At 31.7% G+C, this 129,063-nt stretch overlaps 16 protein-coding genes and 2 pseudogenes across 28 annotated transcripts; 10 read left to right on the top strand and 8 right to left on the bottom strand.

Annotated features, from left to right (window-relative positions):
- The first annotated feature begins 7,735 nt into the window (after window positions 1-7,735).
- Window positions 7,736-11,673, top strand: LOC105792937 (phospholipid:diacylglycerol acyltransferase 1). Its single transcript, XM_012621802.2, has 6 exons — window positions 7,736-8,519; window positions 9,285-9,507; window positions 9,599-9,882; window positions 9,969-10,290; window positions 10,364-10,623; window positions 10,696-11,673. The coding sequence occupies exons 1-6, from the start codon at window positions 8,020-8,022 to the stop codon at window positions 11,177-11,179; spliced, it is 2,073 nt and encodes a 690-aa protein (XP_012477256.1). The 5' UTR covers window positions 7,736-8,019; the 3' UTR covers window positions 11,180-11,673.
- Window positions 11,674-12,003: 330 nt separating this feature from the next.
- On the bottom strand, window positions 12,004-14,104 carry LOC105792939 (extensin-2). The gene has a single exon (XM_012621803.2). The coding sequence runs from the start codon at window positions 14,007-14,009 to the stop codon at window positions 12,285-12,287; it is 1,725 nt and encodes a 574-aa protein (XP_012477257.2). The 5' UTR covers window positions 14,010-14,104; the 3' UTR covers window positions 12,004-12,284.
- Window positions 14,105-16,943: 2,839 nt separating this feature from the next.
- Window positions 16,944-19,961, bottom strand: LOC105792940 (protein phosphatase 2C 77). Its single transcript, XM_012621805.2, has 5 exons — window positions 19,724-19,961; window positions 18,291-19,011; window positions 17,904-18,215; window positions 17,721-17,826; window positions 16,944-17,641 (listed from the first exon to the last, which is right to left on the bottom strand). Exons 2-5 carry the CDS (start codon window positions 18,936-18,938, stop codon window positions 17,316-17,318), a joined length of 1,392 nt encoding a protein of 463 aa, XP_012477259.1. The 5' UTR covers window positions 18,939-19,011; window positions 19,724-19,961; the 3' UTR covers window positions 16,944-17,315.
- A 2,036-nt stretch (window positions 19,962-21,997) lies between these two features.
- On the bottom strand, window positions 21,998-23,664 carry LOC105792936 (protein ALP1-like). Its single transcript, XM_012621801.2, has one exon. It carries the CDS (start codon window positions 23,615-23,617, stop codon window positions 22,139-22,141), a length of 1,479 nt encoding a protein of 492 aa, XP_012477255.1. The 5' UTR covers window positions 23,618-23,664; the 3' UTR covers window positions 21,998-22,138.
- Window positions 23,665-32,055: 8,391 nt separating this feature from the next.
- LOC105792935 (BTB/POZ domain and ankyrin repeat-containing protein NPR1) lies at window positions 32,056-35,483 on the top strand. The gene is made up of 4 exons (XM_012621800.2): window positions 32,056-32,785; window positions 33,316-34,063; window positions 34,225-34,425; window positions 34,879-35,483. Exons 1-4 carry the CDS (start codon window positions 32,231-32,233, stop codon window positions 35,142-35,144), a joined length of 1,770 nt encoding a protein of 589 aa, XP_012477254.1. The 5' UTR covers window positions 32,056-32,230; the 3' UTR covers window positions 35,145-35,483.
- A 407-nt stretch (window positions 35,484-35,890) lies between these two features.
- On the bottom strand, window positions 35,891-38,290 carry LOC105792934 (heat stress transcription factor A-2b). Its single transcript, XM_012621797.2, has 2 exons — window positions 37,787-38,290; window positions 35,891-37,697 (listed from the first exon to the last, which is right to left on the bottom strand). The coding sequence occupies exons 1-2, from the start codon at window positions 38,162-38,164 to the stop codon at window positions 36,489-36,491; spliced, it is 1,587 nt and encodes a 528-aa protein (XP_012477251.1). The 5' UTR covers window positions 38,165-38,290; the 3' UTR covers window positions 35,891-36,488.
- An 8,258-nt stretch (window positions 38,291-46,548) lies between these two features.
- LOC105793754 (PRA1 family protein F2) lies at window positions 46,549-47,229 on the top strand. The gene has a single exon (XM_012622597.2). The coding sequence runs from the start codon at window positions 46,580-46,582 to the stop codon at window positions 47,117-47,119; it is 540 nt and encodes a 179-aa protein (XP_012478051.1). The 5' UTR covers window positions 46,549-46,579; the 3' UTR covers window positions 47,120-47,229.
- A 4,850-nt stretch (window positions 47,230-52,079) lies between these two features.
- On the bottom strand, window positions 52,080-53,294 carry LOC105792933 (cytidine deaminase 1). Its single transcript, XM_012621796.2, has one exon. The coding sequence runs from the start codon at window positions 53,155-53,157 to the stop codon at window positions 52,270-52,272; it is 888 nt and encodes a 295-aa protein (XP_012477250.1). The 5' UTR covers window positions 53,158-53,294; the 3' UTR covers window positions 52,080-52,269.
- Window positions 53,295-58,699: 5,405 nt separating this feature from the next.
- LOC105792929 (K(+) efflux antiporter 4) lies at window positions 58,700-79,122 on the top strand. Of its 9 annotated transcripts, none has more exons than XR_001133375.2 (20): window positions 58,701-59,286; window positions 59,685-59,728; window positions 60,103-60,161; window positions 60,256-60,334; window positions 60,493-60,554; window positions 60,652-60,727; window positions 60,905-60,979; window positions 61,646-61,717; window positions 61,797-61,880; window positions 62,265-62,333; window positions 62,487-62,564; window positions 62,643-62,731; window positions 62,835-62,931; window positions 63,317-63,370; window positions 63,598-63,693; window positions 64,120-64,308; window positions 64,387-64,464; window positions 64,562-64,606; window positions 65,130-65,357; window positions 65,690-65,752. XR_001133375.2 is itself a non-coding variant. In XM_012621785.2 (20 exons), the coding sequence occupies exons 1-20, from the start codon at window positions 59,079-59,081 to the stop codon at window positions 65,796-65,798; spliced, it is 1,755 nt and encodes a 584-aa protein (XP_012477239.1). In that variant the 5' UTR covers window positions 58,701-59,078; the 3' UTR covers window positions 65,799-66,073. The 9 variants fall into 9 exon arrangements, 4 of the variants coding, with proteins under 4 accessions (XP_052490168.1, XP_012477239.1, XP_012477241.1 ...); XR_008198403.1 differs by having other exon boundaries at window positions 65,685-65,730; XR_008198402.1 differs by lacking the exon at window positions 65,690-65,752 and adding an exon at window positions 65,523-65,584.
- LOC105793489 (protein EFFECTOR OF TRANSCRIPTION 2-like) lies at window positions 69,801-85,175 on the top strand. Of its 4 annotated transcripts, XM_052634211.1 has the most exons (4): window positions 75,097-75,254; window positions 75,463-75,795; window positions 77,241-78,277; window positions 84,776-85,175. In XM_052634211.1, the coding sequence occupies exons 1-4, from the start codon at window positions 75,162-75,164 to the stop codon at window positions 84,945-84,947; spliced, it is 1,635 nt and encodes a 544-aa protein (XP_052490171.1). In that variant the 5' UTR covers window positions 75,097-75,161; the 3' UTR covers window positions 84,948-85,175. The 4 variants fall into 4 exon arrangements, with proteins under 4 accessions (XP_052490170.1, XP_052490171.1, XP_052490169.1 ...); XM_052634210.1 differs by lacking the exons at window positions 75,097-75,254; window positions 77,241-78,277 and adding an exon at window positions 69,801-69,917 and having other exon boundaries at window positions 83,739-85,175; XM_052634209.1 differs by lacking the exon at window positions 77,241-78,277 and having other exon boundaries at window positions 83,739-85,175.
- On the top strand, window positions 71,315-73,791 carry LOC105785040 (protein EFFECTOR OF TRANSCRIPTION 2). The gene is made up of 3 exons (XM_052634212.1): window positions 71,315-71,454; window positions 71,591-71,911; window positions 72,695-73,791. Exons 1-3 carry the CDS (start codon window positions 71,350-71,352, stop codon window positions 73,460-73,462), a joined length of 1,194 nt encoding a protein of 397 aa, XP_052490172.1. The 5' UTR covers window positions 71,315-71,349; the 3' UTR covers window positions 73,463-73,791.
- Window positions 85,176-85,890: 715 nt separating the features above from the next.
- Window positions 85,891-88,696, top strand: LOC105792927 (probable caffeoyl-CoA O-methyltransferase At4g26220). Its single transcript, XM_012621782.2, has 5 exons — window positions 85,891-85,994; window positions 86,850-86,929; window positions 87,048-87,192; window positions 87,985-88,120; window positions 88,230-88,696. The coding sequence occupies exons 1-5, from the start codon at window positions 85,896-85,898 to the stop codon at window positions 88,514-88,516; spliced, it is 747 nt and encodes a 248-aa protein (XP_012477236.1). The 5' UTR covers window positions 85,891-85,895; the 3' UTR covers window positions 88,517-88,696.
- Window positions 88,594-90,202, bottom strand: LOC105792928 (40S ribosomal protein S15a-5-like; annotated as a pseudogene).
- Window positions 90,203-91,317: 1,115 nt separating this feature from the next.
- Window positions 91,318-98,100, bottom strand: LOC105792926 (uncharacterized). Its single transcript, XM_012621780.2, has 8 exons — window positions 97,963-98,100; window positions 94,299-94,887; window positions 94,075-94,160; window positions 93,023-93,101; window positions 92,885-92,944; window positions 92,609-92,730; window positions 92,393-92,464; window positions 91,318-91,736 (listed from the first exon to the last, which is right to left on the bottom strand). The coding sequence occupies exons 2-8, from the start codon at window positions 94,653-94,655 to the stop codon at window positions 91,634-91,636; spliced, it is 879 nt and encodes a 292-aa protein (XP_012477234.1). The 5' UTR covers window positions 94,656-94,887; window positions 97,963-98,100; the 3' UTR covers window positions 91,318-91,633.
- A 5,105-nt stretch (window positions 98,101-103,205) lies between these two features.
- LOC105792920 (zinc protease PQQL-like) lies at window positions 103,206-113,342 on the top strand. The gene is made up of 21 exons (XM_012621772.2): window positions 103,206-103,517; window positions 104,720-104,966; window positions 105,092-105,217; window positions 105,816-105,953; window positions 106,036-106,170; window positions 106,281-106,538; window positions 106,629-106,766; window positions 106,890-106,959; window positions 107,075-107,288; window positions 107,874-107,979; window positions 108,584-108,817; window positions 109,220-109,384; window positions 109,621-109,770; window positions 109,863-109,954; window positions 110,344-110,425; window positions 110,532-110,615; window positions 110,866-110,982; window positions 111,219-111,329; window positions 111,652-111,732; window positions 111,832-112,014; window positions 112,905-113,342. The coding sequence occupies exons 1-21, from the start codon at window positions 103,300-103,302 to the stop codon at window positions 112,971-112,973; spliced, it is 3,018 nt and encodes a 1,005-aa protein (XP_012477226.1). The 5' UTR covers window positions 103,206-103,299; the 3' UTR covers window positions 112,974-113,342.
- A 3,176-nt stretch (window positions 113,343-116,518) lies between these two features.
- LOC105792925 (60S ribosomal protein L31) lies at window positions 116,519-118,497 on the top strand. Of its 2 annotated transcripts, XM_012621778.2 has the most exons (4): window positions 116,519-116,623; window positions 116,766-116,877; window positions 117,859-117,963; window positions 118,076-118,497. In XM_012621778.2, exons 2-4 carry the CDS (start codon window positions 116,795-116,797, stop codon window positions 118,356-118,358), a joined length of 471 nt encoding a protein of 156 aa, XP_012477232.1. In that variant the 5' UTR covers window positions 116,519-116,623; window positions 116,766-116,794; the 3' UTR covers window positions 118,359-118,497. The 2 variants fall into 2 exon arrangements, with proteins under 2 accessions (XP_012477232.1, XP_012477233.1); XM_012621779.2 differs by lacking the exon at window positions 117,859-117,963.
- Window positions 118,498-118,991: 494 nt separating this feature from the next.
- LOC105792922 (asparagine--tRNA ligase, cytoplasmic 1-like) lies at window positions 118,992-121,782 on the bottom strand (annotated as a pseudogene).
- A 1,431-nt stretch (window positions 121,783-123,213) lies between these two features.
- On the top strand, window positions 123,214-126,963 carry LOC105792924 (vacuolar protein sorting-associated protein 32 homolog 2). Its single transcript, XM_012621776.2, has 7 exons — window positions 123,214-123,349; window positions 123,484-123,589; window positions 124,573-124,672; window positions 125,801-125,886; window positions 125,990-126,081; window positions 126,272-126,386; window positions 126,506-126,963. The coding sequence occupies exons 2-7, from the start codon at window positions 123,518-123,520 to the stop codon at window positions 126,695-126,697; spliced, it is 657 nt and encodes a 218-aa protein (XP_012477230.1). The 5' UTR covers window positions 123,214-123,349; window positions 123,484-123,517; the 3' UTR covers window positions 126,698-126,963.
- The last annotated feature ends 2,100 nt before the right edge of the window (window positions 126,964-129,063 follow it).

Genomic DNA, 129,063 nt, shown 5'->3' with positions numbered 1-129,063 from the left:
TACAAAGTAACCAAAAATAGGGGAAATTGATATTTGGGTAATTTACCAATAAAAGCCGTTTTTTTTCAAAATTTATCGAAATGGGCTGATTTTTTGATTATTTACCAGAATGGGCCATTTTCCGCGAAATCGAGTCCACGTTAGCGCGATGTCCTGGTACGTGTCGGGACATCGCGTCCACGTCAGCGCGATTTGCTTACGTGGACACAAATCGCGCCTACAAGGACGCGATTTGCTGACGTGGATGAACAGTTTATGTTTTTAAGCTTGGAAAACTTTGAAAGGCCATAATTTTTCGCTCAGTTGTCCGATTGAGACGGTTTTTTTATTTCTAATAAATTTTCGAGATCTACGCACTGACAAACAGCCGAAGGCGGTTTGCCGCAGTTTTCGTCGAAAAAGATCATTTTTTGCCCCTAAATTTTGATTTTTTCGGTTTAAAATTGAATTTTGAAACATTCAAATCATTATTTTCCTTATTTATTTGAAGTAAACACCGAATATTTTTTTACAGAATTGTCTTATATCATCCTGTTATAGGTATAAGTCAGCTCATTCCATTTTTGAGAAGTTCCCTAAAATTTTCCATTTTATTCAATTTAGTCCCTAAAACCTAAATAGTCATATTTTCAAATCTAAGCTTCGTTTTTCAATTCAAATTCAATTTCATCCTTCCATAACATTCAAATATTCTTAAATACAAAAATTTCATGCTAATTTTGAAATAATTACACTTTAGTCCCTATACTCGTAACTAACAAATTATACTTTACAAATTAGTCTCTATTCATCTCTAAGCAGCTTTTCAGCACGTAGATCTCGAAAAGTTATTCGAAATCAAAAAAAAAATTGTCTCAATCGGACAACCGAGCCAAAAGTTATGGCCTTTCAAAGTTTTTCAAGCTAAAAAACATAAACTGTTCATGCCACGTCAGCAAATCGCGTCCTCTAGGGCGCGATTTCCGTCCACGTCAGCAAGTCGCGCTGATGTGGATGCGATTTCCTGGCGCGTACCCTAACATCGCGCTGACGTGGACGCGATTTCGCGGAAAATGGACCATTCCGGTAAATAATTAAATAGTTGGCCCATTTCGGTAAATTTTGAAAAAAGAGAGGCTTTTATTGGTAAATTACCCATTGATATTTTAAGTACAAAAAAATACAAATGTGAGAAAATAGATATAATTCAGGACTAAATAGTAAATTAAGCCTATTTGTATGTTATTGATACTTCCAAGATGGAGTTATATTTTGTCATATGCAAATAAATCAAATAACACTATGCCACGTGCATTTATTAATCGTGATTTTAGAATGTTGTTCAAGGGGAATGAAAATTAAAATTTCGGGGGGCGGGCCAGAGTAGAAGATTATAATTATATAATTACGATAAATTTAAAGGAGTTAAAGGATAATTTTACCACGCTGGGGCCATTTACGTTTTTATATTTAATTGATTCTTATTTTAATTTTAATTGATCGAATATGTATTTGCAAATTCTTCTGAAATAAAAAGGGTTAAATTATGTCATAAGTTTATTTATTTTTAAAAATGTGAAATTGGGTACTTATATTTTTATTTCGGGAATTTAGTCATTCTATTTTTAAATTTCAAAATTCAGATCCAACTATTAACATTGTTAAAATCATTTTGTTAAGTTCAAGTTAATTACAATGTTATTTTTAGTTATATTGCTACCAATTTAGTTTTTATTATTTCAAAATGTTGCACCAACAAAATTAATAAAAAAGTTTATAATTTGACTTAAATTTAAAAATTGAAAAATAGAGGAACTAAATTTCAAGAAATAAAAGTATAAAGACCAAATTTCAAATTTTCAAGAGTACATGAACCTATGGCATCTTTTAACCAAATAAAAATATATATACTTCATTGATTCTAGGTTTAATTTTGCCACCAATCCTTGCACTCTTTGGATTATAAAAACAGTCCTGTGCTTTTAATTCTACGAATTGTGTCTCTCTACTTGTTTGATATAAAAATTAAAATACAACTCATAACACTGATAACACAATTTAGGAACATTCGTTAAATTTAAATATGTGACATTTTAATATTTAAAGTTTTAATTTAAAATTAAAATTTATTTGATAGTATATATTCATATTAAACATAAGTTAATTAACAAGGTTATCAGTTAAACTTTAATTTTAAATCATACAAATAGAGGGACAACATTCTTGAATTTTAAAAGCAAATGGATTAAATTTTGAAAATAGGAAGAATACAAGGACATGGGGCAAAATTTGACCTTAATTCTATTAGTGTATTATTATTGATTTAAAAATTAAATTATTTTAAATATGAAAATTGTGCGTATTTTATAATATATTAAAAAATGGGCAGTCAACTTCTTGTGAAGTTCAGAACTTTTATCATCAATATAAAAAATATCAAATAAGTCAACTCAAGTCGATTATTTTCGATTCAATTGGTTGAATTTATTTATTTTTAATTTATGTATTTTATTTAAGAAATAGGGTAAGTTAGATTCAAAATTAAATTAATCTTTCTGTTAAAAAATTATCAAAACTGATCTTTGTACGTTGGCATAAGGTGCACGTAACGTGTCACGTGTCATTCTAGTTATCTCACCTGACATGTCAGTTTTTAAAAATTTTAGCAGAAAATACTATTTTGCTCGTTGATCTATCATACATAGACTAATTTATCTATATTTTGAGTAAATGGGACAAAATGTAATTTAACTCTTAGTACAGGAGGCTCTCATAATACTTTTATAGAGTAGTTGTTTATTTAGAAACCCGGGCATATCAAAGTACTAAGCAGGAGCCTTAAGCTCTTTAGTTAAATGGATAAATTACTCTTTTTAACTCTTCCCAAAATTAAAAGATTTAATTTAAGTTTTTTAATCTTTAAATAAATAAAATATTTCCAAAAATAATAATTTAAATCAAGCAAATTTTAATTCCCCAATTTAGAAAATAAATTTCGTTCAGACAACTTAATTGAATAATTCTTTTTGGTACATAATTAAACAAAATGAATATTATGAATAAAGGCAGCAATATTTGTTGTTGTCTTATGAACATTTACGTGTATGTTTGGTATTTCTTAGCTAAGGTATTAAATTACGTGCCGGTATGGTATGCAAGTTCAATTATTGGGCCAAAAATAAATTATATTTATATTTATAGAAAAAATAAACAACTATAATAAATGAGTAATCAATATTGCTCAAACCTTCTTATCTACATATTGAATATGATTATGAGTCGAGTCGGACTATAATTTCATACATTTATAAAATATTATTGAAATATTTATAATAAGTTTTGTAATAAAATAAATAAATTTAACCAATTAAATCGAGAAAAAATTACTTTTATTTATTTAAATTTCAAAATTCACTAATTTCTATAATAATTTATTAATTGCGAATCTATAAAATGAAATCATCATCATAAAAGAGCAGAAGAAAATAAATGTCATCCAGATAAGCCTTTTTCTTTGACATATATTATATTATTTTATTTTATGTTATTTTCATTTAATAAATGGACTTTGGTAGGTCATAAATTGAGAGGGTTTTGGCCCCATTGATTAAGTGAAATAATATGTATTTTAATCTTTACTAATTATGAATTATTTAATATAATTTTTATAATTTTATTTCGACCCGATACTAAAATATATATTTTTAAAATCATCCTTGCACTTTTGAATTGGTTAAAGGAACTCGAAAGTCTTTGTATTAGAGGAATCCAATTAAATTAATCTCTCTATTTTTAAATAATTTAATTTAATTTGTATACTACTAAAAAGAACTGAATAGGTCTAAATTGTAACATTTACTGTATAAAAATATTTTTTGAATTTCAAGCAAAAGATTTTAGGGTAAACTACAAAAATAGTCACTTTTATTTGCCTCAGATTACATTTTAGTCACTTATGTTTGAATTGTTACGTTTTAGCCACTTATGTTATTATTTTGTTACAAAGTGATCACTATTTCGTTAAGTTATGTTATCTCCCTAACGGTAATCCTACGTGGCAGTCTAACTAGATTTCTAGTGCCAACTTAGATTTCCTAATGGGATGAGAATAGATTTTTATTTAAATAAATTTAATTAATTACAATTTTAAACCCTAAATCTTAGTTAAAAACGGTTCATCTCCCCCGTTTTTTTAGTTTTCTTTTTTTAGTTTTCAACACTAATTTAATCCCAGTAGATGGCTCAGGAATTCCTAGCTTCTCAAGGGAAACCGCTTCCCATATGTCATCCAAGATCACCACAAATCTACTCTTCCAAGACAATGTTTCAAACAGCATCCGTGCCCTTCTTGTTTCACATTCGTCACCCAAAAAGTTACTTTAATTTGACTTGCAATGGCCTTCTGTAGCTTAGCAATACTCATCTCCTTGGATGCAGTGATCCAAATCACAATATCGAACTTCTCCCTCTCTTGTAAGAGTTGATTGTTTATAAGTTTCATGATGCTTGTTTTCCCCACACCACCCATCCCCCAAACTCCAATCTTTCCAACCTCATCATCCATCAAGCACTTCCAAATCTCTTCCATACAGACCTTTGTACCTTCACCTGATAATCTTGTTGTCGACAAAACCTATCCAATCCATTGAGGATTGTCAACCACCAAATCTTCCTAAAATTTGCCTTGCTGAATAAGTTCCTCAACTTCTCTTGTCCTCTTTAACACATTGTCTGCATGAAATCCACGTGTAAGAGTACTGCTTTCACCGATTCGTTCATTAAGGTTTTGAACTTCGCCATTGATTCTTTCAACGTTTTCTAACCATATCTGGACCTCCCTCTTCAGTTTCTTTCTTGGCTGCAGCTCTGCTTTCATTCTAGAATCTATATCTTCCTTCACACCATTCAATTCCATTACTTTCCTTTTCAGGTCATTCATATGCTGATTAAGGCTTCTGTTATTTTCCCAGTGTTTATCAATCTTATTCAGAGCAAATTCCATGGCTGTAAGTTAAGAGTACTGCATAACATGTAATATGTTAGAAACTAAATAATAATGCATGGTCAGCTGTGTGTATCTAACCATGGCTAAAAAATAACTTTCTTAGTCAACTGAAAAAGAAAACTAAAAAAAAAGGAGATGAACGGTTTTTTAATTAAGATTTAGGGTTTAGAATTTTTAATTAATTAAATTTATTTAATTAAAAATCTATTCTCATCCCATTAGGAAATCAAATTTGGCACTTAAAATCTAGTTAGACTGCCACGTAGGATTACTGTCGGGGGATAACGGAACTTAACGGAAGAGTGATCACTTCGTAACAAAATAATAACATAAGTGACTAAGACGTAACATTTTAAACACAAGTGACTAAAATGTAACCTGAGGCAAACAAAAGTGACTATTTTTGTAGTTTACCCAAGATTTTATTTACAGAACCATAAAGATTTAAAAATATTAACTCTATTAAACAATAAATAATATTTTTAAAACAATAAATATTAAATTTATTTGAATTTTGCTTCATTTAATTCAATTAATTTAAGTAGGTACTTTTGAATTGGTGTTGGCAGAAACTTAAACAACCTACGAAGTTGGCCATAATTTTCATTAATAGTTCATTTACACTAACATTCGTAATATATTTATTTGAAGTACAATTAAAAAAAATGTCAAGCTTTTTATGAGCTAAGATGTTTAAAACTTATTATTAAAAAAAAACAAATAATAAAATTTACAAATTTATAAACCATATAAAAATTTGGTATCACATGATTTAATATTTCATTATATGAATGAAAACCTTATTAAAAATAATTATATTTGATTTAAAAAAATAAAAATAGTTTTATAATTTATTAAAATTATTTATATGTTTTATAATTAAATTAAATTTTAAATTGTTAATAATATTTAAAATGGGAAAAATTGACTAAAATTCCATAATGGTCGGGCCTACCTCCACTTTGAATTATTGAAGATTAAGAAGAAAAACATGGAAACGATAATGGGAGGAATTTTGTTTTACAATTAAAAAAAATAGAAATTATTATTTGATATGGTATTTTTTTAATTTTATTATCAAGGTTAAAATTTTTAAAATGATATTTTCCTTACCAAAGGGACGATTCCTAATATTTTGGATAAATTAATCTCGTGGTTACTCAATTACTAATAAGTTTATATTTTGGTCACTTAATTGTGAAAAATTAGAATCCAATCGTTTAACTATTCAAAATTGACCATTTAAGCCACTCCTCCATAACTTGCTTATGAACATTAAGGTGGGTTGTTAAGTCACTTTTTCTCAAAACCGTTGATCAACCAATTATTAGTAAGTTTTTATTTTGGTCACCCATTCAAAAATAAAAACAAAAACCGATGAACTAGATCAATATAAACCCGTAGAATTTAGTTTCATTAAGTTTCAGTTGTCAATTGTTTTGCACTAAAATATTTTTACTTTCTATCAAGATTTATTTAGAATAATGATTAAAATTTCGATTTAATACCTAGATACAAACTCAAAATTTATCGAACACAATGTAGTGTTGTGGATTTATATATGGACTCAAATAGAAGAATAGAAATTCCTCTGTTCTATCTTTGACAAAGAGATAAAATAAAGACAACAACGATAAATTCAAAGCATGGATTGGAAAAAGAAAGGAATAATAACAAAGTATGCAAATTTAGTCCTTATACTTTAAATTGGTCAATTTTAATTTTTATATTTTTTATAATTTGAAATTTAATTACTGATCCAAATAGTAGCACTTAAATATGTTCAGTTAAATTCTACTATCAACCTTACACTATGCATAAAATTATAAATTCAGGTTTACTTGGATTATTCATAGTCTCTATACTTAAAACTTTAAACTTTATTTTAATGCAAAAAACTACGCTAAATTCATTAATTTATTTTTTATAAGTAATATAAATGCCAAAATAACAAGCTAATATAGCATTACCCAAATGAAAATATGTTTTTCGCATAATATTTAAGAAGCAGAAAAACATAATTTAGTGAATTTAACAACTACGTCCAATTAGTATTGAAATTTCAAAATCCAAAAAGCAAAAAACAACCAAATTAAAATATAATAATTAAATCCACAACATAGACTAATAGCATAATTCAACCTAAGAAAGAACACATGTTCTTACTGGGAAGGATACTCACAAACCTCAAAAATTAACCGTAAAACAGACAGAGAAGATAAATAAATAAATAAATAAACATAAAGGGTCAACTACAGTATTAGTCACTCAACTATTAGTATTTTTTTTGTCACCAAACTATTTAATCGTCTTAATGGTGACAGCTTTTAAAATTGACATAATAGAAACGCTAATCCTCAACATTTATACATGGTGTGATTTTAGTCTTGATTCTAAACATTGTGTAAATTGGTCTTATGTCAATTTTAAAAGCTACCATAGTTTGTTAGTTAGTGACCGAAAAGATAAAATTGAATAATAGGACGACTATTTTATAACTTTTCAAAGTTGAATGACTAAAAAAGAAGTTTATTAATAGTAGAGTGACTACTAGTATATTTTCCCTAAAACTATTTATTATATTTTAAGTAATTATATTGGACCACACCAAATTGTAAAGTACAAATACAATATAACAATAAATTGACCCAAAAAAAAAAATGATGAAGGTAGAAAAAAAGATCCTTGTCACGTTGACCAGTACTATTTTCATTACAACGCCTAATTTAGACTGTCATTACCCTCGGGGTCTTTAAAACTGCAACAATGAAAAAACCCGGAAGAAAGGGAAGCCAGCCTTTTCTAAGCTTAGAAAAAGCTAAAAACGTAGAGTTTACAATAAAGTGTGGGACTTTACAATAAAAAAACTCAACTCACCGTTGAAATCATCCATCTCCGCCGTTGATCGTTGCTTCGTTTAGTTTCGCCGCCGGATTGACGGCGGCCTCATAACGAAAAGGTGTGGTCAATAGAGAGTAAAAATACAGGTTTCATTCATGTTCGTTCTATAACTCCGCCGTCAATCGCCGTGAACGATGAGCAAACCACTGAGTTTTTATAGGTCTTATTTCCTTTCCAAAACGATGTCGTTTTTGCGGCGGAGGAACGGTACGGATTCTTCAAAGACTCGAGTCGCCGATCCCAACATCAAAAAAGACGGCGCCGCCGACGACGACAAGAAGAAGGACGAATACAAGATCCCACAAAGACGAAATTATGGTTCGAAAAAATGGTCGTGTTGGGACAATTGTTGTTGGTTCATCGGTCTTATATGTTCGATATGGTGGTTTTGTTTGTTCTTATACAACACAATGCCCGATTCAATCCCTCAATTCGTAACGATGGCGATAACCGGTCCATTACCGGACCCTCCCGGTGTTAAGTTAAGAAAAGAAGGTTTGATGGCGAACCACCCGGTGGTGCTCGTTCCCGGCGTCGTCACCGGTGGTCTTGAACTTTGGGAAGGTCGTCACTGTGCTGAAGGATTGCTTGGTAAACGCCTTTGGGGTGGTTCCTTTGGTGAATTTTACAAAAGGTATCATCTTTACTCTGTTTAAAATAATTCTGGGTTTTGTCTTAAAGTTTGTTCTTTTGAATACTATGAATGTTTCAAAGTTATTAAAGCAGCTTCCTTTAAGCTTACTCTGTTGCAAAAATGGTTCTAGAAAGGTAACTTTGATATTTGTCTTTTCAATGGTAGTTTGGATTTTAAACATTGAAGTAATGTTCTGTTGGCTCATATGTTTCTCTCTCTCTATATAGATATACTCTGTAAACATGGCTATAACATTGCAGATCTCTGTTGTTCTTGAACTGTAAAAAAGCTTGGGATTGGTCGATTTGTCGAGTTCCCTGTTTTCTTTCGAGTTAAATCAAAATATTGATATGATTCTTTGCTTTTGATGTTAGTGTTTTCGTGCTAGAGTACTTCATTGTATCGAACCATCGAATCGAGATATAGAATATTTGGTCTATCCTTCTAATAGGTGCATTTTTAGATCGGCATGCTATATGCTGAAAAGCCCCCATTGTGTTACAGGATTAGAATCTCGAAATCTTCTTTTGTGATCCAAATAACCAACGGCTTAAGGTGTTGGCTTCTCTATGCACGTAAACCCGAGGGAATCATTGCTAATTTGCCACCATGCACAAGTTCCGTTACTCGAGTCTCAACCTGCTAATCTTTTGCATATGGTTGCTAACTTGCTATCGAGCTTTACCTTTTAGTTTGTTTTGGTTATGAAATGAAAATGTCATTAATAGTGTTTATACCCCCATTGTTCTTTCAATTTCATTGCAGACCATTATGCTGGCTTGAGCACATATCGCTTGATAATGATACTGGATTCGACCCTCCTGGTATAAGAGTCAGACCTGTAACTGGACTTGTGGCAGCTGATTATTTTGCAACGGGTTATTTTGTTTGGGCTGTCGTAATAGCTAATTTGGCTCATATCGGGTACGAGGAAAAATCGTTGTATATGGCTGCTTATGATTGGAGGTTATCATTTCAGAACACCGAGGTATGCACTTAATCTTTCAGACATACATATATACTTTAAATGTTTACAACTCTCCGGGATTATTTTATTACGGTCTATTTGAATAAATCAGATCCGGGACCAATCTTTGACCCGAATAAAAAGTAATATCGAGCTCTTGGTCGCTACACACGGTGGGAAAAAAGTAGTAGTCCTTCCACATTCAATGGGAGTTCAGTACTTTCTGCATTTCATGAAATGGGTCGAAACACCGGCTCCGAGGGGTGGTGGAGGTGGTCCAGATTGGTGTGCGAAGCACATTAAGGCCATAATGAATATTGGTGCACCCTTTTTAGGTAGTCCGAAATCTATTGCACTGCACTTTTCTATCGAAGTCCGGGATATAGCAGCTCTCAGGTACTTCGTTTTATAAATCATGCAAATATATCTTTGTGAATCGTGTTTTGGTTTTGGAGCTTGATGAAATGTTAATTGTTAAACAGGGCTCAAGCACCGGGTTTGTTGGACAAAGACGTACTCGGTCTTCAAACTTTTAAGCATTTAATGCGGATGTTCCGAACATGGGATGCTACTTTTTCGATGATACCCAAGGGTGGAGAAACTATCTGGGGCGGTCTAGATTGGTCGCCTGAAACAGAAACCGTTAACAATAGTGCAAAAAAGGGGACGGACAATAGCACTCGTAATACAGGTGGAAACGGCAATATCTGTAATACGAAAGGTGTGAATTACGGGAGACTTATTTCATTTAGTAAAGATTGGGCCGAAACACATTCCTCCAAAATCGAGAGGGTTGATTTCAAGGTAATATCCACTTATTGCGCTATTTCGTTTTTGATTGCTTCATGTTTATATCTGATTAATTATTGATTAACAGCATGTTGCAAAGGGCGATAAGCTTACGAATTCGAGTAACTGCGATATATGGTTAGAATATCATGAAATGGGAAATCGAGCTATCAAAGCGGTTGCTGATCACAAAGTTTACACTGCTGGATCGATTTTGGACCTGCTTCATTATGTTGCCCCGAAGTTGATGGCACGGGGAGCTTCTCATTTTTCGTATGGGATAGCCGATGATTTGGATGACCCGAAGTATGACGAGTACAAATATTGGTCAAACCCCTTAGAAACAAAGTGAGTGTTTTCACCTTCTCGGTTTTTTCTAGTACTAGCTGTTTCCCTGACAAATCCTGGATGAATTTGCAGGCTACCGAATGCTCCGGACATGGAAATATACTCGTTATATGGAGTCGGACTCCCCACCGAAAGAGGTTATATCTACAAAGTAGCTCCTCCAAGTGATTGCTCAATTCCATTTCAAATAGACACCTCTGTAGACGGTGATAGTGAAGATTCATGCCTAAAAGGTGGTGTTTTCTCTGGTGACGGAGATGAAACCGTTCCTATCATAAGCGCGGGTTTCATGTGTGCAAAAGGTTGGCGTGGTAAAACCAGGTTCAACCCTTCGGGAATACGTACTTACAATCGAGAGTACAAACATGCACCCCCGGCTAATCTTTTAGAAGGTCGAGGCACCCAAAGTGGTTCTCACGTTGATTTATTGGGAAATTTTGCTTTGATCGAGGATGTTCTACGAGTTGCTGCTGGGGCTACCGGGGAGGACATTGGTGGAGATCGTGTTTATTCCGATATATTTAAATGGTCTGAAAGGATCAACATAAAGCTCTAGGACAATGATCTTCCTTTCACTTCTCCTTCGGGTTTTTTACTCGATGAAACGACCTGTTGTTGACAGTAGCAGCGGTCATTTTTGTCGGCATTTTGGAATGTCGGTTAAGTTCGAGAAAACAGGATTTGAGGTCCTGGAAAATGTTTTGGTATCAATCCTTTGCGTTGTACTAAAAAAAAAGCACAAAGAAATGACATCCCACGGTAAGATATATATGCCATGCTCTTTCAATGGTAGGGGTGGTTGCTAATTTTTTCTCAAATTTTTTCAAATTTCGGATGGATGTTCGGGTTATCCTTACTTATCTAGGGTGATTGAAATTCTGTCAAATTCAAAATATCAATCATGATATGGTCCATGCCCCATGTCTTGAAGTAAAGAAATTAGTTTAAAGTTAAGTGTGCACTTTTTTTCAGGCTGGTCACATAGTGTTTTATTTGAACATTGAAGCAATGAATATATGAAATGGGACCAAGACAGACATTTTTCTCTGAGTTGTTTGCTTTTGATCCCCTATTTATTGTATTTAATTTAATTGAATCCACTACTTTACCAGCTATTGTTGCTGCTAGTTTTCCCAAATTTCAAAACAAGTATCTATTATATCCATGAGTATACTAAAAGATTATAAAAGAAAATCTTGTATGTATATATTTATATTATGCATGTTTCTTTTATGTTTTATATTCGGGATTCGTGATAGGCCTTACCTACATTCTTCTCTTAAAAATGTACCTAGCATCTTTTATACAACAAATAATATTCATAACATCAAAGGATCAAATTGCAAAATCACACCATTTTTAATTGCTACAAAGAAAAAAAAAAACAAACCACAAAGGCTCCAATTGATGAACAAAAAAACCCACAATAAGAGCCCTCATTGTCAATACACAGACACCAAATTAAAACATGGTTTAGTGTTACAAATATAAACAAACACACACACACATTCAAACTTACAATGATCTTCATGAAAGTGTTCATTAAGAAAAAAACATTGAACTCTCATGAAGCTTTTTCCTCAGTTCCCATCATAATAATATTCAATTGATTAGGGAAAATCAAATTCAGAAAAAAAGATGGGAAATCTCTGAATTTTGTTTTATAATTTTTTATCCTTTTGCTTCTCTTTCATGGAATTTATTTTCTCTAATTTCCACCCATCTCTGAGTCTGGCAATAAAGGTTTCAGCTTTTGCGTTAACATCTGGACTGGGACAAAACACTGGGGCCCTTCCAACAATAGCCCCATCATCACCGTCCATCATGCTGACTTTTTCATCATCATTGAATTCTGGCGGTGGAGGTGGTGGTTTGGGGATTAACGGTGACTGTTCTCCGCTGTTTACATTCTCGTCGACATGGTAAAAGCTGGTGTTTGGTTTTGTTGTCGGTAATGGTGGCTTATAGTTGTTGGCATTGGTTGTGGTTCGTCTTCTTGACGGCCTGGGCGGTGGTGTTGGCGGTGCAGGTGGTGGTGGGGATTGAGTGTTTTGCTTTGGTTTTGAAACTGACGACGGTGGCGGCGGCGGCGGCGGTGGAGGTGGAACTGAATGGATTCTTTTGCTTTTGCTGCCTTTTGATTTAAAGAGATTGTATTTTTTAAAGACGGAAGGTGGTGGTGGAGGCATTGGCGGTGGAGGTGGTGGTGGTGACGGTGGGGGAATGGTGGTGGAATAATTAGCCGGCGGTTCATATCGATAATCGTCTTTAGCCTTCTTCTTCTTTCTCTTCCTTAAAGAAGCAAAAACCATCTTTATTTCTTTCGTTGCATTACTTTTTCTACGTTCCAATTTCGCGTACCTTTGTTCTGAACTATTTCCCAATTGAGAAACCGGCGACGGTGGTCGTCGAGGCGGAGGAGGAGGCGGCGGAGGTGGCGTTACTGGCTGAGGAGCCGGAGACTCACTTCCATCGTACTCAACATGAAACTTTTGAGCATTATTCACATTCTCTTTCCGGCCAACAGCTTGATAACTTCGCCTTGGTTTACGATATCCAGCTGCAGGAGGCGGCGGTGGCGTTACTGGCTGCGGAGCCGGAGACTCACTTCCATCGTACTCAACATGAAACTTTTGAGTATTATTCACATTCTCTTTCAGGCCAACAGCTTGATAACTTCGCCTTGGTTTACGATATGCAGCTGCAAGAGGCGGAGGTGGCGGCGGAGGTGGCGGTGTTGAAGGAGCTAGTGACTTCGCCGGAGAAATAATAACCTTGGGTTGACATTCTTCGAACCGACGATCACTTCTCCAGCTCCGGCGAAGCTCATGAACTTCATCATTATAATAATTTATTCCATAATCATCGTAAAAACGAGACTGATCTTCGCTATTTTCCCACAAAGATTCCTGTCTTAAATCTGGGTATGAGCTACTGTTTCTCTTCAACCTCCTTACGACGGTCGTTTCCTCCACCGCGTTTATTGGTGGAGGATGGTCGTCGTAGATTTTCCTTACCGGGTACTGATCAAACCATTGTTGCTTGTTAATGTGAGTATCACCATCATTCCTACTGTTCTCATTGTCGCCGTCCCCGCTGCCGTCGTTTCGCCTGGCGAAAACGCCGCAAAAGATGGTGAAGAAGACCAGGAAAAGGTTGAGGGAATCGGAGTTTTTTTTAACGCCGGTGGGTTGGGAAATCTGAGCGGCGATGGTAGAGAGAAAAGGAGGGACGGCGAAGAACAGGAGAAGCAATGCGATGGTGGGTAAGAGAATTATGAGAATCGGTGGGGAGAAAAGAGGAGACGGCGGCTGACGACGACGGCGATGAATGGTGACGGTGGCCAGTTGTGGCCATAACGGCGGGGGTTCTCCGGTGATTTCCATGAAGGGAAAGGCCAAGTTTTGGAGTTTTCTTCGAGGCTTAAAAGACTTTATAAACAAAAATACAAAGGAGAAGCTTGACTTTCGAGACAGAGATATCATCGGTATCGGTTGCTGTAAGAAATGAAAAAAATGGATATTTAAAAATTCCGCAAGTATAATACATAAAATAATCTAACTATTTTTATTAAAAAGTTACTGTTAAATACATAATAATGTGTAATATATACTTCATGCTTGAGGTTTAAAAATCATTTTTATTATTAAAAATATTGATATTTTAACTTTTATTATACCACCATACTTCAAAATATTTTATAATTTTTAAAAGATTAAATCAAATTTTTTTATTTTTGAAAGGACTAAAATGTAATCTTATCATTATTAATTTAAATTTTTATAAATTATAAAAAATCTAAATAAACAATTTTTATTTTAAGGAATCAAGACCCTGCTACTGTGTAGAATTTTTACTATAAATTTATTTACCATACTCTAAAATCAGCGGATGACAAAAATAAAACCTAACCAAAAATAAATAAAAACATGTTATTGCTTGAAATATGAATTCATGACGCTTATTTTGTTCGTCCTACTTAAACTATATATTTTTCTACGTTGGTATATTCGTTAGTTAAATTGTTAGGTATAATTTAAAAAGGATTAACTAACAAATTGGTACTTAAACTATGCGGGTTTTTTTTCTATTTTAGTACCTAAACCTTTTTTAGTCACAAGTGATATCTAAATTTTTTTCCCAAGTTGGTACTTTTGTTAGTTCAATCCTTAGTTGAATCATTAAGCCTGTTTTAAAAACAATTAAAATTGACATGTGGAAAAAGAAAGACAAAAAAATATTGTTTTCTCTTATATATTTTATTTTTCTATTTTTCGTTCTTCATAACTAGACTAGTGGTTGAACAATTCAAGCTACCAGATCTTGTTTTGATTAGTTCGTCCAATTCAATTAAGCAATTTATTAAAAAAAATAAAAAATAAAAATAGAGAAAAATCAATTCAATTAGTATTTTTTAGCTCTGTTCAATCGGTTTGTATAGGTTTGCGGGTTAATCGATTCAACCCCTATCTTCGGACTAGTACCTCGACCAAATTCAGGTCTAGTTTTGAAAACATTGATTTTGATCGATGAAATAACTTTTTCAATCCTGTTGGGTAGATCAAGCAAGCGATGATGTTCATCACCAGGCTCTCGATCTCTGAAGGACAAATTTCGAGCATTGCTAGTATTGCCAATTTGACTATTAGTTCAATTCCAAAACATTGATCTCAATGTAAATTATTAGTTTATTGTATATTAAATAAAAGTTTATTGTAATGAAATATTTTAATTATATTTTCATTAAAACAATACTTGTTAGTTTAAAAATTATTAAAAATAATTGAGAGAAAAAAAAAAAGGATAAATGATTGGATAATTTAGGTCATTGACTTGGTTTAGGTTTGTATCATTGTTGCACTTAATTATATATTCACTCTTTAATGTAAAATGATTGAGTAAGTAGTATATATTGAGTTGATACATTGAACGGTTTAGATTTAATTTTATCAATTCAATGGGTGAGATCATTTTGAATCGCATTGAGATCGCACTACTACAATTTACAATATAATTATTCCGAAAGGATATTTTTGAAAAATTAAAAAAAAATCAAAAAGTCTGTAGAGTAAATTACTACATGTTGGCCTTAACTTTTGGACATTAATGGAGCGTGGTTGCAATCATTCAAATCATACCCTTTTACTCCAAAACTTGAAAACCGTGTCTTTACCAAACAGACTTCAAACATTATTTGTAAGACTTCGAGTTTCATTGTTAGAGTTTTTAATTTCATCATATGTAATTATAATGCATAAATTTTGCTTAAAATTTTTGTTTTGTTTTTATTTTATCTTATAATTACTTAAATATATTAATATTTACGTTAAGAAAATTATATATTTATTTGTTGGGATCTGTCTGTATAAATACAGATTTTACGTGGAAAATTTTTTCGAAGAGAATAAAAACCACGAGCAGAAGAGGTTTTGGTTTTTCACTAAATGAGTAAACAAACAAGAGCATAATATGGAGAACATAAAATTAAATGTACTAAACATATAATAAACCCGAACCCCAAAATAAAATTCTATTTCTCATACAGTTTTTTCAAAAGTGGTGCAAATTTCTTTCCATAATTACCATCAAAACTCATCTGCCACTACATTTTGTCGCCCTAAAAAAAAGAGCGATGTAGTACTATATCTTTACCTCTCAAAATAGGGATACAAGACCCCTTTAAATAGACTAAAATTAAAGGTCTAATAATACTAAAACATCCCTAGAGTAATCAGAGTTTAACTGAGAAAAAAAATTCAATTTATGTAGGGAACACGTCACCACATCGCGATATCTCCATTTACGTTGTCACGATGTCATCCGTCGTCATAACATCGGGACGTTCCTCGTCGTGACATCACCGCCTGTTTGGTCGAAAATACGAGACACACCCCATGTTATAATGTAATGTAATTAAAAGGGAAAAAAAAAACCTTTCGGCGTTATGTCAAAAGGGGAAAGGAAAGATTAAAACAGGGGGTTTTATTTTTACTTTTCTCTTTTATTACCTTTACCCTTTCTTGTTGTTTGTATAAATCTGATCTTTTTAATCATCAATCATTGTTAGAGCTGACAAAAATAAAAATAAACTTTGATTATATGGTATGAAATATAAATCCTTCAAAAAATATATATGAAAATTTTCCAACTATATTTGGCCGACAACTATGTAGCAAGGGTTTGGGTAGGCAGCCCGTTGTTGTCTCCGCTCGTGTCATTCTTTCGCTCTTTGTCCAATTATTACAAGTTTTATTTATCAAACACTTAGTAGCTGCTCAATATAAATTATAATGTTAAATGATGAATTTCTAGTACTAATATTATTGATTAATTTGGAATTTATAATTTTTAAAACATTTAACATTTTACAACAACCTTCGAATCATTTATATTAAGCTCTAAATGAATCAGTTCAACTCAACCCTCAATTGGCAAAATCGTGTATGCAAAAAATAGCTTGCATCTAATCCAATTTAACTATAAAAAATAAAAATAAAAATAAAACAAATCAGACTCCATCTACCTCAATCCCAAAACTAATCCGAACCCAAATGATCAAAATCTAAAATGATTTAAACCGATAATTATCTAACTTAAAAAACAGGAGCTTTAAATTCAAATAACCCCAACCCAAACCCAAAACAGTATAGAGCCGATCCGTGTGAAATATTCACCAGCAAGAGATCCCAGTGTCAGGTTTTGTTCTTAAATTTTGTATGGGCTTTCAGGTCCACCACAATGACACTAATATTATCTTTGCTTCCTTTACTAAGAGCAAGCCTTGATAGGTACTCTGCTGCAGATTGAGCTGCACCATCAATCCCTTCACCATTAGATTTATCTCTGTACTTTTTACGCCACAAACCGATCCGCTTCCGCGCAACTTCACAGGCTTCGTCATTGCTAAGCACGTCCCACAATCCATCACTTGCTAAAACAAGACATTCGTCGTCGTTTGCTCGACTAACGAATGTCACTTCCGGGTCTGGAATAATCCATGGTTTCAAGTACTTGTCACCTGAGACGATAAACCAAATTCGATACCTTGATTAATCGATTCGGAGCTCATATTACAAGTTGAAACTTGAAAGACTTACCGATTGACCTTGACATTGCGAGAACACCCGAAACTCGAGGGCCATTCCATTGTATGATTTTGCCACCTGCGGCTTCAATTCTTGCTTGTTCATCTTCTCTATCAGGCTATAAAAAATGGGTCATCTGTTATTTCAATGTCTTTGAAATTAGTAAAAACCGGAACATGAAAAAGCATTTCGTACTTTGTGGTCTATGGACAATGGGATCGGAAATTTTCCACGGGAGAGAACTGCCCTTGAATCACCACAATTGGCAACGATTATATGTGTCGGACTAACAACTGCAATTACAGCGGTAGAACCAGCGGTTTCCGAGACGTGGCCTCTATGAACTCCTCCGATCTCGGTATCAACTTTGACGAAACAATTTAAGAACGCTTTCTGCCATTGTTCCCGCCAGTCGTATCCGATGTTTCCGTCAAGAATACATGCTTTTGTCATTTCTATCTCCTCGGCCAAAGCCGTATGCATACGTTCACGGCAATAATTCGCAACCTATGCAAATGAAATGTTCAATATCAAACTAACTTGACATATCAATTACGTGTAAAATAGAATGATGGAAGCTACCTGACAGCCTCCATGTCCGTCGTACACGGCATAGAAATCAGCAGTTAAGTTGCTTATATTGCTCGTTTGATTCGATACGCTCTCGACATTCAGTATTCGAGGAGGAACTTGCAAGAATCGAGGTATAGCCACAACAGCATCTTCCATCTGTATTCTCCTACCGCAAATGGATGTAAATCCCCAAAGAGGTATGTTATTTGATTCAAACAGACAATGGCTTTCGGTTTTTCTCATCTTTTTTCGTTGCGGCACCTCAAGAAATGACTCAGGTGATCTTGGATTATACTCATTGAGCCGATTGTTGTCGTCCCCTGCAAGATCCATGGCAACCCTCTTGACATCTTGAACATCACTTATATTCCTTTCCCCTAACAGAGTAGCTGATACCTCAAGAAACGATTCTGATGATTTTGGATTAGATCTATGAGCTATAGATTGAGGACATGAATTTTCATGATCCACACCAAAGGATACGGGCACATCGCCCTCACCTCCTTGATGATTTGACAAACCAGCACCATGGAAACCTTGGATTCTGCCACAGGTGAACTCACAAGGTTGATTTGGCAACAAACTCGTCTTCTCGGCAGTAAGATTATACGGAGCACGGTCTATGCGCGTTGACATCGTTCTCAAATCTTTAGACATCAAGTCACCTAGACTAATGGCACAAGGACTGCAATATCTTTAGATATACCCTCCATTGACTCTATCTTTTTACCTGCAGTAGTTAGAAACAAATGCAAACTATTAATCTTCTAAATCAAACCCCCTTTTTCTTTCTTCCAGTTCAGTGTCATACAAAGGGATCGTTGAAAGGAGAACGACTCCATTCAGAAAAGTCCATCCAGAACCGACAGACCTCCCTATGAGTCAGTTGTATCCCCGCTCGGAGTTTTGTCTCCCGGCTTTTCGGAAAGCCCAGATGTCTGAAGCGGCGGGTTTAACAGAACCAGAGCACCTTGTTGAATCAGGTCATGCATGGTGCATGACCACCTACTAAGAGCACGTGAGCATCATCGCTTGATAGGGTTTGATTCAACAAAACCCCGAGCAAAAACAATACCGACTCATCGAGGGATCTAACGACTCTAGACTGTCGACACTTGGAAAATTTCTTCTCTCAACAGGTAAGAAATAACAGAACCTACAGAAACTAAGAAATTAACAGTCGGGGCAAATGAAAGTTAAGCTTATGGAAATTGAAGAAAAACACCCATTGTGGAATTATAACATTCACTTGGATGACATTAGAGCCTAAGTAAAGCCATTTCCATATCTAAACATTTCTTTGCATAAAATGACCAAACAGAGCTTGAACACACACACACACACATGTAAGAGAAACATCAAGGAAATCCTACAAAAAGTTAAAATGCTTCAACAAATTCAATCAAGTAAATGTGATCATAATAAAGTAACTCAAACCATACCAGAAATGGAGAAACAATGATGCAGCAACCAAGGAATTAAAATGAACCCAAAGAAGCAGCTGCAGGTAAGCTTATATATCTTTATAAAGTAAAACACAAAGCGAAGAACAAGTTGAAGGAAGGATTTCGGGGGGAGGGGTAAAAAGGTGATGGAAATCAAGATGGTGACCAAAGGGAGTGGATGGGATGGTGAAGCTCATGAATGCAAAGGGAAGTTAGGTTCGTTGAGGTGGGAAAGGTCTGACTAGGTTCATGAACTTGCACTAAATAGATTTGTTTGCCACCCAAACCCCTCTTATTTTGCACCACCTGTATTTCCTTTTTATTTCTTTTTTTAGTTTCAATTTTTATATTTTTTTATTAGTTTGGGAAAATTGACCTATTAGAATGAGGGATGTTTAGGATATTTCTAGATAGATCTATTGGATATTATGAATTATTAAATCATTCTTATAAGAAAAATATAATACAATTTAAATAAGAGATAAATGTATTATTTTAATCCTTGATTTTTTTGGTCTATGATAGTTTTGTAAGTTGATATTTTTCTCAATCGATCACTAAATTTAAATTATGTTAAGATAAGATGGCTTGTCACTCGATATTTTTTTCAAGTGATGATGTGACGTAATCTTAATATGTCACATCATTCATACTTTAACGTAATTCAAAATTACAGACTAATGTGGTTAAAAAATAGTTGAAGGAATCTTGAGATTAAACATTAGTTTATCCCTTTAAATAAATAAATAGGATAAATCTCAAAATTATACATGAATTTTGATTTAATGTGCAATTGTATACATTAACTTTAATTTGGTGCAATTATACACGTTGAACTCTAATTATGGTTCAAATGTATATTTAAAACTTTAATTTTGATTTAATCATACACATTTAAAAAATAAATACATCAATTTATTTTATATTGAATCAATATAATTTTTATGTATGTAATATATAAATATAAAATGATATTATATCAATAATTGTGTTAATAATTTACAAGAATCGATCAAATTAAATTTTCATGTATAAAATTACACAATATCTAAGTTCATGTATACAATTGCACATTAAACCATAGTTCATATATAGTTTTGAGATTTTCCCTAAATAAATAACAAAGTATGTAAATGGCCGAAACATGTGAATCTTTTATCTACAAAAAAGAAAGGTAAAAAACAAGCCTTCTAATCTTTTTCAATTTTAATATTGAGTAAATTGGTCCCTCTCAGAAGAAAAAAAAGTGCAATTTAATCTCTATCAATATTAAAAGTGAGCAACTAAGGACAATTAATCACATAAGTACAATGAAGGCCTTGTACTAGGAATCAAATTACATTTTGCCCTCTCTACTAAAAAATAGACAAATTAGTCCCTATGTTAGATTAAAGAGAAGATTGCTCATTTTTGTTGAAATTTCATCCATTTGTACTGTTAAAAAATGTGTGGCTGATGGAATGACCAGACAATGACATGTGGTGTGCCAATGTGTACATCATGCTAATATACAATGATTAATTTTTAACGGTAGAAATTGATGGAACTTTTAACAAAAGGATCAGTTTGCTCTTTAATATAACGTATAGGGACTAATTTGCTCATTTTTTTAGTAAAAAGGGTAAAATGCAATTTAATACTTGGTAGAAATGCCTCCATGGCACTTTTATCGGCACATGCCCGTGTCAAGGACAATAAGAAGCCCTAGCTCCCCTTAAAATGCAAAAACTCCTCTTTAGACCCTCTAAAGTCTATAAAATTATAAGTTAATACATGTTAAAATTGCAGTTTGACCCTTCCATAATGATAAAATTTTGATTTGGTGTTTCTAAATATTATAAAGATGTAAGTTAATTTAACTCTTACAAAAGTATATAAATTAATTTCAGCCCGACAAAAAATATAATTTTATCTTTGATTACTTGAATGTTTATGATTTATGTTACTCAAATTTAAGGGTGAGTGTCGAATGCTAATACATATCAAACATGATATGGTTAAATAACTTTGATTTTTCTATATATTTGAAGGATTCTGGAAAATTATATGTAGATTGATAATCATCATAACAAGTCAAATGAAGAAGAGAATATCTTGTTTGATGATTTTTTATGATAAAGAAAATATCAATACAATCAACAAAACATAAACTATTAAATTGAAAGTGGTCAATTGGTTCGTTTTATGTAACATAATTTGAAAATAAATTAGTTCTTCCAATATTTTTTAATCCACAAAATTTAAATTTATTTATTAAAAAAGTCAAAAAAATTAACTAAAAAGTCGAATAAAAATTTTTATTCCATACCCCCCAAAAAATACAATCAAAATCTACCTATCTACCTATTATTATTGGGCTATACACTAAAAACAATACAAAATTTTTTAACCAAGGATAATATAATGAAATCACTATAGAAAACCGGTACCGGCAAGGCCATGGTGAAGCAAATTATGAGCAATATAATCCCTAGCTTGAACGGCAACCATGGATCTCAAATTATTCTCCGGCACGACTTCATCGTCGGAAATTTCAATTTTAAGCTCGGGTTCCATTTCTTCATTTCGAAGCTCACAAATATTATGCAAAACACAGCAAGCGCCGAGCACAGCCGGCAATTCTTGAAGCTTAACTTCAGCCCTTTTCTGCAAACACGACCATCTTCCTTTCAGTCTCGCAAATGCTTCTTTACCCATTTTTCCAATCTCTTCGATCTTCTCATTGAATGCGTGTTGAGTCCAAGTTAGATTTTGATGAGCGTAAGGGACTAAAACCCAATCCATTAATGGATACCCTTTACTTCCGACTACCCAAACACCTTTTACTTGGCCTTTAACGGCGCTTTGATGAAACGCCGATTTCTCGAAGATTTGTTCGTTGGACATTGAACCAGGCCAACCAATTGAAACGTCAGTGAAAACGCCGGTTGGGTCTACGACACCTTGGAGTGTGATGGAATACGATTGTTTTTGGGTTTTCTCCGATTGTTTCTTATTTAAATACGCGGCGGCGTTGGATTTTGGAGCGATGATCGGGACGTGAGTGGTGTAGATCGCGCCGGCGACGTTTGGGATTCCGGTGACGGATTCGAACTCCGATTTGGTTTTGGTTAATTTGTTTTCATCGGGCCATTGGACATATTTAGGCATTAAAACAGTTTTAATGGCGGCACAAACCTCTAAAACTAGCTTATGGCAAGTTGAAATTCCTAAACCGAACCGTTTTGATACCATTCGGAGCGGTTCACCGGTGGCTAAACGCCAAATGCAGACCGCAACGCGTTGACGAACCGGGATCGCATCGCGGAGCGTCGTGTTCTTTTTCATCACCGTTGATTCAAGCTCTTTACAAATCATATCGAACGTCGATTTGCTCATTCGAAACGCGCGTTTGAATTCCTCGTCGGGAAAATCCGGGTGGTTGCACTTCTCCCACCAGTCTTTTGATCTGTCTTTCACCCATAACCGCCGTCCTGTTCCGCCTGATTGCGATGGACCTGAATCCTCCGTCGCCGGAACAGATACCGGTGAACTTGATTTTCGCGCTCGTTTCTTCCGTGAATCATCAAATTCATCGATTTCAGTGTAATGACTTTGAATTTGATCGAAATAATCATTCGTTTCACTGTAATTCGATTCAAAAACAGCTCCTCTTCCTTGATCAGAATCATTAAACCATTGAAGTTGCTCGTGCTTCATTTCATCATCGAATAACGAAATCGAAGAATGTAAATCCATAAACTCGTTGTTTCTACTCCTTTCCTTGCCATCTTCCATATCCTGAAACCAATAAAACTTGTCGCCGTCTCCTCCGCCGGCGCCGGTGATGATGCCGGTGTTGGTATAAGCAAGAACTTCAGCTGAAAAGAGTGGGGAAGACCCAATTTCCATGAAATAATTTATGGGGTTTGGTTTTTGGTTTGACGAAATATGAACGCAAAAATGAATTGAAATTGAAGATGGGAACACAGGGATTTATATATATACGTATGGTAGCCAACGCGGTTGGAGATGCGTCTAAGGAAGCGCGTGTTGTAGCGACGGTGTGAACGCGGTACAATAAGCGATTAGATTTGACATTGACTTGACTTTTCTGTTTTCGCATGATTTTTAAAATAATTTGTTATTAAAAAGAAATTACACCACTCGGTTTGGAATACAAATGGTGGATCCAAAATTAAATCAATTTAAATATAATTTCGATATTAAATAAATATTAAATATGATTTTCAATGTTAATTTTGATTCAATATCAACCCATAGATAATGGGAAGAAATGGTAATAGATTTTATGAATTAAAATTTTAAAGTCATTATTGTTAAGTGTATTTTATTTAGATATTATCTTGGTCCCAATATAATTAAATTTTAATTGTTAGAAGAGTTTTTCTCTTAAATTTTATACGTATTAATAATCAATTAAAATAAATTTAAAAAATTAACCCTTTAGTTTAGAGTAAAATTTAATTTAAATTATTAGAGTGGATGAATTTTATTTTATTATTTTAGTTTGATTTAAAAAAAAATTAAAATTGATTCTGAGTACATATGTAAATTGTTTTAGATGGAGAGTGGTCGTTGGTTGCCAAAGAAATCTGTGGGAGGGACATGTCGGCAAAAGGAAAAGTTGGTAAGAAGGTTCGTTAAAATGGGAAAGAAGGCAATGCAAAATTACCGAAAAGGGCAACTGCAAACAAACTATGTATGAGTCTGAATCTGGTCTTACATCATATGTTGCATAATTTAAATTGATTTATAGTTCGGATTATTATTTAACAATTTAAATAATATATGTTTAAAAATAAATTATGTAGATATAATAATAATTCGGACCATAAAACCAATCTAAATATCAATAATAATTTAGGTTTGAATTTCATCTGTGTATAATAAAATTATTATGGAAGTTATTGTATTAAGATTGATTGTATTTGATCTTTTTTAATTAAAATAGACAAATTAATCAATACACATTTGATCAAAGAATAATCTGATCGTTCTACTAAAAATTCATCTATTTTGTACAGAGATTAATTTAATTATTTTTAAATAAATGAGACAAAATACAAATTGACTCTTAATACAATGACTTCCATTATATTTTATTTTTATAATTATTTTGGTTTAAATTACAATTTAATTATGATTATACTATAATTATAACAAAAGCTATAATTCTAAAACTTCTCTTTTTTTTTAACAGAAAAAGGGTCGGTGACAAATATAATTGACTTTAATTACAAGTCCAAGAAAATACGGACAATATATTTTTCAACCTGATATTCAATGTCATATAGTTTTTTTAAATAAATGATATCCGAAAAATTATATAGATTAATTAGTATAATTAAAATTTAAAACCATTTTAATAGAATATAAAAATACACATGCAAAACTTAATGATTATTAGTAATTTATTATTATTTTAAAATAAATTGTTGACTTGATTGACCAGTATCTTGAGTTCGCACTAGTTTAATTAATTCATGTTAATTTTGTAATAAAGAGTTGCAAATTGAAACACGTCACATACATTTTTGAAAAAGAAACTATAAAATAAATTGGAAGTCGTTATCTAAATTGTAATTAATAGAACTAATTAATTAAATATTTTCTATTCTGTTTAAAAATTTTGCGTACTTAAATTATTATTATTAGGGTAAACTACACCCATGGTCACTTTTGTTTACCGTAGGTTACATTTCAGTTACTTATGTTTGAAATGTTACATTTTAGTCACTTACGTTATCGTGTTGTAACATTTTAGTCACTGAGCCGTTAATTGTCGTTAATGGTGTAATGGTAAGCTGGCGTGGCACGTTAAATCATCATTTCAAACAAAAACTTTAAGTTAAATTATACAATTGCTCCCCATAATTTTTCGTTTTGAGCAATTTAATTCTTTTATGTTCTTTTAACTTTCTTTCTTTCTTTTTTCATTCTCTTCTACTTATCCCTCTATTTTTCTACCTTCTTTATTTCTTTTAATATACCAGGAAGTCGAATTGGTAGTGAAAAAAGAAGCATGGTATGGGTTTATGGGTTTTGGTTATAGGCAAATGATGACAGTCAACTTCCTACTTTTTTGTTCATTGCCAATTCGACTTCCTAATATGTTAAAAGAAATGGGAAAGGTATGAAAACAGAGGGAGAAACAAAAGAGAATGGAAAAAAAGAGGAAAGTTTGAAGAACATAAAAGAAAAAAATTAAATTACTTAAAACGAAAAAAATATGGGGATCAATTGTATAATTTAACCTAAAATTTTGTTTGAAATGATGATTTAACGTGCCATGTCAGCTTACCGTTACACCATTAACGACGATTAATGGCTCAGTGACTAAAATGTTACAACATGATAACGTAAATGACTAAAAAGTAACCTAAGGTAAACAAAAGTGACAATGGGTGTAGTTTACCCTTATTATTATTATTGTTTTTTAAATGAGAGCTGACTTAGTTGACCAGTGTTTTGGGTTCCCACTTGCCGCTCATTTTTCAACGAACATGGCAAGTTGACTTTTTGTAGTCCACCAATTATTATTATTCACTCAATTAAACTTTTTTTTAAATGAACTTGTTTGACGAAAATAAAATTCAAATGTTTGTGAGTTTTTGCAACGCGACTTAGTTTGGTCAAGAAAAACAAACTCATAACATAGATATATTTGAAAAAAAAAAATGCGATTAAGGTAAGGTTGTAATCAAGTCGAGATGAGAAGTTCATTTTTGAAATGTTTTATTCGAAGCTTAGTTCAAATTCGATTAATATCAACATATTAAAAATACATTTATAAATTAAAAAAACTTGATTAGAGTTGTGAGTTGCTCAGATTAAGTAGTGATATACCGAGCTTAGTTCACTCAATAATTTGAGTTATTTATATTTTTTTAGTCAAATATATATGCTTCGTCAGCAAAGCGCGCTGACGTGGCCGCGATTTCCTGACACGTCTCCTGACATCACGCTGACGTGGTCGCGATTTGCCGGAAAATGGCACATTCCGGTAAATAATAAAATACAGGGCCTATTTCGGTAAATTTATAAAAAAATTAAGCTTTTATTGGTAAATTGGCCAGTGCAAATAACAAAAACAGTAGCAAAAATAACAACAAAAACAACAGAAAAATAACAGCACCAAAACACTAGGAACAACAAGATAATTTTTATTAAGAAATAATTAATTTATTTGGATCGGGCCCTAGCCAAAAACTTTTACCCGAGGCTCGATCCGTTTAGAAAACGAGCCTCATTTTTTATTCAAACACATTTTTCGAATTTATATTTTTATTCAAATCCTACTATTTTCGGGCGGATCTTCGACCCAAGCTAGACAACCCGAGCCATGATCAGGTCAATAATCGGAAGTTCGTTCAATTTGTACATTCTTGTTGATCTTTTTACCTATTGTTTGAATGCTTTTCTTTTTCTTTTTTCTTTTCCTTAAAAAGAATTCCTTTTTGCTATTAACCATCACTAATAGAAAATTTTTATCGTCCGTTTTTAATCATTAATGTCATTATAATTAAAATTTATTTCATTATTTTTATTAATTACTAATTTTGTAATTCTTATTTTTAAATCACTATGAATAATTTTGAAAGAACTTTTCACCTTTTAAAATTTTGACTCTAATTTTTTAAATTTCTCTCAATTTTTTTAACTTTATGGTTAATATGCTTTAGTCTTCCTTTCCACATTCTTTGAAATATCTTATTTAATTATTTGCAATGCTTCCTCTCAACACCAAAATTGAGAGAAAATTTGATAGAGGATTAGTTTGTAAAAAAAAAAGGGTGGGGGGTATTTATATTTTTTTGGACCGTTGGGAGGGGGGAAATCGCGTTCACGTTAGCGCGCTTTGTTGATGTGGCAACAAATCGCCCCCTCGTGGACGCGATTTGTTGCCACGTCAACAAAGCACGCTGACGTGGACGCGATTTCCTGACACGTCCCCTGACATCGCGCTGACATGGACGCGATTTGGCGAAAAATGCCCATTTCGGTAAATAATAAAATACTGAGTCTATTTCGGTAATTTAAAAAAAAAGTTTTTTTTAGTAAATTGCCCGTATTTAAAGAGATATATCTTTATATTATTACCTAAAAAGATGTTTGATAAAAATTATTAATTAGTTGGGTTGGTTTTCTTCATAAATAAGCAAACAACATGTGTAAATGTTGGATGATTAAATCATACCAACGGGGCCATATTAAGAATGTTCCACTGTCTTCGATATCGCCTTTTAATATAAGTGCTAGATAGAGTTTTTCATAGCTGATGTCACAGCGGAAGATTTTTTTTTTGCGTGACTTTATTTTTTATATTCGATTTATCAGATTTAAAGGTTTATTTAAAATTTAAAAGGATTAGAAAAAAAATATTAGATATTAAAAATGAGTTTAAACAAAAAAATAAACCCATTTAAAATATGAGTCGGACTCATTCAAAGCCCGAATCTAATTTGGTTCGGTCATTTTTAAAATTTATAATATTTTATATTATGTTATTTTTATATATTATGTAATTTTTAACATTTAAAAATTACATCTATAGTAATATTATATATTACTATAATGTAAATATAAAAAAATTAAGATAATTATATATAAATTTTAATAAATAAGTTGATTGAGTCTTAGTTTGATTAGTATGTGCATTGTTGCCAATGCAGGAGAACGTGAGTTTAAATGCGCTGAAGCATATTATCTTCTTATTTATGAATTGGGGAGGGGTTATGCTTAGTTTTAGGCTTTGTGTCAAAAGGAGTAGATATAATTAGAACTTGTAATGAGACTATTCAAAAATAAAAATATATAAGAGTTAGTATGAACAAATTTGAGCAAAAATTTAAAAATGTATTTTGGGTCGGACCAAATAAGGCTTGAACAAATATAAAATTTACTAATATTATACTTAAACTCGACCCATAAATACCTCTACCCATATCTTAATTTTAATTTGATTTAAAATTTTAACACCCATCCTTAAATTTTTTGTTTTCGTTATCCAACCTTGGTCTAGCTTTGCCATGTGGGCTTCTTTTTGTGCACAAAGAGCCCCAATGACCCTCCATACGTATTTGTTTATCAATATAAAACTACGAAACGAAATGGGTTAATTTCATCAGAGTCTTTAAATGATGTCATATGTTTTAAACTGATCTCAAAATTTTAAACATTCTAATTGAATCCTCAAAATATCAGTATCGTCTCAACTAGATCCTTCCATCATTCTACCTGTCATCTTAGGTGTGAAATGCTAGCTTGATATTGACATAAAACATATTTAGAACATGTAATTGAAATTTAAACATGTGTTTGTATTAATGATATGATTAAATAAATGATAAAGTATATCAAGTTAAAATGGGATAATATAACTATTGTCCCTGAACTTGGCAACTAGGTTTACTTTGGTATTTGTAATTTTTTTGGTTTATTTGGGTCCTTGAACTTGGCAACCAGATCTATTTTAGTCTTTAAACGTGGATTATGTCAAGATTTGATATTGTGACCAATGTTACTGAAACAAGACTGGATCGAACAAATCAAGAACATATCAATATAATAGTTCAAGCAAAAGGCTTGAACCAATTGAATAAAAAATTACTTAAAATTGGTAAAGATTGAAAACCTAGACGATGGTTTGAACCGGCTGAACCAGTTTAATTTTTTTTTTTATAAATTTAGCTTTCTAGCTTTTTATGATTTTTTTTATCATTTGTTGGTCTAATGGTCGAATAAAGTGAATTGGTTGAATTGAAAATTGATGGTCGGATCTATTCAACCATTGGATCAATTATTAAATTTATAAATTTTCAGGTAACGATATGGTGCAATATCAGGGTACCACATCATCAAACTTTTATATTTTTCAAGTTCAGAGACCAAAATGGACCTAGTTGTCAAGTTCATGTGCCAAAAGTGGATAAAAAAAAGTACAAGTACCAAAGTAAGACTAGTTGCCAAATTCAAGAACTGAAAAGTATATTGTCCCAATTAAAATACAAGGGCTAGATTTCAAATTTGAGCATAATAGAGCCACCAAAAAAGAATTTGACCAAATAAATTGAACGATAATGATTGGAAACAAACAAAGTTTTGATGACTTTAGATTGGAAGCAAATCCATGTTGGAGTGGATAAGAACTTTAAAAAATTAAAGCACAACTAATAGATAGTAATAAAAAAATCCATCTATATAAATATCTCAAAGAAAACATATTACAAATTAAAAGTCTAATTCTAAATTTCATCCCTTTACTTTATAAAAATTAAGGAATTAGTCCTTTTACTTTAATTCCATCAAAATTTGTTCTTCTTACTTTATGAAATTTGAGAAATTAGTCCAATTAAGTAAAAATTATTAAACATTGTTGGTAAATTTATATGTAACGAATTAAAAAAAGTGGTTGAGCCATTTATATGCTTCAACAAGTTAACAGATATAAGCAGGTAAAATTTACGTGTTTACCTATAATTAGACTAATTTATTAGCTTTTTGTGATGTACGAGGATTAAATTATTACAAATTAAAACAAATGGATTAATTTTTATAAAATAGTGTTGAAATCCAGAATTAAAAAGAAAACAGTGACGGAACTTTGATAACTGCCGTTACTGACGTTAAGCTTTCAGCCTTGCACTTTTGCCGCATTTTAGCCGCCCTATCTTGAAAATGATTTTAGTGGTAAAAGTATTATAGAAGTCATTGTATTAGGTGTTAGATTGTATTTTGCTCCCTTTACTAAAAAATAAGTAAATTAGTCTCTATATATTAGATCAAAAAGCATACTGATTATTCTGTTAAATGTCCTATCTATTTATACTGTTAAAAATTAGTCCATGTACATCAAAATGAGGTACACATGGCACGCCACTCGTAACTGCCAGTTTTTAACAATTGATGAAAGTTTTAACAAAAAGACCAGTTTACTTTTTTATCTAAAGTATAATGACTAATTTACCCATGTTTTGAGTAGATGGGGCAAAATACAATTTGACTCTTAATACAAGGGTAAAATGATCTATATTGGTAAGTGAATATTTGAACAATTGTACACGTAATTTGTAATTTCTTTTAAAAAGTTTAAACTCGACTCAATCATTATTAAACTGAGCTTGAGCTATAAAGTAAGTTGAATTTGAATAATATAATACTTGATTGAGTAAATTTTGAACCTAATGCATATTATTTCAAAATGTCACACCTGTAATTTTAATATAAAGATTTTAACGGTACTAACACTTGGACTTATATTTTGAAATTTGAAAAGTTAAAGGACTAAATTCCGAATTCAGAAAAAGTACAGGGACTTGGTACATATTTGAACATTTAATTTTCTTTCTGGTCTTGATTGATTATCCCACTTTGAGTCTAAAACTAAATCAGGGCCGTCAAATCCCAGATTCATAAAGGCAACCTGGGAAAAAAGGCAAAACAGGTGGTCCTAATGTACGGACGAAAAGCCGGGGAAAAACACATGAATCTATATTAAAATAAAGAGCAATCTTAAAACATGTAAAAAATGGAAAATATTATAATACATCTAAGGTTAAATTCTTCTATTAGTCACTATACTTTTTGAAAGTAGTCTATTTAGTCTTTATACTTCAATTTGATCGCAATTAGCCTCCATACGTTCAAAATTTGTCAATTTTAGTCCATATAATTTTTTTAAAAATTTCAATTTAATCCTGACCCAATCAATAGCAATTAGATCCATTTTAAACGCAATTACTAGTTGATATGTCATTACTAGAGGTGATCATGGGCCGGGCGACCCGGCCTGGCCCGACGGCCCTCCCGAAATATGGGAGGGTTCGGATAAAAATATAGGCCTGAAATATGGGTTTGGGCAAAAAAATGAGGCCCGTTTAGAAAACAGGCCGGCCCTCGAGCACCACTTTTTTGGCCCAGCCCGTCCCAGTCCGAATATAATAAATATATTTTTTATTTTTTTAATTTTAAAATATTTTTAAAATAAATTTTTTATTTTTAAAATAAATTTTTGATGTTTATTAAAAAAATGGGCCGGGCTGGGTTCATGATTACCTCTAGTCATTACATATATAATAATGTGGTTGACGCATTAGATTTTGAAAATAATAGAACTTAACTTAATCAGTTTAACAATGATGATGATTGAATTTTTGAAATTTGAAAAGTAAAGGGACCAAAATGTTCAAATTAAAGTGCAGTGATTAAATCAATAACTTTTGAGAAGTACAGGGACTAATAGAAGAATTTAACCTAGATTCAATAAAAGAGTATCTAACAATTTTTATTTTTATTAATTTTTAATTTTTAAGTTCTTCGTCACGCCATGTTCTTCTTCTCCTAGCTGATGCTAGCTCATCAATGGCTAAACTCTTCTTCTTTAATCTCTCTCCTTTGACTTTTTATTTCCTCTCAGAATTTCCATGGCGAATCGTTGCTTTCTTCTTCAGGTACCTAAACAAGTAGCTTTGAGTTTCAAATAGTTTCTTTTTTTGTTTTTCTATGGATCATAGAAATGGATTTTCGGATTCGAACGAAATCAGTAACAACAACAGCACCACGTGCTGTATCGTCCCCGCCGCTGCGACAACCACCTCCGAAACACTTGTTTCGTCGGAACCGTTGAACACTCCGGACGTCGCCGCTCTTCAACTCCTCTCCAAGAACCTCGAGTCCCTTTACGAATCGACGGATTCCGATTACTTTTACTCCGACGCAAAAATCGCGCTATCTTCCGGTCGGGAGGTGGCCGTTCACCGGTGCATTTTGTCAGCGAGGAGTTCGGTGTTTAAGACCGTGTTCTCCGGGCTGAAAGATAGTGGAGCTAAGTTTGAGCTCAAAGAGTTGGCTAGAGACTATGAGATCGGCTATGATTCGCTTGTTGCCGTTCTGGCTTACTTGTATACCGGAAAAGTTAAATCGTTGCCTAAAGGCGTTTGCCTTTGCGTAGACGATGGTTGTTCGCACGTTGGATGTAGACCGGCCCTTGATTTCATTGCTGAAGTTTTATATGCAGCGTTCGTTTTTCAGGTCCCTGAATTAATTGCTCTTTATCAGGTCAGTAAATTGCAACAAATTTTAGCTTATTTTTTCCCCCTTGAATCTTAATCATGTTTAAATTGATTATTTATTGTATGAATTTCCAATTTCGGAGAAATTAGATAATCGTTCTAATAACTAATCACTGTTAAACATTAGCAAGTTTTGTTGATTTTCAGATATAAAAATTATTTGTAAATTGAGCATTCATAGGCATTTCTGTGAATAGAAAAAAATTGAATATACTCCAACACATATTCATATTTAATATTTACTATTGAGTTTTAGTAACATATTTGAATAACTAAAAATCAGAGTCTCTTAATAACAAAATTGTATGATTTAAGCTACGTTACTTGGATTATGATTGCTAAATATGAGTACTAAAAAAATATGGGAATTCAGAGATAAATGTGTGAACTAATGGTAGTATAATTTAGTCCTTTCTTCCTTTTTTGTGATTTGACGAGGAATCAAAAAAGCAATTAGAAAAACAGAACAGAGTATTTTAAGTTTTCAGAATTTATGTTCTGTTTTTTAATTTACAGAGACATCTACTGGACATCATCGACTGGGTCGCCGTAGATGATATCTTGGTGGTTCTTTACATTGCAAATATGTGCGGCAATGTTTGTGAAAAATTGGTGTCAAAGTGTGTAGAAATCGTTGTGAAATCCGATGTTGATATTGTAACACTCGACAAAGCCTTGCCTCAACCCATTGTGAAACAAATCATTGATTCCCGTCTGGAACTCAGTTTAGACAAGCCCGAGAACGTAGGTTTTCCCGATAAACATGTGCGGCGGATTCATCGGGCGCTGGAATCGGATGACGTCGAGTTAGTTCGAATGCTACTGAAAGAGGGTCATACGAATTTAGACGAAGCATATGCGCTTCACTACGCTGTGGCATACTGTGACGCAAAGACCACGACTGAGTTGCTCGACCTTGGACTCGCTGATGTTAACCATAGGAACTCGAGAGGGTACACAGTGTTGCATGTTGCCGCGATGAGGAAAGAGCCTAAGATTATAGTTTCTCTTTTAACGAAAGGTGCACGACCATCCGATCTCACTATCGATGGTAGAAAAGCTCTTCAAATATCGAAGCGGCTCACCCGGGCTGCCGATTACTATAAATCGACCGAGGAAGGTAAGGCTTCGCCGAAGGACAGGTTGTGTATAGAGATACTAGAGCAAGCTGAAAGAAGAGATCCATTGCATGGTGAAGCTTCTTTGTCTCTTGCCATCGCTGGTGATGATCTTCGGATGAAGTTGTTGTATCTCGAAAATAGAGGTAAATTTTTTGCTCCAACTCTTCATTTCCATGTAGTCTGATATATACCCATGTCTTGCATATGTTAAACACGGATGTCGGACACGAATGTTCTTGAAAAAATGAAGAATCCAAAGAACATAGCTTACTAGGTTGTGTTATTATTTGTGTAACTTTTGCAGTTGGGCTAGCGAAACTTTTATTCCCAATGGAAGCTAAAGTTGTGATGGATATAGCTCAAGTGGATGGAACATCGGAGTTCACATTTGCTACCATCAATTCCAATAAATTAAATGGTGCTCAAACAACAGTGGACTTGAATGAGGCACCTTTCAGGATTCAAGAGGAGCATTTAAATAGACTCAAAGCACTTTCCAGAACAGGTACTGCTTTTTCACTAACATTTCATGCTGCCCTCTTAAATGTCACTAGGATCATAATGATGGTTGGGATCGTGAAATTTGAATTTGGATACCATCGATACTATTTAGATTTAAATATTTTAATTATTATTTATAATAGATTTGGAGTGGACACAAATATTAATATTTAAATATCTATTTTAATTTATTTATTTTCTAAGTAAAAGAGATAAAATACAATCCAATTCTTAATACAAGAGGCTTCCATCTAGATGATATAAGCGGATGTATAAATAGCTGAGTATTGCTGCTCTACTTTTTATATGTTTTATCATGGAAGATTATATTTTTATATTTATGTCTGAATATTTGCCGCACGTTAATATCATTTGTATTAATATGATTTAGAAAAAATCAATCTTTTCAATAAGCAAAATTGAAGCTAACCCTCTTTTTCTGTGTTATCTCCGGCAGTGGAACTCGGGAAGCGATTTTTTCCTCGTTGCTCCGAAGTGTTGAACAAGATCATGGACGCGGACGACCTATCGCAGCTAGCTTGCGGAGGGAATGATACCGCGGAGGAACGAGTGGTTAAAAGGCAGAGATACATGGAACTCCAAGACGTACTAAGCAAGGCATTCCATGAAGATAAAGAGGAGTTTGACAGGTCAGCCATCTCCTCTTCATCTTCATCAAAATCCATAGTTGTGACCAGGCCTAAAGGTACAGCTCACTGCTAGAACTAATAGTAGTAGTGGCAAAACGCTTAAAAACCAGAAAAGCCTAATACAATCCTTTTATAGTTTGTAGCACTAGTAATTTTCTTCCCTAAGGTATAATACTAGTAATTTATAAAAATCAAATCTTGAATTGTGTATTTTGGTTTTGGTAATAGTTTTATTTATCAACTTAGGCTTTATTAGCAGAAGAAAATAAGTTAAAAGTGAAAATTTGTAGAATTTAGTTATGATAATTCCTAGCGGTTCGATCTAGTTTATATCGTTATGGGCCGAGCAGCCCGCCCATCTTGGTAGGTCTTGGACAGAAAATAAAGAAAAATATCTTTGTTGTGCTTAAAATGTTGTCCGTGGTATTTGTTCTCCAACAGTATTTTTGTTCTCTTTTTCTATATTTTCTATTTTCTTATCTCAGGTAGGAATTAAAAAAATTATTTAGATTTACAAAATTTTTTTTAATATTTTATAATTTACAGTGAAAATGGCTTTTCAGGTTGGGTTAAGTTCAAGTCTGGACATGTATAATTTAAATTTGCTTATGAATCAAGCCATAGTTTGGATAGGACAAAGGTTGGACAATTTTAAAGAGAATATTATTGTTCACAATAATATTTAAATATTAATTTTATAATTGATTCTAGATAAAAATATTTTTATTAATAAACGATGAGTTTTAATTTTGGATAATTGCATAAACAAAAATGACTTGTTTTTCCTGAAAAATATACAAATTTCTTGAAACAGAAAATTCTTGACTTCTTTTATGTTAGTAGAAAGAAGAAAGAAACAAATATTTTCATTTTTTTAAAAGGAAATGGTTGGATAACAAAAATAAAACAAGAGAAAGCCCCTAACTATCGAATTAATCATAAGAATAAAAGTGAAGTACAAAGAACACATAAACAAGTAAGAGGGAGGTACAAAATCCATAAGTTCCTTGAATTGCAAGTAAGCCAAGCATCAAAATATGTAACACCGTTGATTTCAATTTTTAACCTTTTAAGTGAAGTAGCAGAATTTGATAAATAAAGGGTAAAGGGTATATAACTATATATATGTATATATATGTTAAAAAGGACTAGACATTGTTGTATATATATACTGTTATATATGATTTAAAGTTTTCACAATCTTAAGGAAAGCAGTAATATAGAGAGCTATATAAACCTTTGTTGCTATCAGCTTCAAGCCTCGATACACTTGCAGTCACCTTCCTGCAACCAATGGCATCTACATTAAGAAAGCATGTACGATATCCTTGTTTACTTCAGATACAGATATAGATATGAGATATGATGGTACATAGAGGATGAAATAGAACAAACCTGTGTCGGATATATAGTTGTATCAGCCAGTTTGTTCCACTAGCAGATCATTGACCAATCCAGTCAAGTTAGAGGGTTTCCAATTGATCAAATCCTCCAATTCAAGATAAACCTTGGAATCCTTCACTGATAACTCTTCATTTGTTGCATTTTCAACACATGAGCTTTCGCCTAATAGGTTTTCGGCCATAACATGATAAACAGATGACATTTCTTGTGCATCGATGTTCTCTTGATCTTCCATGGAAACCCAATAGTCTTTCTCCATACAATCAAGCAAAAACTTTGAGAAGTGATCAGATTGCATTGGTTCCAGCACTTGATCAACTTGGTTTTTAGAGTTGCTGACACTTTCGCCAATCTCCATAGGCTCAGGCAAGGTCTTTGTGATACATTGGTTGGTCTCCATTGGCTTAGGCAAGGTCTTTGTGATACGTTGGTCGGTCTCCATTGGCTTAGGCAAGGTCTTTGTGATACGTTGGTCGGTCTCAATTGGCTTAGGCAAGGTCTTTGGGACACTTTGGTCAGTCCCCGTAGGCTCAGGCAAGTCTTTGGTGACCCTCTGGTCAGTCTCCATAGGCTCAGGCAAGTTCTTGGTGACCCTCTGGTCAGTCCCTATAGGCTCAGGCAAGCTCTTTGTGACACTTTGGCCATTCCCCATAGGCTCATTCAAGCTCTTTGTCACCGTTTGATCAGTTCCCATAAGCTCAAGCAAACTCTTAGTGACTTGTGTCTCAAGCAATCTCCTTTTCTTCCTACTAAATTTCCCTTCACCAAGCTCTTTCTTTTCCACCTGTTTCTTCTTCATCAATTGCTGAAACAAAATGGGGAATTTCACTAATTTAACTAAGAAATTCAACATTTGTTGTTGCCTACGCTCAACAAATCGAATCCTATCTTCGAAAACACTCAGTTTATCATTAGATTCATCATTTTTTTGCTTCAATTTCACAATTTCCATCTTCAGTTCACTCTGATTTTTCTTCAAAATCCCAATCTCAGCTTCCTGTTTATCATTAGATTCATCATTTTTTTGCTTCAATTTCACAATTTCCATCTTCAATTCACTCTGATTTTTCTTCAAAATCCCAATCTCAGCTTCCAATTCAGTATTAATATTACTTGAATTATATCTATTTTTCCTCTTAATATTCTTCAACAAATGCTTCTTTCCTCCTTGAAACCCTTCATTTGCAAATTCCCATCTATCAGAATCAATCTTCTTAAACCCCTGAAGAAAACCCGGAAATTTGTATTATTTTTTAAAAAAAATCACTGCAAAATTTAGAGAAATATTGGGGTTAAATTAAAATGACTTGCATAAGTGTTGAGTTGGCGAATAAAGCTTGAAAAATTCTTGTGCTTAAAATATTTGGGAAGGAGATTTTCAGAGAACTTATGAGAATCCCAAACAATGAAGCTATTGCGATGGATACTCCACGAAACAATCGGGTCGGTTTCCGGATCTTCAACCATCTCAAACGTTTTCGTCAAAAATGGCGGTGGACCCGACCCGTTTATCCCTTCCATTGGCTTCACCAAATTATCCGTTGAAGACGACGATAAATCTCCACCATTGATCATATCATCGACGACACTCATTTCCTTTGCTTCTAACGAAGCTTTCTGATCATCGTCTCCGTAGCGAATGGCGGCTCCGGTGCTCTCTTTCTCCGCCGCCGACTCTTCCATTTTCATTGATTCTTTCTTTTGAACAATCTGAGTGGTTTTCAGAGATTTTCAAAGGAATTAATGGAGGAGAAATTCAGTGCTCTAAGCTGTATATATGTATATATAGAGAGAGATTCCCACGTTTATTTTGTTTTTCCACTTCTTTTACTTGTCTGCATTCTCCTATATTTTCTGTTTAGGGAAATGGCTAATCATTGTTTAACATTATTTAAAATCATATTTAAAAAGTAGGTCATATTAGGCTGAAATTTAAATTTTAATCCCTGTTTTTTTTTTTAATTTTACACAATTTTGTCCTTTTATTTTTATAATATTTTAACACTGATAACCAAATTTTTATTTTTATAATGTTGCTAGAGATAAAATTTGAAAAAAAACATAATATTTTGGGGTAAAATATTTTAAAAATACTTTAATTTTTTTATTAATTAGATTATTTAAAATAATAACCGTCTTCAAAAATCAATTACCATAACTAGTCTTATTTATTGAATGAGATGTCACCATGTGGGTAAGTGCAAGAGCAGACCTGTTCAAGGGTCAAGTTATCCGTTTAATTTCAAAATTTTATTTGAAATTCGAATGGGTTTAGACAAAAATATTAGATTCGAAAAATGGATTTAAACAAAAAAAAAATCCATTTAAAATATGAATTTAGTTTGGATTCCAACATTTAAGACCTAACCTTGAGCCGTCTCGTTTTCTAATAATGTATTATATATTATTTAATTTTACATATTAAATAATTTATATCACATAAAAATTAAGTTTATAATAATATATGACACTATAATATAAATATTAGACTTTTGCATAATTTCCCATATTTAAAATTTTAATACAAAATATTAGAATATTAAATTAAATAAAAATAATATGAGCAAACCAAAATAAACTTGAGTTAATCATTTACAAATATAAATAAATTCAAGTAAAATTTGATACTTATATTTCAAGTTGAACCGAGCTTAAACAAATATTAAGTATACTATAATATTATAATAAAATTGACTCTTTTAAGTATAAAAGGAAAAGCCATTTTTGGGTAAACAACACACAATATTACTAAACTATTAATAAGTTCACGTTTTGGTCACTCAGCTTTAAAAAGTTACAAACTGGTCTTTGAATTATTCGTAAGTTTTTATTTAAGATATTGAGTTTTTTCTTCTTTTTTAAAGTTTGGCTAGCGAGCTCCAAACGACAATTCAATGAATGGTACAGTGGATCAGTACCTATCGACAAGTAGAAGAACGTGCCTTAAATTCAAGGCGATTTGATAGTTAGTTTTGGAGATTGAAGAAGAAAGTTGTTAGGATTTTGGTTCACAAATTCACAACTTCAAAACTATTTCATGAGAAAAACATTGAACTGTAGAAGAGAATGTGAATGAGAGCTTTCATTGGCTTGGGTAGTATGAATGGAGAAGGCCATATGACAACGATTTTAATAGCCCAATGACTTAAATGAAAATTTTTAAATAATTTAATAGCAACTTTGTAACTTTTTAAAATTAAGTGACCACAATATAAATTTACTAATAGTTTAGTGGTCTTGGGCGTCGTTTTCCCTTTTATTTTTTTGGTATCCACGTGTCTTATTCTTTTCTATCAAAATGTCCTTTCTCGTACCTTGCTCGTTTTCAGTGTTTTTAAAATATTAAATTGTCAAACTATTATTAAAAAAAAGAAAATTTAACAAAATGGAGTACAAATTGAGCCAATCAGTTCGTGCCACCTCGCCAAATTGTACTCTGAAAAGGAGGCCAAAAGACATCCACCACAGTAGGAGATTCGCACACCATTTTTGTTGTGTAGGTAGGACCCATTAACTATTTTAACATTAATTATTGATGTGGATTAATTGCACTAGAAATCCTTAAATTATGAATGTTAATTTAAATTGATCTACTTCTAATGATTATTAGAATTTAAAGTAGATTAAAACTTATCTTGATCTTGATGGACATCGATATTCATAACACAATTGAATTTTTTTAATTTTAATTTTAACGATGCATCAAATTTTACTATTACATTTTAAACTTAAATTAAATTAATTTAATAAATTTAATCAAATTTCAAAAATTATTTTCCTATTTTTAAGCACAAAATTTAAGCATCCTCAAAATAAATGAAAATTATGAAAAAAAGACCTTACCTAAACTCAAATACAACAGTTTTGGATTTAATTCGATTTGATCACCATTAAAATTTGAAATAAATTTATTAATTTTGATATAAATTCAAAAAAATCAATTCAAAATTAAATTTGACCATAAAAAGTAAACAAATTAAAGTTAAAAATCAAAGAGAAACATGCACCAATTGTTATGATTGATTATGGGTGAGTTTGGATGAGCAGTGCGTTTACCTGCGGTTAGTGTAAAAATAGCGGTGGCGGTGAGATTAGATACTGTAGCGATACTGTAGCGTGAGACAAAAAGTAAACTAAACGCACCGCACCGCACCCAATCGCGCATCCAAACCCACCCTATATATCATAACCTTCTTCAAAAATAATACATTCGTATAATAAAAGTCGAACCTATTATTCTTATCAATGTTTATATTGTAACCTAAACCTATAACTAGCTCCTTCGAGATCAACATTTTCTCTAAAAAGTGGAACACAATAAGCATTTCAGTCATATCAATGGTATGATCATAACCTATACTCAACTTCTTCAAAATTCATGCTTTCTCCAAATAATTCAAAGCAATCAATGAATATAACTGTCTCAAGTTTGCTGTATGAAACGTTGCTTGGCAATACAATTGTTGCAAATTCATCCTCTCAACCATTAATTCAACCCTTCAATTTTATTTTATTTTATTTTTTTGAAATTTTTTCTCCAAGTACATACTATTAAAAGATTTTTTTAAGATATAAAATTAAAAAAGTTTAATTTCATATCATATAAATTAGATAATAAATAAAACAGGGTGAAAACATATTGAGATGTGATGTACATACCCAATTTAGGGTGGGTTTGGATGCGCGACTGGGTGCGGTGCGGTGCGTTTAGTTTACTTTTTGTCTCACGCTACAGTATCGCTACAGTATCTAATCTCACCGCCACCGCTATTTTTACACTAACCACAGGTAAACGCACTGCTCATCCAAACTCACCCTTAGAAGGAAAGAAACCAAATTCGATGAATGTTCCCAATAAGGAAGATAAATCTTAAAACAAATCCTCTTTGACTTCAATCACAAAATGCGTTAAATTTTCGAATGTACCATTCTATAATAATTTGTGCCACAATTTTATTTTATTTATTTATCAACATAGAATAATAAATTTTAATTTTTTAATGATATTAATTGTTTTCTAGATGTAATCATATTAGAAATATTATATTGGTAATTATTATGGGGTAGAGGATTAACTTCAACCCTATTAGACCCGAACAATTGAAGAATTGAAGCTCCCTCAAACTTTTTTAAAAATTAACCTTAGGTCTATTCGAAATTCATCATATTTCTTTTTGGGTTAAATCAAAATCAATATTCACTATCACATTAAAATAAATAATGTTTGAATCGAATTGGTTGAATCAACAATATTTTTTTTAATAAAATTTTAATAATTTACTAGAGTTTATACCAAATTCGAGGTATACGCCAAGACCTCATTGCTTCTAAAAATTTTAAGAGTTCTTTATTAAATTCACATATCTTTAAGTTGTGACATACCATACCCGGATCCATTGATCGAGTCAGGTTTGGGTGTTACAAAACCTTTGGATTGGAAGATTCTAGATGGATGTACATAGGCTTGTCCACACTTGATCACACTTCTTGTATAACATTTATTATGAGTGGCTGGGAGTTAGTTGAGATTAGATCTCCACCATCCTTAGTGGACCATGTAACTTAATCTTAACCGTTGATGTTTTAAGGCTTTGTCTATAAATAGAGGACTCTCTTCCCTTATGTGGCATGATTTAAAATGAAAATTTTGAAAAAAAAATAAAAATAAAATGTTGTTGCATAACTTTTAAGTAAAATTTAAAGTTTGAGTATCGTTCCCTGCACTCACTAATACTAAACAAATTCAGCTCTCTTCTCGCATCATTTAGCAGCATGTGTGATATTTTCGAAGAAGTTCAGCCTTCAAATTCAGATCTGCATATAGAAAAATAAATTAATCTTAACCGTTGATGTTTTAAGGCTTTGTCTATAAATAGAGGACTCTCTTCCCTTATGTGGCATGATTTAAAATGAAAATTTTGAAAAAAAATAAAAATAAAATGTTGTTGCATAACTTTTAAGTAAAATTTAAAGTTTGAGTATCGTTCCCTGCACTCACTAATACTAAACAAATTCAGCTCTCTTCTCGCATCATTTAGCAGCATGTGTGATATTTTCGAAGAAGTTCAGCCTTCAAATTCAGATCTGCATATAGAAAAATAAATTAATCAGGCTGACAAGACAATATTCCAAAAACTGACACCAAAACAAAGCCAACAAAAAACCTCCATAAAGTCGATCTTTAAAATATCATCAAAACTACCGTGTTAGATTTCAATGTTAATTTGCCAATCATAAAAACATATTATTTTAAATAGTTTAAAAAAAAACACAGAACTAGTTTGAAGAAAGAACAAACCATATTATTTTTGGACACCATATATGTTCCTTTATAAATATCTAGGGCAGGGCCCATTCCACCAATTATTGATTTTAGTGTGATAATAACGAAAAAAAAGAAGATAACAGTAACGTATATCATCAACAACAAAAAATCTATTCTGTAAGAGAGAACCTACCTTATAAAATACTCTGCCAAAGGGAGAAAGTCATAGGATGAGAAAAGATTTCACTGCCTATAAAATATTGATAAAAATAAAAAAACAAGTACAAAATATTTTTGATTATTTATATTTGAAGATAGCTTACCTGATCATACGGGTTAGCACTTACCTTCTTGCACATGTAAACACCTGTCAAAACAAATCAAATGTAAATAAGAGACTAAATATTTTACGACTAAACCTTTTAAAAAAAGGGAGAATAGTTTACCATCTACTCGAAACGTCGAGTGTGCAAGAGGGCTTCTTAATAGATCTCTCCAATGACGACATACTGAAGGTAAGACATCCAGCGGGTATGGACTGATTTTTTCAAAAACTTGTAAATTGAGGAAAAATAAGGGCAATTGTGTAAAAACCAAATCATTTTTTAAGGAGGTGGAAACTTGGTAGAGGTGATCATGGGTCAGGCTGGATCATAACAAAATTTCAGGCCCATTTGATAAAAATACTAAAATTCGAGCCCAACCCATCCATATTAAATTTATTTATATATAAGTTTTTCATATTAAAACAAGTTTTAAAATATAATACATCAAATACACTAAAAATATTAAGATAAATGTTTCTCAACAAATTGAAAATAAATTTAAAAATTATACTTAAATAACACTAAAATAGGTATAACTTTAACAAATGCCTCTAAAATAATAGTAAAATTAACAATAAAACAGAATTATACAATATCTAAACAACAATAACAACAACAAAATAGTAACAATACAACAATGAAATGACAAAACAACAACAAAACACAACAAAAAACAATAGTAAAACAATGGAAACACAACTCTTTTATGGGTGATTTTATTTTGTATAAAATTAACTTAAATCAAGCTTAATACTATTATATTAATAATAAATTTTATTTTTAAAATATTAATATAAAATATTATAACTTTTATTAGTAAACATACATATTTAATTATCTATATCTAATCATATGATGTTTTATTATTTTAATAAATTATTAAATATTTCAATAATAAATTTTAAATTATATTCTTCATATATTACTGAAAAATATTCAATATTAATATTTTAATAATAAATATTTATTACAATTATAAATATATTAATAATAAATATTTTGTAGTATAAAGGTTAAATGTCATAAGTCTATGTACTTTTCATAAATTTAGAATTTAGTATCTATATTTTTTTCAAAGAATTTAGCTCATTTACTTTGTCTAATATACCTACTAATACCCTTGTGTTCAAGGTTAAAATATACTTACAGCTTGTTGCTACCATTCATAGAAATCCATTGTATTTATTTATTTTGTTGGCATTTGAATCGAGTTTAAACACCAATGAATCGATTCAAAAAGTAAAAAGAATCGGTTCAATCAACAAAAAAAAAATCAATTTAAAGAAACAAAAAATCGATTTAAATGATATACAATCGATTCAAAAGAAATAGCAATACTTTTGGTGCTCAAGCAAAGAAAATAGAGCAAAAGACAACAAACCAAAAAATTTAAGTTGAAGAAATATATAAATTGACCCTCTATTTACACTAGTAACGGAGGGGCAAAACGGTAAATAGATAGGAGCAAAAAAGTAAAAAAAATGCAAGAACTATTTGAAACAACTCCACTATTTTCGTGCCCAATAGTAAAAAAATACCAATTTTTTGGAACAATAAACTGGAAAAATAAAACTGTTAAATTTTTTTTGAAAATAATAAAAAATTTTATCCAAAAAGATATACATGCAGTGTTAACTAGAGGTGTACATGGGTCGGGTTAGACCCAACCAAAATTTTAGGCCCGGCCCGAAAACAAGTTCAATAACCACCAAGTTGATTCATATATATAAACATATTCCACACTTGATATCTAACTAATGTGAGACTATGCTGTCCATTTTCCTCAACATAAAAGGTCTCATGGGATAGAATATAAAGCTATAATTTTATTATTCAAATATCCACTTTTACTAATTGAGAATATGCCTCAAAGCTTCCAAAAACTCTATTTTTTTTTCAACAGGCTTCTCTATGCACGTCAACCCGAGGGAGTCATTGCTAATTTGACACCACGCACAAGTTCCGTTACGCGAGTCTTGACCTACTAATCTTTTGCATATGGTTGCTAACTTGCCATATCGAGCTTTGCCTTTTAGTTTGTTTTGGTTACAAAGCAAAAATCGTTAAAATCATCAAATAATATCTAAAATAAAATTTAATAAATCAAGATATGCCAGACTATTAAGAATAAATCAAACACAAAAACAAAATTATACGCAGCTGCTTCAGTGAGTATTCTATTCAGAATATAAGCTCACATCAATATTTATAAGTAAACAATAAATTTAAAAGGCTTAAAGATAAATTTGGCCACTAACGTTTGTTTGTTTTGTCAAAATGGTTTTAATTGTATTTTGAGCCTTTTTTATCATCAACCTTTGATTTTTTTTTTCAAACTGTTTTTTTCTAATGATTTAATAAACAAATTCAAGGTTTTAACCTTTCTTTTCTTTCAAAAGGTTTCAATCTTTCATACCTTTGTTTATGAGAAATTTTTTACGGAGTTAAATTTTTAGATAATTACATTTATTTTTTAAATTTAATGTATTATTTATTTTATTATTTTCCAAAGTACTTATTTTAGTTTTAGTTTTTGTCATTTAGCAACATATACCAATTCACTTAATCTAACTAAAACTTTTCAAAATCAACAATCAAAGTACCATTTCATATTCATTAACCATTAACCAAACATCTAATAACCAAATATACCTTTAACACTCAACCATTCTATCTACTATACTTATATCTTCCCAATACAAGTCCAAACCATTATATCATCATATACTAATCCATGATGAATCACATTATCAACCACAAACATACACTTATATACAAGCTAAAACATGTCACTTATAATAAATATTTATATATAATTACAAGATAGTCCTATTATACGCCATAAAACTAAAATATATTAATTTTAATATATATCAAAAGATAGTCGAATAGTGTGATCTTCAAGTTGATCCAATCGCCCGATTTCACAAAAAGAAATCCAAAAGTAATCAGGAAACGCAACACGGGTAAACTTTATAAAAAATAAAGAAAAAATCAGTTCAACTGATTTAATCGTCAGTTTGATTGGTTCAATCGGTTCATAGATCAACCAATCTAACCTCTTATTCTGAACTAGTATCGATTCTCGATTTAACCAACTGATCTTATCCGATTTTGAAAATAATGGGTTTCATTATAAATTTCTTTTAAAGTCAAATTGAATTGGATTCAATTCTAATAAGAACATGTTATAAATATCGAAATTCAAACTTTAAATTTATTTGATCTCATCATTTAAAAATAATTACACGAATAAGATAAGATCTTGAACTAATTTATGTAACGAATTCACCTAAACACTTAACCAACGTGGGTTAACTTTAAACCACAAAATTAAACAACAAAATTTTGTTTATTTCTTCCATCAAAACTTGACCTCAAAGTTAGCAATTAACAACAAACCAATTTGTTCCCTTTATTTTTGTTTATTTTCTTCCATCTTTCTTCCTTCTTTGACATTTAGCCCTCAAGGCCAAAAACTCTTTGCATATCAAAAATTAAAATTAAAAAGAAATGACAACATATGGAACCATTCCGACCGAGTTACCACAACAGTCATTGAGCTTAATTGTTCAAGCACGAGAATTTCTCGGATCAAGCCTCGGCTCACGAAGAAAATGGGAAGACATGATCAATATTCGAGCATTAAACTTACCCCCGAATGTAAACGAAGCGGTCGGGAGAATTAGAACAAATATCGTGTTTTTCAAGACGAATTATGTGATTGTCGTGCTTTTTCTCCTCCTCCTCACTTTGTTTTTCCACCCAACCTCATTGGTCATCATTGTCGTTATAATGATCGCGTGGTTTTTACAATACTTTTTACGCGACAACCCTTTATCGATTTACGGCTTTGTCGTCGACCGTAACATGATCATAACGGTCTTGACATTGTTTACCATCGCCGTGTTTTTCTTGACTGATGTGATGAGTAATATCATGAGCGGCATTACATTCGGATTGACGGTCGTTTTGGCACACGGATTCTTTAGAACTACCGATGATTTGTTCGTCGGAGATGAAAAGGACATCAATAATGCATCGCAATGTTAATGGACTGACCATTCACCGTGGCCGCCGCTGCTTACGGCATTGAAGAATGTTGTTTCCTCTTGAATGCCTCCATTGTTGTTGTTTCAATTTTATAATCATATACTATGAATGGAAAGAATTAAGTCATTTCTTTGTTGATTAAGTTTAATATGTATCATCATATACCATCTTCCTCTCTATTAAAATTTTGTTTTTAAAATATTGAATGGATACCCATCAATTGGGTAGTTAGAGTAAATTTTAAGTTATTTCGAGTTTGGATTTTTAGACTATTTTATATCATTTTAAGTTTGGGTCATTCGATTTAAGAATTGGTTTTCAAATTAAGTCATTACTGATTCATATTAATTTGGGTTTTGATCGATTCGAGTTTAAGTTAATTTATATTTGATTGGATTAAATCGATTAAATTATATTTAAATTTAAATTAATCTGATTGTAACTAATTAAAATGATTGAATGATTGTTAACAATAAAAATCAATCACTTCCTGTTGGATAACTCCTTATGAGACCAATCATTCATGTTTATAACTTTATATTAAAGGCAAAAATAAAGATAATTTTGCTTTCAAGTTTTCAACTTCATCACTTCTTTACTTTCTTATTTAAAAGTGGTATTTCTTAAATTATATAGACATTGTTATACCACATTCGCACATCATTCTTAAATACCGCTTAATTAAGTGTAATTTTAGCATCAATTATTTTCGCCAAAAATGAAATCAATTGGCATACAACATTTTGAGCCCTTCAATCACGAAGAGATAATCTTTACTTTTTAAATCATCCTACATTATCACATTACCGATTTATAGTGTCACATTGCCACCTCTTTAAAGAGACAAGGACGTGACGCGTTTGTCAATAAGATGCTTACACATGGCATCACATACCTTTCATATAACAACTTTCTCCCCTTAGTAAAAAGTAAAGACAAAATAAACAATTCCCACTCTCTTGACTCCTCTCTTTCATTTTCCCCTCTTCCTCCTCCTTCGTTACTTCTCCATCTACGATGACTCTCTGCCCTCCCAAGATGAATAGTGAACTACCTTGTACCTTTGTCAACCTCTTCTCTTGTTGATTTTTAGTATCGACAAACACACACATGTTTGAGTAATTATACTCAAAATAAATCTGAAAAGAGAATTTATACACATTATAAGACTTAACCTGAGCACTTATGTTACTTGAATTTTAAATTAAATATCAAATATAAATATTTATTTAAAATGAAAATAATAATTTACACACACATATATATTATATTTATATTCAACTACAAATACTTTTAAGAAATATAAAGAAATGAAGATATACATCATGAGTTGTAGATTGAAATCATAACGACAAGCATATTTAACTCTTTTTGACCATCTTTTTACATTCATTGCACTTAGACTAAGCCTTTGATTCTAAAATACAGAAGGAAACTACAAGCTGCAATGTCAATTTAGGATTAATACCTAACATATTTTATAGTAATAATGATATAAGACATAGTCAATTTATAGATATTTAAGCAATTTTAAATTTGACTAACTATTCTCCATAGCATTATCAAATAAAAAATAAAAAAATAAGATTATGGTCGGAAAAATTTTTATTTAGGTCTTTTAAAATTTTTAAAATTTTAAATTAGTAAAGGAAAATACTTTGGTCCAAAATAAGGAAATTTTGATTTAATCCTTTAAAAATTATAAAAATATAAACTATTAAACTGGTGAAATAGCATTTTACAATTTAATTTCAGCCCTAAATTTTTTTTTTTGGCTCTGTTCGTTGATTGTGCAATAAACATATTTATAGAAATTGATGTGAAAAATAAATGAGGTTTTAGTTGAAATGATAAAATTAAGATAACATTTAAACTCGACTAGAAAGATGACAAGATGCAAAGCACTATACCTATTTCAAAACTACTCAGAACGAGCATATATGCGTGCAACTTTATGAAATTCAAAGGTTAAAGCACATTAAACAAGATATCGGTTAATTAAAGGATGTTACAAGTGTTAATCGAACTCAAATGGGCCAAATTGTGACGTTTCGAGTTATAGATAATCAAAGACATAAACAGTTTATGATTTATGGGTCAAAATATTAAAATACATGATTATATCTCTAGTCATATCTCCCTATTTTAAGCCTTTAACTTCGAACATTTATGTCTCGATATATTAGTAGGTTTAAATCTCATTAATTATATATCTTTTATAATAATGATTGTTGTTTTATAAAAGAAATGAATTTCAATAATTTCTAAACTGAATCCAGACGACAGTAATTCACTTTAACCCTTTGAATAATTATATAAGGGTCTTTTACCAAAATATTACAAAAAAATAAAAAAAATACTAAAATAATATACAAAAAAATTTATTTACTAAAATAATAATAATAATAATAAACAAAACAGCTGAATGGAGGGCCTGCCACAGGCGGCACCAATGGTGCCTGTGGCAGAGGCAGCACCAATGGTGCCTGTGACAGATGAGGCACCAACATGTTCGTATTTCAGCCCTTTGTTTGTATTTTTTTCCCGAATTTTATTACTTTTAAAAAATATACTATTTTTTAATTTATTATTTTACATTATTTTAGTACATTATGCTTGAAATGTATTCATTTAGTGTGAGTTTTATTGAAAGTAATAAAATCCGGAAAAAAAATACGAACAAAGGGACGAAATAAGGTTTTTCTTAAATTTATTTAAAAACACACTAAATGAATACATTTCAAACATAATGTACTAAAATAATGTAAAATAATAAAATTAGAAAATAGTATATATTTTTAAAGTAATAAAATCCAGGAAAAAATACGAACAAATGGTCGAAATAAGGGTTTTTTAAATTTATTTAAAAACACAGTAAATTAATACATTTCAAACATAATGTACTAAAATAATGTAAAATAATAAAATACGAAAATAGTATATTTTATTGAAAGTAATAAAATCCGAAAAAATACGAACAAAAGGCGAAATAAGGGTTTTTTAATTTATTTAAAACACACACTAAATGAATACATTTCAAACATAATGTACTAAAATAATGTAAAAAATAAAATTATAAAATAGTATATTTTTATTGAAAGTAATAAAATCGAGAAAAAAGGGTGAAATAAGGGTTTTTTAAATTTATTTAAAAACACAAGAATTAATACATTTCAAACATAATGTATTAAAATAATGTAAAATAATAAAATACGAAAATAACATATTTTTATTGAAAGTAATAAAATTTGGAAAAAATACGAACAAACAGTAGAAATAAGGATTTTTAAATTTATTTAAAAACACACTAAATGAATACATTTAAAAAATATAATATTTTATTATTTTATTATTTTACATTATTTTAGTACATTATGTTTGAAATGTATTCATTTAGTGCGTTTTTAAATAAATTAAAAACTCTTATTTCAAATTTCTTTGTTCGTATTTTTCTAATTTTATTATTTTCAATAAAATATATTATTTTCATATTTTATTATTTTACATTCTTTTAGTATATTATGTTTGAAATATATTGATTTATGTTTTTAAATAAATTAAAAAACCCTTATTTCGCTTTTTTTATTTTTCCTTGATTTTATTATTTTAAAAAATATACTATTTTATAATTTTATTATTTTACATTATTTTAGTACATTATGTTTGAAATGTATTCATTTAGTGTGTTTTTAAATAAATTAAAAAACATTTATTTCAACCCTTTGTTCGTATTTTTTACGAGATTTTATCACTTTCAATAAAAACACACTAAATGAATACATTTCAAGCATAATGTACTAAAATAATGTAAAATAATAAATTAAAAAAAGTATATTTTTTTAAAGTAATAAAATTCGAAAAAAACACGAACAAATGGCTGAAATACGAACATGTTGGTGCCGCCTCTGCCACAGGCACCATTCGTGTCGTCTATGGCAGGCCCTCCATTCAGCTGTTTTGTTTTTTTTTTTGTATTATTTTGATAAATAAACTTTTTTGTATATTATTTTGGTATTTTTTTATTTTTTATTTTGTAATATTTTGGTAAAAGACTCATTATATAAATTTAAAAAAACTAAAAATAATTGGGCATACATTTTGTACTTTTTTCCTTTTTTTTTCCTTTTAAGTAAAAGCCACAATATTTTGATAAAGCCAAATAATGGAGTCGACACTTTTGGTGGATAAGATCGATCAATTTCCATCCTTTTTTCAGCCTTAAAATGATTACAAATTATTTGAGTTCATTTTTTTAAAAGAAAAAAAATATTAAATTCACTTATTTATTACTGTATTGAATTTTACTAGTTGAACCATTCGATTAAAATTTCATTTTAAAAAACTGGTTCAAACATCATTGCTCTTCCTTCTTCGTTTTCCGCTTCCTCTTTCTTTCATCTTTTCCCTCATCTCCGCCATCACCACCACTTCCTTCTCCTCCATCAGCCTCCTTTTTCTTTTTTCGGACATAGGAGGGCCATGATTTCTCGGAATAATAAATTTAACTGGAGGTTTTGTCCCTCAGCTCCTCTCTTGATGGAGGTTTTCTCAAGTCTATAAGGACTCATGTTTCTCATACCATTGATGACTCGAGTTTTTCGAGACCATGGTGACTCAGTCAGTCGACTCGTTTTGTTTATGTCTAATCTAAAAGATTTAACAATTTACGAAGAGAGGGATAAGATTACCAGAGTCAAATCTATAGTACCAATTCATATGGTCTGTTGTAATGAGAGAGCGCTTAATGGCTTTTGATGGCAGCAATTCAATAACAACAGGGATCCACCATCCACCAACTCAAAGCAAAAGCTAAAAAAATGGACCAAGTTCAAAAGTGGAACTGGGAATCTCATGTCTGCCTCTTTTTTGGTATACCTTTTTTCATCAATCAATCAATCCAACAGTTTCTCAGCATCACATCTAAAAGGAGTCCATTCATCCATTAAAGAACAGAGACAAAGAACAAAAACACAGGACAAAATATATTTCAAGCTGCAAAAGATAACAAATCATCACAATTATTCACCTGGTGATTTACATGTTCATTCTGGGTTTTCATCATTTAATCCATAGATACCATTTTTCACCATGATTTCATCATTTTAAATTCATAAATAAGCAAGAAATTGAAGCTAAATACTCACAGTTTTTTACACTGAAAACACCTTGACTTCACATTTTGGTGAAATGCACTGTAAAAGTAGCCTTGCAGTGTGTTCCTGTTTGATAACGGCGTCGGATTTTTCCACCAAAACTGCTCTGACGATCCTCTCGTACCCTCCTCCGCCGCCGCTGGCTACATAAGCGACTATTGCCGCCTGAACCGGCGGTAGACTCGGGTTGTAAGCGGCGGATTCCATGTAAGACCCTTTGTATATCTTCCCTTCAACGTCTATCAACGCCACTCCGGATGGACACCCGCTGTAAGGTGCGTACGACATGTTCGCGGCATCGAGAGCCGCGTGTTTTAACTCGTCGTTCTCGCAGCCGTCGGAGGTAAACGACAAGCCGTTCCGGCGAGGCTCGAGGAGGAGAGGAGCATCTTTTCCTAGCAAATCATCGGGGCCGAACCTGTGAGGTAAAAAATGAGACAAAGGGGTAAATTCTTGGTCTTTATCATTACAAGTGTTGCTTATTTTGTTTTCCTTTTCATCATCGGAGGAAGTTATGAGCATCTTGACATCGGGAGCACCGCGGAGCTCTTGGAAAAACTGGCGGCAATGGCCGCAAGGAGCGGCGGAGACGGCGATGTATTTAAGACGCAGCTCTGCATTGAGGGAAAGGTTGGTGATAAGGAACTGCTCAGCGTGGACGGAATGGTTGAGGGGCAAGCCCGGGAATTCTAAATTGGCTCCGAAAAAGATCCGACCGGATGACCCGATCCCGACTGCCCCGACGTGGTACTTCGAGATCGGCGGGCGGGCTACGGACTGGGCTGATTTGACCAAAGAAGGAAGGAGTTGGAGCACCGTCTTGCCTGATTGTTTGGCCATTTGCTCGGCTTCGACGGCGTCGATTACGAATCTGGGTCGATCCATATTTGAGAGATTGGGTTACGGGTTGACACTGTCGGAGACGGTGGGCTGAGTTTTGGATCACGGCGACGATATTTTCCTGAAAATTAGGAGGGAAGTAGCGAGGGGAGGCTCGAAGAGGAGCGAAGCGAGTGGCTATTATTTATAACGGCATTTGGATATTAGAGCAGTGAGTTTGGATGAACGGTGTAAAAATAATGTAGCGATACTGTAGCGTAACATAAAAAGTAAATTAAACGTATTACACCGCACCTAATCATCCATCCAAACTCAGCCTAAATACTTTTATTTTATTAAATATCTAATTATATTATTATTTTGTTTTCTATAGAGGAAGTCCTAGAATCCGATACAAAAAAATTTGATCTCGAATCTATTTAAATTTAATTTAATTAAAGAGTTAAAAGTTTAAATTTTAAAAATAAAATTGAATTTAAAAGTACTCAACTCAAAAAGCTCTAACTTGAAAAACATCATATTATTATTCAATACATAGTTGATAAGGTTTTAATTGCACAAACCACTAAATAATGCCACATGTTTATTTGACATTTAAATAAAAATAAACAATAGATGATTTGTTTTTGAATCATTTGATATATTTTTTTATTTTTATTTACACTTTATTATGTTTTTAGATTTTTAAATCATTTTTATAATTTTTATCCAAAATTTTAAATAACAATTTTATTTTTAAAACTTTTAGAATTAGAACTAAAATAACAATTTTTATAAACATTGAGAGTTAAATTTGTTGAATTTTAAATTTAAGATCAAATTAATAGAATGTATAAACATTGGAGAGCTTTATTAATATGTCAATAAAAAAGCTCATTTTAACTTTCTATCACTCGTAACGAGAGAATGACTAAAATTTTTATTTCAAAAGTTTAATAACTAAATAAAATATTAATAATTGAATGATCAAAATAAACCTGAAGACATAGTTAGGTAACTATTATAGTTACCCATCTAAAACATTAGAAAATAAATCAATATTCACGATTAAAGGTGTTCGGAAATTTGAAAATATCTAAATTTTCTACTTTAAATTCAAATTGAATAAATTCATAAAATTAAATAAAATAAAATGTTTTTATTAAATAAGAAAGTTTTAATCAAATCAATCATTTGAATTATAAATTCAAAATATATTGAAAGTTTGGTTCATATAAAACCAGCCTATTAGAACAAAGCAAGTAGCTCAGTCCTTGAGTAAGCATGTAACTTTCTCTCTTTTTGGCTTTTTACATCCAAATTATTGAGGTGAAGTCAATTTCAAACATTTTTAAGATGCAAACAAACAAAAGAATCATAATGCATGAATAATCAAAATTAATCTAATCATAATGTTGGATAGCAGACAAGATTAGTAGAAATTGCATGATTTTTCTTCCCTCTTCAGGAATCATGGGGGGCAGCTATGGTTTTTTTTGGTAATTTACTTTTGTGTGTAAATGAGATACAAGGACTTGTATTTTATTTTTTTTATTTTTTTTTATAAAATTGGCTCAATTATTACTGATCTAAAATCGAGTGTTTTATTATTATTTTGAGGATTTCTTGATCATAATTATTTTTTATTCTTAATTTAAACTCAAATTCAATAAGTAAATTATTGATACAATCATATTACATATCTGAACAATTATAACTAGAATAAAATTAATATAAAATGCAATTAATCTTAATTTAGATAAAACTTATCTGTAATTAACTTAAATTTAAAATAATTATGTATGATGAGACTCGAACTTAAATTATCGAGCATAGACAAATTTTTAAAAAGTTTATTAATACACAAATTTTATTAGGAACTAGTGGATCTTTTATGTGGGGCATGTTTGCACTTAGTTTGCTTGATTAATAACGGAAATGAGATGATCTCTTGAAAGTTAAGGGATTCATTTGAATTTGATAAAAAGATTAATATATCACTACATGTATTTAAATCGGGTTAAAACATCATTTAGTCTTTAAAATTGGTCGATTTTTTTTGTCCATATTAGTTTCAGAACTTGACTATTTTTTTTTTCAATTTGGTTACTGAACTTGGATCCCATTAAGGTAAGGTGACGTGAAACTATGAATTGTGTCACATCATCACTTAAAATTTAAAATAAATATAATCTAAAAAATTTTAAAATATTTAAATTTCTCAAACTGCCTCACTACCATACCTTAACGAAATCCAAGTCAAAAAATAAATTGGAAAAAGTTGCAAATTTTTAAAACGGACAAAAAAAATCTAGGGCCAATATACAAAAAATTCCAAATATAATGATTAAATGTTATTTTATTCTATTTGAATTTTAATATTAATAAAATAAAGTATATTTAAACCTTTTAAATATCTAACAGACGTATTAAATCTTGACTAAATTTAGAACCAAATAAAATTAGATCCTCAAATAAGAGTTTTTTTTCTCAATAAATTTTCTCCTAAAATCATTACTTAAATGTCGTCAAACGTCTTACATATTGATTGAATAAAATAAATAATTTCATGTTAATGTTATGGATTTCATTATATTATTTACATAATTAAATATATTATTTAATATTTAACACATTTTACTATATTCTTTGACTTCTTTTCTATTTGATTCACACTTTCTTGTGAATGTATTGTGAAGGTGAAAATTTTTTAGAGAGATCGAAATTAAATTATAATTTTACAACAGTAAAAATGTAATTTTAACATTTTAAGGATTAAACTAAATTTTTATTATTTTTTAGAGAGTCAAAATGTAATTTTATTTTTTATTAATTTAAAATTAAAAAAATAAAAAACTTAAATAGAAATTTTTTTATTTTAAGTAGCCCGAACCTTGTCAGCACCCGTAGCTACTAGCTACGTAACAGTTCCTAGAAAATTCTTTAATCGTATACATAGTTGATGCAAGCTTGCAAACTTTTGTTTATTATACATTGAACACATTTTTTTCGTTTTGACACAAAAAATTGAATCTTTGGCGAAGTTACCATACAGTTTCGTGGTGGCCCCACCATCTTCACCTAACAATTTAAGACCTTAGTTTAGTTGCTTGTGTAGTTGTGTCCTTTGAATTTAATTACCAATCAATCTTCATTGTATAAACATCACAACTATATATAAATGTTGCGTAATTTGTATAATAATTTATTTCACCTTTCAATTTTATAAAAAAAGTTATTTTTGTTTTTATTTTAAATTCTCGTCTTTTTTAACCTTTAAACCTATACTATTCATCAAATCACTCTCAAAATTAATGAAAAATTACACTAGTATTTGAAAAAAAATTTGGATTGAGAGTACTAGATGGTCACTTTTTTAAATCTTGTAAAATATACCAATATGATACGGTTGAAAAAAAATAAAAGGGTGTCAACCATTAAAGCCTTTCAGCCTTAAAAAGTATTTTTTTAACACTTGAAAAAATTATCAGATGATAATTGGCACAAAAATCTAGGTGATGTCGGCTATTTAAGTCTCCTACCTTAATTTACTGTTCATTTAAGGTTATTTATATAAGTATTTTTAAATTTGAGTCATTTATATAATATTTTTTTGGTATTTTTGTCAAATAGCCACAATTTTGATAAAAGTGTGACATTTCTTTATGTCACGGGTATGTGGTCAAGGTTACAAGCGAAGATCTCTATTAGCCCCCATGATAAAAAACTGGACATGGTTAATTGCGTTGGATGCTTATCGAATCTTTGTCATCGGATTTTGATGTTTAAATCATTGGCCTCTGAATATTTGTATGGTATATGTCACTGGCTTTTATTTTAGGTACATGTCTTGTATGGAGTTTAAACCTGATCTACATTTTCTTTTCGATAATGAAATAATATGCATGTTTAAGAAAAAACTACAAGCCCAAAAATTCAAGTTGGACTCAATTAGATTTGTTCGTAAAAGAAGTTGGTAATTTAAATTCTTGAAATTGAACTTAAAATAAAAATAAACTTAAACTTGAACAAGTAATAAAAAATGAGCTCGAACCAAAATCGACCTGATTCATGGACATATTTAGGAGTAATGTACAACATGGAGGTGTTTAAGAGCTGGATTAGGTTGAGACCTAATTCCAAAAAAAAACAATCTAAGCTTGAGATAGAGCTTAGCCCATTATGTCCAAATGATTCGATTTTCCATTTTAAAAATTATAAAAATATACAAATATTAATACAAAATTATTTAAATTATCTTTAAACAGTTAATGCTACCAGCTCAAATAGGGATGGCAACGAAATAGGATAAGTCGATTTTTTACTTATCTCAGAGTAAATTACCAAAAAAAGCCCTTTTTTTTCAAAATTTACCGAAATGGGCCCTTTATGTAATTATTTACCGAAATGGTCCGTTTTCGAAATCGCGTCCATGTCGTGCGATGTCGAGAGTGCAGCGCAAATCGCGTCACGTAAGCGCGATTCTTGGCGTGGACACAATCGCGCCCCTAGACGCAATTCTTGACATGGCATGAACAGTTTATGTTTTTAGCTTGAAAGCTTTGAAAGGCCATAACTTTTGCTCGGTTGTCCGATTGAGACGAATTTTTTTTGATCTACGAAAAGTTATTCGAAATCAAAAAAAAAAATCGTCTCAATCGGACAACCGAGCGAAAAGTTATGGCCTTTCAAAGTTTTCCAAGCTAAAAAACATAACTGTTCATGCCATGTCAGCAAATCGCGTCCTAGGGGGCGCGATTTGTGTCCACGTCAGCAAATCGCGCTTACGTGGTCGCGATTTCCTGGCGCGTACCCTGACATCGCGCTGACGTGGACGCGATTTCGCGGAAAACGGACCATTCCGGTAAATAATTACATAAAGGGCCCATTTCAGTAAATTTTGAAAAAAAAGGGCTTTTTTTGGTAATTTGCCCCTTATCTCAACCCTGACTTAAAAAAGTGTAACCCCTATAAACCTGCCTAGAAAAATAAATAATGTACCTCACCCATCTTGGTACACAACATTTTCACATTTTGAATACAAAATTTTTGACAATTAATTTTGTCTTTCTATTTCATTTATGCATCACTTTTAAACAGTAGGTTAATTAAGAAAGATGAGAAATTATGGAGAAGAATACAAAGGTGAGTGACACAAATAATGGAACTGAGGATCTAATATTAATATATATTATATATAAGGGAAATTTTATAATTATCTCGAGGTAAGGTAAGTTCTTTTCATGGACGAAGCTAAAAATTCTTTTAGGAGTCAAAACTAAATTATAAAATTTTGATAGATTAAAATATAATTTTATTATATATTAATTTATAATCTCATTATTTTTAAAGAGATTAAATAGATTTTTTCATATTTAAAGGTTAAAATATATTTTTACCATTCAATTAATTTATAATTTTATTATTCCTAAAAGAGATAAAATAAAACATTTTATTTTTAGGGGGCAGGCCTTTTGCCTGCTAGCTCCCCGGTATCGCCTTTGCTTTTTTCGACCCTAACCCAAAAAAATTTACTTTGATCTGCCTCAAATCTAATTTCAAAAATAAAAACTCCGACACTATTAATTCGGGTCGAAACCTATTGAATACGGATTTTTTTGCCATCCCAAGCTCAAATCTGATCCAGAGCGAGTGGGCGGGGTTGAGCGGGGTACACAACTAATGAACTCCTGCAAGGCTACAACACAAGGCATTCGTTGCACGAGGTACCGTTGAGCGCGTACGAGTAGGATTAACACCTGATTTGAGTGGTAGAGTTTATCCTTTTCATCAACCTCCATTTTTTTTTAAGCTAACTTTAAACAAATATTATTTTTTCCAACAAACAAGCGGGAGAGTGGAGAAGGAAACGAAAAAAGGAGAAAGGCGCGATTCCAATACGCTTCACTCTCTGTTTCGTTAACTTACGCTTCTGCTAATTTCTCCATTTTCTTTCACTTTTTTTTTCATTCACTAAAACATCGGAAATGAGAGGAATCTGTGCTCTCTTCTTCATTTGTGATCTCATTGTATTCATCACTTCCGTCGCCGTCATTGACGCCCGGTCAGCGGTGGAGATCAATGTCACCGCCGTTCTGGCCAATATCTCGGACCCGAGATCCAGAGAGGATAGTTTTGTCGGCATGATCGATCGTGCTCTTGAGAAGGAATTCAATGACACCGACCAAAATGAAGGTCCGTACTACCAGATCTGAATTCTCGTTATTCTCTCTCTCTCTCTCTCTCTTTTCATCTGCATTCGGCATTTATTTCTGTATCAATGGTGGTTAGTTGAGTTAGGCTTTTGAAGCATGTGGATCAGCTGTTATTTCACTCAGTTTTTTTCTTAATTTTGTATTTTTCATTAAAATGTTTAACGTTTGATGTTTGATTATGAACATTTCTGTTTATTTCGCTGTATTTTATTTAGAAAATTTACCACATTTGCGTAAAGAGCTTTAAAAATTGCAGTGACAAGTGAACACGAGAAGTAGAAAACGAAATTCATTCCTCTGTTCTAAGTTATAAAATAGAAATCTTAATTTGGCTCTTTTAGTTTCAATTATTGAATTCTTACCTCTCTCTTTTTGCAGCTACTGATCCTGATAGTTTCAACAATAGTGTCGCGGGGAAGCAGGTTGGTGGTAGGCTAGTTATTTTTTTTAATAATGTTATTCATTTTCTATGACCTTTAGTTTTGAAATTGATCATTGATTAAGCACTCAAAAGTGGAGCTTCTTTTATTGTGTAGAGGCCGGCTGTCGGCTACCTTTAAATTTCAATATTGACTTTAGTGGTTAAAGAATCTAAAGCTGTAAACAATTTATTGGATCAGATGGGTTTAGTTATGATTTCCTTTCTAGTTTTCAAGTGAGAAAAACTTTTGAGATCAGAATGCTGAACCATGCTACTCTTGCAATAAAGATGAGAATTTACCTGTCTGTTTATAAATTTTCTATCAATTATTAAAGAAGCTGGGTGGTGATAACATAATTGGTTTATTTTTCTTAGGCTGTCTTGGAAACTGTTGCTAGAGTCAAGACCAAGAAAAATGAGACCAAGGAAGAGAAGTAAGAGTTGAACCATTCTTCTGCTATTGTGGGCATTTTGCTTCGCCTAACCCACATTACTTGACAGCTTACATTTTTTTGAGCCTTGTGCCAGGTCATTTCAGCTCCATGACGTTTTCCATTTGGATGATGAAAATCGAGCTGATGATGCACCAACGTTGATAGATCGAAATGTATGTCTTGTAAAAGTCTTCTAAAATTTCTATTCAGTTGATAATTTTCCTTGCTGTTGACATTGAATCATGATAATGCTGCCTCAGGCAATTGTATTTTTAGTGTAGTTATATTTAAGTAAATTACATGCTGATCATGTTGGCATACTTCTCGTCAGGACAATGTCTTTATAATATCCAACCCAAAGTCGAAGTATCCTGTTCTACAACTAGACTTAAGGTTAAACTTTTATTGTATATTTTATGTATTTAGTTTAGTTTGATGCCATCACAGTTGTATTGGGACCAACTTTGATTTTCCCAAAATTCTTGTGCAGATTAATATTGGATCTGATAATTGTCATCGTCTCTGCTACATGCGGTGGCATTGCTTTTGCTTGTGCTGGACAACCGGTATTGCTGTTGTGCCTTTTACTTTCTTTATTCCATTAGTTTTCACCCTCTACCACAGTGTTCTGGTTATAGATTTATTTTCAGTCTCTTCTTAAATGATTTGCAGAACTTGTTCTTGATTCAGAATTACAGATTTTCTCTAAAGTAGAGTCTTACCTTTGCATTTTTAAATTTCAGGTTATTACTGGATATCTACTTGCAGGATCTATTATTGGACCCGGTGGATTTAGCTTTGTTGGTGAAATGGTGCAAGTATGTTGCTTCCACTTTGATACTAGCTGGCAATTACTTGTCTTTGGCTTGGGTTTTGTTTTGTTTGGATGAGACTTCTAGACATATAAAGTGGGGTGTTGGTTTGCAGAATTGGCGATTAAGTTAGATAAAGTTCCAACTCATTTTAGATGTTTAAAGATCATGATGCTCAACAAGGCTGTTGTTTATAATAAACAGAAATTCCTGTTTTAAATGCATAACTACAGCAACATAAGTAATCTTTCTAAGCTTATAAGCATGATGTGGTATAGTTTATAGCTACTGTATTTACTTGATACTGCAAGAGCTGAAAACCTACTGTCTCATTGTAAGTTGCTTGTAACAGATGTATGCAAATTTTCAAAATTGGTTAAAATATAGTTATCGGTCTTCCTACTTATTTCATATTTGCTTGCATGCATGGGCTCCTAGAAAAAGAAGCAGACTAAGAAATGCATTTATATGCATAAACTGGTAATAATACACATGCTAATACTTGCGCAATTATGTTGGATTAGCAAACAAAACAATCTTTATTAATTCTTAAAGAATTCTGTTCAAGGAACCTGTGGTAGAAGCTTACACATCTGTGTACTATTTTTCTCATTTCATTTTTTAAATAATTTCACTTACCGTGTCCATATCTTTATTGGCTCATGAATTCAGGTGGAAACAGTGGCTCAATTTGGTGTAATCTTTCTTCTTTTTGCTTTAGGCTTGGAGTTTTCAGCAACAAAGGTTTGCTTGTTGCCTTGTACTGGCCCTATTAGATTCATTCCTATGACTCATGGTACTCACCTTGTTGCAATTTATGCAGCTTCGTGTTGTTCGAGCAGTTGCTGTCCTTGGGGGTCTTCTTCAAATTTTTCTATTCATGTGCTTGTGTGGTATAACAGTCTCGGTATGTGTGCTATTGTTAGAAATATTTTTCTGTAAATGTTTGATAATTAAATCTTACCACATAAAATAAGCTTTGCAGTTATTGGTACTAAGTTTTAGCATATATGGTTTGTATTTTATACTGTACTTATATAACATCTGGTGTAACCACATAAGTGAGCACCATGTTATCATTATCTGGTGCTTGGGCAAGATGTTATCCACTCTTTTTTTATCAGTTGGGTGAGGACCTTTTTTTTTGTTTTGTTTAATTAGGCATGTCGAAATTGTTTTTCACTTTTTCTATTGAGAAGATATGATGGTTTCTATTTTTTCATATCTTATAGTATTTTCATTCCAAATTAGTAATGAGTTTTTGATGAATGCAGCTACATGCTTTTTGCAGTTATGTGGGGGTAAAGCTTCAGAGGGGGTTTTTGTTGGTGCATTCCTATCTATGTCTTCTACAGCTGTGGTAAACCTCTATGAACTGCATGTTCTTGGATTGGTGAAAAATTTTAGAGAAAATTGCTTATTCGAGGAAACACTTTCACAAATATTTTGCTTTGCAGATGCATGTAGTCTCCTTTTATTCTTATGATGACTGCTTTGTCTTTAATGGTTTCAGGTTTTGAAATTTTTGATGGAAAGGAATAGTATAAGTGCCCTTCATGGTCAAGTTACAATTGGAACTCTTATCCTGCAGGTATTTATTTTCTTTGTCACCACATCAGTTAAAAGAACTTCACTTGTGCTTAGACAGTATGAAGTTTTGTCATGGCAGGACTGTGCTGTGGGTTTGCTGTTTGCTTTACTTCCAGTTCTAGGTGGCAATTCTGGAGTCCTTCAAGGAGTATTATCCATGACTAAATCGTAAATGAAAAATCTCTAAGATCTACTCTTTTTGATTCAGTTGAGGGAAATATCATTACAGTTTTTAGGTTTCTAATAATACATTTTCTCCTTTGATTTTCAGGTTGGTGGTTTTAATCACATTTCTGACCATTTTGACAATAGTATCTTGGACTTGTGTGCCATGGTTTCTTAAGCTCATGATAAGCCTATCATCACAGGTAACCTCGTTAGTAGTTTGCAATGTTAGTAATCCCACATTGCTACAAATATCAAGTATAAAGAATTTGAATATACAATTCTTTAGAACTTAAATATTTGAGTTGGGTGCCTAGCCCATTGGATAAGTGGGCTTCCTACATTTTTAAAGGTAAAAAAAAAAAGGGGCACTTCTTCTGCCATAAGTCATGTACTATGCCTATATTTAAAACTCAATAATGCTTAATTGAGTTGTGAATCACACTTCAAGTCTATTTTTTTCTTCCCTTAATTTTTCTTTCTTGCATCACAAGTTTCTTTCTCGTAACACCTTTATATAATAAATCTGTCTTATTTTTTCAGTTCTTTAATCTATGTACATTTATTAACCTAGATATTTATTTGCAGACTAATGAACTCTATCAATTGGCATCCGTGGCATTTTGCTTGCTTGTTGCTTGGGTTTGCTCATTTCCTTCTTACTTCTTGCATTGTAATTAAGCTTTGCATCTAATTGCAACATAACATCGGAAAAGATTTATCATTTTGTTGCATGGATTGCTGCAAGTTTTTTCACTTGCAACTTTTTTTTTCTTTACTCTACCAATAAAACCCATGTGCCTTTCGTTCAGTTAGCAGCCTACATTCATTTGTATATGCATATAACAGAGGTTGTTGTGATACTCCAGTGTAGTGATAAGCTGGGTCTAAGCCTTGAGCTGGGCTCCTTTGCTGCGGGAGTGATGATATCAACCACTGATCTCGGTCAACATACACTTGAACAAGTAAGATATCTAGATTTTTTTAGCCTTTCTGAAAGAACTTTCAATAGTTTAACTTCCTACTCAAAAGTCAACTGTATGTGAACTCATTAACCATCTCTACACAGTAAATATTGTAATATTTTTCCAGACTGAGTTAGTCTTAATGTTATCGAACCAGTTTAAGGCAATTATTGATGGTGTAAGATGAGTGTTTCCGTTAGGAAGGCAATTAAAAGTCCTGCCTGTGCTAGTTTTGCGGTTAGCCAAGTCTTGTGTCCGTCAGGCACTATTTTAAGCATTTGTTTTCCTTGAGTTTAAATTGGTTTATGATGCATGTTTGAGAGCATTATTGTCAATATTAGTTTGGTTAGTACAATGGTGTTCTTGCCATGTTCTTGCCTTGTTAACCAATGAAATTCTCCTCGGTTTTCTCCCTCTTACACACAGGTTGAGCCCATTCGCAATTTCTTCGCTGCTCTTTTCCTTGCCAGTATTGGGATGTTGATTAATGTGCATTTCCTTTGGAATCACGTTGATATATTGCTAGCAGCTGTTATATTGGTGATTATTATTAAAACGATGGTAGTTGCTGCAGTTGTCAAGGGGTTCAGATACAGCAACAAAACCTCAATTCTTGTATGAGTTGAGTATAACATTTTTTTTCCTTACATTATTCAGTAAAGGGGCCTTAGTTCCTTTAAACTTAATGTGTAGGTTGGGATGTCATTGGCCCAAATTGGGGAATTTGCTTTCGTACTTCTAAGTCGTGCGTCTAATCTTCATCTCGTAGAGGTTTGTCCTCCATTGTTGGAATCTTCATATAATTGAAGTTACTCCATTGCTCTTTATTCATATAATCACCATTTCTAAATTTTTGTCATTGCGGCAGGGTAAACTTTACCTGCTACTTCTGGGCACAACAGCTCTTAGTTTGGTATGTAAGCCGTTAAACGTGGTGTCATTAGCATTTGGCATTTATTAAAAAACTGACATTTGAGAATCTCATTTGGCATTTATTAAAAACTGACAGTTGAGAATCTCTTGTAGTTTTAGTTTACCATAGTTTACCATTCTAATCGCGAGTACCAAACATGCAACGGGAGGGTAGTTTGAAAATGGACGACTGCAATAAAAGTCTTGCTGCAGTTGCATTTTCTCTTATTGGTTCACGAACAGTATCCCATAGAAAAATGATACAATTGGTTTAAGCATTTTCCGATCAGAATGGAAACTTTTACTATTAATTCCTTATGTACATGTAATTAGCCAAAATCAGGTAAAAGTACCATGGAGGTCCCTGTACTATGAGTCAAATTGTATTTTGCCTCTTTTACTCAAAAAAGGGGGCAAATTAATCCCTATATGTTAGATCAAAGAGCAAATTGGTCATTTTTGTTAATAATAGAAATGGATGGAATTTTAATAGGACTAATTTACTCTTTGTTCTAATGTGTAAGGATGCTCATTTTCCGGGTGGAGGAGAAAAAATGCAACCCGACTCCCACTACAAGGGCCTTCTACTTTTACTGCCAATTTCTTAAAGTTCTTTCATAGTTAGCTCTCAAGGTTCAGATTTTACTCATAAAATTACCATGCAGGTGACTACTCCATTGCTTTTCAAACTGATTCCAGCTGTTGTTCGTCTTGGTGTACTATTACGGTGGTTCCCAGCTGATAGTCCTGAGGTAATCAATCTGCCTTTGAATACAAACTTTGTAGAATAGTCATATAACTCTTCTGATAGCAAATCACCGAACAGAGGGTTGCATCATCTGTTTTTAAATTGTTGTTTCGAAATTTTTGTCGGAACAAGTCTTTTGAGGTTATGTTGAATATGATTCTCCTCCCAGATTGGTTTGAAAGGAGATAGTCTTCGGGCGGACAGCGCGAAGCGTATTACTTTGATGGTCCAAGGCTCTCATGATTCATGATATTAAAAAAATAAATACATGAACCCCAATTTTTTTTGCCAATTTCAGCCTTTTAGCTGATGAGGTTCTTATACTCTGGAGGACAGGTGCATAAACGTGCAAAAAAGCAAGTCGATTGAGCGAACAGATTCTTTTCGAGTTGCTAAGCTGTTCATACAATATGCGAATCTATACAAATTTCTGACTAATTTCTGACTAAGCAAAGACCGACCGGGGAACAGCTGGCAACGACGTATGAACAGCGATATAAAATACGATTCTCCCTGTCCTCCGATGCCGCATTGCCATTCTGATATTTGGTTAGATGAGCTTTGTGTAATAACCTCCATTTATAAGGTAATTCATTTCAATCTTTTTCCCACTTTAATTGATTGGTTTATTTGTTGCTTTTTTTCCCCCACAAATTGCATGTGAAAGTAAAATAAAATTTTGTTTCACATAGTGAAAATATTGAGAAAGGTATTTTGTAATATAGTGTTAATTTTCATGGTATTTAATATTTAAAGAGGCCAAGAATATAGGGAAAAAGTTAATAAAATTTTACATGGAAAAATGTTTCTGTATTAATTTGTAACATTTTATTTTTAAACATTATACAGATACTGTTTTTTAAGAATATTTTATATATTTTACTTATCTTTTAGGTATGATTGCTTACGTTAATTATATAAAATTAAAAATTATTAATAAATAATAAATAAAAAAATGAGATAAAATATTTGGAATAATAGAGTTTTAAAATTTTATAGACAGAGTTAAGGGTACATTTGGTTCACTTTAATAGAATAGAGTGTAATTGGATAGAGTTGTAATCAAGAATTCAATTGTTTGGTTAAATGAAATTGAATAGAACTGTAATAGTATTCTTCTATTTAGTTGAATGGAATGATCTTGTAATAGCATAAGGAAAAAAACTAAAATGATTAGAATACCCTTAGTAGAATTTTTTTAGGTAGATGATTATTGTTATTGTTATTAAAATTTAATAAGATTATTATTAAAATAATTTAATAAAATAAATAAATAATTTAACCATATTTTAACATAATTATTATTAAATATAATTTAATAAAATTCTTAATATAATTATTATTATATGAATTAAAAAATTTTATGACATATAAACTAATGAAATCGTGTAACTTTTTGTTAATATATGAATATTATGTTTGGATGTGAAATATAATTCTCAAGTTATTTATTACTTCTAATATTTTGTTTTTAATTGTAGAATAATTAAATTATTTATTTCACTAATGATATTTTAACACATTAAATATGTATTGCGTTTAAAAATAATAAAATATATTATATATTATTTTTATAGTATTAGATATTATGATTTTTTAATTCATATAATAATTATATTAAGAATTTTATTAAATTATATTTAATAATAATTATGTTAAAATATGGTTAAAATATTTATTTTATTAAATTATTTTTAATAATAATCTTATTAAATTTTAATAACAACAATAATCATCTACCTAAAAAATTCTGTAAGGGTATTATAGTTATTTTAGTTTTTTTCCTTATGCTATTATAACATCATTCTATTCAACTAAACACAAGAATATTATTACAGTTCTATTCAATTACAACTCTATTTCATTATAATGAACCAAACGTACCCTAAAAGTTCTAATGGTGCATGTCGCCACAATGATATCCTTCGGAAACTAGATAAACATGTATCCAACAAAAAACATTTGCCCATCAAAATCAAATCAAACAAGCAAGTAAATGGAAGATGCCGGAGGCACTTAAATTATGGCGGGGACGACGGTAGCAGTTTTACTCCACGATGGTTGGACCACGGTGGTGGTGATATTACATCCATTTGTGGTGCACCCACTTGCGATGCTGCTCCTTGTGAGAGACCAGTTAGTGGAAATGGAAGATGTTGGCAACATTCGAATTATGGTCGCAGTAGTAGTTATTTTACTTCACGGAACTTAAATTATGGCGGCTATGACAGTAGTTTTACTCCGCGGTGGTTGGACCATGGTGGTGATGATATTATATTAATTTGTGGAGCAACCACCTACAATAGTGCTCCTTGCGAGGGACCGGTTTGAGGAAATGGAAGGTGTTGGCAACACTTGGATTATGGTTGCAGCAGCAGTAGTAGTGGTTATTTTACTTTGCTGTACTTTCAACCATGACTCGCAATGGTTCTTTTTACCGAATGGCTGTTAGGGGAAATGGAAGATATTGGTAGCATTGATCGATCAAGGTTGGTCGGTCGGAGCATTTGTGGATCGAAAGCTACCCTCTCGTCTGCTCCGGTGATAGTCCGAACGAAAGGATTAAATTAACAATGGCATAATTGTCTATTAGCTTAGGCTAGAGGTGGATTTACATTGTAGCTGTTGTGTTTGGATGGGTGATTGTTGTGAATATTATGTGCGAATTATAAAAATAAAGTTATTGTATTTATAGTAAGTGAAGCTTGGTATCGGGGACTTGCTTAAGAATAAGAAAGAGGAATCTCATGTAAATACCATGGAATAAGGTTTGATCCTATTCATGGGGATTCCGTAAATATTCCCATTCCAAAACTAGAAAGTTCGAAACAATTAAAATTTTTTTTTGAGAGTGGATGTAGATACTAATTCATGATTTGTGGCAAATTTTAGCGGACGGTGCAGTTACGGTTGGTGGCAAACTCGCATTGGGCAAAAACGTACTAATAGCTTATATGCCATGACAATGTTACAATTTTGAGGATGCGGTACTCGTTAGCGAGTGTCTTGTATATAAAGATATTTTTGTAATGGAATATTGAGGAAGGTATTTTTGTAATAAAGAGTTAATTAATTAATTTTGATGATATATATTGATTATTTTAATCGAAATTTATCCATACAAGCATTAAAATTAAATAATTAATTCAACTCAATTTAATGAATTAGAATAAATTTGGAGGAAAATTCAAATATATTTATATATGGTGAAACTTGAATTTAAGTATCAAAGTTTCTTGATTGATTTTGTTATGCTCAACAATCATTCTATAAAAAATGATAATTTTAAATACGATACAATTATGTCACAAGTTATAATATAATATAATATAATATAATATATATAATAGGTTTGTATGTCAAAAACTCTTAAGAAAATACAAAAGAGATTAATTAAGTCCATGTATTAAATTCGCACCTAATTAAGCCCTTGATGTTAACTAAAACAATTAATCAATCCCCCATTAACGAGTTTCATTATTGATCATGTTGATCGTTAAAATAAATTGATAAATCAATTAAATGGTGGCACGTGACATTTTTGGCTTAATCTAATATTCTCATAAAAATATTAAAAATAAAATAATTATAAATAAAATAAAATAATTCAAAATAAATTATAAAAATATTAAATATTAAAATTGATGTAAAGTTATTAAAATTATAATTTTTATAAAAGCATACAAATATTATAAAATATAATAAATTATAAAAAATTATAAAATTAATAAAAGGTATTTACAATATTTAAATTAAAAAACATAATACTTTAAAAATAATAAAAAATTGTAAAAATTATGAAAAAATATTAAAATTGATATAAACTTATAAAAATTATAAAAAAAATCATAAAAACTTGAATTAGACCAGTTAGCTCGAAATTGGTAAGGGTACTGATTCGGAGAAATCCATTAGACAAGTTGACTTAGGAATCAAACGATTGAACCATTTTTAAAAAAAAAACCATTCTTAAAAAAACAATAAAAGAATTTTTTTTTTGAGAATATAAAATATAGTATCTTAAGTCTTAAGAATTAGTATTGTTTGAATCGGACCAGACCAATCAATTGAACCGATTGAATCACGAACCGATCCGAAAATTGGCTTTGAACTAGTTAGATTAAGAATCAATATGAAGCAATTGAACTGACTAAAAACTTGTTGAATCGACGATCAAATCAGTTGAATCAATTTTTAATTTTTTAATTGAACTGGTTGTATCGATCGGACCAATTAAATCAATGAACCAATAGCTCAACCGGTTAGACCACTAATTCGGTTTAAAACACATTATTAATAATTCAAATGTTTTATTCCTAAAAGAAGAAAAAAATCCAAATATTTTAATAATAAAGTAAGTTCCAAAAACAAAAAATGCAACTAGGGCAATATTATAATGAAAAAAAATGCCCGTTATAAAGTGGCGCAAACAAATACAACGGTTCTTTCCCACAAGGAAGATCCGATCCCAATGGGAGCGGCTAAATTGGCCGATGTGGTCACCAGATTCAACCGAGAAGATCACAAACGAACCAAGCACGACTCTCAGTTCTCCAAATGGAAGGTGCCCCCATTCAAATTCCATAAATTCTTCTCAGTTTTTCTCCTCTTAATTCAATCATCCATTGACAACAGGCTTTTTTTAAAGCAAAAAAATGAATCCCTATCCCATTTCTCATCGATTTTGATAAACAATTATGTAAGCCCAGTTTTGTTCGTATTATTTTCTTCGCATTTTATTACTTTAAAAATATATTATTTTCTAATTTTCTAATTTTACATTATTTTAGTACATTAGGTTTGAAATTTATTAATTTAGTATGATTTTAAATATACAATTTTTTCGGATTTTCTTACTTTCGGTGAATATATAATTTCTGTTTTTTCTTTTAGTATTTTATGTTTTCTTAAACATATTTTTATCATTTTATTTTTAATGTTATTTTGTAAAAAACTAATTACAACATGCTAAATAAATTTCATAAAAAATTCAAATCAACATAAAATGTACATAAAATAAAATTTTTCATGCTAAATAAATTTCATAAAATATATATGCTAAATAAAATAATAAAATACATACAATATACATAACATAAATTTTTACACAAATATTACAAAAAAATTACATTTTCTTCTTTTTCTCTTTCTTTTTCCTCCTTTCCTTTTCTTTCTTTCTTTTTCTCTTTCTTTTTTCTCCTTTCCCTCTCCTTTTCTTCTCCACCCACCAGCCGAATGATCCTCTCATTATAAGGGGGGTGGTGCCGCCTGTGGCAGCCCCTCCACCAAGGTGCTGTCACATCCTCCAGTAACTTTTTTTTATTTTTTTGTTTTTTGTATTATTTTGATAAATAAAAAAATTAATATTATTTTAATTTTTTTTATAATAATTTTGTAAAAGACCCATTTTATAGAGTATAATAAATTATTACATTTAAGAAAAAAAAACTCATTTTCACACGTAAAAGAAGACATGACTACAAAAGGGCAGCTTATGAAGGACGCTAAAATTCATACGATTGAATCACATCATGACACGAGTCTTAGATCACAAATAATTTTGTCGGTTACTTGTAACTTAGGGATTAAAATATTTCACTAGTAAGATGAGGGAAAGATGGGGAAGGCATGGACAAAACATAACCGTAAGATGATCAATTTAGTTTCTAAAGTTTTTTATCTTTAAGATTTAGTTAAACTTTTTTATTTAAATAAAATTATTAATCTTTTAAATTTAGTTAAACTGTTTTAATTTAAATATAAAGTTGTTAAAAATAATAAAATTGTCATGACAATTTATACATGCCTTATTAATAATATGGATAATTTTTCTAAAATTTATTAAAATTTTAAATTTTTATAAAATAATAAAATAAAACGAATTGAGTCTAAAGTAAAAATAAAAATAAAAAATAAAAAGAAAGAAGGCAATTTCAACCTTATTATAAATAAGAAATGCCCTTTCATAAAGTGGTGCAATCAGAGACATTTGCATAATGGTGCTTATAGTCGTAGAAGATGAGATTCCCGTTCACGTCGACAGGTCGAACAGAGAAGATCACAAGAAGACCGACCACGATTCCTACTTCTCCGAATGGAAGGTTTTTTAATCTGCCTTAATCCAACTCTTAATCATGCTTTTGATTTTGCTGAAAAAGATCATCTATACCCAGTTTAAATTTGATTTATAAACCTTAATCTGATCTTGGTCTTTTTGGTTTCTTTTCATTTGTTTAGCTTCTTATTTGTCCTCATGGCTGGAAAAATGGGAAAGGTGGAGCGGTGACCAGATACAGGCTTGAAAATCTTCCACAAAGTTTCGGTCCAGGAACCTATGAGCTTGCGGTGTGTAAACTGCCGAGTAGGGACCGCCATGGCAAGCTTGAACCTGGTTTGGTGGTTTATGTTGGGGAGGCTGAAAATATAAGAGTAAGACTCCAACAATATGGCCGTGATGGTACTCATCTCTGTAGAAAAAATGGATTTCGGGAAAAAAAATGTCGTTTGTTTGATCCAATTTTTGCAAGGGGTTGCTGTATTATCTACAGATGGGCTTCTGTGAGTATATGTTTTTCTACTTTCTAACTTTATTGGTGTCGGTTGTTGGAACTGTACGGGATTACCCGGTAAGATTGAAAATCAGTTCGGAAAAAGAGGCTTCGGTTTTACTCGGGATAAAAAAAAGTTGAATTAATGGTTGAATTAATTTTATATTTTTTTAATATTTTTTCTATTTTTATAAATTTTAAAATAATTTATTGAATTGAACTTGGATCGAGTTTGACCAGTTTCAAAAATTAGGTCAAAAATCATGTATATATATCTCTATGTAGTATCGAGTTTGATTTAGTCGAAATTTTTCCTAAAACTTTTAAATAACTATGTTAACTAGATTTGATTTTTTTTTTAGATTTATTTTGGCAAGCTTTGTTTTATTGCATTGACATTATTTGATAGAATTTCAAAAAGTATTTCATAAATAACTTTTAAATTAAGTAAATAAAATAATCAATAATACTTGCATGATGTTTATAAAGTTTTTAAATTATTCTATTATTTAAATATAAAATATTTATTTTTGAATCATAAAAATTAAAATTAATTATAAATTAAATAACCGTTGTTATAACTATGATTTTTAATTTATATTTTATAAATGGTTTAAACATTTCGGTTTGGATCGATTTTTAGATTTTTTTATTTTTATTGCTTAGCTTAAGAGCGCTACTAAATTATAGAATTAGTATGGACTCAAAAAGAAAAAGTTTAGAGATAAAATTGTGGAATTTAGTGACTATCCTTGTACTTCCAAACATCATTTTTATTTTCTTTGTGAAATAGATGAAAAGTAAGGCAGCAGCTCAAAGAACTGAAGCTCGACTTCTTGAAAAATACGATTATGCATGGAATATAGGTTCTAATGGCGCACGTCGCCCCAATGATATCCTTCGGAAACTAGATAAACATGTATCCAACAAAAGACATTTGCCCATCAAAATCAAATCAAACAAGCAAGTAAATGGAAGATGCCGGAGGCACTTAGATCACCGTGGTGGTGGTGGTGATATTACATACATTTGTGGAGCAGCCACTTCCGATGGTGCTCCTTGTGAGAGACCGGTTAGTGGAAATGGAAGATGTTGGCAACATTCGAATTATGGTCGCAGTAGTAGTTCCAACAAAAGACATGTGCCCGTCAAAATCAAATCAAACAAGCAAGTAAATGGAAGATGCCGGAGGCACTTAAATTATGGCGGGGACGGCGGTAGCAGTTTTACTTCACGGAACTTAAATTATGGCTGCTATGACAGCAGTTTTACTCCGCGGTGGTTGGACCATGGTGGTGATGATATTATATTAATTTGTGGAGCAACCACCGACAATGGTGCTCCTTGCGAGAGACCGGTTAGTGGAAATGGAAGGTGTTGGCAACACTTGGATTATAGCAGCAGCAGCAGCAGCAGCAGCGGCAGCAGCAGCAGCGGCGGCGGCGGCGGCGGCAGCAGCAGCAGAGGCGGCGGCAGCAGCAGCAGCGGCGGCGGCAGCAGCAGCAGCAGTGGTTGTTTTACTTGCGGTACTTTCAACTATGACCCGCAATGGTTCTTTTAACCGGATGACTGTTAGGGGAAATGGAAGATATTGGTAGCACTGATCAATCAAGGTCGGCCGGTCGGAGCATTTGTGGATCGAGAGTTACCCTTTCGTCTGCTCCGGTGATTGTCCGAACGAAAGGATTAAGTTATCAATAGCATAATTGTCTATTAGCTTAGGCTAGAGGTGGATTTACATTGTTGCTTTTGTGTTTGGATGTGTGATTGTTGTGAATATTATGTGCAAATTACAAAAATAAAGTTATTGTATTTGTAGTCAAGTGAAGCTTGGTATTTGTAATGGAATATTGAGGAAGGTATTTTTGTAATATAGAGTTAATTAATTAATTTTCATGATATATATTGATTATTTTAATCAAAATTTATCGATACAAGCATTAAAATTAAAAAAAATTTAACTCCTTTTAATGAATTAGAATAAATTTGGAGAAAAATTCAAATATATTTATATATGATGAAACTTGAATTTAAGTATTAAAGTTTTTGATTGATTTTTTATGCTCAACAATCATTCTACAAAAAATGATAATTTTAAATGCGATACAATTATGTCACAAGTTATAGAATAATATAATATATATATATATATATATAATAGGTTTATATGTCAAAAACCCTTAAGCAAATACAAAAAATCAATTAAGTCCATGTATTAAATTCGCATCTAATTAAGCCATTGATGTTAACTAAAACAATTAATCAATCCCCGTTAACGGATTTCATTATTGATTATGTTGACCATTAAAATAAATTGATAAACTAATTAAATAGTGGCACGTGACATCTTTTGGTTTAATCTAATATTTTCTCATAAAAATATTAAAATCAGAAAATTATAAATAAAATAAAATAATTCAAAACAAATTATAAAAATATTAAATATTAAAATTGATGTAAAGTTATTAAAATTATAATTTCTTTTTATAAAACTTATAAATATTATAAAAATATAATAAATTAATAAAATTATTTACAATATTTAAATTAAAAATATATTACTTTAAAAATTAAAAAATTGTAAAAATATGAAAAAATATTAAAATTGATATAAACTTATAAAATTATAAAAAATCATAAAATTTGAATTAGACCAATTAGCTCGAAATTGGTAAAGATACTGATATGGAGAAATCTATTAGACAAGTTGACTTAGGAATCAGACGATTGAACCATTTTTTCTATTTTTAAAAACCATTCTTAAAAAAAAATAAAAAAATATTTTTTTGAGAATATAAAATATAGTATCTTAAGTCTTAAGAATTAGTATTGTTTGAATCGGACCAGACCAATCGATTGAACCGATTGAATTACGAATCGATCCGAAAATTGGCTTTGAACTAGTTAGATTAAGAATTGGTACAAAGCAATTAAACTGGCTAAAAACTGGTTAAATCGACAATCAAATCGGTTGAATCAATTTTTAAATTTTAAATTGAACTAGTTGGATCGATCGGACCAATTAAATCGATGAACCAATAGCTCAATCGGTTGGACCACTAATTCGGTTTAAAACACATTATTAATAATTCAAATATTTTATTCCTAAAACAAAAAAAAAATCCAAATATTTTACTAATAAAGTAAGTTCCAAAAACAAAAAATGCAACTAGGGCAATATTATAATGAAAAAAAATGCCCGTTATAAAGTGGCGCAAACAAATACAACGGTTCTTTCCCACAAGGAAGATCCAATCCCAATGGGAGCGGCTAAATTGGCCGATGTGGTCACCAGATTCAACCGTGAAGATCACAAACGAACCAAGCACGACTCTCAGTTCTCCAAATGGAAGGTGCCGCCATTCAAATTCCATAAATTCTTCTCAGTTTTTCTCCTCTTAATTCAATCATCCATTGACAACAGGCTTTTTTTTAAAGCAAAAAAATGAATCCCTATCCCATTTCTCATCGATTTTGATAAAAAATTATGTAAACCCAGTTTTTATATTCGATTTATGAACCTTAATCTCATCTGGGTCCTTTTCTTTGTCATTTGTTTAGGTTCTAATTGGTCCTCATGATTGGGAAGACCATTCAGTGGGGAAAGAAGGAGTGGCTAGATACAGGGTTGAAAATCTCCCCAAAACTGCAAGCTCAGGTCTTTATGAGCTTGCTATAAATAAACCTTCGAGCAAGGACCATAATGGCAAGCTTGACTCAGACAAGGTTTTGGTGGTTTATCTTGGGGAGGCTGATAATGTCAGGTCAAGGCTACAACAATATGGCCGTACAGGTGCTCATTTGGGTAGAAATGACTCGGGGGATAATAAAGTATGTGGCTGCTTTGAGGACATTTTTGCTAGAGGCTACTCGATTGTTTACAGATGGGCTCCTGTGAGTACTTTTTGTTTTCAAATTTTTTGTTAATTTCAACTTGATTGGCATCATATTAGTGAAAGGAAACTATTTGAGAAGTTCTGAATTTGAAATTAAACTATAATTTATATCAGGTGTAGATTTTAGTAGTAAACCATAACAATGGTAAGTTCATAGTTCATGCATAGTGAAGGAGTTCTGGTGAAATTTTAACTTGATAATATTTTGGAGTTTCTTTTGCTAATTTTAACTTGATTGGTATCATATAAGAGTTTGAATGGAGCCTATTTAAGAAGTTTTGAATTTGAAATGAAACTGTAAATTATATCAAATGTAGATTTTAGCAGTCATAATTCATACTTAGTGGAGTGATAGTGATGTTTTATTGATCTACTAGTTCATATATATATATATATATAATATTTTGCTGTTTCTTTTGCTAAATTTAACTTGATTGATATCATATGAGAGTTTGAATGGAACCTATTTGAGAAGTTTTGAACTTGGAATAAAACTGTAATTTATATGAGGTTCAGGTGTAGATTTTAGTAGTAAAATATAACAATGGTTAAGTTCATAATTCATGCATAGTGATGAAGTGCTAGTGATGTTTTATTGATCTTCTAGTTCATATATATATATATACACACACACATAATATATAATATTTTGAAGTTTTTTGGCTAATTTTTTAACTTGATTAGTATCATATGAAAGTTTGAACGGAAATTTGAGAAAGTTTAAAATTTGAAATGAAACTGTAATTTATTTCAGGTGTAGATTTTAGTAGCAAAATATAACAATCGTAAGTTCATAGTGCATACATAGTGAAGGAGTTCTGGTGATGTTTGATCTTCTAGTTCATAGATATAAGATTTTGAAGCTTTCCTAATGTTTGCTGATTATGCTACAACGGCCCTTTACTGGCTTTAATTGATTAGTTGTAGCATTTAAGCACTTAATAACTGTTAATGTTTATGCTTAGGAGGGTGAAAATGGTAAGAATCATAGGGAAAAATGTGTTCCAAGAACCTATGTTACTCGGACTCGGGTGTGATTGTCGGATATGGATATGTATCCCTCACGAATATGATTAGTCTTTTTAATGTTTTTTCATGTATTTGGAGGATCTTTGGAGGTCATATTCCCATATCCATGTGTTAGACAAGAGTGTCGGATACTTCAAGAAAAATTAAGAGTCCAAGGAACATAACCAGAACAATGAAAGCCTATACGTGTTAAGGCCAATTTCACAAATGGTGAACTAATATATATATATATATTCTTCATACTGTTATAAGCTCTTACTCTTGAATGAATTGCAGATGATATGGTTTTTGAAGGCCAAGAAGCTCTGAAAATGCACTTTTTCATCAATGTTCTTATTACATGTTCATCCTTGTATCCAAAATTTGGTTTTTAATCTAATTCCTAATGTTATTTTACTTTCCCATGTTAAATAGATGGAAAACAAGGCAGATGCTCGGAGAACTGAAGCTCAGCTTCTCACTACTTTTGATTATGCATGGAATAAAGGCTCAAACGGTGTACGTCGTCACGATGATATCCTTCAAAAACTAGATAAGCATGCATCAAATCTTATGAAATTAGCCAATTTCTCCAAAAAGCATCTGCCCTTCCTTCAAAAGCAAGTAGGCATCAAAATCAAAGCAAGCAAGCTAGTTTCGGACGACAATGAGTTTGGCAAATACAAAAATGGAGAGAACCACAACTTTTTGCTTCAAGTTTTCAACTTCAGCAGATCTCGGCCTCGGTTGGTTTCGAATCATGGTGGCTCCAACGAGAACGAAACCTTCTCTTGTGGGGTGGTTTTAGATGATGGTTCGATTTGTAAAAGGCCACCGGTTGAAGGAAGAAAACGATGCGCTGAACACAAGGGAAAGAAAACTACAGGGTCTTCCATGGGGTTGAGTATGAAATCACAACCGCATAAAGAGGACTATCCCGAAATCGAGCATTGTAGTCCTATTTGTGGGGTTGCCATGGATGATGGTTCTCTTTGTAGAAGGCAACCCGTTTCCGGGAGAAAAAGATGTGATTTGCATAAAGGGAGGAGAATTTATAGCTCCGATTCCGAGATAACAAGATTTCAAGCAATGCCATATGCTGTTTTCAATTCATATTCTGATGAAGAAGCTTCAGTTTTATATGAAAATCATACGGGGATGACGATTACCACTCTTGTTTCCGGATTAGACGAAACGAGTCCATCCCATGTTTTCGACTGGAATTCAAGTCTCAACAGCAGCAATTGTAGTATACCCATTTGTGGAGTACCTACCTTCAATGGTACTCCCTGCAAGAGAACAGGTAATGGAAATGGAAGGTGTTGGCAGCACTTAAAATATAGTGGCAGCCGCAGCAGCAGCAATGATTTTACTCCGCGAAACTCGAACAATGACAGTAAGGGTACATCCATTTGTGGAGCACCAACCCGCAATCATTCTTCCTGCCGGAGACCAGTCAAGGGAAATGGAAGGTGTTGGCAGCACCGATAGGTCGAGGCAGGTTGGCCGAGCATTGATCGATCGAGAGTCACCATTTTATATGTTTCGGTGAGTGCTGGAGCCGAAGGATTAACTTTACAATAACATGATTATGTATTCACTTGGAGGCTGCTGTTGGATTATGTTGTAGGTTTTGTATTATTGTCTTGCGAGGATGATCTGGATGTTGTGAATCCTTTTTTTTTTTCTGTATAAACTACAAATATAAATTATTTTATCTATAGTCAGTGAAATTTTTTATTTAAAATGAAAAGATAAAACATCTCTCTAATTTGTAAAATAATTTTTTTGCTTGATTAACTAAATAATTAAGCAGAATGTAAAGTTTGTGAGTTCCTGAAGTTCCTAATAAATTTCGACACAATACAAATACGAAACGTTTAGTAAATAATAAATAAATTTAGCCGATCAGAATGGAAACTTTTACTATTAAATTCCTTAGGTAAATGTAAGTAGTCAAAATCAGGTAAAAATACTATAGAGGTTCCTGTATTACGAGTCAAATTATATTTTGCCTCTTTTACTCAAAAAAAAAAAGCAAATTAATTTCTATATGTTAGATCAAAGAACAAATTAGTCATTTTTGTTAATAATAGAAATGGATGGAATTTTAATAGAAGGACCAATTTACTCTTTGATCTAATGTACAAAAACGCTCATTTTCCGAGTAGAGGAAAAAAAATGCAACCCAACTCTCACTACAGTGGCCTTCACGGTACTTTTACTGCCAATTTCTTAAAGTTCTTTCATATTAGCTCTCAAGGTTCAGATTTTACTCATAAAATTACCATGCAGGTGACTACTCCATTGCTTTTCAAGCTGATTCCAGCTGTTGTTCGTCTTGGTGTACTATTACGGTGGTTCCCAGCTGGTAGTCCTGAGGTAATCAATCTGCCTTTGAATACAAACTTTGTAGAATAATCATATAACTCTTCTGATAGCAAATCACCGAACAGAGGGTTGCATCATCTGTTTTTAAATTGTTGTTTCGTGATTTTTATCGGAACAAGTCTTTTGAGGTTATGTTGAATATGATTCTCCTCCCAGATTGGTTTGAAAGGAGATAGTCTTCGGGCGGACAGCGCGAAGCCTATTACTTTGATGGTCCAAGGCTCTCATGATTCATGATATTGAAAAAAGCAAGTAGATAGAGCGAACAGGTTCTTTTCGAGTTGCTAAGCTGTTCATACGATATGCGAATCTACACAAATTTCTGACTAATTTCTGACTAAGCAAAGACCGATCGGGGAACAGCTGGCAACGACGTATGAACAGCGAATATAAAAATACGATTCTCCCTGTCCTCCGATGCCGCATTGCCATTCTGATATTTGGTTAAATGAGCTTTGTGTAATAGCCTCCATTTATAAGGTAATTTTCCCACTTTAATTGATTGGTTTATTTGTTGCTTTTTTTTCCCACAAATTGCAAGTGTAAGTAAAATAAAATTTTGTTTCACATAGTGAAAATATTGAGAAAGGTATTCTGTAATATAATGTTAATTTTAATGGTATTTAATATTTAAAGAGGCCAAGAATATAGGGAAAAAGTTAATAAAATTTTACATGGAAAATGTTTCTTTATTAATTTGTAACATTTTATTTTTAAACATTATACAAATATTTTTTTAGAATATTTTATATATTTTACTTATCTTTTAGGTATGATTGCTTACGTTAATTATATAAAATTAATAAATATTAAAAATAATAAATAATAAACATGAGAGAAAATATTTGGTATAATAGAGTTTATAAATTTTATAGAAAGAGTTAAGAATTTAACAAGTATTTTATAGGGTTTTTACCCAAATATATTTAAAAAATTAAATATCGAAATAGGTTGTCAGATAGATTAATTACCAAAATGGTATGTTTTTTTTAATCGCGCCTATCTGACAGGTGCGAATGAATTTTTCATATTAATTTTTTATTTCCCGGATCAGTATATAACCTGGGTATAGATACGAAATACAGATTGCGGCTATTTGATAGGCGCGACTAGTTGAGCCTATCTTAGAGTGACAGTACACTCTCCGCACGGTAAATGAAGTGTGTGGGTCTCCGGACGCCATCGCTCGACTAAAGAGGAAATCAAGTCGTATCGCAGATCAAAAGTCCGGATCAATGCCGCTGATCTGAACCTAACTAACTCTAAGTATGGTAGTAGGCGTTCATCTGGCAGAAACCCTACACTATTAACACAGCCCCTCAATACGCGGTATGGACCCTGACATTATTAAATTAGCAAAATAGTTAATACAATATAATTTAATTCAGCAAATAACATGAGTATCAAATAAAAATTTTATTACCATCTCATTAATAGTACTTGATATGTGATTATTATTATTAATCAAAAAAGCCATTTATCGCAAATATGTAATTAAAAAAATAAATTCATTTAATTTGTTTTAAAAATACATTAAATTATTTCAAATTTCGAAACAAAACACGATAAATATTTAATAATTCCCATAATTTACCTACAATAAAAAATTATATTACATTACAATAATAATATAATTAACATTAATATAAACTATCTAAACATAAAAATATACTAATTAAAAAATAAAATAGAAATAGATACATACCGAGTAGTTTATTTCAAACAACCTATAAAATTATATAACAACAAATTTAATCAACATTTTAATAAATCAATAAAAATTGTTAAATAAATAAAAATCAAATAAAATTACATTATATAAAATTACATTATTTAAAAATATTCATATCCCATATTTTTTTCACACAGCCAAAACTCTACTCCTATTGCTCAAAATAAGAATCTTAATTATGAGTTTTGAGAAACGCTTTTAATTGATACTATTAATGTATTATTATCAATTTTTAATTTTTTAAATTGCTGTTAAGTATTTGTATGTTAATAATTGATTTATATTCTTCAATAAATTTATGAAAAGAGTCAGTTATTATTAAACTTGGACAAATTGATATCCAAGTTGACATAAAAAAAATAAAATGAGTTAACAGCAACAATACGGATAAATTTATGCAGGACCATTCGCGCCTACCTGTCAGGTGCGACTAATCGCGCCTATCAGATAGGCGCGACTCGATTTTTACCCATATTTTGACCCTTTGACCGTATTTAAAAATAAAAAATTAATATTTTTTTCAAAAAAATTTAATATAAAAATTAATTCGCGCCTGTTAAATGGTGCAATTACAAAAAATGTACCATTTCGATAATTAATCTATTTGACAACCTATTTTTATATATAATTTTTTTTAATATATTGGGGGTAAAAAACCCATTTTATAGAGTATAATAAATTATTACATTTAAGAAAAAAAAAACTCATTTTCACAAATAAAAAAAGACAAGACTACAAGAGGACAGCTTACGAAAGACGCTAAAATTCACTTCATTAAATCACATCATGACACGAGTCTTAGATCTATCATATCATCAACGTACAAATAATTTTATCACTTTAATGATGTGACTGTCGGCTGTCGGGAGACTACTTGTAACTTAAGTATTAAGGATTAAAATATTTCACTAATCAGAAAAGGGAAAGATGAAGAAGGCATGGACAAAACATAAAGGTAAGATGATACAGTTAGGTTGTAAAGTTTTTTTTATTGTGATTTAATCTTTAAAATTTAGTTAAATTTTTGTATTTAAATAAAACTATTAGTCTTTAAAATTTAGTTAAACTGTTTTAATCTAAATATAGACTTGTTAAAAATAATTTATTTATACTTTATTGACAATATGGATAATTTTTTAAAATTTATTAAAATTTTAAATTTTAAATTTTATGAAATATATGTGAAATTTTATTTTGAAAATTTTAAAATTTAAGTATTAAAATAATAAAATAAAACGAATTAAGTCTAAAGTAAAAAATAAATAAAATTAAAAAGAAAGAAGGCAATTTAAACCTTATTATAAATAAGAAATGCCCTTCCAAAGTGGTGCAATCAGAGACATTTGCATAATGGTGCTTATAGTCGAAGAAGATAAGATTCCAATGCAATTATTGGCCGTTCACGTCGACAGATCGAAGAGAGAAGATCACAAGAAGACCGACCACGATTCCCACTTCTCCGAATGGAAGGTTTTTTAATCTGTCTTAATCCAACTTTAATCATGCTTTTGATTTTGCTGAAAAAGATCATCTATACCCAGTTTAAATTTGATTTATAAACCTTAATCTGATCTTGGTCTTTTTGGTTTTTTTTTTTTTTCATTTGTTTAGCTTCTTGTTGGTCCTCATGACTGGAAAAATGGGAAAGATGGAGCGGTGACCAGATACAGGTTTGAAAATCTTCCAGAATATCCAGGTCCAGGAATCTATGAGCTTGCGGTGTGTAAACTGCCGAGTAGGGACCGCCATGGCAAGCTTGAACCTGATTTGGTGGTTTATCTTGGGAAGAGTGGAAATATAAGAGCAAGACTCCAACAACATGGCCGTAATGGTACTCATCTCTGTGGAAAAAATGGATTTGGTGAAAATGGATGTCCTTTGTTTGATATTTTTGCAAGGGGTTGGTCTATTACCTACAGATGGGCTTCTGTGAGTATATGTTTTTCTACTTTCCAACTTTATTGATGTCGGTTGTTGGAACTGTACAGGATTACACCCGGTAAGATTGAAAATCAGCTCGGAAAAAGAGGTTTCGGTTTTACTCAGTCCAGATAAAAATAAGTTGAATCGAGGGTTGAATTTATTTTATATTTTTTTATTTTTATAATTTTTAAAATAATTTATTAAATCGAACTTGGATCGAGTTTGATCAGTTTTAAAAACCATGTATATATATCTCTACGTAGTATCGAGTTTGATTTAGTCGAAATTTTTTCCTAAATTTTTAAATAACTATGTTAACTAGATTTTATTTTTATTTTTCATATTAATTTTTATTTTTATTTTTATTTTTATTTTTATTTTTGGATTTATTTTGGCAAGCTTTGTTTTAATTGCATTTGGACATTATTTGATAGAATTTCAAAAAGTGTTTCATAACTTTTTAAAATAAGTAAATAAAATAATCAATAATACTTACATGATGTTTATAAAGTTTTTAAATTATTTTATTATTTAAATATAAAATATTTATTTTGTATCATAAAAATTAAAATTAATTGTAAACTAAATAATTGTTGTTATAACTATGATTTTTAATTTTATTTTATAAATCGTTTAAACGTTTTGGTTTGCATTGATTTTTAGATTTTCCATTTTTATTGCTTAGCTTGATATATATATATATATATTCTTTATACTGTTATAAGCTCTTAGTCTTGAATGAATTGCAGATGATATGGTTTTTGAAGGCCAAGAAGCTATGAAAATGCACTTTTTCATCAATGTTCTTATTTAATGTTCATCCTTGCATCCAAAATTTGGTTTTTAATCTAATTCCTAATGTTATTTTACTTTCCCATGTTAAATAGATGGAAAACAAGGCAGATGCTCGGAGAACTGAAGATCAGCTTCTCCGTACTTATGATTATGCATGGAATAAAGGCTCGAACGGTGTACGTCGTTACGATGATATCCTTGAAAAACTAGATAAGCGTGCATCAAATCTTATAAAAGTAGCCAATTTCTCCAAAAAGCATCTGCCCTTCCTTCAAAAGCAAGTAGGCATCAAAATCAAAGCAAGCAAGCTAGTTTCGGACGACAATGAGTTTGGCAAATACAAAAATGAAGAGAACCTCAACTTTTGGCCTGAAGTTTTGAACTTCAGCAGATCCCGGCCTCGGTTGGTTTTGAATCACGGTGGCTTCGACGAGAACGAAACCTTCTCTTGTGGGGTGGTTTTAGACGCTGGTTCGATTTGTAAAAGGCCACCGGTTGAAGGAAGAAAACGATGCTCTGAACACAAGGGAAAGAAAACTACAGGGTCTTCCACGAGTTCGAGTATGAAATCACAACCTTACAAAGAGGACTATCCCGAAATTGAGCATTGTAGTCCTATTTGTGGGGTTGCCATGGATGATGGTTCTCTTTGTAGAAGGCGACCCGTTTCCGGAAGAAAAAGATGTGATTTGCATAAAGGGAGGAGAATTTATAGCTCCAATTCCGAGATAACAAGATATCAAACAACGCCATATGCTGTTTTCAATTCATATTCTGATGAAGCTTCAGATTTTTATGAAAATCGTACAGGGATGGCGATTTCCATCTATAATCGCAACAATTGTAGTACACCCATTTGTGGAGTACCTACCTGCAATGGTATTCCCTGCAAGAGAACAGGTAATGTAAATGGAAGGTGTTGGCAGCACTTGAAATATAGTGGCAGCCGCAGCAGCAGCAATGATTTTACTCCGCGAAACTCGAACAATGGTGAAGCTTCAGATTTTTATGAAAATCGTACAGGGATGGCGATTTCCATCTGTAATCGCAACAATTGTAGTACACCCATTTGTGGAGTACCTACCTGCAATGGTACTCCCTGCAAGAGAACAGGTAATGTAAATGGAAGGTGTTGGCAGCACTTGAATTATAGTGGCAGCCGCAGCAGCAGCAATGATTTTACTCCGCGATACTCGAACAATGACAGTACGGGTACATCCATTTGTGGGGCACCAACCCGCAATGGTTCGTCCTGCCGGAGACCAGTCAAGGGAAATGGAAGGTGTTGGCAGCACCTATAGGTCGAGGCAGGTTGGCCCGAGCATTGATCGATCAAGAGTCACCGTTTTATATGTTTCGGTGAGTGCCGGGGCCGAAGGATTAACTTAACAATAACATGATTATGTATTCACTTGGAGGCTGCTGTTAGATTATGTTGTAGCTTTTGTATTATTGTCTTGTGAGGATGATCTGGTTGTTGTGAATCCTTTCTTTTTTTTTTGTATAAACTACAAATATAAATTATTTTATCTATGGTCAGTGAAATTAAAATGAAAAAAAATAAAACATCTCTCTAATTTGTAAAATAATTTTTTGCTTGATTAATTAAATAATTAAGCAGAATGTAAAGTTTGTGAGCTCCTGAAGTTCCTAATAAATTTCGACAGAGTACAAATACGAAACGTTTAGTAAATAATAAACAAATTTAGCTTCATAAATCATATTTGTATTTAAAATTAGGGTATATATTTTATTTAGTTTTTGAGTTTAGCTTCTGTGTTTGATTTAATATTCTAATCAAATGGCATCAGGTACCAAATTAAATATTGAAGTTAAATTCAAGTATCAAAATTTTGATACATTTAATAATTTAAGTCTAAATAAAATAACATTTTATCCCTGTGGCATATTTACCTAATGTAGTCATTGACTCTTTTTACCCATGTTAATCTAGAAACATAGCAGTTTTTCTCAAAAATTTTACCTAATATCTTATTGTGCCACACGTATAACTTTTTTTTAATTTGACAATAATATGGTACAATCTTATAATATCACAATCGTCATATAAATCGAAATTAAAAAATTTATCAAATTTAAGAATTAAATTATATCATTTAAATCATACAGTAGTACACGACTAATATGGATTATTAAAAGACATGCATCAACTTGGTGTGAACTTAATTCATAATATCTATATATATATACACACATAGATATACATATATATTTCAACCGGGCTTTGCATGATTTGTTTCTCAAGCATATATTTGAAGAGTATGGAATTTACAACAGCCGAGCCATTTCTCCATAAGGGGTTGTTGCAGAGTTTTGAGTTAACTAAGGTATTTTATTTTTCATTATTTTAACTAAGGTATTTTATTTTTCATTATTTTTCCTTTTACTAAATATATTGTAATTTAGGGATAGGAATTATACATATCGGAATTTGAATCTCCTAAATAACGAAAATATAATTAAGTTTTGTAATGTTTAAATAATTGAATTGGAGGCTATTAGCAATACCTTCAATTGGCCGATTAAATCAATCAATTAATTTTTTTATATATAATAAATATTTTTTATTGATTTTAACATTAAAATAAATGTGTAGATTAAATGTACATATCTCAACATATATAATAAAATTTAGAAGGAAAAAATTGAAACTGAATTATATAAACGTGAAGGGACGGTTGACTTTTATGAAAGAAGTATACTTCGTTCGTCTAGAGCTGATAAACTTTCAATGAGTCAATGTTGTCTTTGATCGAGTTTGTCTCTTACAGCATATAAGACATTTATGGACAACCGTACTACCTATCAAAGTTTAGAATTATTTTAAGCATTGCAACATGCACGAACCTTATATGCTGTAGGGCGGAAGCTCAAATTCTTCCAAGTATAAATGTCAAACAAGATCTGGCTTGACAAGGTATTCCAATTTGGTTGAGCTCATTGCCTCATGCACTCGAGTTCTTTTTAGAATTGGGCGACAAAACTACAACCAAGACAATACAAACTTATTGAAAGGTCCACCAATTTTGAAAGAATGACATTTTAAGAATTTTTTCTGAAAGAGTCAGCTTCCCTTAATAATAAAATTTTAAAGTTTTTTCTAATTTAAAAAATCATAAATTTAATATGAAATGAATAATTCAAACAAAATATATTTTTCAACTGGACAAGTTTTGAAACAGTATATCTTGAAGACCAACGTCTACCCTAGGGAACCATCACCTCTAAAGGAGCTCCGAGAAGTTACTGCAAAGCATCCAGGGTAAAAGTGTCTTTGGCTTCATTTAATTTGTGACAAAGGAAAAACAAAATCAATTTAACGTCAATCAAAGTTTTTAATTCAACGGACTGATTACTCTCTTCTAACTCGATTTAAGCAGGAATTTTATGAGCACAACACCAGATTCAGGTCAACTAATGGGGATGTTACTTAAGCTAATTAATGCAAAGAAGACGATTGAAATTGGTGTTTACACCGGCTATTCTCTTCTCCTCACTGCTCTTTCAATCCCTCACGATGCTATGGTATTTATTCCCATCGGTTCTCGATTCATAAGTTTTAAAAAAAAAATTAATGATTTTTAAACGAACCAAATATAAATTTTATTGATTTTTTAATGATATAAAAATAATTTTCAATTAGTGAAAATTGTTTAAAATAAAATAATTTCTTTTTCAAAATATAATTCATTAAAATGTTTTCTTTGTCAAGGGAATCGAGTTAATAAGAAATATCAAACTCCCAACAGACTCCTCAATGGTGAGTTTTGTCTCCCAACTCTATCGAGAGCTTGAAGAAGCATCAATGACAAGTTCACAAAGCTAGAGCATCTTGTCAGGTGTTTTAAAAGGCTAACCATGCGCAAAGAAATCTAATATTTGCAGTTAGTGGTATTTGAGCCCATGCACTATAGCATATAAGGCACTAGTCAGTAACTATACTACCACTTGGGCAAGAAAAAAACTATAAGCTCTAGGGTTTGGGCTCGAATTAGACCATGCACAATTGAGCATTATTTCCCTGTTTAAGCATCCAACAAGGCGCTTTTGCTCTTTGAACCTATCACTAGCATCTCTTCAAACATTAGAGCTCTCAGTAGAGTCATGAGATAAAACCCCCCACCAAAGACATACGAAACATGCTGACGGTTCCGCCGGCTCTGAATGAAACTTCTCCCAAAAAAGGCTTTATTCCCTCAACACACACACACACACACACATACACAAACAGATATATACATAGACCAAAAGTTGAAATATTTCTCAAGTTTATTTACCATAATCTACTTTGTTCATTAATAAAACTCATATTTGCAGATTATAGCCATAGATCCAAACAAGGAAACATATGAGATAGGCCTTCCCATTATCCAAAAAGCAGGTGTGGAACACAAAATCAACTTCATTGAATCCCAAGCTTTACCAGTTCTGGACAAGCTTCTTCAAAATTTAAGCACTAAATACCCGGGTTTATCTCCATTTCTGTTTTTTTTTTTTTTTTTACGGATTCTTCAAGTTCAATCAATTGAACTCATCTTCATTTGTTTCGTTTCAGCAGAAAGATAATGAAGGGAGTTTTGATTTTGCATTTGTCGATGCGGATAAAGAAAATTACCTGAATTACCACGAGAGGCTTCTGAAACTGGTGAAAGTTGGCGGATTGATCGTCTTTGACAACACGCTTTGGGGAGGCACGGTGGCTCAACCCGAAGAGGCGGTTTCAGAAGATAGAAAGGAATCGAGGAGGTCGATCATAGAGTTTAACAACTCAGTTTCAATCGATCAACGCATCGAAATCGCTCTCACTCCGTCGGGTGATGGGTTGACCATCTGCAGGCGAATTCGTTGATGTTTTCTTAGCTTCTAAGAAAACTATCCTGCAGTTTCATTACTATGATCTTGCAATAATAAATCAAAGCATCACAATAAAGAATACTAGATTGTTATAAAAAATTTGATTCCGAACGTTGCTTATGTTATGTTCTAGTGATCGATATTCAATGAAAACTTCGGATGGTTATTGGATAAACCCGACCCTGAACAACTATTCTTCCCCTTTTTCTATCTGAAAGTACGCATAAAAAATGAAGTCTAATGAAAATAACCAAGAACCTGCCCACCCACATTCCTTCTAATGGCTTCTCCGTGATCCAAAATACCATCAGGAGTTGAAATCACAACATAACCCCACTGCACGGGATAAAGATCATCGAAAAACAACATAAGTTTGGGAAGAATTCTATAGACATAACCGGGTACATTAGCATATCCTATACCAAGCCGGCCAGCACCTTCTATATAATAGGCAATGAATGAACATTCCTGCCGAGTTGGAAGTTTAAATGTTGTGTACTTCTCGATATCCTTCACTTTGATGTCCTGCCGGTAAGTGCGTGCTTGGCAATCATTTACCCTGCCTTGTGGTTCAACTGTGATCTTCCCAACTCCATGCGGATCGAAAAGCTCAAAGTTCCTGATGTATCCTTCCGAAAAGAAAAAATAAAAACAAGTTAATGACCGAAAAACAAGCAACGGATCCATCGTCTGGTAGCAGGCAGTAGCCACAAGTCTAAACATTCAACATCTTAGACCCTTAGTCCATAACTATGTTCTTTCAACTCTTTATTCTTCTTAAAATAACTATTTAAGTTGGATTTTTGAATTCTGGTACGAAGATATGAACTTCTAAGAACCTTTCAAATAAATGAAAAAACTCGAAAATTTTTTAATATACCAGTGTTGAACACATAACTATATCTAAGACTTACACGAGTAACATAGCTATTCGAAACTTCTGAGAATTTGCATCCACATAATATTGATGAAAAATAGGCAAAATATTATACTCGGAATCAGAGATGATGGTAAATACAGGTATTTGTCTAAATAAGCATTTTTTCCCTAAAATTTTATATATTGGGAAGATGATACCATGATTATTGTTTAATATGATTATTCCAAAAATATATATCATGAACACAACACAAATCATAAATATATCAGAATTTCTATAATGGAAATTATTAAAATGTCAATTTATAAAATCTACATCAAATGACACTAAGTTAATAATTCTGTGCAGTAAATAACAAATTTAAGAAGGAAAAAAAAACAAATTTCATAATTTTTTCAGTGTTACAACCGAAGTTGAGAATTAATCAATAATTATTAAAAATCAAGCAAAAACCGATTCCGATTAATCAAAATAAACAAAAATCATAAGCAAAAACAACGAATTAAAAAAAACAAAAAAAAAACCTTACCTCGATATTTCATGATAGTGAGAAAGGAAGATATGACGGTGGAGATCGGCTTCAATTCCACCGTAGCTTTGCTGCTTTGCCTCTCTTCTCTGCATTCACTATTGATCTCAACGCATCGTTTAGTATCCTCCTTCCCATCTCTATCTCTCACCAGTTTTCGGTGATGATCCGTGAACAGCTAAAAACGCCGCCAAAATAATAATGCCGCCAAAAGGCCCAAAACCTGGGCTATGGTCGGGGCCTCTCTCGATCCAATCGGCCTAGTTTGTTTTGAGAAGATTTGAGTTTTAATCTTTTCACGTTAGTCCGGTTCATCTGCTCTGATTTACGGTTAAAAATAGGGTAAACTATAACCAAGGTCACTAAATTATTAGTAAATTTATGTTTTAGTCACTCAACTTCAAAAAGTTACAAAACGGTCACTAAACTATTTGAAAGTAATTATTTAAGTCACTGGGCTGTTAATTTTTTTTAAAGTCTGTCTAACAAGATCCAAGAGACAATTCCACGATCGGTAGGGTGGATCAGTACCCATCAATGAGTAAAAAAACATACATTAGATCCAAGTTTATCTGATAGTCAGTGTCAAAGATTGGAGAAGAAAGTTGTTTAGATTTAGTTCGCAAATTCGTGACATTCAAAGTTGTTTCATGAAGAAAAAAACTAAACTGCAGAAGAAAAGGGGAAGGAGAGCTTTCAATTGATGCAAGCGGTGTAAACAGAAAAGTTATACAACAACGATTTTAATAGTCTCATGCCTTAAATGAAAACTTTCAAATAGTTCGGTGACAATTTTGTATCTTTTTAAAGTTAAGTCATCAAAACGTAAGCTTACTAATAATTTAGTGACCTTGAGTATAGTTCACCCTTAAAAATAATAATATTAATATTAATGTTTATATATTTCTTATAATTAGTTCTAAATTAAAAAAAAAGTTATTATTTCTCCAAACAATGAAACAAGCCATTTAGGTTTGGTTGGATCATGTTTAGGCATTGACTAGAAAAAAAATTTAAACCGAACTTAGACCCAATCAGCTAGGTTCGTGAATACCAAGTGTATTTCAATTTTTGTCAAATACGCATGCGGCATTTTAAGAATTTTAACAACCAATGAGAGAGGTAGTATTGCGATATTGGTTGTGGTATGGAAAATAATGTGCAATCTAAGCCGAACAAGCACCAGCTAGAATTTGAACTTGACTCGGCACTCGAAACCCGAAGTTCAAAGTGTTCGACTAGAGTTAGCTCATAAAAATATAAGCCTTCATTCTTAATTTTCATACTCGAAGTTCAATTATTTTATACTGAGCTTGAATTAAAATTTTAAAATGAACCAACACAAAAAAAAAATTTCTTAAAAAATCCATGGTAGGGAGTGAAGATAGATAAAATTTGCACATCATTGTTCAAGCTTTTGATGCATTGAAAGAATATACTTAAATTTTGTAAATGGATTTATCCATGTGTTAGGGTTTGATTTGGTTTAGTTCAAATAAAAATAAAAATTATTGTTTAAAGCACAATATTAGCAACTCTCATATATACATATATATTCTTTTTGGTACGAAAGAGGTACGACTGCATATGTTATGATTCGAACCTAAGACTTGGTCAATACTACCTTTGTAACTTATTTTCGCTTCGAATCTTTGTCCATTTACGACGAGTCGAAAATGGTTGGATGCTAAGTTTGAGGGAAGCTAAATTCTATGAACACTATAGCCTGCATCTTCAGTTGTTAAGCTCTCCTTCCAGTTCTCTAGTTCAGATCCACCGAAAACCAATTGCTTAATTGCGATGTAGCTGTCGAATGAAAACATTAAACCGGTTAGAGTCGGGTACACGTAGTCCGATAGCAGGTAAGGGCCAAGGAAATAAAAGATCCTTGTATTATAGAATCTGGATCAATTTAATGCTTCTATTATTAAATGGATCAATTAGTCTTTATATTATTAAAAAGAGTCAAATAAGTCCATATTGTAACAAAGTTAACATTTACTATAAAAAGTGTATTGAAATTTATTTTCAATTGCAGTTCAATTTCAAACAAAATATTTCATTTCCAGCACCATGAAAACTTTAAATAAATGATATTTTTTTTAAATAGTAAATGTTAAATCTATTCTAGTTTAGCCCTATTTGATTCTTTTCAATAGAACAGAGACTAAATTGATCCATTTAATAGTAACTGGACTAATTTGACCAAGTCCCTATAGTACAGGGACCAAAGGTGAAGTCAAAGCATTCAAGGAACCAAATGCGATGAATAAGAAAAACCCTAGTGATCAGCATTAGTTATGTAAACAAAATATGTTCCAAGTTCCTAACAAACTCCCTAGCCGAGATTCTAACAGGTCGAAGCTTAGTTTGAATGTTTGGACAAAATAAATATCCGAAAATGTACTCGGGTAGAAGTGCTAAAACCTAGTCTCTAAAGAAATAAATATTTGGAAACTTACTCGGAGCTTATTTGCGTCAATGCATTTATCAGAACATCCAGAATCAATGGTTCAGTAGTTCCAATATCCACCCTGTTCTCATCAGATTCACGAGCAGGAATCACGAAAAATGTCCATTCCCAAAACCCGAAATAAATGAAAGATTAGTATTTGCACAGACTCAACGATGGAAGAAACAAGAAAGACAATAAAAATTCTTGAAAACAGAACATATACCATATACGAGCCAAATTGTCTTGAACCTCAAGATCCCCAATGTTGTAAAATGTAGTTGGATTCACATTTGCTCCTTGAATAGCATCGTAACTCGGTCTTTTCTCCAAAGGAGATTGCGATAACTGCAGATAATAATACAAGCAACAAACATTTTCTTTAAGGTGCTGAATATGGCAAGCTTAATCCGAATATAAGCACAAATGGCCCATCCTAATACAATAAATTCATCGCGAAACTTTAAAATTAGAGTTTCATCATCTAAAACAGAAAATTTACTTGCATGTTCATCGAATTACAACCACCAAGCCGCCCAATGATGTGCCATGATCGAATTGTCTGCAAAAGACTCAATTGTTTGAGCCATTGAATTTTTTATAAAGATAATACCATTTAAGATTCAAGGAAATCACTTACATCGCAAATTAAGGATATATCTTTCTCCAATGGAGTGTTGTAGAATTCAAACCAAATGTACGAGTTTGAAAAATCGAATCTGCCAGTGTTGACAAATAAAGAATTGATAAACAAAACAGAAACTCCCACAAATTCCATCACCGGGACAAGCAATACTAGTAGATGTTAGAGTGAGGAAACACGGACTAATTGAGCAATAGGAAACAAAAAGAATTTATAACGAAGATAAGTCCAGCTATAACCAAGCTAAATACCACGATCAAGGAGCGATTGGAAAAATGTTTATCTACCAGGGACACCTTTCAATATCTCTCGGCCGGTAATTACAAACTTTGTCTCGACAAAGTCCCCCCCTCCCAGTTCAGATAAAATCTAATACATTTGAACAGTACTTGTTCTCCTTATAGATAAAATTATCTACTACTGTACTAACAGAGTTCGAACTCTGAAATCATCTCAACAAATGTAGAGAAACTATAACTAAAATTCAGACAAATCTGAATACCGGGATAAACAAAGAGTGAATGAATACTAAATCGGGGCAATCAAAAGTGGCCCTATTGAAACAGTACTTAATCTCCTTATAGCTCAAATGATCTACTATTGTATTAGCAGTCCGAACTCTGAAATCATTTCAAGAAATGTGTAGAAAGTACAGTGAATCCGAATACGATGATAAACAAGAAGTGAATTAACATTAAGGGCAATCAAATGTGCTTCTATAGAAACCTTACTTATTCTCCTTATAGCTCAAATGATCTACTATTGCTTAACATTCCGAAATCACTCATCCAAAGATGACGATAAACAAAAGGTGAATGAACACTAAGGGCAATCAAATGTGCCATTATTAAACAGTAGTTATTCTCCTTATAGCTCAAATGGTCCACTAGAATACTACTGAATTAACAGAATCCAAAATCATTTCAAGAAATGAGCACAAACTATATATCAAAAATTCGTATTACAGGATAAACTAAATATTGAATGAAAAGTTAAGCCAGGGTAATCAAAAACATTAAGCAAAAGCCGATATTCTTAATGAAACTCACTTGTTGAATGTTACTTTCATGGGTGTCCCAGACCCAGTCTTTGTGTGCAAAATTTTGTTTCTTTTCTTCCTCAACCTATCCTCCATCTGAAACAATTAAATCATCTCCATCGATCAAATTCTTCATACAAATCACGAAAATAATTAAAACCCATTTTCAATAACATAAAACCCTTAAACGTCAGCAAAAAAATTTACAAAAATCGACTTGAATTGCTCACTTACTTTGGACCTAGCTTTTTCTGGGTCATCGAGACAACTCCCAAGAATCTCAGCAAATTCAGGGTCTTTATCATAATTCTTCTCCTCTTCTCGCCCTCTAAATCCACTGCTTGCCTCGTACCCTTCATTATCATCACCATAGTCGTCGTCCATCTCTATATCGAAAGGCTGGGAACTAATATCTTCCTCCCTTCTTTTAGCTTTGAGCATCGAAAATGAAGTCTTGGGTGAAGCATAATGGCTCCGTAAGGCGAATTTAACAGTTGAAAATGGCGGGAAGATGTTGAAATGAAAAGAAATATTAGGGCGAACATTGTTTGGGGATTGAAGAACAGTGGTTCCAGGGTTTAGGTTAAGCATTTCTCTTTTGATTTCTTTTTAAATTTAATGTACAGATTTTTGCTTTGTAGTTTGTAGCTTTCCTTCAATGGCGCCCTTCCACAGGGGTTTTAGAAAAACCCTGCCAAGCCGAATATGATCTTATCTTTTATTACTTCGAATCAGAGCCGTTGATCATCGGGTCGGGTCGGTTAGTGTAGGACATTGTGATGCGATTATTCTCCTGCACGGTCATGGGTTGGACCGGACTATGCTGAAGCCCAAAATTTAAAAATTATTTTATTTAAATTTATTATAAATGAATAAATTTATATAAATATTAATATAAAATTATTTTCTATATTTTCATTATTTACAACCAATAAAATGGGTCAAGCCAATTGGGTTGATTGGGCAAGCAAGTTGCAACTTTAGTTTTCGTATTCTGATTTCATTTATTTTAGTTATGTATTATTTGAATTTTAAAATTTCAATCCTAAATTAGTAATAGTTTAATATTTTAAGTTAAATTTAATTATTATTTTTCTATTATGTATAAGTTGTAAATTTTAATTTATATTCTCAAATTTGATTATTTTAATCTTTATATTTTCTTTTTAAAATTTTAGAAATTCAATCTTAATTCACTCGACCTATATAAACAACGAAATAGAAAATATAGAGAATATTGAATATCAATATTTTACGTGGACATTTTTCTTTAAGAGGATAAAACTACTGACAAAAAAGTTCACTAAAATGACAAATAATATGTAAATTCTAGTGTCACTAAGGCCCTTTTATAGGTTGAAATTCATGTAAATATATGACTAAAATATTCCCAGAATAATTAGAATTCAACTGAGAAAAGATTGTAAAATTTATCCAGAAGAAGAAACCCGGTTTAAGATAAATACACGTCAGTCACGTCGTGACGAGACATATCGCCTCGTCAAGATGTCGTCCATCACGTCGTCACGACGTTGTGTTCCTCCTCATCGTGACGTCGATTCTATTTTATCTCTGATTTATCAAAAAAATACGATGTATAACTCTATTTTGGATTTCTTTCCATTAAATAACATGGAAACATGCATAGAATTATGCTATTTATCCACGTAATTAAATATAATTTCTATATTTTACATAGTCATTTATTATGTTAGTGAAAAGCAAGTTGATTATTACCCTTTGTTTTGTAAAGTGGCTTTAAATGTTAAGAAAAAGAAAGTTAACAAAAAGGAACTGAAACCTTTTTGATAGCTTTTCAAGAGTGAATCAAATGTCAAATTTGTAAACCTAAATCTACTTTTAATCACTACCTCAATGATTTTTATTTTGACCTTCTTCTTTTTTAATTTATATATTTTAAATATAATATGTAAATCTAAACCTCCTGGAACATGTATTTATATTTTTTCAGTAAATTAAAGTTTTTTTTTTTTGCTGTTAAGTTACTTAGCATTTAGATCGAGGTATTCATTCAGGTCTGAAAACTCGTTCAAAATTTAAGAAGATTTGGATAAAAATATTAGACTCGAAAAATAAGTTTGAGCAAAAAAAAGGCCCGTCTGAATATGGGCCGATATCGAGCTTGAACATTCAAGAACCGAGCCCATTTTTAAGTTTATAATATTTTATATTATATAATTTATAACACATTAAAAAATAAACATATACTAAATATATAATACTACTCTAATGTAAACATTAAAATAATGTTAAGATGACTATATAAAAATATCAATAAATAAAAAAATTATTAATATTATATTAAAATAACTATTTTAAAAATATTTAAAATATAATATGAGCGGACTTAAAATGAGCTTGGATTAGTCTTTTACAAATATGGGTGAATTTGGACAAAATTTTAAGTCTATATTTTCAATTGGGTCGAAATTAAGCAAATATAAAATATATTAATATCATACTTAAACTCGACCTATGAACACCTCTACTCACCACCACCACCACCATAATAATAATTCTAATCAAAATCTCCATTTTAAAGCAACTTGAAATTGAAATTTATGTGGTTGGATTTTTTTTTAATATTTTTTTAAGGAGTTGAATCATTTACATTCTAAAAATAAATTATGGTTCAAATATTATAAAAATAGTCGAGGGTTCAATCCTCTCCTTAAGTATAAAGTAATTTTAAAACTCGTGGCCAATATTTACCTCTTAACGAGTCTACAAAATACAGATGATTAATTATTATACTCGCTCTATTAGATACATTAAAAATAAAAGAAAATGGTATATTCCACTTATATGAAATTTGTTCTGAAGGTGTTAGTTAAACTTTCCTATCATCTCCTCCACAAAACAACAATACATAAACAAACATAAAGTCAATTGTCCATTTTAATAAAGTTGAATTCCATATTGTCGGACCTTTTTATTTTACAATATATATATATATATATATATTCGCATATAATATGCAGGTAACTTCCCCTTTATTTCCTTTGAATAGTATTTTCTTTTCAATCAATCTAGTGATTAATTTTTTATTTACGTTAATCTTAAAACTAATAAATTTTAATTTGAGAATTGTCAAGGTGTGATAACATGAAAATTTTATATTCTTTAACGAAATCTAAGCTTAATGATTAATCTGGAACAAAAAAAGTTACATAATTTTGAGATTAATATGAAGAAGAAAAAGTTCAAAATTAATGTGAGAAAAAACTAAATATTAATTTACCTTTAAAAAATATAAAATCAATTATATGTTATATTCTATTTACAATATGTAAAATTTTGGATGTATTTAAAATTACAAATATTGTTATATTACTAAATCTAACTAGAATATTAATCATATACAAATTTATATTATCGGTTAAATTTTTTAGTAAATTATCTCATTAGTCACTCGAATTGAAGTTATTCTTATTTTGATTATTTCAACTTTTTTTTGTTATTTTGGTTATTCCAAAAAATAAATTAATCAAATTGGTCAATCTACCGTTAAATGGTAACCGAATGTTAATCACTTTAAATAGAAGTTGTTCTTATTTTGATCACCTTAAAAAATGTAAAAACGCATCGTTAATCCTTTCGTTATCGTTTAACGGTGAAGTGATCATATTGATCAATTTTATTTGAGTATCCAGATTAGTAAAAGAAATAAGGATGGTAAAAATAGAAACGATTATAATTTAGAGTGATTAACGAGATAATTTACTCTACACTTTTTATAAAAGTACTCATAAACCCAATTAAAAACCTAATTCCAGGAAAAAAAAAATCCCAACACTATCTGAAAATTTCATTTTACTATTTAAATCCAACCAAAGCAAACTCAAATAAAATTAAAAGATATGAACGCAATCCCTACCTAAAGTGGGCCAAGCTAAGACTGCTTGGTCGATGAACACCTTCACCATTCCGTCATCGTCACTGCAGGAAAAAGAAAAGCAGAAACAGACATGAAAATATCAAAGAACGAGACAGGCCATGTCGAATGATTGACAAATGAAAGGCAGAAATTTCGATGCAAAAAAGTAAAGAGAAAGGAATGTGAAAATATAAAAAAAAGTAATCATTTCAATGGCGGGGCCAACGATCCACACATTTCCACGCGGATTCCACGCAATCCTATGGTAGACAAAATCAAAAGTAAATTAAATTAGGTCTAATTTTCCTTTACTCCTTTTACTCTTTAATTTTTAAAATTTAGTCCTACTTTCGATTATAAACAAATTTTTTTGGTACTATACAAGTTACAAGGTTAGTACTTCTACACACGGTAAGGGAATACCCGCACCATACACATTATGCCTAAATAAAGTTACTCAAATAAAGACTTACCAATTGTTTCTCAGAAGTTCAAATTTGGGTAGTTCTATGAGTGAACCACTCTTGACCACCAGATCAAACACGAGAATTCTTAAAACTTTAATCTTACCCTTTTGATTTAAAAATTAAAATTTAATCGGTGACATTATTAAAAAATCTTCTTTGAATTTAAATATCTAACATTTTAATAATTTAAAAATGTTTATATGAATAATTTGATGAGTTTTGATATATTTAGTGAACCACAAAATGCCGAAAAAATTAGGCATTTATGCCAATTTAAGAAGATATTTAGGGTTTTAGACCGTTTTGTTTAAAATTTAGGAAAATGGGCCAATTTTGGGATAGGTGGCAAAAACACTCCCTATAGGTACCGTTTTTGTGTGACATAGCAAGAGAGAGAGGGAAGCTTGGGTAATGTGGCAGGAGAGAGGGTGAAAGTGCGCCCTGTAAGACAATAATTGAATATCTTCAAACTTGTTCGATATACCTACATGACTCACATCATTATTTCACCTGTTCAAATAATATGTTATTCCAAAAATATAATAATGGAAAAAAATAATATGATAACTATATTGGTAAATGAAGAGTAAAGTACACCAACAATCACTCAATTTTTATTTCAATAACAAAGCAGTCACTCAACTTTAGAAAAATGACAAATCAGTTATTAACATTATCGAAAAGTGACAAAACAGTTCCCCGTTAACATTTTCTATTACAGGCCTAACGGAACAGATGACATGGTTAGTTAACTTGCCACATTGGACATGAGGAGCAGAAGGGTCTTATTCTTCTTCAACTAACCACTAGAAGTAAAAAATTGTTAAACAAAACCTATGGCATTTTTAAGATTGCTGACCCTTACCACTGCCATAGCCTTTGTCGCTGCCTTTGCTTTGCTTGTCGCCTTTGTTTTCTCTTATTCTTCCTCCTCTCGCAAATCTTCTCATTTCCCCAAGCAACCAACAACCTAATTTCTTTTTCATTTACAGTCAATAGTCCTTTCTATTTCCTCCTACTTCCTTTTCACATTCCAAACAACCAATATAACTAAAAAAGAAAAGCATAAGAAAAAAAATTAAAACAAAAGAAAGAAATTAACTTATACCAAAAACAAACAAAACTCACCATCAACAGTGATGTTTTGAGCCTCACAAACAACACGTCTAACTCGACACGAATACTAAATCACCGATCTGGATGACTAAGCCGGTGACGTTGACTTGGGTTTAATCTTGAGACCACGAAATTTTGAAAACCTAATGGATGTTCTTCGATCAAAAAGAAAAAAAAGAATGGGCTGATGCAACAACACTGGTCGGAACAATGGAGGAAGCCATGGGAAGAAGAAAATATTCAGAGGAAAAAGTTGGAGATTTCGAAGAGAGTGATGGATTAGATTATAGTTAAAAAGGAGAGATTTTTGGATGAAATTTATTGATTAATTTATTGATTATGTGTGTCTTAATATAATTTAGTGAGAACTTATTGACTTATACAATATCGAAGAATCAAATACAAACTTTAATCTAATGAAATTTGAATTTAATGAAATTTTGTTAATAATTTATCAATTAATTTTTATTATTGAATTTGTTAAGTATGACTCATATTTTCAGTCAAATTTGAGAAATAATCTTTTAGTTAAACTCTGTTTATTTGTTTCAGTCAAACACTGATTAGTTTATAATATTTTATTATTATTTGACATATGAATTTAGCCTATAAATAGGCTCTTGTACAACCTTAGAAAATACACCCATTAGATTAGAACTCATAACACATTCAGAGAATTTTGTGTTTACGTTTTGAGGGTTCTTTGTTTTTCGGGTTTTCAGGGTTTAGTTTTATCTCCATCTTTTGTACTCTTCATTCTTTTACCATTATAGTAAAATTATCTTTGCCCGTGGTTTTTTATCCTCTTTGGAGGGTTTTTCCACGTTAAATTTGTGTATTCATCTTCTCAATTTTTACTTGTTTGTTGCTTAATCGGGACGATCCTAACAAGTGGTATCAGAGTTAGTTCAATTTTCATAGATCAGCCCATTCAGATATGACAACAACAAGATTTGAAATTGAGAAGTTCGATGGTGAGACAAATTTCAATCTGTGGCAAGTTCGGACGATGGCAATTCTAGTTCAATCCGGTTTGAAAAAGGTTGTTACCGGGAAAAAGCCTGAGAATCTAAATAAAACAGAATGGGAAGAGCTTGATGAAAAGGCCTTATCTGTAATCCAGTTGTGCCTCGCGAATACAGTATTGCAGGAGGTTAGAAACTCTTTATGCCACTAAGTCTTTGGCTAACCGTTTAGTGTTGAAACAACGTCTATTTACGTTTCGCATGAACGAATGTGAGCTTCTTAGAGATCACATCAGTCAATTCATTACTCTTTTAAATGATTTAAAGAACGTTGAGGTTCATATTGATGATGAAGATCAAGCTATGCTATTATTATGCTATTTACCCCCTTCATACAAGTATTTCAGGGAGACCCTGATTTATGGCAGAGACAAAATCTCGTTCGAAGATGTGAACGGTCATTTGTTGAGTAGAGACAAACTCGACAATGAGCTTCACTTGGATAGCAAGGTAGATAGGCAAGCTTCCGTTTTGGTAGCATCAAAGAAACGAGACAAAATGTGTCGCTATTGTAAAAAGTTAGGTCACGTCAAAGCAGATTGTTATAAATTGCGAAATAAAAGAGCTGTTGAGAGTAACGAGGAAGATGTAGCTGATGCTAATTTGGCCAATGAAAGCGGTGATGATTTTTTGTTAGTGTCAACGAGCGATAACTCCAAGCTCACGTCCGAGTGGATCCTAGATTTGGGATGTTCTTTCCACATGTGTCCCAATAGAGGATGGTTCTCTACATACAGTTCGGTTGAAGGTGGAGTTGTGCGCATGGGAAACGATTCATCTAGTAAGGTAATTGGTATTGGTACTGTTAAAATTAGGATACACGATGGGACGATTAGGACACTCTCAGATGTCAGGTATGTGCCTGATTTACGAAAGAATCTCATCTCCTTAAGTATTTTAGACTTGAAAGGATGCAGAATCAACATCGAGTCAAGCGGCATTAAAGTATCTCATGGAGCTCTCGTTTTGTTAAAAGGTAAAAGAACTGGCAGTCTTTATATTCTGGAAGGTTCTACAGTGACTGGTGAAATCGGATGTCCTCATCCAATTCTGATCAAGTCAACTCATTTGGAGCAGAGGCAACTTGGTCATAGGAGGGAAAAATGTATGACCGTTTCGTTGAAGAGAGGTTCTCTTTTGGATGCAGGTTTTGAAAAGTTAGGGCACTGTGTTTGTGAAAATCAGACCCGGGTTAGTTTTGATTTGGCAGTGTGCAAGTCGAAGGTTAGAAGTCTTCTAGTTTCTAAGCACAGATTCGACTCAGTTAATTCCCTGTATAGTTCAAGATAGGCTTGTGGCGGGCTTTGGCAAAGATGGCGTTGTGGAAATATGAGTCAAGGTGGAGATTTGTTAAGTATGACTCCTATTTTCAGTCAAATTTGAGAAATAATCTTTTAGTTAAACTCTGTTTATTTGTTTCAGTCAAACACTGATTAGTTTAGATTATTGTATTATTATTTGACATATGAATTTACCCTATAAATAGGCTCTTGTACAACTTTAGAAAATACACCCATTAGATTCGAACTCATAACACATTCAGAGAATTTTGTGTTTACGTTTTGAGGGTTCTTTGTTTTTCGGGTTTTCGGGGGTTTAGTTTTATCTCCATCTTTTGTACTCTTCATTCTTTTGCCATTATAGTAAAATTATCTTTGCCCGTGGTTTTTTTATCCTTTTTGGAGGAGTTTTTCCACGTTAAATTTGTGTGTTCATCTTCTCAATTTCTTCTGCTATTTTTACTTGTTTGTTGCTTAATCGGGACGATCCTAACAGAATTAAATATGTAAAAAATTTAAATTCTTGAAATTTAAAGTAGAGGGATTAATCAATTGAACAATGGGTGGAATGGCAGAGGATTTGTTCAAAACTTCAATTAACATTAGCCCCAAGTTTGATTATTGGAAAATCAATTAGGAAAGTAAATAAGACATTAGTGCTTGCAAGCTACTCGAGTTTAATTAAAAAAAACTTTCGATTTAATAATTATCAACCTGAAGCTATTAGTTGGGTTGAATTTGAACTTTTCATTTTTAATATATATTTTAAATATTTCATATTTAATTTACATTATCGAGTAGAGTTTGAGCTTGAATATGTATGATCTTAATCAAGTTGGAGCTTGAGTACGAATATTGATAAACAATCTTAATTGAGCTCGAGCCGATAATCGAGCTTTGGATTTCAAGTTGAGTTTAAACTCGAATTGTCAATATTCAGGCTCGACTTGATTACACCTTAAACCCAACCCCTATCTCTTATAAAAAGAAAAAGAAGGATTAAATTTCAAATTTTCAAAGAGTATAGGGATTTGGGACAAAATTAGATCATTAAATTTAAAAAAAGTTTTTGCAACTGACTTCAAGTTATCATATAAAAAATAAAATTTCAAAATTTCAAAGAGTATAGAGACTTGGGTGAAAATTAGACCATCAAATTAAAAAAAGTTTTTGCAACTGGCTTCAAGTTCTCTTTTAAAAAAAATTAATTTCAAATTTTCAAGAGTACAGGGACTTGGGGAAAAATTATACCATCAAATTAAAAAAAAAAAAGTTTTTGCAATTGACTTCAACTCTTTAATAAGACTTCCTCCGAAGTCACTTGTTTTTATTTATTTGATAAAAAAATTATTTTATTTTCCATCAAAACAAACATCTCTTCCCCCATAAAAGCTTCCTTAAAAACCATGACTGTTGCATTTTTCCCACTTGTTTCTACTAACCCCAATTATGCCTTTGCTTTCACCACACAACCACCAGCCATTGATCCAAAGGAAGCAAAGTTTTGGGTCTTTGGAAATGGTGAATATGGAGCTGGATAAACAGCTTGATCTTCAACAACCTTTTGGTGTGGATTATGGGAAGCTTGAAAATGGCCTTGTTTATTATGTTAAATGTAATCCTAAGCCCAGAAAAAGAGCTTCGCTCGCTCTTGCTGTTAAAGTCGGGTTAGTTTCCTCTTTGATCTTCTAATGTTCCTTCTTTGATTCGTGTTTTTTTTGTGTTTAAGTGTCTGCAATTTTGTTTGTTTTTGGAGAAATCTGGGATTATTGTTGTATTTTCTGAATCTGATCTGTTATTGGTGGAAGTCAACCCTTACAGTTGTTAGTGATAAACACATAAATTTGAATATTGATAAATTATTGAATTATTAATTTCTGTTAATTTATTGCATATAATCATTGAATTGTTTATTTTTACTAATTAATTATATATAAATAATTGGATAGTTGATTTTCTAGTAATACTATTTGATTGGCTCATTTTTGGTATGGCAAAGTGAAGAGATTAATAATTGTACTTTTTAAAAAAAGTTTTTCCCCTGACCAGCTATAAAATTAAAGTTAATCAATTGAAATAGATGTAGATAATAAGGTATTTAAGCTGCTGCAATGAGTAGTATGTTTAGTTTACTAGCGTTTCTTTGGACTTTGGTTTGATTCAATTATCAAATTTTTAGCTCAGCATTTGATTGGTCAGGACTCGGGTCTTTAAAGTTCCTCAATCATTTTCTTCCTTTTTCTCAGAATCAGATTTACTTTTTTGCTTGAATCTTGACTTTATAGTCAATTTGGTGGGTCGAGTTGATTTTTGGTTGGCTCAATCTAGATTGAGTTAATTTGGTTTTAAAATTTCCAGTCATTTCAGGTTTGGGTGGTTTCAAGATTGGATAGTTCGGGTTTGAACTTGGTTCTTTTTTATCATGTCATTATTGGTTCTGGTCATTTGAAGTTTGAATCATTTCGTTTGCTTGTTCAAGCTATTTTGGGTTTGGATTGTTTCATGTTTGGTCAGTTTTAAGTTCGGTTTTAGGTTGAATAGGTTTGAGTTGTTGACTTTTTATGGTCACATCAGTTTGGGTCTGAGTTGATCAGATTGAGTTTTTGGATTTTGATTAGAGTTGACAGGTCTATGACTGTACAAAATAATATAAAATAATGTTATTCAGATTGTGAGTATCGGATGGGGATATGTGTTTCAATACGGGTTTATTCAAAATTTGTTTCCTTTTTCATATATTTGTTGGAGGATCTCTTCATATTACGAACTTGTTGGATATGGCCAGGTATATGAAACATTATAAAATGAAGAGTTAGAGCAAAATAGATATATAGAAAACTATAAGACTGATTTATGGGGTTGATGACAGCTCGATTTTAGAAGAGGAATATGAGCGTGGAGTTGCTCACATAGTTGAGCATCTAGCCTTCTCTGCCACAAAGAAATACACAAACCACAACATTGTTAAATTTCTTGAAAGCATCGGAGCCGAATTTGGGCCTTGTCAGAATGCAGTAACATCCTTTGATGAGACTATATACAAGTTGTTGATCCCCATTGACAAGCCTGAGCTCTTATCTGAAGCCATTCAAGTCCTAGCTGAGTTTAGTTCAGAGGTATCAATTAATTGATATTTATTTTTGTAATTCTCATCTATGTTACTCGGATTTGGGTAATGAGTATGGTTCCGATACCGACATATTCAATTTTCTCTTCTAAATTTGTGAGTTGTGATTTACAGATTCGGCTCTCGAAAGATGATTTGGAGAAAGAAAGGGGAGCAGTTATGGAAGAGTATAGAGATAATAGAAATGCCAATGGAAGGATACTTGATGCATATTGGACATTGATGATGGAAGGGTCCAAGGTAAAGCTATGGAGTCTAAATCCAATATTTTCTTTTATGAACATCATTTATTTCAATTAAAGAACTTATCAAAGAAATATTGTCATTCAAATGTAAAAATGAATCAATGAATTTATCCATTTGGTGCTTTTCAAATGCCAGATACAGTCGCATAAAAAGATATTTGAAAGAATTTCAACATTAAACATCATCTAATCATTATTGCCATTTCATATTTCACCAATTAAGTATGCCACTATGTAAGGGTCTATGTTAATCAGATTTAAATGTGAATGTCAGATATGGGTCATATCTCATACACATGTTTATGTATCTATTGTACATGAGTGTCAGGCATGACATGTATGAATAAGCATTCAGCATGGATATGCTCAATTCTTTGTATGTTTTTTTGTATATGTGATCATACGCTTGAATCTGTGTCCAAATATGTGTTGACCACCAGTGATGGACAAGGATACTTAAAAGAAAATGAAGACTTAGAGCAAAACAGAAGAGTACTGCTGCATGCATCATGCAGAGTCCTTAATGTTCTTGAGCAAGTAGTTTTAAACCCTTTCGACTTGTCTCACGAGTTCTGAACCCTGGTTAACTGCAGTATGCTGATCGATCACCTATTGGACTGGAAAATGTAATAAAAACCGTTTCTTCTCAAACTTTGAAGAAATTTTATCAAAAATGGTACCATCTATGCAATATGGCAGTGATTGCTGTTGGAGATTTCTCTGATACAAAGGTTGGTCTTTGCTAATTGCAAACTTCTCCTACTTGAATTACCAATTGTGTGAAATTAATGAACTTTTTGTCTTTCTATCTAGAGTGTCATTGAGTTAATAAAAACTCATTTTGGGCATAAATACTCAGCATTGGACCCTCCATCAATACCTCATTTTAAAGTTCCTTCTCACGAGGATCCTCGCTTTTCATATTTTGTGGAACCTGAAGCATCTGGGGTTAGTAAACTCTTAATCCTTTAAACTTTTTCATGCATGCAAACATGCATGTCTATATGTATGGATGAATGTGTTATGCATTTGTTGATGAGAATGTTTGTTTGAAAAAGTGTGCAGTGATGATTAGCAATAAAATGCAAGTAGATGAATTAAAGACAATGAAAGACTATAGAGAAATGCTTGTGAAATCCATGTTCCGAATCGCTCTAAATCGAAGGTTGTTTCGAATTTCCCGAAGAAAGGATCCGCCCTATTTCTCGTGTTCAGTTGCTTCATATGTTCTTGTTCGCGATTTAAAGGCTTATATAATGAGTTCATCTTGTAAAGAGAAGGGGACTTTGGAGGCCCTTGAGTCCATGCTTATTGAGGTCTGCCATTATTCTCCTTCAACATTCTGATTTTGCTTATTTCTTTCTTTTTGTTTTCTTCACTGCCTTTTCTGATGCATTGTATTGCAGGTTGCAAGAGTACGTCTACATGGATTTTCGGAACGGGAAATATCCGTTGTTCGAGATCTACTAATGTCGAGTATTGAATCCGCATATTTGGAACGTGATCAAATTGAATCAACTAGCTTGCGATATGAATATTCACAGGTGTGACCAATTCGATCTCCAATGAGGTTTTTTAATTTATTCAATTTAAACCAAAACCAGCAGCATATGGAATAATGGAAAGGTACTAAATCTTCATTTTTTGTTTTTGTTTTTTTTTTGCAGCACTTCACTCACAATAAACCCATTATTGGGATTGAATATGAAGCTCAGCTCCAAAAATCTATTCTCCCTGGTCAGTGAAATGTTCTGACATTCTTAATTTTTTCTGTTTTTAGGCATTTAAAAAGAAGAAAATAAATGAAATCTCATATCATATATTGTTCAATTCATGGTTTTATCTTACATAGATATATTAGCATCAGAGGTATCCAAGTTTGCTGAGAAATTATGGACATCATGTAGCTGTGTCATACAGATAGTTGAACCACAAGCTTTTGCTTCTGTTGATGACATGAAAAATATTGTCATGAAGATCAACAAGCTTGAGAATGAAAGGAGCATTTCTCCTTGGGATGATGAACAAATTCCCGAAGAAATTGTCAGTTTAAAGCCAAACATAGGGTAAAGTTATATTCTATCTTGTTCTAGCTGTTTGATTTCCTTGAAGTATATTTGTCTAGCACCCATGTCCATCACATATTCAGACATAGATATGGGGACGTATTCCCATATCCAGAACTTGCACCCAAATCCAAGTAATGTAGGTATTACACAACTGTGAACTCATATGCTGAAATAATATCTATGTTGGACTATTTATTTTTCTGCGTAAGTATGTGTTCGATACGTATTTGGACATGGTACAGGGTATGAACCATTGATCCCTCAAATATATCAAAAATAAATTGAGTATACCTTTATCAGATGTACATCCATATTTGAGCCTCATCTCGAGTCCGGGTAACTTAGCTTCTAAGATTTACTAAGTGCTTCTAGACTTAGCCAGCCTACTCCACTGTCTGATTATGGCCTTGTTTTGTACTTTATGAACTGTTGTAGAGAAACCTAAATTAATGAATGGGATGATATTTTAACCAATTTTAGCTTAACGAATTGTCAGTGCCTTTCTAAATGAGCTTTTATTTTCTCAAAAAAAAAAAAGAAAAGAGCTTTTATTATTTAATCTGAATTTATTATTTACTTCAGGAACATTGTTCAGCAGCGTGAACATGAAAATATTGGAGCTACTGAATTGATTCTATCCAATGGCATGCATGTTTGCTATAAGTGTACAGATTTCTTTAATGACCAGGTAAACTTTCTCGGTTTCTCTACCCCTGGCAGTATCAGTAGTTAGAAATAGACTATATTGCTCCTACTCTTCATTTTACTTGAAATATTTGAATAGCTGTAAGTTTTAACCCTCTAAAAACCTTTCAAATGCATAGAAAAACTTAGAAAGAAAATTAAATATACTCGTATAGGACACATAACCATGCTTCATTTTGCTTGAAGTGCCCGTTTCTACAATGTATTAGGACACGAGTGTGAAGATATGACCCTCCAAAAACAGAAACACACAAAATTAAATATACCCGTTCTTCATTTTGCTTGAAGTACTTGTCTCAATGCATACAACATGGGTGTAGAGATATGATCTTTTAAATACACGGATAAACTTAGAAAAAATATTAAACATACCCATGTCGAACATATACCTATATTCGGCATTCACATCCAAGTTCAAGAAAACAGGAAACACAATCAGTTTTGTCAGAAAATAGTGAATTTGAATCCTAAGCACCATAGTACTTTCCAAATACCATTTAATTTCTTGGACTTCAAAGCATGACTCTGACTTTATTTGATTATCAGTTGATGTGAACCGTATAACTTTTACAGTGTTGTTTCAATAGGTTCTTTTCACAGGTTTCTCCTATGGTGGTTTATCTGAACTCCCAGAAAACAAATATTTTTCATCTTCAATGGGATCAACAATTGCAGAGGAAATTGGCATGTATGGTCATAGACCTTCAGTGTTAATGGATATGCTAGCTGGTAAGAGAGTTGATGTGGATGTAGAAGTCAGATCCTACAAGAGATCTTTTTATGGTGATTGTTCGCCCTTTTACTTGGAAACTGCCTTTCAGGTTTGCTTTATTAGATGTTTAACAGTGAAATTGTTGGTTTTTAGTTCTTTTTGTCTTCTTAATTTTAAAATATTATTTGATCAATTATCTATGTTGTCACGACGCTTCATTTTCTTTGAAGTACCTTTGTTTGACTTTCATGTCCGACACATATCAGGACATGGGTATGGGGATATGATGAACTCCAAAACCCCCTTCAAATACACAAAAAACTAAAAAAAATGTAAACTTACCTGTATTCAACTACGTGTCAAACACGGATACTTCAAAGATGCATCATATACATCAACAAAGCAAATAACAAAACACATCATTCACTAGATTCATGCCCTCTTGTTTTCTAAGCTTAAAGTTGCAAGGATTTCTTGATTTTGTAGTTTCTGATTATCCCTATTCTGGCAGCTTGTTTACCAACTATTTACAACAGAAGTAACACCAGATGATGAAGTCATTAAAAGAGTGATGCAAGTGAAAGAAGAAACAATTCTTGCTCGAGAAAGGGATCCCTATACTTCATTTTCTAACCGGGCTAGGGAGATCAACTATGGGAACTCTTACTTTTTCCGGGTATGAATGATTAGTTGCTACCTTATTCCGACTCTTTCTTTTTACTGAAGTATCCTTGTTTGACAATGGTATGGAAATATGTCCCCCAGAGGACCTACGAATACATGGAAATGCTTAGAAAAAATTTGAACATACCTGTGTCAGGCTGTATCCAACACTCATACTGAAGTCTTGAGTAATGTAGATTAATTGTCTTGAATTTTATTTGTAACTTAAGATTTAATTTTGATTGGCAGCCTTTTGGAATAAGTGATCTTCAAAAAGTCGATCCATTAAAAGCATGCGAGTATTTCAATACTTGCTTTAAGGATCCATCGACTTTTACTGTTGTAATTGTTGGGAAAATCAATCCCACAGTTACAGTTCCTTTAATACTGAAGTATTTGGTAAGTTAAATATTCTTTTTTTCAATATCCCCCATTCCAAGAATTCATAAAATCATTATTATGTTATGAGCTCTTGATTTTTGTCCATGCAGGGTGGAATTGGAAAGCCTCCTGAACCTATTTTCCATTTTAACTGTGATCGCATCAAGAGCTTACCTTTCAAATTTCCCAAATCCATGACTAGGTAAGTGAAGTTCATTATGTTGCTTCGAGTCCTCATTCTACTTGAAATACCCATGTCTGACACATTCAGAGATGGGTGTTGAGACATGACCCTCCAAAGAACCTTCAAATACGTAGAAGAACATACCTATGTTGGATATATACAGATATCTAATACTCACACTCAGTCCAAGTAATGGAGGAGGTTCATGTCCGTTGATAACAGTTTCATGGAGCTCAAATTATGTCCGACATATAGTCGGACATGGGTATAGAGATATAATTCCGTGTTAGACATATACCCATATCCAACACTTACACCCAAGACCTAGTAACAAGGTTAATGTCCAATGATAACAGTTTCATGGAGCTTACACTGTATGCATCTTCTGATACGTGATGTGCTTGTAGGGAGGTCGTATGCAGTCCCATGATAGAAGCTCAATGTATGGTCCGGATATGCCTTCCTATAGAACTGAAGCATGGAACTATGGTTTGTTAGACTTCTTCCAGTTGATCTATTTGAAGCTTCATTAATGGAAACCTGATTCCATTATTGACTTGTTTGATATATTTCTTTTGGAACAATCAATTTGCAGGAGGAAGAGATTCATTATACTGGGTTTCTAGCCAAACTACTAGAAACAAAACTACTGCAGCTTCTCCGATTCAAACATGGCCAGGTACGGTGTACCATTATATCTATGTTGCTTCAATTCTCTCTTTGAAGTACCCATGTTTGAAAATTGTTTTTGACACATTGGTAAGGGGATATGACTTCAAAGGATCCTCTAAATACATTGAAAAACTTAGAAAAATCTAATCATTTTCGTGTTGGATACATATCCAAGTGTATTTCCATTTCAGAGCATCATTTGTCTTATTCAATAGCCTTGTATTTTGTGTGAACAATATTTTTCACTGTGTTCCCAGATCTATTCTGCAAGTGTTTCGGAATTCATTCATGGTGATCTGCCATGTCTAACCGGAGATATTGGTGGTGACATTCAAATTGATTTTTCCTGTGATCCAAAAATTTCCTTGAAGCTGGTAGGTATCTCAACCTATGTTGTTCAGACTTTCATTTTTGTTAGAGTACCCATATTCGACATTCATGTCCGATACATTTACGGAAATGGGTATACGGACATGATTTTCTAAAGACCCACCAAATACATGGAAAAACTTACATACCCGTATCTGACACTCTTACTCAATCCCGAGTAACATATGACCAAAATATCAATCATCTCAAATATTCAATTTGCGCAATATTTTTTTAACAGGTTGATATGGCTTTGAATGAAATATTACGTCTTCAAGAGGAGGGACCTGCAGATCAAGATGTTGAAACCATACTCGAAATCGAACAGAGAGCCCATGAAAATGGATTGCAGGTTAAATTTCTTCTACTTTATGCATTCAACATTTATTACATTTAGCAATCAATATAAGTAAAGAATCCTAAACCTACATCTTTTACCTTACCAATGAAACAAGTTATCTTCATTTCTATCGTTGCTCTGACTTTTCATTTTGCTTTAAGGACCCGCATTTGATGCTCGTATTTGACGTCTATTTTAAGAATTCTCTAAATATATGAATAACCTTGGAAAAAATTGAATATACCCGAGTCTGAGTAACTTAGCTTCATCTAATCTATCTCCTCTTAATGTTTGCACCTTGTTTTGTGAACTAACTTGGTCTTACACCTTTTAGGAGAACTATTACTGGCTTAATCTGATTCTCGGCAGTTATCAGTCACGGATTTATTCCGGCGATATCGGAACTTCTTTCAAGGTCAGTGGAAGGACAGGGGAAAGGTTACAAATACTCAAATTCGAATCCAAGTAAAATACAAAGGATTACTAACTTTTTTTTTTCATTTGTGTGATGCAGATTCTAGATGAAACGCGTTCAAAAGTTAGAAAATCGCTGACATCATTAACGATGCAATTGGCGCTACGGCGGATAATGCCTTGCAACAATCCGCACACTGTTGTGATTCTAATGCCCCAAACATCATGGTTTAAGAGGATAAAGTCATTTTCACAATGGACCCTTCATGGGATCGATATGAAGGTTAGTCATCTCACCATTTTCCCCACTATTAACTATGACTACGAGTAGGGAAGGTAACAGGTTGGATATATGCATTTTTCTATGATATCCGGATTTGAGTATCATCTAAATCCTCGATATTCATTGTCATCCAAGCACTTTTTTAGCACCATGACACAGTCTCTAGACTTTCAATACACCCAAATGATTAGAAGTTTCCCTTTTGGTATAGATATTGGGATTCGTACCCCAAATATGTTGGATGCCATCTTTTAAAGATAGTTGGATGAATCAATCGAAAGAAGTCCCATTCGAGCACATTTTTAGCGCTGTGACACATTCTCTCAATTTTCAGTACACTCAAATGATTAAAAGTTTCCCTTTTGGTACAGATATTGGGATTCGACCCCAAATCTGTTGGGTGTCATCTTTTAAAGGTGGCTAAATGAATCACTCGAAATAAGTCCCATCCGAGCCCATTTTTAGCACCACGACACATTCTCTGAGTTTTCAATACACCCAAATGATTAAAACTTTCCCTTATTGTATAGATATTGGGATTCAAACCCCATATATGTCGAATGCCATCTTTTAAAGGTGACTGGATGAATCAATCGAAATAAATCCCATCTGAGCACACGACACTTTTCAATACGCCCCAAATGATTAAAAGTTTCCCTTTTGGTATAGATATTGGTTTCCGAACCCCATATATATCTGATGCCATCTTTTAAAGGTAACTGAATGAATCAATCGAAATAAATCCCGGGTCCGGGTTCTTGCTTTTCTTTCATTTTGACCATTTTTTTCCCTAGTATCTGATCTCATTTATAATTTTTCTAAAACTAAACATTTCAACTAGCTTTTTTAATGCATTGAATCAAACAAAACATGCTGTTTTTGTTGGGCAGATTTTAGCAGCCATTGCTGGTTTCACAGTTTTAGCTCTCAGTTTGAAGAGATATTCAAAGAGATCTTAGAAGGAAAAAAAAACTGCACACAAAATGCTTCCAGCAAGTTAATAAATGTGAAGAAATAGGGTTTCATTTCCACCATATTGATATTCATTACCAGAGAGATTGAATGGATTCAACAACTTCGTGTAATTTTTTTGTGTCGGGATCGTATTTGTAGTTTCGATATTTTTCCAGTAATTTGTATTGTGTAATTCTTTTAAGACATTAGCGTATTCATATCGTGTTTGTATTATTCTTTCGTGTAGGGTTTAATAGTCAGGTTTAGCCAAAACCATGAATTTCATACTCATTGTTTGTAGTAATTCTTTCATACTGCAATATCATACTGATAAATTTTAAAATAAAATAATGAAGCATATATTTGTTTGGTTATGATTTTATATTTGTATTATATAGTTTAATTATTGTTTTATTTCCTATATTACAGTTGGGATTTGATTTTTATATTTTAATTTCACTTTGAACATTATAAATCCGTGTATTCCTATGGCTATTGTAGCAAGATAGGATTTTGACTAATGGGAAGCGAGTTCGACGGAATATGTCTTGAAGGCCACTGTGTTCAATGTGGATATCTGATGGAGACTAGTTTACATGCTTTACGGGATTGTGAGTTCTCAAAAGCAATGTGGAAGGCGGTGGTTCCTAACTTAGCAAGGAATAATTTCTTCTCCACAAACTTAAATTTATGGTTAAACGAGAACTTGTCATTGGAATGAAGGAAATTGGTTGACTGAATTTGCAATTCTATGTTGGTTGTTACGGAAATGCCGAAACAATTTCATCTTCAATAATAGTCACAATATTGTTTATGTTGTTGTAGATACAAGTTTAGCCTGGACTGAGAGCTTTGTAAACTTATAATCATGTGAGCTACATCGCATTCAAATGGCATCAGGTGATCATTGGGGAAAGGCAGAGAAAGGATGGGTTAAGTTGAATATAGATGGTGCATTTTCGAAAAGTATTAACATTGCTGTGATAGGAGGTGTGTTTAGAGATCATGATGGCATTGGGAAGTGTGGGTTTACTATGCGGATTGAGAAAGATTCAGTATTCAGAACTGAGGTAAGAGCTATCTTAGAAGGTCTAAACTTAGCATCGACATTTGGTTTTAGGCAACTAGAGTTGGAGTGTGATAATGTTTTAGTTGTAGAAAATATTTTAGTTGATGGTGTGGGAGCTAATATGTTATTTGAGTTGCGCTTGATTAAGCAACTTTTATGTCGTGATTGGAAAGTTTGTCTTCGACACATCCCCAGTGAACATAATAAAATAGCTAATTCGATGGCTAAATTTGGCAAATGGAATTTGTAATGACTCAAAATTCATGGGCACCGAAAAAGTACATTATCGGGTCTCAGTCTTAGCAAAATGGGTTCATAAATAATTATTAGGAATATTTGTGAGTCTAATAGTGTGTCTAATTAAGTTTTAATTAGGTGAATTTAGCTTAATTAAGAGTAATTAGGAAAAAGGACTAAATTAAATAAGGGGCAAAGGTTGAATTATAAATTAAAAGAAAATAGAAAGGGGCCAAAATGGAAATTTTGCCAATTAACATAAGTGACGCGGCTTAAGCCGTTAAAATCTTAGTATTAATTATTATTAAGGTTTTATATTAAATTATAAATTATATTAATTATTATTATATTATGAAATAAATAAATTAAGACATGACAAATGTAGGGTGCTAAGTGGTACATGTGTAATATGTGAATATATATACACTTGTATATGATTTATTTACTAAAACTTAAGTAAAAGATATTTATAACATTAATTAATATTATTTAATAATAATAATAATATTATTATTATTATATTATATTTATGCCAAATGTATGATGATTAAATAATACATGTGTAAAAAGATAAATATATACAATTGTAATATTTATATTTGTATATTAAATAGATATTTATTATTTAAAAGATATTTATTAGATAAATAATTAAATTATAAGATTTTTATGTGATTAATAAATTAATTTGTGACAAGTATAGGGTACAGATTAAGTACAAGTGTAAAAAATATATGTATACATTTGTAATATATGTATTAGTTATTAATTAGATATTTGTTATTGTTATTGTTATTGTTATTGTTAATTAGTATATATATATATATATATATATATATATATATATATATATATATATATATAAAAGAAATGAAAGAAATGAAAAAAAATAGCAGAAGCCATTTCGAAACAAAACAGGAAAAATAAAGAACGAAAAGGAAAAAGGAAAAACTAAGGGTTTAACGTTTAAAGCTTTGATTGCTAGCAAAAAACCCGAAGCATCGGCATCGAAAAGAAAGGGAAAAGTTGTCGAGGAGTAATCTAACAAATTCGGGTCAATAGGAGTTCAGAGTCCCGGTCTAGCATCCGAACAATCCCGACTCCAGCACAAAATTTTTTGTAATGTTTTCTTCCTTAAATGAAAGTGGCATGTACATAGGTGTTGTAATGGTCACTTTAAAATGTTATATAATTTTGGTTGTAATGAATGATATTTGGTGTTTTGGTACTAAGTTTAATAAAATGGTATGACAAATTTGGTAAGTTTGGGCAATAAATTTAGAAAGAAAAATGAATAAAGTTAAATAGTAAAATTTTATATGATTTTATGAATGTAATTTGATTATATGGTTAAGTCAAAGTTATAGACATGATTTAGGTATATTAAGTGCGCAAATGTCTTGGTTGAAAGATTGGTTTTGGATTGCATTCGGTTTGAAAATTGCAGGGAATGTTAGATATTTGTAAATGGGTTATATTGAGTTCGTACAAAAAAAAATTCCCCGAGCACCTGAATTAGTCCTGAATCACTCCTAACTCGTATTTTGGACCTTGAGGGTCCATCTAAGGGACTTTAAGATCATTTTATATTATGTTTGATAATTAATTGGTAAATTGTAAATTATAAATTGTCTGATAGATTCGGTAATGCTCCGTAACCTTGTTCTAGTGGCGGTTTAGGGTTAAAGGGTGTTACAGAATTATGATGAGATGTAGATATTTGAGGAGATCCCCTCCGTATTAAAGAGCTACTCAAGGGTGATCTCTATCATATGATTGATTCTTCTAGTTAATTTGTTTTTTGCTTTCGCTTTATAGCTGTTTCTTGTTACAAAAATAAATAAATCCATGAATTAAAATTCAAACTACTTTCTTTTTTGATCTTCAATATTGACCGTTAGATAGATTTGTATCTAAGGTATGTTTTTCTACTTGTCGATGAGTATCAATCCACCATATCGATTGTTCAATCATTTCTTGGAGCTTGCTAACCGAACTTAAAAAAAAAAAAAAAACTAAAAGCCCAATGACTAAAATAAATACTTTTGAATAGTTTAGTGACCATTATGTAACTTTTTAGACTTAAGTGACTAAAACATAAACTTACTAATAGTTTAATGACCTTGGGTGAATTTACCCTAAAAATTTTGAAGAACATAGCCCTTTTTACAATGGATTAGGGTTCGTTAGTAAAGGCCCAATCAAAGATATGGTCCATTAATATTGATAAACGAAAACGACATCGCTTAACCTTATGTAGAAAGTTATGCAAATTAGGGTTTCGTCTTCCTCGTTTTTATTCAAAGCTCCTTTCTCTTCATTCTCGTTTGCCTTCAAAACACCATCAAGGTTTCTCTCTTTTTCTCTCATTTATTTTCTGTCTCTTACTGTTTGGTTGCCGAGAAAACCCAACGAGGAAATGGTTTTCTGATTTACCGTTTTCATTGATTAAGACCTGGTTTTAAAGTGATAATTTGGTGATTAAATGCAGGTAAGGATTAACGCCAGAAAGATTTCAAAATGGTTGAGAAAACAAGGGGAAGAAAGGAAGAGGTGGTGACCAGAGAATACACCATCAACCTTCACAAGAGACTCCATGGCTGGTAATTTAACTGCTGATTCTTTTTTTTTTTTTCTTTTTTTCCCCTTCAGTTCATTGTATTGCCGGTTTGGTTTAAGTAGCTTCTCGCTTTCAAATTTATTTACTTATTCATTACTATTTTTCAATATCTCAATGATATTTTATCAACCCAATTGTTAACTTTTACATCCAGTTGTTTGTAATTAGTGGGTTAGCTGTTATTGTAATCAAGAATTTTAGTTGGATGCACAACTTTTGTATATTGTGTAGTTTTTAATTTCATTTTTCGCGTTATATAGATTGTGAGACATTTTTGTAGTCCCCTTGTGCGGTGCTTGACATCGTGTTTTACTTTTTTTTCTTTTGTTTTCATGATTGCATTGGATGAAAGTATTATCAATGTCTGCGTTTGTGAAAAGAGATTTTGGTAGCTATGTCTTGATTCCAAGTACTATATGATTATAGCACTAAATAAGCGTGTTGAATGTGCCTTTGAGGTCCCTCTATTATAGGGACCTGATCAAATTAGTCCCTCTATTATTAAATGGATCAATTTAGGTCATGTACTATTAAAAGGAATCAAATAATCCCAAATTGGAATAGAGTTGATACCATTAAAACTTTTATGGTTCTGTAAATGGAACCTTTCATTTTGAATTGAACTATAATTGAAAAAAAATAATTTTCATGATACTTTTATATAGTGAATGTTAACTCAATCACAATTTGGACTTATTTGATTCTTTTTAATGGTATAAGGATTAAATTGATCCATTTAATAATAAAAAGGACTAATTTGATATAGTCCTTATAATACAGGGACCATCCAAGTACTTTAACCAAATGATCATCCCATGGAGGGAAGTAGCTTATGTTATTCCAACTCTTCATTTTTCTTAGCAGCGACGCTTGCATTAGAATCCAAGGAACATAGACAGTAGCTTTATGATTATAGCACGAGGGAAGTAGCCTATGTTACTGACTCTTCATTTTTCTTATATAGTATCACTACCGGATGCATACCCGAACAAGGGTTCAAGGATATGATCCTCTTGAGGACTATCCAAATGCATGAAAACTTATGGGGAAAAAAATCGAACATAACCATGTACGACACTCGTATTTCAATCCAAGGAACATTAGACATTAGCTTTATGGATTCCATTGGTGGTGACTGGCAAAAGTTTTTGAGTAACTTATTGTGTTAAACTTTGAAACAGCACATTCAAGAAGAAGGCTCCCAAGGCTATAAAGGAGATCAGGAAATTTGCCGAAAAAGCCATGGGGACAAAGGATGTACGAGTCGACGTGAAGCTGAACAAGCACATATGGAGCCGAGGGATCCGAAGTGTCCCAAGAAGGATTAGGGTTCGTATTGCTCGGAGGAGAAACGATGACGAAGATGCAAAGGAAGAGCTCTACTCTTTGGTAACTGTTGCTGAAATCCCAGCTGAAGGACTGAAAGGCTTGGGCACCAAAGTCATTGACGATGATGATGAGTAATTTATTGGTTTTCTTTTAGTTTATGAAAACTTTTAAAATTTTGTTTGAGACCGACAACTTTATCATTAGAATTTTTTGGGTTAAGTTTTGTAGTAATTTCTTGTGAGACATTAAAGTTTTCCTCGTATATTTGGGTTCATTGTTGTTAGTCTTTTAAGCTTTAATTGTAGTGGAAATTACATATACAAATAGTGATGGGCCGGGCGGGACGACCGGTTTTTTGTCTGCCCCAATTCCGACCCGATATACCCCAATATAATTCAACTTCAACACGATCCGAAATTAAATATTGATTTATTTTCAGTCCGATCCATATTTATATTTTTATTAAAATAGAATAATAATTTTAATATTTTATTTTAATGATTATATTAATTGTTTTTCGTATGATTGTGCTAGAGTAAAAAATTAATATAATTTTTATTATATATAAGGAATAGTGTGCATTTTCGTAAATTTCTTGACCTTAAATGGAAAATTAGATTCATCGTGTCGAATCAAATCAAAACTCGTTGAATTTAATTTTTTTGTCATCTTTAATTTTAGACATGAGTATTTTTAAATTACATAAAATAATTCAAATGGCAAATGTTTGATTTCGGTAGATCGGATTTTGTTTGAAAAATAATTGAATTTTTTAAAAGAAAATGTTTTTATTATTTATGATTTAGTAATTTGTTTACCAACCATGCTAGCTACTTTTAAAAAAATTATTTAAAGATCATCCATGATGTTAAATATAAAGTGATGCTCAAATTAGTGTTGGTTGAAGCAACCATTTTTAGTCGGTTGATGCAACCTTTATCGTAGCTTTTAGCCATAAATTCCATATCATCAAGCCATTTCTCAAGCAGCCATTTACACATATATTTCACATAAGCTTCGGCACAGTTCATGTCATCCTGCAAATGCACCCGGTCCTCAACTGAACTTCCATGTGAATGTTTTTAGACCTTATAAATGAATGTAAAAAAGGAGTATTATGAACTATTGCTAGAGTGCCATACATACCTGAAGATCTGCAAATGCTATTTCGGGTTCCACCATCCAAAACTCAGCCAAATGCCTTGATGTATGAGACTGTTCAGCTCGAAATATCGGTCCAAACGTATACACGTTACTGATAGCATAAGCATATGTTTCAATCTGTAGTTAACCAGAAACCGTCAAAAAAGCTTAACGGGCGAAAAAGTCTTGAGTGTAATCAATCTTGCCATCCTTTTGGGGGATCCCAGGTTTCAAATTAGATCTCTCATCCAGCTTTAAGAGGCTCTCTTTCGCTTTGTTAAGTTCCACAACCGAAGCGCCGGTATCGGCCTTGCTTGCTTTAGCATCTTTGAGTTGCTTAACAGCCAATCCTCTCTCACTCACAAGTTGCTTAGCGGCTTCCATATCGGCCTCCAATGGAGGAGGGTTTTTTAATTAGATCTTTCTCCAGCATTTCAGCTTCACTGATCAAAGTTGTAACTTGGAACATTTCACCAGCACCCTCACAATCACTGGTGGTTATAATTGGAGTGTGCACATAAAGGAAATGGTGTTCTTGGAAGAAAGAATGGGTAGCGAGAGCAAGCGCATTCCGTATTTGAGCAATGACGGCAATCTGAATCAGTATATAATTTAATAATGATCACACAATAATAAACATGCCAAGAGAAAATATTTGCTAAAGCATTGTATTGCTGAAAAAACCTGTTATTTACAACTACAATGAAAGTAAATATATATTATCGTAAATTTGTCCTTTGTAACAGAATGGAGAATAGAGAAAGAACGTTGCAGCAAACTTGCGACGTGGCTGTATCACACAGCTAATAGGCTTGCAACGTGGCTGTGATATACAGCTAATACACAACAAATAGCTGTAAGCCTGTAATGATCGTGTTTTAGGACGTCGCCCTGCATCACTCTATGCACTGAGATTCGATCATTATCCCGTATGCGCTCACATCAAAGGTACTGTAATTTTTGGACATAAACTGGCCCCTCTTGCAGGTGGTTCGAGACTTTGATGGAAGCACACACGGGATGACAACCGAATCTCAACTCATAAGGCAACATGTCATTTAGCAAATACCATACATGTTACCTACGTCACTCAAGCTCGAGTATGAGTGCCGCATATATTATGTGCTCCAATACAGGTATGATATTTTTTCATGAAAATGGAAAATAGTTTAGAGGCCATATCCCCCTATTCATGTGTAAGCATGTAATGATCATATTTCAAGACATCGTCCTGCATCACCATATGCAGTTACATCAAAGGTACTGTAATTTTTTGACACCAACTGACCCGTCCTGCAGGTGGTTCGAGACTTTGAAGTAAGCAAACGCGAGATGATGACCGAATCTCAACTTGTAAGGCAACATGTCATTACAGTAGCAAATACCATACATGTTATCTATGTTACTGGAACTTGAGTATGAGTGCAGCATATGGTATATGCTCCTATACAGGTATGGTCTTTTTTCGTGAAAATGGAAAATCGCACCAACATTAAATATTTCACAAAATATCTTGTGTATGATAAATCATGAAAAATAGAAACATTAACTCAATCTTAAATTGACTAAACTACTCTTATGTGGTTTCTAATTGAACTGTTCGGTGTTGACTTGTTCTGAAAATTGATAAGTATTTCAAAATTTTAAGCATTTTCTTAAGGAAATACTAAAGATTCAGTTCGTTCCAAAAGGGAAACGATGAGGGATTCAAATTGATTTAGAGATTGATACCGTGTTGGTTCGAGATCGAAGATGAAGATGATCCCTCAAAAATTAAAGCGTGAGCTTCGTTTTCGGTATCGGATACTTAGCCGGATCCACCTCACCAATATGGACCACCTTTTCGACCCGAAGCTCAATCCTCTGCTTCGTCCCTTCAGGCGGAACCTTCAATATTCCATCAACCACTACGCAAGTGCCGGTCGCCACCAGCTTACTGAGAACAGCCACGCCGGCATCCATAGTCACCTGCAAGTTCGCCGGACACGCACCGTCGTTCAGTTCCAAGAACCTTTCCCTTGCTCTCTCCCAGTCTTCAGTCAACCACCGGCGCGGACACGTTGCCCCGCGAGGCCAGCCCCACCGTCCGGCCGGCCAACGATGGACCGGATCAAGACACGGTAAGAGAATGCATGGTTCTCAACGGATCCGGTCAAATTCATCGCTGCTATCCGGTCCGCCGCCGCCGTTGCCTGATCTGTTCCCGCCATTCGCTTTTCTGAGCTGGAAAGATTTAAGGCTTTCGAAATTAGAAACTCGCGATAAAGTTAAAAACCCTAAAAATGAATTTTGTATGCTGTAAGGGATGATCTGTAGGAGCTAGTACTACAGTAATTCTGATGTATTCCCATGAGTCTTTCGTTTCAATATTTGGCTCTCTGCACGTGTCTTCTTTTTATTGGGTGGTTTAAAAGGACTCGTGGAATATTTGTCTGAAACAGAGAGATTGACACTCAGTTTCTTAAGGCGGCGCATTACTTTAAGACAGGATTTCCTTGCTGACGTTGTTAGAATCTTAGTGTTCGCAAAATGTCAAACTTTTTGACCAATATTTTGTTATTTATTTTTCTAATTTCCACTTATTTCTATTTTAAACATATTTTTAATATATTTTTTAAAAAGTGGAATTTAATTGTAGTGTAATTGGATAATGATTCTTTTTTTTAGATATGTAATTTTAAAAATAGATTTTGCTAATGGATTGTGCTGAGCCACTCTTCAAAACTTACTATACTAAATAATATAAAATCTCAATATCTTAAAATTAAATAAATAAATAAATTTGTTAGAAAATTTCTTAAATGCATATTTATTTTAAAATTGTAAATAATCATCTAATTAAAAACTTAAGTTAATTTTAAAAATAATTTTGGGGAAATAAACCATTCCTTGAAAATAGATGGTGAGAAAAAAAATGAAAGATGAAAAGGAGGGTATGGGAGATAAATAAATTTAAGTATTATTTAATTTTATTGATCTTTCATATTTTCTTATTTTATTTCAATAAATATTGTTGAACACTTTTTTAGAAAAAATACATGAATTTTAATACTCAATTATATTAGGTACGAATAAAAACTAAATATAATGTTTTGAGTCTGACTTAGGAATTTGTAACTAAATATAAAGGTGAAAATTTGCTATTAGTCTCTCTATTATATATTATATATAAGTTTTAGATTTAATCTTTATATTTTAATTTGATTAATTTTAGTTTATGTATATTTTAAAATGGTCAATTTTAATCTCTATCTTTATTAGTTCGAAATTTCAGTCCTAACCTAAAATGATAGTAGTTAAATTTGTTTCATTAAATTTTGTTATTAATTTTATTATGCGTAAAGTTATAAATTTAATTTATATTCTCCTTTTAGATTATTCTTAGTCCTTATACTTTTGAATTTTAAAACTTTAGTTAAACCCATTAACTGATTTTTTTGTGTATAATAATATGTAAGAAGAATAAGTGACATCAAAGGTGAAGCTAGATATTTTTAGGGTAATTATAAAATTTCGAGAGATCAGAATGTATTTCTATCATGTATTAATTTATAATTCCATTATTTTTAAGAGATTAAACATATTTTATTCATATCTTAAGGGCAAAGTACAATTTTATTGTAAATTAACTTGTAATTTTATTATTTCTAAAGAGATTGAAATGAAAATTTCCGTTTTAAGGAATTAACTTTTAATTTTTATTTTATTATAATCCACTTAAAACGAATTTATAATAAATTTAAGTTTAACAAATTATTAATTGAATTTGTAATTCTAAATTCGAAAAATAAAAGACTAAATTCTTTCGAATAAAACTGACAACTAACATTCAAACAAATAAAGCGCAGTGAAGATATATAACCGTCAGTGCGCGCCACGTTGAAAACCAATATCCGACCTTTCCCAGACATTTCTTTTCAGTTTTTTTATTTCACAGATTTCTCAACTCCCAAATCCCTAATTTCTCAATTTTTACAGATTAGGTTAGATTCCCCCCTTTTGCATTATTCTTTTTTTCTTTACTTACTCTTTTAACTCTTTTCTTTTTGCTGTTTTCTGGTGATTGATTATGTAACAGCTTATATATATGATCGTATTGGTGATTGTTGTTAAGCAGAATATCAGGTGTTTTAATTCGCGGAGAGGTAGCTATGTTTAAAGGGATTTTTGGAAAAACCAAGCCGGAAACAAATGCTCTAACCACGTTAGACAAATTAAATGAGGTATTTCCTCGATGTTGTACTTTTTTTTCCTTTAATCGGGAAATAAGTTGTTTGTTTGTTGCATTTCTTTTTTGCGTGAACTGTGTGATTTGAAATTTGCATTTGGTGATTTCGGTGGGTTGATTTTATAGTTTCGGGATTTGTTTGAAAGAACTGAGTTGCTAGCTGATGAATTAATGGGAAATAATATGATAATCCTTTTGGTGAATTACTGAATCGATTGATTACATTTTGGATCGATAAAAATTAATGAACTTATGAAGTGGAATTAAATTTAGTTAAAAAAATACATTCAGTAGAGTCAGTTGATCACTTTAGTAATTGGCCATTTTCAGAGGATGATAGTTGTTTACTTTGGTTGATGACTTGAAGGTGAAACTTTTCTTTTAATGCTTCCTTTGATGAGAGTATTACTTTTTCCATACATCTTAATACTAGAGTTAGCAATAAACTAATTACACTTGATAATTTTTAGCTACTAATATAACTTGTTTTCAGCAAAGGGAAGGGAAAACTTTTTTCTTATTTTGTGGAGGTCTTATTTTATGTTATAACAAATTGTTTTAATACTTATGCAATAATTAAGCTTTTACTTGTGTCAATACACCAAATAACCAAACGAGGCATGTACTAGTTTTCGGGACAGAAAAACTGATTAATAACTGAATTTTGTTTCTTAAAACTTACTAGCACAATTTATCAAGTAAAGCCTATTAGATAAAAGGAATGTTGTGTATGCTTATTCCATGCCAGTCTCACTAGAAGATGGAATATGATCTTTTCTATAAGGTTAGAAATTTGGGTTTATTGGTTGTGTGTTGGAGATGCTCAAACTCCAGAACTGTAATCATAATGCTAAATCCAGCAGTTTTTATTTTGCACGGTGCTGCAAGTCACATTTATTTGTTTCAAATGATTGAATTATGTTGTTTCTCTTCTACGTTTTGCTTAAAATGAGCCCTATATCGGTTTCCATCATGTAGACCCTTGAAATGCTTGAGAAAAAGGAAAGTGTGCTTCTGAAAAAGACTGCTGCAGAGGTTGAAAAGGCCAAGGAGTATGCCAAAGGGAGAAATAAGAAAGGTATGATTGCAATATATATACACAAATGGTTAATGTTTTTCCTTGTTTTCCATCTTTTTTTCTATTGAAAAAAATTTCTTTGTGAATTATAGTAGTTTTTATGCTTTGTTTCTTGATGCTTGTATATAAATATGGGATATATTGTAGGATGTAAAATTCTTTTCTCTCGCAACAGTATAATGTGATGGCTTCTAGCTTACTCATGTTGGAGCTTCATTTTAATTAGTCATATATTTTTCAGTTATTATAGTCGATGTTTAATTATTCATCCATAACAACCCCCCTAGGGGTATAATCGAGCCAAGCCGAGCTTGAATACTGGCAAGCTTGAGCTCGACCACAAAATTCGGAGCTCGATACTTGACTCGAGCTTAATTGAACATTTATTTTTAGGCTCGAGCTTGATTAAGCTTGTTTATCTATTTTGTACTCAAACTCAAGCTTGATTAAGCTTGTATGTATTCAAGCTTGAGCCCGAGCTCAACTTGATAATTTTACTTAGGGTTAATAATACATATTAAGGGCAATAACATAATTTAATAATATAAAAATATTAAAAATGAAAAGCTTGATAAAGCTCCCAAGCCATTCGCGCAGAGTATTACTAAGCTTGAATTCAGCTTAATTGATAACTCAAGCTCAGCTCCATAGTTACCGAATCGAGTTCTTGTTTTTTCTCGAGTTGAACTCAAGTAGCTTGTGAGCACCAATTTCTTATTTACACATTGAACCCCTCCCCCGTGCCCCCTTACACTTCAATTCTCAAAATGAAGGAAAGACCAAATGAGAATGAAGATGCCCCCAAAATAAAAGAAATAACACCCTGATGTTTTATAGCATTGCAAGCTTCATTTTTGGGGTCTTTTGGTTCAATCACTGTCAGCTCGTAATGTTCTTTGGACATTGAGTGATGATCTGATGCAGATTAACATTACCATGCTAAAATATGATGCTGGGTTTCTAATTTATCATGTGCTCATGTCATGTGAAGGTTTAACAATCAAAGATCCTCCGGAAGAAAATTTTAAATAGATCATTTGAATTATGAGTTAATTTAAAACCATGTTATGCAGTTTGATTGCCATATTTATATCGTTTACTTAGTATTCATTATGCTACTCTATGCAGCGGCTATACAGTGCTTGAAGAGGAAGAAACTGTATGAACAGCAAATCGAACAGCTTGGGAACTTTCAGCTTCGTGTTCACGATCAAGTAAGCTCTGAATTTTGTTAATTTTTTAGTGCTTTAACCGTGTCCTGAAGGCTTTTTTGAGTTTTTTTCCATTTCATTGATTGTTCTATATCAACTTATACAGATGATAATGTTAGAAGGTGCCAAAGCCACAACTGAAACTGTGGATGCATTGAGAACTGGAGCATCTGCGATGAAGGCGATGCAGAAAGCAACGTATGTAACTGACATATTTTTACTGTTAGGCAAAAATTTTTCTTTTATGCTTTTCTTCATTGTACTTGTCCCTTTGCATTGCCATTTACTGAACGTGTGCTGACTTGGAATTTAGCACTTTTTTTCAACCTTCATGAAGCTAGGGCAGTGTCCAGTTCTCACTATTTTACTCAAAATGGCTTTCGTACAGTAGCATAGATGATGTGGACAAAACAATGGATGAGATCAACGAACAAACCGAGAACATGAAACAGATTCAGGAAGCACTATCAACTCCTATCGGAGCTGCGGCTGATTTTGATGAGGTTATAACTTTCTGATGCACTCTCATTTTTTCCTCCATCCTATCATCGGTGTTCATAAATACCATGTCCGGCACTTATATGCATCTTAACAATTGAGTCCGAAACTTTTGATATCGTAGGATGAATTGGAAGCTGAACTCGAAGAACTTGAAGGTGCTGAATTAGAAGAACAGCTTCTCCAGCCTGCAACAACTGCCCCGGCAGCACCAGTACAGGTGCCTGCTAGCAGTCAACCAGCTCGACCCGTTCCTCAAAAACACACAGCCGAAGAAGATGAACTCGCTGCATTGCAGGCTGAGATGGCACTTTAAGGTAAGTCATTCTAAGTTCAGTTTAACTCTATGGGGGAATCACATATAGAGCTTTAAAACATGGCTAAATTACCTGATAGTGTAGGTCACCATTGCATCCACAATGCCATAAACATTTGTATTATTAAATCATCTTGAAATTTATGTGCATGAAACTAAACGAATCCCCCCCTTATCTGTATTCATAACCTCCTTTCCCTAACAATTTATTAGTCCCCAAACAGTTTTAAAATATCATTAAACACTAATATAAATTATGTTATTTAGCTTTTTTTTTTCAAAATGTTTATATTTAGCATTTGTATTTGATATATATTCAAATATGACTACAATAAATAATCCGTAAATACACATACTAAACCTGAGATTTCAAAGATCTCATCATGACCTCAACTTGATTCATTGGCAGGTTTTAATTATTTTAATTTTAATTTATTTGTCATCAGTTGAAATTTTAGTTCATTAACTTGTATATTAGATACAATTCATTAAATTTTTTCATGTGATGCTATGAAACATCCACGATGTAAATGAAAAAAATTCATGTAAAAATATATTTATGGATAATTGGAATTTGGAATAATAGATCAAACTTTTTACTAAAAATTTTAAAATCTAGTACTTTTCTTTTAATTTTTAAGTACTTTTTGTATATTTTACACATATATTCATTTTTGGGGGTCAATATATTAAAGAATTTGCTAGCTAAGGCAGCATAAATGGTGATGAACGGCTAGCTGCCAATTTTAGTGTTTCTACCACTAGTATGTATTTTCATTTAAACCCATTTATGATGGTGAATGAATGCATTATTACTGAAAATATTTTGATTTATAAAATATAATTATTGAACTTTTATATCTTTCAAAATTGAAATAAAGTAAAACTGATGAATTTTAGTAAAAATTAAAGAAAAATTAACCCTACGATATTTCATTCTTGTTCATATAATATATATAAAAGTACGAGTTTAAAAAAATTAATTGTTGAGAATATTTTTTATCATATTATTAAATTAACATCTAAATATAATTATAATTTAATTTAAAATAATTAAATAATTTTTATAATATATATTTATGATGATATTCGTCCCAATTAATTGTAGTATGGAGACTCTTTTAAGTTTGTCAAATTTAATTTACGTAATTCATAAATATATTAATAATATAATATATTTATATACTTCAAGTTTTTGATAAAGGAGTAAATATGATATATATATATATATATATATATATATATATATATTTATAATATTTTATATCAAACAAAACTATTGAGCTTTAATTTGAATAGAATTTTAAATATAATATAAATAATATATTAAAGTAATATATTAATTAAATTTTAAGTTTAGGTCTATAAATAACATTCAGTAGTTAGTTGTATTCAATTAAAAGATCAAAAGAATGGAGAATTAAATCAAATTGAGGTTCTTTAAAAGTAAATATCAAATCATATTTGAACAGAAAGATGAAAGGCTATTTTAGTTGATGATGAGAATGATGAAACTGTTTTTTTTTTTAATTTGTTTATATTGTAGGAAGCAGTCATTCTTAAAATTGTTTATTTATTTATTTATTTAGGTTTATTTCGAAAAAGAGAGTTAAATAACAATTATTTTAATCATTATTATATGTTTATTAATTTAATGTAAATATATTTTATATTTATCATGAACTAATATTATAATTTTTGCATGTTGTTTTAGTTTTTTTAATTTAATATTATAATTTACAAGTCCAAAATAATTAATTACATTGAAAGTCAAATGTTGATTGAAAATAATGAAGAGCCAATAGATTGCAGAAGGTCAAGATAGAAAATGATGACGGGAATGGTAGGTTGAAGTAAAAGATTAAACTAACAAATTTAAATATATTTGTAATATTATTAGTATTTATTTTTATATTTTATTTTATTTTAATTTTTAGAATGTTGTTTTTAATTTGTCTAGATATACTTTTATTTCAACTAGGATGTTGAAGTTTTAAAAATATCTTTAATTTTTTTATAATGCAATCAGATTATTTAATATCTCAATATTTGTTCTAGTAATAAAATAAACTATTATAAAATTAAAAATATATTGTGTTCTAGATAGCTAAGTTGATTTCGAGCACTAATTTATTTGAATTTATTTTTTAATTAATAACATTATTATTTGGTTTTAAATTAAGAAAAATAAATATAAAATAATAAATAGTTTTTAATATTCAAATTAAAATTTTAATTAAAAGTTAATTCGATAATTGTAATGCATTAAAATCGTAATTAATTTTATCTATTATTAGTCTGCATCCAAATTAAATCAAAATCTAATTTTAAAATACTTTTTTATTTACATAAATTTTCAAAATAAA

Source organism: Gossypium raimondii, chromosome 8 (genome assembly GCF_025698545.1).
Source record: "Gossypium raimondii isolate GPD5lz chromosome 8, ASM2569854v1, whole genome shotgun sequence".
In the NCBI taxonomy this organism is placed as follows: domain Eukaryota; kingdom Viridiplantae; phylum Streptophyta; class Magnoliopsida; order Malvales; family Malvaceae; genus Gossypium; species Gossypium raimondii.
Note: the sequence above shows the minus strand (reverse complement) of the source record. Positions and strands in the feature narration are given on the sequence as shown.

Bases quoted from the DNA above. Each gene is read 5' to 3' on its own strand.
- LOC105792937 (XM_012621802.2), top strand. From the start codon at position 8,020: ATGAGCAAACCACTGAGTTTTTATAGGTCTTATTTCCTTTCCAAAACG. The intron at 9,883-9,968 runs GTACTTCGTTTT...ATTGTTAAACAG, and splicing joins CGGGATATAGCAGCTCTCAG to GGCTCAAGCACCGGGTTTGT. The intron at 10,291-10,363 runs GTAATATCCACT...ATTGATTAACAG, and splicing joins TCGAGAGGGTTGATTTCAAG to CATGTTGCAAAGGGCGATAA.
- LOC105792939 (XM_012621803.2), bottom strand. From the start codon at position 14,009: ATGGAAATCACCGGAGAACCCCCGCCGTTATGGCCACAACTGGCCACC.
- LOC105792940 (XM_012621805.2), bottom strand. From the start codon at position 18,938: ATGTCTAAAGATTTGAGAACGATGTCAACGCGCATAGACCGTGCTCCG. The intron at 18,216-18,290 runs GTAGCTTCCATC...TCATTTGCATAG, and splicing joins ACGGACATGGAGGCTGTCAG to GTTGCGAATTATTGCCGTGA. The intron at 17,827-17,903 runs GTACGAAATGCT...CATTTTTTATAG, and splicing joins CATTGTCCATAGACCACAAA to CCTGATAGAGAAGATGAACA.
- LOC105792936 (XM_012621801.2), bottom strand. From the start codon at position 23,617: ATGGAAATTGGGTCTTCCCCACTCTTTTCAGCTGAAGTTCTTGCTTAT.
- LOC105792935 (XM_012621800.2), top strand. From the start codon at position 32,231: ATGGATCATAGAAATGGATTTTCGGATTCGAACGAAATCAGTAACAAC. The intron at 34,064-34,224 runs GTAAATTTTTTG...TAACTTTTGCAG, and splicing joins GTTGTATCTCGAAAATAGAG to TTGGGCTAGCGAAACTTTTA. The intron at 34,426-34,878 runs GTACTGCTTTTT...TATCTCCGGCAG, and splicing joins CAAAGCACTTTCCAGAACAG to TGGAACTCGGGAAGCGATTT.
- LOC105792934 (XM_012621797.2), bottom strand. From the start codon at position 38,164: ATGAAAATGGAAGAGTCGGCGGCGGAGAAAGAGAGCACCGGAGCCGCC. The intron at 37,698-37,786 runs GCAAGTCATTTT...GGTTTTCTTCAG, and splicing joins TTCGCCAACTCAACACTTAT to GGGTTTAAGAAGATTGATTC.
- LOC105793754 (XM_012622597.2), top strand. From the start codon at position 46,580: ATGACAACATATGGAACCATTCCGACCGAGTTACCACAACAGTCATTG.
- LOC105792933 (XM_012621796.2), bottom strand. From the start codon at position 53,157: ATGGATCGACCCAGATTCGTAATCGACGCCGTCGAAGCCGAGCAAATG.
- LOC105792929 (XM_012621785.2), top strand. From the start codon at position 59,079: ATGAGAGGAATCTGTGCTCTCTTCTTCATTTGTGATCTCATTGTATTC. The intron at 63,371-63,597 runs GTTTGCTCATTT...GTGATACTCCAG, and splicing joins TTTGCTTGCTTGTTGCTTGG to TGTAGTGATAAGCTGGGTCT. The intron at 65,358-65,684 runs GTAATCAATCTG...TATACTCTGGAG, and splicing joins TCCCAGCTGATAGTCCTGAG to GACAGGTGCATAAACGTGCA.
- LOC105785040 (XM_052634212.1), top strand. From the start codon at position 71,350: ATGGTGCTTATAGTCGTAGAAGATGAGATTCCCGTTCACGTCGACAGG. The intron at 71,455-71,590 runs GTTTTTTAATCT...TCATTTGTTTAG, and splicing joins CCTACTTCTCCGAATGGAAG to CTTCTTATTTGTCCTCATGG. The intron at 71,912-72,694 runs GTGAGTATATGT...TTTGTGAAATAG, and splicing joins TTATCTACAGATGGGCTTCT to ATGAAAAGTAAGGCAGCAGC.
- LOC105793489 (XM_012622395.2), top strand. From the start codon at position 82,240: ATGCCCTTCCAAAGTGGTGCAATCAGAGACATTTGCATAATGGTGCTT. The intron at 82,399-82,539 runs GTTTTTTAATCT...TCATTTGTTTAG, and splicing joins CCCACTTCTCCGAATGGAAG to CTTCTTGTTGGTCCTCATGA. The intron at 82,858-83,738 runs GTGAGTATATGT...CATGTTAAATAG, and splicing joins TTACCTACAGATGGGCTTCT to ATGGAAAACAAGGCAGATGC.
- LOC105792927 (XM_012621782.2), top strand. From the start codon at position 85,896: ATGATTTGTTTCTCAAGCATATATTTGAAGAGTATGGAATTTACAACA. The intron at 86,930-87,047 runs GTAAAAGTGTCT...CGATTTAAGCAG, and splicing joins GTTACTGCAAAGCATCCAGG to GAATTTTATGAGCACAACAC. The intron at 88,121-88,229 runs GCACTAAATACC...TTCAGCAGAAAG, and splicing joins CAAGCTTCTTCAAAATTTAA to ATAATGAAGGGAGTTTTGAT.
- LOC105792926 (XM_012621780.2), bottom strand. From the start codon at position 94,655: ATGCTTAACCTAAACCCTGGAACCACTGTTCTTCAATCCCCAAACAAT. The intron at 93,102-94,074 runs GTGAGTTTCATT...CAACACTGGCAG, and splicing joins ATGAAAGTAACATTCAACAA to ATTCGATTTTTCAAACTCGT. The intron at 92,945-93,022 runs GTAAGTGATTTC...AGTCTTTTGCAG, and splicing joins ATATATCCTTAATTTGCGAT to ACAATTCGATCATGGCACAT.
- LOC105792920 (XM_012621772.2), top strand. From the start codon at position 103,300: ATGCCTTTGCTTTCACCACACAACCACCAGCCATTGATCCAAAGGAAG. The intron at 104,967-105,091 runs GTATCAATTAAT...TGTGATTTACAG, and splicing joins TAGCTGAGTTTAGTTCAGAG to ATTCGGCTCTCGAAAGATGA. The intron at 107,980-108,583 runs GTAAACTTTCTC...TTGTTTCAATAG, and splicing joins CAGATTTCTTTAATGACCAG to GTTCTTTTCACAGGTTTCTC.
- LOC105792925 (XM_012621778.2), top strand. From the start codon at position 116,795: ATGGTTGAGAAAACAAGGGGAAGAAAGGAAGAGGTGGTGACCAGAGAA. The intron at 116,878-117,858 runs GTAATTTAACTG...TTTCTTATATAG, and splicing joins CACAAGAGACTCCATGGCTG to TATCACTACCGGATGCATAC. The intron at 117,964-118,075 runs GTACGACACTCG...ACTTTGAAACAG, and splicing joins AAAAAATCGAACATAACCAT to CACATTCAAGAAGAAGGCTC.
- LOC105792924 (XM_012621776.2), top strand. From the start codon at position 123,518: ATGTTTAAAGGGATTTTTGGAAAAACCAAGCCGGAAACAAATGCTCTA. The intron at 123,590-124,572 runs GTATTTCCTCGA...TCCATCATGTAG, and splicing joins CGTTAGACAAATTAAATGAG to ACCCTTGAAATGCTTGAGAA. The intron at 125,887-125,989 runs GTAAGCTCTGAA...CAACTTATACAG, and splicing joins AGCTTCGTGTTCACGATCAA to ATGATAATGTTAGAAGGTGC.